Below are 115,739 nucleotides of genomic sequence, written 5' to 3' on the forward strand. Positions count from 1 at the left end.
TTTGTTTTCATAAACAATTGATGTGAGATGGTAGAAACCCGCTTGTTATTATTAGGCGGCAATCACAAATATCTTCATTTCGCCTCCTCGTTGGGTCTAAAAAGTGAGTCGGTCGGTCAGTCGTAAAAATTTTCAGGTTTTCTTCTTCTCGTCCGACCTCCATCATCCATTTCACTACTCCAAAAATTAAAGGAAACTGCCAGCCAGCCAGCAGCCTAAACAACCACGTGTTATGGGTGGTTTCAAATTATGACCTTTGAACACTGTGACCTCAGACCCAAAATGGCGGATATGTAATGATAAATAAAGTCAAATGCTGCAATCGTAAATCGGCAATAATAAAATTTTTGAACGAAGGAAACGTCATCGACAGAAAAAGTCAGACAAATTTACCGACTCACCGACTTAATTCTACTTAAGTTTTGAGAGTCGGTCGTGCGACGCGAAACAAATATATTTGTGAATGCTGCCTTACCGCCTAATAAACAGTAATGGCATTATAGCTACTTTAATATACTTATGTTATATGAATTATAATATATTATAGAAGTTTTTGGATTTTATTCTGCAAGGAAAGGTTCTTGAAAAAATGAGTTTGCATAGATCATTTGTTTTGAAATTTTGTTGCTTTGATTGGTCAGCCATTTGATGGCTATACAAGTTTCCCTCTACTACTGATGCAGGCTGAAAATCTCAAGGTCAAGATCATCTTTCAAACTACACACTATATATTTTCTTTTAAATTTTGAAGGGAAATATATACTGTAATATATTTTTTGAATGTTGATAAAATTGTCTTTGTAAAAGTTTTATAGAGAGCTAAGTAATTGTTTCAAAAAGTCACAAAAAGATGGGATAAAAAATAGAGTTTTTCGACAAGTTTGATTGATCGGGTCTGAATTGAATTGAATTGAATTAAGAGCATGAGTCTGCTAATGTCACCCATTTTTGGTTTTGTCAACTTTCCAACTTTAAGACTCCAGTGAAAAATCTAGGTGCATGCAATAATGATACCAGCTGATGTTTTTTATCAGTCTTGATACTGACAAGCTTAAACAGTCATTTTTTTCACTTTACAAAGTACACAATTTTTTCAGGACAGCTTTTTACATCAAAATGTGAACGGAAAATGAGGTTTTTAGCAAATTGTCTAAGTTCATTATTTAATAATCTAGGCCAATCATGTCTGATCATACTTAATTTTTCTTTTTATTACAGCCAAGGGATATGAAAAACAAAATCTACAAAAAGATTTTTCAAAATGAAGTTTTTCCCAGAATAAATGCAAAAAGTTGCGGACATAACTTTTTCCGTTCACAAAGTTATGTCCGCACACAATTGATTTGCTAGAGAAGTGAAAGTGTTAATATCTATAGTTATTTGATTTTTAACCCTTCCCATCCATTAGAGAACCAAACCAAGTAACACTAAAATACCAGTTGTCCTTCATTGAAAAATATTCCATTTTGAAGTGAACAGGGTATGATTTCCGTTCACAATTTTGAGTTATGTCCGCACATTATTTTATCCTTTAAATTTTCAAAGGAGTTATTCTTACTCAGCTGAATCATTTTTCTATATCAAGGGTCATATTTGGGGTCATTTTATACAAATTTGAAGTCCCAAAGGCTATTTGTTGGGAGACGGTGAAACAAAATAGTTTCTCCAAAAATTAGTTATGTCCGCAACAGAAAGTTATGTTCGCAACAAATCATGAAGTTTTCTCAGCCCCCAAACACCATTTTTAGGTTTCTTTGACAAATTATTGCATTTGAGGTCATTATAAGTTGGTTAAAACCAGAAAAAAGTCTGATAATTTTCCATTGGCAAGATTTTAGTTTTTTCACCTCATATCATATGTATTTCATGTTGCGGACATAACTATTTCATCTAAAATGTTGCTGATAAAGTGTATTTGCAAGCTGGCATGATGTTTTATTATATGGAAGTAGTGCTTAGGCTATTAGAAATAGAAAACAAATACTCTGATGCCAAGTTGAGGTCCAAAATTAAAATTTTAACAGAAAAATAACCTTTTTGTTTCTTTGAAAATGATGGTTCTGAGCCTGCGAGCTTAAATAAAGGATAAATCATGCATTAATTTGCATATTAAATTCATTGTGTAGTGTTCACACAACATAATCTACTACACATTCACTTACAGACTGGTTAGAATTGCTCCAATAGTTCAAAACAGAGTCATATTCTGTAGCAAATTGTATGTTGCGGACATAACTATTTAAAGTATTTTATCAGATTTTTGACCCCCTTAAGCAGTTATGCTAACACTTTGACAATACTAAACAGTTACATTTGTAAAAACCATGCATTTCCTTGTTTTTTTTTAATTTTTTGTGGTCGTTCTTCTATTAGAAACATGAGAAAGTTCTAATATCATTGATAAGTCTTCTTTTGTTCTTTTCAAATAAAAACATGTAATAACTGAAATCAAACCAAACCAAATCTTTTGGTTTTATATTGATTTAGTCTCTATAATATTCCTTGAATTTTGACAATAGAAAAAGACACTCCAAAATCTTTAATTAATGATTCTATGTTCTATGGTTCTATTATTTATTATTTATAGAATTATATTTCACAGGTCTATCGACCTCTACGAAATAATTTTAGATTTATAAATTGTCTAATTCTTCATCTGTCGTCCAGTCGTCAGAAGATATGGACAGAAGAGAAGACGTTGTTTTGGTCTTTGTCCTAGATTTTCGAACTAGGCGAAGGTTTGTTCTAGGGCTTCCTCTTACATGCCAAACGAAATCGTCATTTTTTGAATTCATTTTTTTCGCCTTTTGGCACATATCTTTAATGATTTTTCTTTCGTTGATGGTGAAGTCGTCTGTGATGCTAAAGCCACCAATTTCATTGAATCGTTTCAGCTTATGCAGATTTTGCATTATCCGTTCTTTTTCCTCTATACTTTTTAAGATCAACTTGATTGGACGCCAATGTAGCCCTTTTTGGTTTTGTCCAATGCGATGATGGTGGGACGGTTTGATATCTTGAACGCCAATGTTACCTAGTATACCTTCAATATCTATTTTGTCCTGTTCCTGTTGTTCCTCTTTGTTGTCTACCTCTAATTCCACCATTCCATGTATAATAATATTTCGTTTTCTTGATTCGATGTCCCTTTCTTCATTCTTGTTTTCTTGTTGGTGTTCTCTCACTGCTGATTTGAAATTATCCTTGTGTTTCTTAGTTATTTCAGCGTATGTTTTTTCTGATGTTTTCTCTATGTAATTCGTCGTTTGCTTTATTTCTTCTTTTATAATCTGCTTGGTTTTTATTTCAAAGTCAGCCATCTTATTGGTTAAGATGTTTTCGATATCGTTCTTAAGGCTGCGGTTCTTGGATAGCTGGTTTTTGAGCTTTTTAATGACGTCGTCCTTCTTCTCAATCTCCCTCTGCATCATATGATACGAGTTCTCACCTATTTTACTCATTAGAGATCGTGTTATCCGCACGCAATTCTGACATAGATATTGTTCGTTATAAGTGTTGGCAAAAATTTGCAGCTGATAAAGCGGTAATTGTGTGCACTCGTAGTGTACCATGCGGTGGCATTTTCAGCATTTTAGACGGTTTTGGTCATCGTCATCTGAGCAGGAGGTGGGAGTGCATGTTTGGTTTTGTTTAGCTTCTTCAAATGGTTGCTTTTCTTGATTTTTGTCGGTTTTTTCGTTCATGTTTTTGATTTTGCTAAATTTCAACCATTTTTGAAGAACTTCTTCTACCCTAAGAAGAAAAAGTTATGTCCGTAACACAGCATTATTATACATTTAAAGGGGAATTAACGTTTCAAAATTGTCAACAAATAAATTACAGATTCAAATAGAGCTCATTGAGACAATTTCAAATATATATGGTTTATAAGGCTTTACTCTTCTACATCCGGAATAAGAGTTGTTTGAAAATTCCCTTGCGTTGCTATGGATACGAAAAATGTGACGTAGCATACGCCCTGTGTTTCTCTTTTTTATAAGGGAAGAGTGGTGAATGATGATTTAAAATGCAGTTTTTGAGTTTCTTTTTACCGTTAGAAAGTTCACTGCACCTTTGGAATACTAACTAGACTCTCCTAGTATTATTTCTTCAACCTTTTGCTATAACTACTCTAAAAAAGATTAATTTCTTATGTTTTTTATCTCTTTTACAACCAAATAGAGTGTAACAGTAAGAATAGTTGGAGCACATGTGACGTCACAAAATCAACAGAGGGGGAGTTTTTCTCCATTGTAGAATCAAAATTGTGAGAAATTAAAGATTGAATAACTCAATGAATAAAAGACATGATGAAGTGGTTCTTTTTTTGTTCGATCACATTTTTCTTCCTCTTTAATGTTTCGAAAAAAAATCTCAGGGTTAATTCCAAACGTTAATTCCCCTTTAACCCTTTCTATTGAAAAAGTTTAGTGACTCTCAAGGAAAATTCATATTTAATGATTATTAAAAATGTAAAACAGTTGATGTCAAGCTCAAATCTTAACTTTTAAGATTAGATTTTAACAAAAAATTATATATGATTGGATTCTCTTTTACAAATAAATCTTCAATTTTCAGGAAATCATAGTTATAGTAGGGGCCACTATGTCGGGAAAAAGCTTCCCGTGTGCAGCAGCTTGTGCAAAGGGATTTTATGATTGAATATTGTTCCTTGAATGTAGAAGATCAAAATTTGAGAGGTGGGGCCGGGTGTGACCACCCGTTGCCATGGAAACTGACGTCATTGGTTACTATTGCAACCAAAATAAAAAGTCGTCAAAATTGAAAAATTTTTGTTTCAGTCGAAAGAGCATAAAAAACTGATAAAGAAAAAGGTCATAACCTATATCTGAAAGTGAATATATCAGGAGATATTAAGGAAATAAGGCAAAATGACGTCATAAAGCGATGACGTCATCGAAAAATAAAAATTTGCCAAAATTCAAAAACTTTTGGTTTTTTGGAAAGAATACCTTCCAGTGAACGAAAAATATTATTACGAAAAAGTCTGAAAATCCTTTTTAAGAAGTCTATGAGCCAAAATTGATATTTTTAAATTTTGCCTGTAATGTGTTTGGGCAAGCTCCAACCTAGCCTGGGAATCCAAGCGTCTCTTTTATAAAATCGAGAAACCCCGTTATTGCTACTAAGTTAATGCCGTAGACTTTTGTTAATCGAAGGAAAATATGAGGAATGATAAAAGGGTCGCTTGGTGGGGGTTGCGCAATCTCAGTCGAAATTCGGATGAAACATTCTGATTGGCTTATTTTGTCTCTCCGATTCTAATTCTGATTGGCTGACGAAATTCAGATATTTTCTTTTCGCGGTGAAATCAAAATCAAAACATCGAATAATTAAGGAAAAAAATGGCGGCTGCAGCAGTAACCAAACTTGAATCTCTTCGAAATTTTTGTAATGGTTTAACTGGGTTTGAGCTAAAATACAAACAACTTGAAGCTGTTGATAGTATTTTGATGGGGAAGGATACACTTTGTATTTTGCCAACTGGTTTTGGAAAAAGTTTGATTTATCAAATCTTGCCAGCTTGTGTCAAGAAGTTCAGACCTGATATCAAGAACCCACTTGTTGTTGTTATCTCCCCACTTGTTGCACTCATCAAAGACCAAGTCCAATCCTGTAATACGAATCAAACACTTGGCTTAAAGGCTTCTTCACTTGAATTTTCCAAAATATCTCAAATTTCCAAAGGTGAATTTAATATCTTGTTTGGGACACCTGAGTCATTCGTCCAGCAGAAACATTGGAGGGACATGCTTGGTTCCACCTATTTTATTAAGAATTTGGTTTGTCTGGTAGTTGACGAGGCACACAAAGTAGTTTGGGGTGAAGCAGATTTTGGCAAGGAGCCCTTTAGAAAATCTTTCAAGCAAATTAATGAACTACGTTCCATTTGTCGCATCAATTTACCAGTTTTGGCCTTAAGTGCCACCGTCAATGTTGATATCACTGACTTAATAAAAAGTAGTTGTAATCTTTCCCGCACTGTCAATATAATTTCTGAGTCTGTTGATCGAAAAAATATTAAATTAAACATTATCAATTTGGAAACTAAATCTGCAGATTGTTTATTTTGGGTTCTTGAAGGATTAAAGGAATATGGTCGAGATGCCCCAAAAATTATAATTTATTGTCGAACAGTTGATATGATTGGTTGGTTGTATGATGAATTGTTGGTCAGTAATATATTGAGTGCCGAAGATGTTCGCAAACGTTTTAAAATTTTTCATTCTTCTTCTTTTGAAGATGAGAAAAATATTATTCTTGATGCACTGGTTAAAGAAACTGATATCAGAGTTATTATTTCCACAAGTGCACTGGGTTGCGGTATAAATGCAAAAGGCGTTGTTTTTGTGATCCATTTTGGTCCAGCTTTTGATACCGTGGATTATGCACAACAAATTGGTAGAGCTGGTCGCAATGTTGCAAACATGTGTAATGTCATAATGTACACATATCCTGGCTGTAAAAGTGGTAATGTTAGTGACAAAATGAAAAGCTACATTGATCAGGTTAAGCTTGGTTGCTTACGTACTGCACTTTTTTCCCCTCTTAATCCATCTGGTTACAATGTTCTTCCTTTGTCTCCGCTTCATGATTGCTGCAGCTACTGTGCATCAAAGTGTTATTGTGTTGGTGATGGTCAAACACCTTGTCATCTTTTATCTGCTCCTCAATTTCTACCACCGAAACCGATTCAAACAGGGCCTTCTCATGTAATTTTCCGGGAAGTTTCTCTTGACGATGAAGATCTTGTTCGAGAGCTCATGTTGGAAAATTCTGAACGCCTCCAAGATGCATCACCTGGTACTTCAATCTTTCCAGCAGAGCTTATTTCTGGCCTTACACTTGATGTAATTGATAATGTTATTTTAAATTTAAAATACATTTCCACTAAAGAATTTATTTTGGAAAGTACCATGGTAAATAATGAACGTTTGGCTCATGAGATTATGGTAATTTTGTTTGAAGTTTTTAATGACATTCCAGATCCTGGTCTTTATGATAAAAATCTTGAAAATTTTGGAAACCATTTCTCAAAACAATTTGTGTTTTCAAATGATTCATCACATTCTAGTAGTAGTGATGATGATTTTTTTTCATTGGATGATTAAAATGAAATTTCCTATTATGTACTATAAAAGCTTATAAATGATCTATTTACAAAAAAATTATATGCATAAGTTAGCATTACATATTTTTTCCTAAAAGAAACTACCGGTCTTTGCCTCTTTTTTGGGTGTTTCCATTAGGAAAGATGTAATCCTAACTTATGCATATGAATTAGCTATTAATTTTGTTTATTCTGTTTACTCTTAACTTATATTGTTGACAAAATCTTGACAAAGTAGATTGTTCTTAAAAGTTTTCTCACACAAAAAAATAGAAACCTAGCTCAGCTGTTAAAGTTCATCAGTAAAAAAAAAAAAGATGTGATGATGAAACCTTATATTTACGAATTAATCAGTTTTGCATATTTCTTCTTATAAGCTTTAACCCAGTCATTCATACCATCGTAGTCAAGACCGTATATAACATTTTCGTTGAAATTTTGGAAGCTTGCATGATTTCGATCTGGAATCTCTTTCATTGAATCTGCTTTAACAAGTTCTTCAGCGAGCTTTTTAACGTCTTCATAAAATGAAGGAACTGTGTGGGATTTTCTTGGGGCTTGGGCTTTCAGGCTTTTTTCAGTATTCTGGATCAAATCTTTCACATTGTTGAGGGTTTTAGCTACTCGATCAGCGTTTGACTGGTTTAAATTGCTTCTCAGTGCCCTGAAGCCCTCCTTGAGATAACCATTTAAATGTTCCAAATGTAGATCCATTGAAATGTTATGACCAGCATATCCTTTAAAAGAAATAAAGTATTTTGTAGGGCTTTTAATTGACAATCTAGTTTCTATTTTTCTGTCGGTCTTACGACTTAATCAGTTGGACATTGACCGATAACCGACGCTTATTTTCAGCCCTGATAGGGTGTCTATTTTATTATATGACATTAATTTACATATAGTTTTATATCATTTAGTGTTATCCATACCTTTTGTATTTACAAATCGACCCCATATCAAACCAAGCGCACGATCTGGGTGATATTCAATCTCCGTGAACAGCTTCAGAAGGCCAAAACTGTACTTTGTGTGGTTGTAGTGCTTGAGGTACAATAAAGCAAATTTATAGCTTTCAAGGAGTCGTTCTCCATCACCTGAAAAAAACATAACCTTTACATTTTACTCATTTCTTATTTAAAATCTAGAACAATGATAACAGGTACTGATCTTAAACTACACTTTTTTTCTCATTTCACTTACCCTCTCTAATACAATCATGGATGTTTTTCAGTAACATATTCATTGTAAATAATGCCTTTTGGTAAGCCAACTTGTGGTCTGTTTTATTTAGAACGTCACAATCCATTCGTTTTGTTGAAAGTTTGTCCTTCCTTTTTCTGTAAAATAAAAAGTGTGAAACTATTTTGATTTTGAAGTTAATTATTTTTTAGTTAAATAGTTTTTAATTTGGTTTGTTTTTCTTGACACTAAGCAATTTTAAAACAAACTTTATATACCTTGTGTACCCATGAACCTGCTTCTCATGCTTGTTTCTTGCCTTTTTATGCGTGTACAAGAACTTGCAATCTTTTTTGTGACATCGAAAAATCCTTCGGTTTGTCGATTTTGGATTCAATGCACTTTGATCAGCCTGGTAAGTGACAACGTATCTAAAAATAAATAGTCTTGTTGTTAATTGGATAGATAATAAAATAAGAATTTAAAAACTAATTATGCCCTGTTACTTGCTTTTAAAATTTTATTACAAGTTAATTTGAAGCTTACTTTTTAATGATGTTTTCAACATGTCCATATAGCCAGTTGAATTTCTTCTCCTCGTCCTGCGTTTCTTTGATATCATTGGGAACAGGGTCATCTAGGAAAAGAAGTGATTTTTATTATATATTTAGCTTTTTGATAGAACAGAAGTAATTTTTTTGTATTTTTGGAAACATTTTTATTATCAGATAAGTTTTTCATTTATTTACCTCCATAGTTTTTCATGTTAAAATATGTCATTGTCATTGCAACTGCTTGAGCACTAAGTTCTTTATCCGAGTACTCTTTATACGAATTGTAATTTTTGTGAGGTCCTTTCTTTGCATTGACAGTTTGCAGAACATTAATTGACCAAGTCGACGTCCCAAATTCTGATGATGAATCTTTTCTGAAGATTTTATCTTTGATCTGAAGAGAAAAAAAACTTTAAGATTAAGTAGATGTACAAGAGTAATTGTTTTTATATAATTTTTACACTTATTTCGCATAAACTTTATAATTAAATTCATTATTATGGAAATCAAATTTAACTTGCCTCAAAAAGGGTTTTTAATAAGTGCCAATCAGCAAAGGCAGGTTGAATTCCTTCCAGCCTGGTAAATGATGTATCTCCTGCTTGAAAGGCCTTTTTGATGTTGGAGAAACGTTCTTCGGTCAATTGATCTCCGACTACTAGAATTGGTTTCAAAATTTCGATTTTTCCATCTTCATTTTTCTTCACGGGAGTATACCTATAAATCACAGTAATGTTTTTAACAATATTTTTAGCGTTTTGACAATCTCAGTCTGATTAGGGACAAATATATTTTAAAATTCTAGCTATTGTTATATATTAATGTTTTTACCTTTCTTGAATTTGCTTTGAGATTTCTGCAATTCCGGAGGACGATTGTTCACCTTCGAAAATAACACCAAGAGAAACCTGCAAACAAATTACTTGTTTTTATTAGCGTATGTAAAGTGCATTTTTATGAATTAAAAAATTACTGATTCTTTAAATTATTTTTAAGATATGTGACTGTCAGGCAGATAGACCCCCCTAAAGCGTTTAAGCAAAAATATATTTTCTTACAACATCAGATTTTTCGTTCATCTTTTTCGAAAATGGATGGCTGATGTGTCTTGTAACATTTTTCGAGAAACATTTGAATGCTGGTAGGAAATCGACCAACATTCTTGCAAATAATATTTTGAAGCTTTCCATTAACACGCGACTTGTGTTTTTCGTTGGTAGCAGCCTCATTTTGGTGTATTCGTCTGGTGTTCTGAAATCTAAAGAATAGATTTAGTTGTTTTTATAAATTTTGTTTTTAACCTGTTTTTAATCTGTTACATTTTACCGAAAACGATAGTTGATAGAACTGTAAGAAGAACTAATAATATAACTAAAGCTATTACCATCTTTTTTTAAAACTCGTGATTTGACAGCCATTGTATGAAACCAGTGATGACTTCTGTTAGGATTGCCAAGTCCTTGATGCCTCACAATGACTTCCATATCGACATTATCACCGCAGAACTAAATCAAATAAAAAATTTCTGTTTCAATTTTATTTTATTCTCTCAAGCTTGATGTTGATTATTAAAATGTTCTGGCTCTGTACATTTATTTCAAATTTGCTGCATGCAAGGGCTTGAATGTAAAATTACAAGAAATTATTCATACTTTGAAACGTGCAAGTTTACTTATTGTTTCATTTTTATAACACATAAATAATCAAGACCTGTGACTTTGTCCCAAAAACTATTATCAGGTACCTCAAAATTTTCATCTAGCTCTTCATCTTGTTTTAACGACTCAACTTTTTCCTTCCAATCAAGAACTTTTTTATCGAAGTCCACCGTCATGCCTTTGTTCTTTCGATTAGCGATGGTGTACGAATTTGTAAGAGCCATTTTGTTAAACCAACTGAATGCCACTTTCTTAACCCCAGCTGCCATTAGTAGTTGATCGTTTCGATGGGCGACAACATTTCCTCGACAATGACCATACCTAGCTTTAAACATTAGCGAGTAGCATTGGAGCCGAGCCGCGTTTTTCATGTCACCTTCCCTAGCACCCGTTGCAGATCGCAAAACTGCGTTCAATATTGGACAGAGCGCGTCAATTTGCGAACATAACTCGTCGTCCGTGAAAGTAATGAGATTCTTTATCGATACGTCGGTGATCGTTGACTTTCTCTCGATACTCGCCAGCTCTTTGATACATTCTTTCCTTAGAGTATCAATAAGAACGTCTTTGTTGACCTAGTTTAGAAAAAAAAGCTAATTGAGCGAAGGAAATTGTCCCGTACAGAATTAAAATTCGGTATCTCTGAATTTAAGGTTTTATGAGAAAACAATTCAGGCGTCTTTAAGTAGATTGAACTTACCCTCTCCACGCAGGTTTTTTTAGTAGCTGGAGCATCATCGTTTACCCTTTCCGTGTTGATATTCCCATTCGTTCTCCAAGTATTTGCAAGGGAATTCGCTTGCTCTTGAACCTTGATTCCGTTATAACATTTAGCACAAATACAATCTTTATCCTTCGTGTTTGCCCGAACATTTATACCGATATTTTTCAACCTATCTGCTGGAACCTCGTCTTTACTTCTCGATTTAAATAGAGAGAAACTTTTTACCGACTTAAGTTTTCTTCCAGCATCATCAACAGCAAAAGCCAAACCGCACAGATGGCACGAGGTCATGATTCATTTTTCCATTTCATAATTTTTCACATCCATCTTCTCTTAAGCGCTCTTATTAACATTTCGCATGTCTCAATTGACGACGATATCTAGCGCACTCGTACGACTCGTTTTTTAAGACTCATTTGCTCATTTGCTGTATAGCCTGTATATGTGAGAGGAACATCAAATGACATTGATTTCATTTCGATGTAGTTTTAAATTTTTAAGCACTAGTATACTCGCTATTTTCAATTTTTATTACAAAATGAAATACTCATTTTAGACCTGTATGTTTGCATGGATAGAAAATACCGGGATGGTAAAATAATTTTTTTTATGATACAGCTTTCCCGCGTAAAATAATAGCGAGTTTGGGGGAAATTGTTTGGTTACTCGTTTGTTGAGAAAACAGAACAGAAGGTACAAAGTTCACTCTCTTCTCACTCAAGTCTCTACGAAGGAAATCCCCTCCCCGCGCAGGAGAAACACTAGCTTGTCTTACTAGCTTGTTTCGATCGTGACTTCACTCACTTAACCAAAAGCTTTCTTGCTAAGTAAGAAATATCCTAACTACATATAACCATGTCTGCATAAACAAGATAGAAAGTAATGGTAGACCGAGCTGCAGAGAAACCGAAAGCAGAAGTAAAAAATAGAATTGGATGTGTTGGAAGCAGTTGGGTTATTCAAATTAAGGTTTTTTCTTCGATAAAATGATAAAGGAAACTAGATTTTATGTCATTTTACGTATTCGTATTTGGTATCGGAGCTGGCTATAATTGGAGGGCTTTAATTTATACTTTTTCGATGGAAAGTTCAGGATAATTGATCTGTTTTTATAGCTTTTTTTGTTGTTTTTTTTCACAAAGTTATGGAAGTTTGAACTTAGAAACTCTTTTTTTTTTGGCCATCTTTTCCCCCATTTTTATATACTTTTATTTTTGAAGCTGCCATGTTTGTTATTGACATAAATTAGATAAATATTAAAATTTATTCTTTCTTCTGATTGGATAAAATTAAATCTGCCAAAGTTCAAATGTTGAAGGGGATTGTGGGATTGCACAGCCCCCACCAAGCTGTTATTTTATATTTTGTAACTGAAACATCGAATCTCACATGTGAGGAAAATTTTGGTAAGGGATTTTTTTGTTTTTTCATGAATAAAATATCAGCTTGGATTCCCAGGCTAGCTCCAACCTTCGACAGGCAAAAATGAAATTGTCAATTTTGGCCAATAGACTTTTTTTAACGAATTTTCAAACGTTATCGTAATAATATTTTATGTTCCCTGGAGCGTCTTTTTTCCAAAAAACCAGAAATTTTCGAATTTTGGCAAATTTTTATTTTTCGATGACGTCATCGTTTTATGACGTCATTTTGTCGTATTTCTTTAATATTTCCTGATATATTCATTTTCAGATATAGGTTGTGACCTTTTTCTTTATCAATTTTTCATGCTCTTTCGACTGAAACAAAAAATTTTCAATTTTGATGACTTTTTATTTTGGTTGCCATAGTAACCATTGACGTCAGTTTCCATGGCAACGGGTAGTCACACCCGGCCCCACCTCTCAAATTTTGATCTTCTACATTCAAGGAACAATATTCAATCATAAAATCCCTTTGCACAAGCTGCTGCACACGGGAAGACATAGTGGCCTCTACTATTACAAAGACCTTTCAAGACAACAAATTTCAATGATTAAGTTTTGGTTCAAGTATAGCAAAGTATTAAAAGCCAAATAATAACTCAATTTAATGTTTATTGCTGATTTTGAATCAAATTTAACAAAAAGTTATGTCCGCAACCAACAAGGTTTCATTTTCTAATTTTTATTGGCTAACTGAAATATACCAGCAAACTTTTGGTTTTTTGGAACCCTTGTGATGAGTCCTTCAAATCTAGAATGAAATTACCTGACCATAGCCAGTTTTCTTTTCATGAAGTCAAACTTTATGGGAATATTTTTTAGTATTCTAGATTTTATTTTGAAAAAAGTGTCAGAATTTGAAAAATATGCCATACTGGAGGGTAAAAATTGCTTTTCAATGCAGCTTAATATATTAGCCATGAACTGAAATCTAAGACAAGTATTAGATAATGCATATTTTATCTCAAATAAAGTGTAAACTACAAAGAGTTTTTTGCCAAATTTGTCTGATTATAACTACTCTAGGTTAAATTTATGGACCAAGCCAGTTTGATTAAGCCCTGATACTTATGTTTTCTGAAAATTGAAGTCATTAATAAAAAAATTATCCAGGAATAAAAGTGAAATTCAAAACTTTATTTTTTCCAAATTTTTTCACCTATTTGGGTGACATTACCAGACTCATGCTCTTAAATATATTTTCGCTGCAACACAGCAGGATAACCCCTTACAAAAAAAAAAAGATTTCTCTAATACCTACAATGGGGAACCTAGAAGAAACTGAAAAATTATTACAGAACTAAAGAAAAAATGAATAAACGATTATCATAATATTAATAGTGACACAAAATAATGAATATAAGAAATATTTTTACTTTCAGTGTAGACCTAAAGCTCCAAAACAGCATCTAATAACATGAAAACCAGAATATGATTCTTCAATGGGAATCAAAACTATAAAGTGCACTTACAAACATCAATTTGTTAGATCTAACAAAATTAATAACCGCACTGTCATCATTGACAATAAAACAAACAATTTTCTGTCAAGAGCCTTGTAAACATTCCAACAACTTCCATCGAAATGATCTATCACAGCTCAGTCTACCATTTTTAGCGCGGTCCGAGGATTGAGCCGAAAGCGCTCCGCGAACTCCTGCGCGGATGAAAAACTTCAATCTGTCAATCATTTTCTCAAGCGAAGAGTACGCGAAGCGATTCTAGCTTCACAGTAGTGCCGCGGGTCATCAATGGATAGCATTCAATTATCATTATCCCTTTATTTTCATTCCTAGAACTTTTGCAAAAAAAAGGAAAAATAGAAAAGTTGTATTTTTTACTGCTCTATTCACATACTGAATTTGAAAGATCTTCTATGTGGCGTTTTTTTGCAAACTTCAAAAAACTGATTTTTGTCCTGCCTTTGCGGGACTTTGGCTTAAGTGTTTGAGTGCAGCATAGGGTACAAAGTCCAAACATGCGTTTCCCGTAATTTTTGTGTGAAGAGTTAGGTCTATACTGACTTTTATTTTATGAAAATTATTTCTTTGAGTAGTTTTATTTATAAAGTTCTTCCTGTTACACAACCCACCCCCTCCCACCCTGGGAAAACACACTAAGTTCATGCACACACAATACACGCACACACACACACACACACAAAGATTATTCGTCTTCAGCTTTGTATTTGTCTAAATAGAATTTTGTAGCTAAAGATTTTAGTTCATCAGTATCAAGGTTGTGAAAATCAGTGTCAGGATGATTTATTTAGTAACTCATTCCATTGTTTTGACGAAAGACGAGAGAAAGAGTTAAGTCCAAAATTTGTGGTTTTGACCGTTGAAAGTTTTAGTAGTTTAATAGCTCTGGTGTCTTTATATAGAAACATTTGATAAATGACTTTTTTTAAGTCAAAACATGACCTGATTATAAAGAAAAGTAACGATACCTGATTACGGAATAGAAGGTACTCCGAAACTGTCTTCGAGTTCAACCTCATTTTCTCAAAATACAAGAAGAGAAGACATGCAGAACGTACGTTCTCGTTCGATCATAAAACGTCGCCATCTTGGATTCGTCTTAACAGTAATTTGAGCGGGAAACACTTTGGCCTGGTTTGTCAAAGATGTTTGATGCATAATTTATGCATAGAGACGGGAGTTTGTTCTAAAAATTACAGATTTTATCTATTCGTAGGTGATTTGCTTGGACAACAGTGTAGTCTGTGCTTTCACCCTGAAAAATTCGTCCTATAAACTTGTTTGCCCATACCAAAGTATTTGATAAATTCGCTGGGATTCTTGTAAAGCTTGCCTGGGTAGCTAAGACAATTTTTTTTTTTTCAAAATCGAAGAGGGCATTTTCAGTCAGGAACAGTCGCCTTATTAGGAGACGCCTCCTGATTAGGAGACGTCTCCTGATTAGGAGACATGTAGGTCGCTTGGGGTCGCTTGATTAGGAGACCCGTCTCCTAATTAGGAGACATAAAACTTTGATCTCAATTTTAAGGGCTTTAGGCTTTTCCGCGCATTTTGAAACTAGTTTTAATGGAAAGAGCAGCCTCGAATTGGTAAAGTTTTAAAAAAATTATCAAAATTTCTCGGTGCAATTGATCACAATCCTAATATAAAGCACTACAAGGAAGCCCCTCTTGATTTTTTTCATGTCCGCCATTTTTCTTTTTGAGACGCTTTTGTTCAGAAGACAGATTCTTACTTCTGATTGGTTCTTATGGATTATTAGAACTGTGATTGATTCCACCGGTGGATTTTTCTGAAAATCACCATAAGGAATCAATTTTTTGTGCTCTTTCCATTGGGAGCAATCAAATCATGCGCAGTTTGCTCGTTCACGAGATAATTACACCCGTCTCCTGATTAGGAGACGTGAACCTCCTGATTAGGAGACGGGTCTCCTAATCAGGAGGCGTCTCCTAATAAGGCGACTGTTCCTGACTGATTTTGAGTATTTTGAGCAGTTTTGAGTGCTTTTGCTTTTATGTGTTGATTCCTGATGATGATTCCTGATGTCAATGTGTGTTGTGGTTGACAGCCCAGACAGGTTGATGTCCAGAGCAAAAATTGCAACCAACATGGAAAAAACAAAGTCAATATGAAAGAGTAGGAAACAAAGTTATTTAAGGGAAAATTTTCGGGGCTTTATTGTTCGAAAATTCAGTTTGTGTTCACTTAAAACCAGACTATATATAGCTAGGATAGGGTTTTTAGTAGCGTAGGTTTTCCGTAAGGTGTATAAACTTTTTCATTTACACTAGCTATTAATTTTGCTGGTTACAATGGAATAAAGAAAAGGGCCCCATATGGTGCCTTGGCGAACAATTTCTTCAACATTTATTTTGTCAGTCGGTCCGATCGAACGGTGTCTCTATATCGTTATATCTCGCAATTTTTTTATTCGTCTCTTAGATTAGTATTACTTCATTACTCTTCATTCCTGTCTTCCAAAGTTCGATCAAACAATCTTTGAGCCATAAAAAATCGAACACTTCTCCAGGTCTTCATACAAAATGTATGCCATGAAGTCAGGTAACTTGCATCAGTGGGAGGGAAACTTGCATAGCCATCAAATTAATGGCTGATCAAAGCAGCAAAATTTCAAAACAAATGATCTATACGCAGCTACGCTCATAGCTCTACTACCGTGAGATTGGGTAACTTGCATCAGTGGAGGCTAACATGCATAGCCCTCAAATGAATGACTTGTCTGGTCATTAAAATACAAAGTTAAATCAAAACAAAAATGGTAGAGTAGAGCTGCGAGCGGAGCTGCGTAGTTGTATTTTTAATGACCAGACAGGTCATTCATTTGAGGGCTATGCATGTTAGCCTCCACTGATGCAAGTTACCCAATTTCACGGTACTCTACCATTTTTGTTTTTAACTTTGTATTTTAATGACCAGCCAGGTCATCCATTTGAGGACTGATCCCCTGATGCAAGTTACCTGACTTCACGGTAGGTCTTACACCAGGGAAATCATTTAATTGCGGTATACTGCAATTGCAGTAGTTTTCATTTGTGGTTAGCTTTCAAAGGCTTAAAACGGGTATTATACATAATAGTGCTGGTCGACAAAGATGAACAAGCATCGACTGTAAAAAATCGTACGAGAAGAAAGCTTGTCTTTGTTAAAAGAATCTGATCTGCGAAAAAAATATTTTGTCTGTGCGTTAAAAAAATTATATCAATTATGTACAAAAATTGCCTGCTTTTACTTGAATTTTGAATTCTGTTTCTTTTATATACTGTGAATAGACCTTTTACAGCTATGCATAATTACTGTATCATGCATATTTTAAAAATTATGCATGGCTGTATCATTGTTTTTATGCTGGAGTACATAATTATTCAACATGGCTGCCTCTTTAAAAAAAGGTCAGTATGTATATGAAAAATGTAAAAGCGATGTTTATACCGCATTTGCAGTAAAAGTTACTACCGCAATTGAGGGATTTCTTTGACTGTCTTACCTACAGTTAGTCACGGTAATGCTGCAAAAGTGCTATGTCGTTTACTTGAATTGCAAGCAAAAAAATGCACCGCAAAACTTCTAAAGGACTCACGAAAAAATAACCTGGTGCTTTTTATTTAATGAAATTAACGTTTTGAAAAACTATGAGAAATTGCCTAAAATTTGAGCCATAGATGAAAAAATTTGAGCCAAGCCAACCTTGAAAACTAATTTGAAGATGAACTTCCCAAGAAAAAGATCTACGGGCAATTCCATCAATATGACCAAAACATTTTGTTCAGCCATCCTCACTCTAAAAGAGGCCATCACAGAATGAACTCCTTATATAGGATGAACCATATTCATGTGTACACTCCATCACAGAGCCTATTTGAGATATTTTACTAACTAGCCCAGAGAAAAATTTTAAACCTTTATTATTTGAATGCATGCCTTTTTAATACTCAAATATAAAAAATTAAAACATTTTAACTTGGTCATTAGTCAAAAAAGTCATTTTTCAAAATTGATTAGCCTCTGCGATGAAGTGCAAGGCTGAAAGCCACATGAATATGGTTCATCCTATAAAGGGAAGTTCATTCTATGGTGGCCTATCTTGAAGTGAAGGTGGTTGAACAAAATGTTTTTGGCATATTGATGGAACTGACGGGGTAGCCACAAGCCACCTAGATCCGCGCACCGCCGGATACAGGCTATTTCCGGGAAATTTTGCCGGACCTCAAACACTGACCCATTTACATGTGCAAAATTATTTTTACTTTATCGTATAAACAAGGCCTTAAAAATCGAAACGCTGTCTCGGGAATTGAATGACAAAATTTAGTTGGTTGATATTCTGGCTACTGCAAATTTGCAATCAGTCATTTTGTCTCATTTTAACATTTTCAAGTTTAAATTAATTGTCTTGGGAACTTGAACTTGATTCAGCAACTCTCAGGTAACTCTTACCCTTCTTGTTGCAATTATACATCATGCAGATGACTGATGTTGTTTTTTCTGAAAGCTTGATTTCCTAGTGTGACTAACTGTTTGGGTTCAGGTTAGTAGCTCGAGAGTCACAATATAAAAAACAAATGCCTTCTTAGGGGCATTTTTACCCTGAGACTTAACTTAGGATCCCGTAAGGATCCTTGTAATAAGTATTTAATGTAGGGGCACCAGTAGGGTTTGGAGCTTTCTTGATCAAGGTCTGTAAATTACATGCTATAAGTATTTGTGAATGACAGCTTTTTGTTGTGTCTCGTTGGCGCAAGCGGTTAGGCATTGAGTTTGTAAACCAAGGTTGCTTGCATTTGGTGGCAGTCGGTAGTTCAAGTCGGGGTGGGAGACCTATTTCACCGGTACAGGCAAATTTCTGAAAAATGCTTAGAAAACAGCTAGAAACACTTGAGAAAGTATGAAAATCAGGATAGAAGATATGAAAGTAGAAAATAGGGGGAGAATTAGAGAGGATGCATCCTGGTGGATGATATCGTTTGCTAAACATTTAAAAACTGACAAAAAATTCATACTATCTGTTCCTTTTTACCGGCTGGGAAACTTTTTTAATTGTTAAGAGCAGATGCAGCTAAGAATCAGAAGAGCTCAATATAAAGTGGGATCATGGGGGTCTTCAAATCTTCCTGAAATTTTGACACAAGGTCACATATCTTGGGTGGATCACACACAAAAAAATTTCAGCTCTCTAGCAACAGCGGTTGGTAAGTTATGCCCAATTTACGAAAATGTAATTTACAGACCAGTAATTTACTGACCAGTAATTTACTGACCAGAATTTAAAACTTTAATAACTAGGCCAATTCTGATCCGATTAAGCTGAAATTTTGCACACTGGTAGATTTTGGTACTATCTTTCAGTTTTTAATGAAAAAAATTTTTTCGGGTCAACAGGAATTCCGCCATTTTGATTTTTCAATTTTCCAAAGAATCTTTACCGGATGACTCTAGGCTTGATTTCCCAAAAAAGGGGTCTTCAAATTTTCAACTTTTGTACCTTTTCGGAAAGCTCTAAGGCTGTACTTTCAGGATATAAAAAGATTTCCATGGAGATATTTTGTCAAATTAAGAAAATGACCGCCCGAGTTCAGCTTTTCATTGATTTTCATTTTTCCCTCGTTTCCAGGCCCCCATATTTCAGAGTGAGAGGTCAAATAAAGATTGAAAATCCAATATTTGGATTCAGATTTTTTAGTTGTTTCAGGATATGTATGGTTATAAGTACTTTAAAGCAATATTTGAAGAGCTATCAGGCTTAGAAAGTACAGGTAAAAACATGTGATTTAGGCAGATTTTAGGTTTTTCGCAGTTTCCCACCCCCTAAAGCCCCTTCTGGGTGAGAAAGAAGTGTCTGTAAGTTGCACCTTTTGGTCCATAGCTGATGTACTACATACATAATAACACAATATACTGAAAGAAACTTTCTCAGATAGCTATACTTAAAGCAAAACCAAGCTAAAGTTTGAGAAATAACAGCAGATTACCACCTTTTACCAGATTACCAGATTTTTAAATGGTCTAAGTAGGGTTTTGGTGTCCCTCTATATTGATTTCGATAAGAACTGGTAATATTTTTTCCTAGTTTTCTCAGAGATACTTGGGCTGTTGGATAGAAACCTCTGAAAGAAAGTTCTCAAAGTCTATGAAAGAGGCAAAAATTTATTGGGAATTATTGGATTAAGTCAAAATTATAATAAACAATGCCCATAGAGCTTTCAAACCACTTCTCCATTGTTAACTTTAAGTTGACAACTTATTTAACTCATTACAACTCTTCTGATGAATCTGAGAATGATACCATCAGCTCTTTTCAAAATCAATATAGAGGAAGACCAAAACCCTATTTTACACCATCAAAATCTCAAATGTGGTAATCTACCGTTATTTTTCAAACTTTAACTTGATTTTGCTTTAAGTATAGCCATGGATTTATCATAGAACTCTGGATAAACATCAAATAAAACGGTGGAGAGTCAACTATTGTCTTTCCATTGTTTTAGAAAACAATCGATGTTCTAGCTTTGTCCGCAAAGGACAACTGTCATGGCGGCTCGAAGGTCCCTGATTTTGAAAAATGATTAATAATCCCATTTCTAAAAAGTCCTGTAACTTCTTGTTTTTGTATATTTACCGGATGAAAGATAAAAAGCCTAGAATGACGCTGAAAATAAGGTTGGCAATATCTTTCCAATTTTTTCCTGGGAAGAGCTAGGATTGAGATATGTTAGACTGGAGTATCTTGGCTTCATAGTGATATGAAAATCTTTTGGAGGCACGCGGTGGCACAGTGGTTTTGGCGAGGTGGAAGTTTGAAATTTTCTGGTGTCAACATTCAATTTCTTATACATAGCATGTTTGTCGCATCTTTCTCACAGCTTGAAACGTCATAACGACATATCATTAGCAATCAATTTGATGCATTTGACTCTCTTGAGAGATCTTTAAGTCTCATTTGGGAATTGTATAGCTGTTTTGATGAAAAATGCAATAAAAAAATTTACGAAAAATTATTAGTGAATGGAGGAGGGTGAACAATAATGGCATTACTGCGGACAAGGCTAGAACATGAGAAATCGATGAAAAACCAGCTCGTTGTGTATCCAGAGTTCTATGATAAATCCATGGTATAGCTATCTGAGTCCCCTTTTTTGGGAAATCAAGCCTAGAGTCATCCGGTAAAGATTTTTTGGAAAATTGAAAAATCAAAATGGTGGAATTCCTGTTGACCCAAAAAAAAAATTTTCATTAAAAACTGAAAGATAGTACCAAAATCTACCAGTGTGCAAAATTTCAGCTTAATCGGATCAAAATTGGCCAAGTTATTAAAGTTTTAAATTCTGGTCAGTAAATTACTGGTCTGTAAATTACATTTTCGTAAATTGGGCATAACTTACCAACCATTGTTGCTAGAGAGCTGAAATTTTTTGTGTGTGATCCACCCAAGATATGTGACCTTGTGTCAAAATTTCAGGAAGATTTGAAGACCCCCATGATCCCACTTTTTCTGATTCTTAGGTGCATCTGCTCTTAAAACTGATCCCACGATTTCTTGGGCACTAGATTTACGTAAGTTGCTCTACAGTAATGTTGACATCCCTCTTCTAATTCCAACACACCCTTCTTTAGTGATATGAATAATAGGAAGGTTGCAGGATCACTTAAGGCTAGGATATCACAAATAACTTGTGTTTGCGATGTCTGCTGACTGATAATTATTTTACTTTTCTGAAGCTTTTGAGTCAATAGAAGAATTAGTAGCGGTAGCCTATATCATTTTGTCTGTGTTACTTTCCTTTTCGCAAGCAATGTTTTTGCTCTTTTAAAAGATGACTTTGAGTTGTTCAATAAGTTTGTTTTGATTGATAGATTATAATTTCTGTCTTGACTTGCCTGCCTTTTTGTTTTCTCTTTTCTTTTGTTTGATGTTTTCGAATGTAATTGACGACCTTATTTGATAAATAAAATGACATTCGAATTCTTTTCAAAACAAAACAAAATCTTTTAACAAAATGTTATACTTATAGAAAAGAACAAATATCTAAAATAAAACATAACAATCACAAGACAGTTTGTCAGAAGAACAGCAACATTAAAAAGACAGTAAAAAAAACAAGAGTTCTTTATTCTTAAAAATATAGTCGATAATTAATTTGCTGTAAATCTAAGTCATTTATTGTTGAATTCAAAAAGCTATGACAAAGCAAAGGTTCTATAAAAAGCAACATAAAATTGCACTATTACACTATAGTCTACGTGGCTTTCTTTCCTGAAGAATTTCGTGTCATGTCTATAATTTCACTCTCCTTAAGGTCTGGGGCCACTTGAAACAAACTCAATCAAAATGATTAACATAAACAAGTCGTATTTCAATTGTTAAACTTTGTTTCAAGTGGCCCACCCGCCTCCGAGAAACCTAAACAAAACGATTTCTGTTACAGTCATTGTGTAACTTCAACAAAAAGTTTCTATCTTTCTAGAGAAACTGCTGATGAATTTTTTAAATCATTTTTTGTTTCAGAACCCGATTTATATAGGTTTTCTTTCTGTCATTGACGTGGGGTCAATAGCAACTTTTTCATCAAAGTGAAACTTTTTGCGTATTTCAGTTTTCAAATGTTTCTATTTGATGAAAAATGTTTCAAGTGGCCCCAGATCTTTATCTTGACATCAAATTTTTCAAAATTATCGAGAACTACAGCAAATTCAAAATAAGCAAAGCATGAATCCTTTCAGATCCTTTGATCATTTTTAACGACACAATTTATATTTACATTTTTTTTCATGGTTAATGATTTCCATGGTCTTTTCATATGGTTAAAAGATACATGTTATAGCCGTGTAATTGCATGTTTAAATCTCGAGCAATTAAGAGAATTTTCCAGAGAGATTCTGATTTTATATCCTTAGCTTTACCCGTCATCTTTATTCCAATTTTGATTGCACAAGAATTCAAGAATTCCTATGAGTTTGCGGGAATGTGTTATCTCCCTAGTCATGAAAAAAGAGATAAAACATTTGAAAAAAAGAGGAGCCCTATCGTGAAACCCAAGGACGTGTGGTGATGGACAATCTACTTAAATACGGCAAAATAGCGGGCCATTTGTCTTCAATTGTCAATAATTTTTTCCGATGTTTTTTTCACTGACTTACCTAAAAACGACGTGAACATTTGACACAAGTCTGGGATATGTCGACATTACTGTAGACCAAGTTACAGTACGGTATCCAACAGTGGAGTATTTTAGATCACAATGACAATTACTGCCTAAACGCTGAAGAATGTTTTGTTATTTTGACCCAAACAAGACCAACAGAAAATATTTGATGTTAGGGGTATGTCCAGGTCATACCCTCCTGGCTAGGAAGTTTTCCCTCTAAGAACAAATCAACATTTCCTAAGAACAAATCAATATTTTTCAGTCTGCCAATAGATTTCCAAATTGCCTCAACCTTAAAGGGGAACTCGACAAATTTGTCATTTTCATTTTTTTCCTGATTTTTGGTAATAATCAGTATAAAACTGTATAAGAACGAGAAAGAAAGTGTATACTGTCCGATTTTTCAAATAAAAATCATGAAAAATCTCTTAACTTCAGTTAAAAAGATGTTGAAAAAATCACCCCCTTTCTTTTTAAAAAATCACCCCTTTCTTTTTAAAAAGGATCAATTTCTCTTTGAATTATGACGTCACTGTATTCGAAAAATCATCTTTTTTCCCTACTCCTTCCCTGTCCACCCATCAACAATCAATGATGAAATTTAAGGCGTTATTGCATTTACGCCAAACGCTATTAATTTTCTGATTGATTTCGTCATCAGGTAGGTCCATTCAGCATCTAGCTTGTTAAGCCTATTTGCACTAATCATAGTGTGAAAAACGAATCCAAAGAAAGGATAGAGCCTCATTTTTAAAATGGAAGGGTAGAAGAAAATACCTTATAATGGGGGGATTTTTTGAGGTAAGGTGGATTTTTGAGCTAAGGTGAAAAAAAAGTACTATTTTGAAACAAGGTAGTCAATTTTTAAAAAATTATTACCTTGCAACTATTGACTGCATATACCCTAGGAAAAATTAGTATATCGCTGAGATGTTAAAGGTGCATCACACCTCACCTTAGAACGTACAAGAAATTAACCAAATAGGATAAGCATTCATGTTTCAAGGTGTGAAATGTCATTTTTCCTATGATATTGGTTTTGGGTGGGGTAGGGTAACATTAGGCTAGATCATATCTTCCTCCGTTTCGAGCGTGAAACTACTGCTCTTCAGGATATGAGCACCTGCTCTTGTTTTGAATATTGAAATTCTCCAGATAAATCGCATGCGCACTGAAGTTTTTATAATGAAACAATAGAGAGTTTAGAAACCTAAGCCAAACAGCTGTGTTTTAAACATTCTTTTATTTGAAATCTCTCTTTAAATAAACATCTTTTGTGAAAGTTGTCTATTATGTTTAAACCTATTAATAAGCAATTCTTGGTGACCGCCTCTAGCAGTGCCTATAGACCAAGAGTAAGGCATAAAAGCCTGGAGCTGTCTATTGTGTAGACTACTTTTCTTCTTTCTCAAAAAAGGTAAAAACTAAACATTCGAATGTTAAAAGATTCGAAGTCTATTTTCTTTGATCTAGCTTTCGCATGAAGCTCTTTAATTTATATTGACTGGTGGATATTGGCTTGTATAACAATAAGCATCCACATTGCTTAATGGTTTGTAAGAGGGAAAACCCGTTGAACTTTATTATTAGCAATTGTTCGAAAAAAGCTCTGAGAAAACCCAGAATAAAGATCATGCTATAAAATTTACATTTTCGAGTAGACTAGGGTGACGTTCATTGGAGAAATGCTTCTCTGTATAATTTGCAAAAATTATTTTAATAAACTTAAAGCTCCAGCATGAGATTAGATATTTTCTTTATATCTTGTTATCTTGTGGGCTGGACATTTTTCTTTCAAACTATTAAATAATTCATTTATAATAAATAATTGTTTTTATTTAATTTAAAAAGCTTTACATAATATTCTTCTGGTTGACCAAATTTTTACAAATTTTTGCTTATTGGAAGTTTTGCCAATAATCACACTATTTTTCCGGCATGTAAAAAGTTTTCAGTTTTCAGTTTTTCAAATTCTAATTGATTACGGACGATATTTATTCAGACTATCTGAGACTATTTTTGTTGAATTTTAATTTCCTGATTATAACACAGAATTCCCTGATATTTTTTATGATTTACACAATAATTTCTTTTCGAGAAAGGAACTAGAAATTCTTTCCATTGCAGTATATAACATAATGTTCAATGGACAAAAAAAATTAAAAAACCCTTTCATATTGTACTTTTATTATTTCAAATTCACAATTTGTTTTTCCTTTCTTTTCTTATGTTCAGGATGTTTTATTGATTCAAATTCAAGTTCTATCTAATGTTTCTGTAAAAGAGATTTGCTAATTATCCCATATTTAAAAAGACATGGAATTTTGAGAAATATCATTTTCACTTGAATGATAATCTACCAAGAAATCATAGCTTTAAATAAAACAAGATTTTCTAGAGTAAGGTTTTGTGGTTTGGAATTAAAACAGACTTCAAAAGAACTGTTTTAAAGATTAATTTTTAATCCAATCAACAAAACAAGTTTTCTTTTAGATGGTTTATACAAGTTGGTCGGAAGTTCGGCTTATTTTATTTGTTATGTTGTCAGAGCCCATCTCTTCTAAAAAATTGTACATGGGGGGTGGAGGATATATTGGATATTTTGTTCGGAGGGGGGGGGGTAGCGAAAAATCTGCAAATTTGCCTTGTTTTAGGGGTACACTTGCTCTGACTAGGGATGGTTTTGAATGTCTGGGGGGTCAACTGATGCTTGTCCGGGGGGTGAGATGCGTTGTCCGAGGGGACAAAGTTCACAATGTCCAGGGGTAAATTTCCGAAAAATGTTATATCCCCCATATTCAATTTTTTTCTGGAAGAGCCCAACCAAATTGTAATACTGGTGATGATGATGTCAGATTCGCAGGTTGACTCCAGCTTGTCACGAAATTATTTTCACGAAAGGAAAGATTGGTACTGATTTAAGTAGAACCCATTAAAGCTGAGAAGATCTTTCAGTTCGATATAAGATGAATTTTGCAAACAGCAATCATTTTAGTTTGCACGGATGCAGAAGTTCTTGCTTTCTATATATTTTGATTTATTGATGAACGATCCCCCAAGATATTACTTAATAAAGACAAAACCTATGTCAGGAGAGTTTCTAATCAAGTTATTGGTATTAGTCGTCATAGTAAATAACTTGACACAAGTCTGATAAGTATTGAATAGAAAGCTTTAAGAGTACTTAACAATCAAAATTTCATATATTATCCATTTCTTATATGTTGCTTTGGTTTGGGATTGATGTGTGTTTTTATTGTTGTATTTTTGTAACAGTAACGAGCTGGTGTTGTTTCTGTGTAATTCTTTCATGCTCATGCTTGGGATTTTTATCATTATATTGTACGAGGAGATTATTCATATCTTATACGTTGCTTTGGTTTGGGATTGATGTGTTTTTGTAGCAGTAATGAGCTCTTGTTGTTTCTTATACAATTCTTTATAACCATTTACTCCTGCTCCTGCTGGGGAGTTTTATTATACATTATACGGGGTCTTCCTGATGCATCCACGCTTTAGTGTTGCGATTTCTCAATCGATTTGTCCAATACTTTTTTATATCCCAATCTAATCTTTATTATAATCTTATAAAGCATGTATAAAATATAAAAAAGTTAGATTTCTGTATATCATTTATTTAAGGCCGCTGTATTTATATTAATAATTTGAAATTCTACATTTTAAGAATGTTTTTTCTGTGCTGTTTAATGAAAAAGTTAGACCATGTTCAGACGTTACCTTTTCGTATCGCTCTGGTATGGTTTCCGTTACGGATCTAGTGTGTTCATATTGGTTTCGGAACATTTCGGAGTAAGAAAACGGTGTAGTTCCGTTCCGATGAAAAAAGTGGAGCGAAACTGTTTCGATCTGTTTTGCTTTGTAACGTTTTCGAATTTCGACGTTCGCACTAGTTTTGGAACCGTAACGTCTGAGCATGGTCTTATTTACCAGATGATGTATTTATTATTTTTTTATACTAAACTAGTATTCCTATAATAAAAATAATTTGTCTCATTACATGTTATCAATAAAAGAGCTGATAAGAAAATGACCCAGCATGGTTTAAAAATTAATTTCAACCTGTACATGTAATGGTTTTATGATAAGAACTTTTTGAAAAGATTGACTTTGGTCATTCAAAGAGAATTTACAAAACTTTTGATTCGTTAAGAAAAGTTTCTTGATCTTAAGTTAATTCACAGAGAGGTAGCTTTATATTGAACCTCCTTTTTCAAGAAGCCTTTTCTAGGCTTTCTGTTTATATTACACTGTAGTGTTTGAAGATTTCATCTAAAATGATATATTTGGCATGTTCTTACAACCCTTGATAAAACTTTTTGATTTCCTTGATAAAAATTTTGTTCGTTTCCTCATCTCAACGAACACAAGCATGTCGTGTTATTATAAAGCCTAACGTTTGTTATTAAGAATACTGGTGAACATCATAACCAACTTGAATTAATTTGTGTAGTGTAGTGCAAATATGGTTGAAATGTATTAAGAATAGACGATATCGGCTTCACATTAAAACTCAGATTTGACCCACGAGAATTGCCCACAATGCTTTGTGCGGAAAGAATTTCAAATCCGAGTTTTCACGTTATACCGATATCGTCTATTCCGGTTATTTAAACGTTTTTCAAGATTTAAAGTTCCGGCGAGAAAGTCGATTTTGGGCTATCTTTTTAATTTAATCGAATATTTCAATTTGGGAGGGGTTGGCAGACTTCCAGGCTATATTCTGAGCCTTATTGGACTATTTTTGAACTTTTGGATCCTCAGATATATCATAAGTCTAGCATTAAATCTCTACTCCTTCAAACCTATTTTAGAGCACTTACAAATCGATTGTGGTTTCAAAACTTCCTGGGGAATTTCCCTTTTTTCTCAAATATTATGACTTTGAATTGTACTTATAAGCCATTAGTTGTCATACCAGTTACTTTTAATAGCTCCTTTTTAATGTCTACTATCGACTTTTGACAGTGCCTGATCTTCGTCTAAAAGTTCATTCAATATCTCTTGCTTTTCCTTTAACATTTTTAAAGGTTTTGTTTTTAAATAAAAGTGATCTCGTTCGTTTGCTTACTCATCAATTTTAATTCACAAGCTTTTTTCACATTGGATTAACATGGATGTGGAGCAAGATTGGTCAGAAAGAGGAAAAGAAAAACATTTTTTTGCTTATATCAGCATAATATAACAATAGGCGGACACTGTCCTGATATGAAATATGTGTCTGATATGAAACAGGAACACTTATGTAAAAATAAAACCTTGCAAGAGTGAGTTTTTGAAATACAGGTTTTTTTTATAAGAACATCCAACATTTTTGACCTTGAAAGAGTGAGTTTTTGAAATACAGGTTTTTTTATAAGAACATCCAACATTTTTGAAGCCTTGGGATGTTCTTAACTTTTTGGGTTTCAAGCCTAGAAGTGTTCTTTAAAAAATGTCTTTATTTTCACCATTTTGTGACCATTTTTACCCATTTTCTTAAGAAATCGGGTGTTTTTGAGTCCACAAAGCCTTAAAATGTTCTTAACTTGTTCTTGATATTTTGGCCATCGAAGCCTTACGTTCTTGTATAGTTTGTTCTTATAAAAAACAACGTATAACACTTCTAAGATTCTGTTATTTTCTTTAAGTTAGACAAGGAAGTTGAATATTTTGATCATTGTTTTTCCGTTTGAAGATATAGTGTTCCTTGGCATCAAGCAGAGAGGCATCAAGTACCATTTTGGGAATCTTTGGTATGACCCGGCTGGGGATTGAACCCACAACCTTGCGCACCGTAGCTGTATGCTCTACTTTCATGTTCTTATAAAAAAAAACGTATAACACTTCTAGGATTCTGTTATTTTCTTTAAGTTGGACAAGGAAGTTGATTATTTTGATCATTGTTTTCCGTTTGAAGATGTACAACAGTGTTCGTTGTGTTAACCTGGCTGTCCTACTTTATCGTGTGTTAATGATAAAAGAACATCGTTGTCTTGTGGTTCACAAGTTCAATGACATTACCATCAATAAAAATAAAGTAATTCATATTAATTCCCCCATTTCTTTACTAAATCTTCTAGTTTTCAAATCTTAATATTTTCATTTTCAGACAAAAAAATAATTTTTATACGAATTAACAAATAATTTTGATTGTCGAAACTGAGACTAACAACATTTGAGAGAAGACTTGAAGACAATGGATGATGGTGGATGGGATTTATCAGACTTTGTCAACAAATACACAACCAAATCAACAACGACATATTCGTCAAGCCCCATGACCAAAACCATTTACCATGCTAATACAGGAGGTAGAGTGTCTCTTATACTAAAGTCTACTTTTGGCTGAACTGAACTTTTTAATAATTTTTTATTCTGACGCTGAGTCCAGTGAAGTAGACTAGGAGCGTTTGGCCGCCATTGGAGTTGAAAGATGTAATCAGATGAGGAGTGTTTCTTGAAAAATTTTATTCATTTGAACTCACATTATATCTCCCAATCTTGACCAAAATATATGACATCAGAGCTAGTATAATATTTATTTCATGAACGATTCTTACGATGGATATGATTAAGGTTTTCATATTTGTCCATTCTTTACGGGATTCCAGCGTCGTTGGAAGATGACGTGAAGACCCTTCGGGCTTTGGAGGTTTGCCGACATCCTCCCAAACCATAACGTTGTTTGGTTGCAAGACGGTCTGATGACACCCAAAATTCTTGGTTGTGATCAGCATTTTTAAATATTTCCTTTCCAGAAGGAAATATTTGTTAAAACGGTAATTTTTCTTCTCCTTCTTCTTCTTCTTCTTCTCCTCCAAGTCTAACGCTCGGTTTTGGTCAATTTCGTGAGTTTGTACACGAGTCTCTTTTTAAATCAAGCCCCGGCGGTAAAAACAGTAGGATGTTCTTTTTTCGAGGCGGAAGACGTCATTTTTCAAAGACACGTCGTAGGAAATATGCGTACGGTGGTCTATTCTCCTTGCCGATCGGAAAACGTCGCCCGGTTCGAAAGCGTATTATTGATCGGACCACACTGCTTTTTAACAGTCATAACAAAGATGGAGGCAAAAAATAGACAACAAATGTTGCTCTTTCGCTATTTTTCTTTGGTTTTTATGCTTTCATGAGTTGAATTGGATCATGTTTTTTGTACGATTGTCTGGATTTGATGTTTCGTTTACATACTCTTGGTGTGAGAGATACAATCTCTTATCTTGATGGTCTTGGAAAAACAGGACATTTTGTCAACTTTCACAACAAGCTATAGCTAACTTCAATTTTGCCTGTATATTTACCTAAAGTGATTGTGGATAAATCTGACCATGTAATACCTGAAAAAAAAGTTTGAACTCACTTTTATGGTATGCACCACCCAATGCGCAATGGTCAGATCGCAGATGGCGATGGTTGGTGATGAACTATGATTTAGCTAGCTTTGAGCTAAAAATTTAAACATGGAGCAAAATTGACTGGTTAATGATTGAATTTCCCTTGGTGTTTTTATCTAAAACAATGAATTAACTGGTTAGTGACAGTTAGTGAAAACTCTCTTTGTGGGGAAAATTCTGTTGCGGTTCACAGAACTGTAATTTCAAACTTTTTAAGCTGATATAACCGGAACACCTTGGCCAATATGAAGAATGTTAACTCTTAAAATTTTGATTGTATTGAATATGGAATTAAACAATTGGAACGTGCGTATTATAAACGTGGAAAATTTTGTTGTGAATAGACCTTTTCGCCTTTGCGTCCGCCATATTGAATTGTATGCAAAAATTATGGTTGCCGAATTGCCGTGGTGAAATTCCCTTAGAAAGTATGCAAAACATATGCAAAAAGAAAGTATTAAATAAAAACTTACATGCATAATTGGCATTATACTAAAGTGTAATCTTGTAGAAGAAAGATTAAATTTGCTTCTCTTGAAAACTAAAAACAATTATATTCACTCATCTCTTAGAACAAGCACTTCAAAAGACCATAACATTAGACAGAATCTCAAACTGAAAAATCACCCGCGAAGGTAAAAAACAATCCTTATTCGGCTGACGGCAAATTATTCTCCTGGGAATAGAGCATTGAGTTTCAAGCCCAAAGGGCTAGAGGTCAATCTCTTTGGTAGGATTTGAAGCCAACAAATCCTACCAAAGTTGCGCGGCCTTGAGCGACCCGCCTGGTTTTTACACGAATGACAGATTGAAACTAAAATTTACCGCTTAATTTCGAAAAATATATCACTCGAAAACAAAGGAATTGCTAGATTCAATCCGTCATCAAAAATACGGCGCATATTTTAAGGCTTCAATTTTTCTTGCCTGAGAAAGGTTAGAGATTGACCTCTAGCCCTTCGGGCTTGAAACTCAATGGAATAGAGCCGCCAAATGATCAAATCAAAACATTGATAAAGTGTGACGTCAATTACTGCTTTCAGTTTGCGTGTTTTGAAAGTTTGATGTGTGTACTCCGTCTTCGTGGAATTTCTTAATGGCATGAAAACAGAATATGCAATGTCTTTAAAGAACAAATTCCTAAAAGGCTTTTTTCTTGTTCTGTAAATATTTCCTTTTGGATTAAGAAATTCCATCTTTTATTGTTCTAATGATTATAATATTTATTTATAAGATGCTTTGTTGTCTTTTTAATCTTTGTGTAAACTTGCATATGTTTTGCATACATTCCAACTAAATCCAACCACGGCATTTTCGTTCCTGTATTTTTGCATACAATTCAATATGGCGGACGCAAAGGCGAAAAGGTCTATTTGGAGATTTTCTTCCCCGTGCATTTAAAACGTGGAAAACTTTGGTTGTGAATTTGTAGATTGTTTTCCACGTGCGTTTTAAAGGCAAAAGGTTGAAACTTTTGTTATAAATTTGGAGATTTCTTACATGTGCAATTAAACGATGGAAAACTTTTGTTATGAATTTATTTTCTTCAATGCGCGTTTGAAGACGTGGAAAACTTTATAAATTTGGAGATTTCTTACACGTGCATTTAAAAGATGGAAAACATTTGTTATGAGGCGAATGATAAAAAATGTTTTGTTTCCGGAATGCGGGTGAAGGAAAAAAGTTATCATGCGGCGCCGGCCGGAAAATAATTTTTTTTTGCTATTTTTGATAATTTATGGCTCATTGAAATAGAGTTTAAGAATAACTTTTATGTATAAACACAGCATAAATTATGCCCTAAATTACAACAAGTACGAAGCCTACGAAAGCATAATGCACCTCCAAGGCATGACTGAAGTTTATAACATAGCCCTGAGTGCATGGTTCTTCAGTACTCATTTTTAACATAAGTTGAGAATATATAAAAAAGATATCTCAACCTTTGAATGAAAGTTTTATTCTACTTTGATTTACACTAAAGTGATCGAAGACCTTGAAAGTTAAAATATACAACCTCAAATTTAACCGTACAGTATAGTATTCTTTTCACAAAACGTTAACCTTTTCCATGACGATGCCACCACACATGTCATAGAAACCCAAAAGCTCTATTCAATCTTTAAAGATTATTTAACCCTCTTCAAAAGTTTGCGGCCGGGTCAGAAAAAAAAATTTTCTCACCCGGCAGGTTTCCGGAAACAAGAAATTTTTTTTGTTTCGCCTGAATATATATTTTCTTCAATGTACCCTAAAACTTGACATTTTCTTCCACATATGCATTTAAAAAATGAAGAAAAATTTAGTGTCAATTGACAATTTTTTCAAGTGATTTCCTGGCCTGGCGACAACTTTTTTCCTTTTTGTCATTCTTTCATTTCAGATATTTCCCCTTTTTGGCTAATATTTCTGACAATAAGCGCTTAAAATAAAATTATATAATTATGCACTATCCCAAGGCCTTTTGATGTGTTCAATAACCACACTCTACTCAGCGGGTGCGACGCCGGGTGACGGCTAGTATAATACTAAAATCCAACTAAAGTCCACCTACTCTCGGGTACCTAATAGCCGGGGGGATTGGAATAAGCGGGGGGTTGGAAAAAATCTCAAAACTTAATAAGCGGGGGGGGGGGGGTTGGAATAAAAATGTCCTGGGTGGCAAATAGACCTTTTTTCAAAGAGGACGTCCTGTTGAATAATTATGTAGTCCAGCCATAACAACAATGATAGAGCCATGCATAATTACTATCATATTACTGTATCATGCATATTGTAATAATTATACATGGTTTTATCACTTTTTTTCTGCTGGACTACATAATATTCAACAGGGTGGCCTCTTTGAAAAAAGGTCTATTTTTTAAAAGGAGGCTAATACAGCAGAATTGGGACAAAAAAGGGGAACTTCAAAAACATTTTCTCAAAAATTAATAAGCGGGGGGGTTGGAATAAGAATGTCCTGGGTGGAAAACCTGGGGGGGTACCAGGGTTGGTGAATGAGGGGTATGTGCGAACAGGACCTCCAAAAACCGACTTAGAGAGACCAAATTTAGTGAAAAGTGACCCTTAGAGAGACTTTTTCGAAAAATTTCTGTGATTTTCAAAAATTCCCTACCCTTAGTGAGACTTTATTGTAATTTTTTCTCTCAAAACAATCAAAATTTTTTTCTAAAATCGTGAGTTTTCCCACCCTTAGAGAGACTACTCTGAAATTTCCTGATTTTTGCAACCCTTAGAGAGACTTTGAAAGGTAAAAAACCCGACCCTTACCGTCTGCACATCTCCAGCACTATTTTTTGCCTAAGCACCCCCCCCCACCCCCCGGGTGTGGAAAAGTACCCCCCCCCCCCGGGCTATTAGGTACCCGAGAGTAACGAAAATTAAAGGTTGTCTAGCCAATTTGGTTTCTGCATTGTTATTCTCAGTCGAGTTCAGTTTGGATATACTCCGTAATCCGTAGGTTTGAACCTTCGTCATCTTAGGAATAATCCTGCATATACTTGCAATTACATGATTGATGTTATCTGAGATAAAGCACTTTAAAATCTTTTGAGGACATCAATAATTATTTTATCATTTTTAAAGGAAATATTTATCCGCATCTTTGCGGCTCTTGTTTTTACTAGAAAGAGAGCAGCCCGACATTATCAGAAAATTTTGAAAATTTGAAAATGATTTTACTTTTCAAAAGTGTTTCAAAAAACCTTGTCAATAAACATTGTTGTTCGTCAACTACCTGTACAATTTTTGTTGGGTCATTCGGTATCTTTAATAAATTCATTGAACTGATTTTTAATGATACAGTTACCACTCTCTGATTCGATCTACAAGAGGGGCTGAAACTTTCTTGCTCGAATTATAGAGAGAATTTGAAACCACTCTTCAGCTGAGGGGGCCAATGTTTACAGAACAATTTGAGTTCGAATTACAGAACAATTTGAGTTCGAATTACAGAACAATTTGAGTTATAGGAGTTCGAATTAACTATAATTCTTTTCAAACCATGCAGGCATCGACACATCTATGGACAATTCATTGCAATCGGTATGTGCTCCTTCCCCTTCCAAGATGGAGAAAGTTGAGCATGATGACGTAATGGAGAAAGTTCAACATGATGACGTAATGGAGAAAGTTGAACATGATGACGTAATGGAAGATGTTTTCTGCACTGCCGAAAACCTGCAAGAAAGATTAAGTTTCCTGAACCAGGTAGAAAAAGTGAAAACTTTATATTATTTCACCCTTGAACTCCCAATAGATAGGGCAGACTTCTGTGAGGGTTTTTTTTGAAGATATCTTTTCTACTTCTGACAGCTTGCAAGAAAAATTGAGTTTTTCAATCAGGCAAAAGAAAGTGAAAGCTTTACACTTGAAATTTAACGAGGAAGCAGTTATAAATCTATCAGCCTTCCTGGCTAGTGATTTTAACTTATGAGTTGTAGTTCGTTTCTTATATCATCTGTAGATACCACCTTCTAATAGTCTTTTCATTTAAAAGTTGATGTATTTTTAGTTACCACTCATTTCAGTCACTTCATACTACTAAGAGTCCGTAAAAATTATGTCGTGAGAGACTCGGACATCGTTACATAGGGACCCAGGTCTAGGTCCCAGGCAAAAAAATAGATCCCCAAAAGATTTAGGTCCCCCAAATACTAAAAGCTTTTTAAGCAGCCCCCATTATACCTAGTATAAAATACTTGTTGATTTAATGTCCATTTTAGGAAAATCACATTTTTATTCTATTGACAATAATGGTTAATTCAAGATGGTAGACACAAGTGAAAACAAACAGAATCAATAGACTGTAAAATGGAAGGTTTTTGGATAGAAATATGGTGATATAACGAAAAATAATATAAGAAAATAGTCCGCCCCCAGCCTTACCATTGAAATTCTAGCCTCCTAAACATATCAGGTCCCCCAAATATTTGGCTGTATTTTAGTTCCCAGTTTTCGTTTGCAATTTTTGGGGTGTAACCCCCCCCTAAATGTCAAGGGGGGTTGACGCTATGTGCTTAGTTTTCTGTGTAAACTCTTATATCTTTAGGAGCTTGGTATGCACGGCTTTCATTCACTTTTCTCACGGAAACCGAACTCTCGTCAACAATCAAATCGTGTTGAAGATTTAGATCTCGCTAGACTGGTTTCTTGTACATACGAACTGTTGAGGCGTCAACATTTACAGGCTAAAGTGAAAGACGACCTCGAAGAAAGGTATCTAGAAATGTTTTTCTGTCTTTATGGCTCTCTGGTGAAAGACTCTCTAAATTATATTATTTTATTTTTCATTTGAATATCATACAGTATTTACTTCGAAAAGACAGGAGGTTGCTTTGGAGTATCATTACCATGCATGTGATCTGACCTCAAGAAAGCAAGTGTGAAAGCAAATTCAAGATTTTCCATAGTAATATATTTTGTTCCCAAGCCGGTCGATGATTTTTAATTGCAGATGACGTCATCGATGACGTCTTTTTTTGAGCAGTTTTCCTTTATAGCTTCTCAAATATTGATTTTCAGGTATATGTTGTGATCATTAATTCTTGGATAAATATCTTTCATTTGAGCCATATTTGAGCTTCTAATTTTCACATTCATTTTCAAGCCCTAGCAAAAGTGATTTCGTCACATGGGGACCAGCAAAACGGTCAAAGTTTTTCTCACCACTCGTTTTTTTGATCTTACAGACCTAATTGATCATTTGAAAAAGTTAGTTTGCTTTTAACAAGTCTGTGCACACGAAGAGCATTGTAGCTCTCACTATTACCTGGACCATCAAAAATGTAACCATTCGTTTGAATTCTTATTCAACACTTTCAACATCGAAGACTTCTAAATTGACGATCTACATTACTCTTAGGTTCCAAGTAAACGGGGAGGGTTCGAATAAAGGTGGGGGGGTTGAAAAATTTTCAAAATTTTAATAAACGGGGGGGGGGCCTAATTACCGGGGAGGGTTGGAAATTGTACTTCTGAAAACCCAACAATAAGGTAAATATAGGCTAAAATCAGGCTTTTTGGAGCAAAATAAGGGGACTTATTTTTGCCAACTGAAAATATTCTTAAAAATTGATAAACGGGGGGTGGTTTAATAAGGTCCGGGGGTTGGAAAATTTTCGAAGAATTAACAAGCAGGGGGCCCCTTTTATTTGGAACCTAACAGTAGATAGATAGAGTCGACATTTAACGTGGATAGTCCAGTAATCTAGGACTTTTAGACAGTCTTTCGATTGTTCTCACGGGGTCCACGACCAGCCGGCTCGGCTATTTATGAACTGAACAGAACATTGGAAGGAGCGGGGATTCGCTGGTTTGAAACGCTGACGCCTTTGACCACTTGGCCATCGCTCCATAAATTATTACATATATTACATAGATTATGTAATTCAATACATATATTACATAGATTATGTAATTTAAAAGCCATTCTATTGTCAAATAGAACATTAAACTGATATGATGCGACAAAACGTGCGCCATTTTGTTTTCATGATTCGTTTTTGTTAACAACTGCATTGTTTTTGCAAGCTCATTATTTTTTCATAGCGATTCGTTAACCTGACTTTTAAGACCTAATGCCTTAATGAGGCATTCGAGATAAATCGAAGAAGACGGTATAAAGCAAAGTTGACATGTCGCCAAATTTGCCGTACGCTTTGCACGACTACGGTAAAAACACCAAAATACCATGGTCTGTTTAGGTACGCAAAGAAGATATAGAGCCGTACAAAAAATATCGACTGTTTTGTGATTCTCTGATACATAAACTCGCTAATGTCTTGTGTGATATTACGGAAGCCGCAATTCTTTTCTTTTTCAGACATTTACGCTCCGAAAACGACAATGAATATTTGCTGCAGAATCAAGTTCGACTAAAGGTAACCTTCTATTTTTATGTTAATGTTTCATCTCCGGCATGTTCCGTGTTCATTTAGTTGCTAAAGGGATCATTTGTGCATTTAGTTGCTAAAGGGATCATTCGTTCATTTAGTTGCCAAAGGGATCATTTGTGCATTTAGTTGCCAAAGGGATCATTCGTTCATTTAGTTGCCAAAGGGATCATTCGTTCATTTAGTTGCCAAAGGGATCATTTGTGCCATTTTGTGCAGTTGCCCAAGGGATCATTCGTTCATTTAGTTGCCAAAGGGATCATTTGTGCATTTAGTTGCCAAAGGGATCATTCGTTCATTTAGTTGCCAAAGGGATCATTTGTGCATTTAGTTGCCAAAGGGATCATTCGTTCATTTAGTTGCCAAAGGGATCATTTTTCATTTAGTTGCCTGCAAGGTTTTAGTTCATTTATTTAGTTGCCAAAGGGATCATTTGTGCATTTAGCTGCAAAGGGATCATTCGTTAATTTATTTCATTTAGTTGCCAAAGGGATCATTCGTTCATTTAGTTGCCAAAGGGATCATTCGTTCATTTAGTTGCCAAAGGGATCATTCGTTCATTTAGTTGCCAAAGGGATCATTTGTGCATTTAGTTGCCAAAGGGATCATTCGTGCATTTAGTTGCCAAAGGGATCATTCGTTCATTTAGTTGCCAAAGGGATCATTTGTGCATTTAGTTGCCAAAGGGATCATCGTTCATTATTGCCAAAGGGAATCATTTGTGCCAAAGGGATCATTTGTGCATTTAGTTGCCAAAGGGATCATTTTGTGCCTTTAGTTTACCAAAGGGATCATGCGTTTCATTTTTCATTTAGTGTTCCCAAAGGGAATTTATTGTATTTAGTTGCCAAAGGGATCATTCGTTCATTTAGTTGCCAAAGGGATCATTTGTGCATTTAGTTGCCAAAGGGATCATTCGTTCATTTAGTTGCCAAAGGGATCATTTGTTCATTTAGTTGCCAAAGGGTCATTGTTCATTAGGCCAGGATCATTTGTGCATTTAGTTGCCAAAGGGATCATTGTTCAATTTAGTTGCAAAGGGATCATTCGTTCCCAAGGGATCATTCGTTCATTAGTTGTCAGTTAAGGGGATCATTTGTGCATTTAGTTGCCAAAGGATCATTCGTTCATTCAGTTGCCAAAGGGTTCATTTAGTTGCCAAAGGGATCATTTGTTCATTTAGTTGCCAAAGGGATCATTCGTGCAATCTTTCTTGTAGAAATATATTTTGAAAAATGTGAGTTAACGAGGGTTGCCATGATTTATTTACATTTTATCGTCGTCCCCATCTCATGCTTGAGTTTTAGACGACCGACTTTCTGCCTTGCCTATTCTAATTATTAGAGAGTAGGCAGAAAGAGTGCACAAAGTTGGTTGTTAAAATCTTTGCTTGGAAAAGGTTGAAAGAAGACATTGCATTGACGCCAAAAGAGGACTATGCATCACTTTAGACAGCACACTTTATGCCCTCTTTAATACACAATTAGAATATGCAGGGCAAAAAGTGGGCCGTCTAAACTAGAGCTGAGAACTGTAACATTTACCTTAAGGGAACTTATTTTGGCGGGAACTAATTTTGGCGAATTCAGACGAAATTCGTCAAATTTAGTTCCCGCCAAAATTAAATATTTTGCTCACTCGCCAAAATTAGTTCCCGCCAAAATTAAAAAAATTCACTATTCGCCAAAATTAGTTCCCGCCAAAATTAAAATTTTTTAAGATTTTCGCTGCTCGCCAAAATTAGTTCCCTTAAGGTAGATAGAAATTGAACTCTTGATAAACTTCTCTCGCTTTCAGCAAGACCTTGAGAATCTGAAACGTGAATCAGTACTTCTTCTTTGTCGTGAGAAAGAACAAGTTGAGAAAAGTCGCATGCTCACACAAGAAGTCAAAGCGGAACGAGATGAGAAGCGGAAGTTGAAAAGTGATATCGAACATCTCAAAAAACAGTTTTACCACGAATCGAAACGAACGGAGAAAGAAATATCGAGGCTCAAAGAGAAAGTGCATTCGGTAAGACTTTCTTTTAAGAACGATCTATATAGAATAAAGTAAGAACTCTAAATCACCCAACAAAAAAAACTCACAAAATGGCAAAATTAAGAACATTTTAAGAATACTTTCAGGCTGTTGAGAACATCCAGGGCCTTGACGTGTATATCAATTTTGGCTAGTAACACTAAGACTCTTTCTCAGACATAAATAGGAATAAGGACAAAGAAATAAGACACAAGAATTTATATAAGTTTTAAACACGTCTGAACATGTCACTAGTCCAAGAAAGAAGAGGGTGAGCTAAAAACGTGCTCACATGATAGCTACAAAAAGGGTCTAGTTTTTCGTTTTTTTCGTTTACAAAGACTTTCTTGCTTTATATCCAGATTTCTCTAGAATATTTTTTCAATATCTTATGAACTGCTTGTGTAATATGTAATTTAGCTCTAGTTTAGACGGGTGACTTTCTGCCCTGCCTATTCTAATTGTTAGAGTAGGCAGAAAGTTGGCAGAAAGTTGGCAGTTAAAACCTTTGCTTGGAAAAGGTTGAAATAAGTCATTGAATTGACGTCAAAAGGTGGCAACTTTAGACAGCCCACTTTATGACCAATTAGTGAAGTATCTTGTAAAAACTCCAAGGCATCTCCCACTTTATGCCTAAAGTCATAAGTAGAGCTAACTTGTTTATTGTATGCAATTTCTTAGCTTCTGAACGACAAATCACAAGAACGGAAATTTGGTATCCAAGTTTTGAACGCTCTTCAGCGCGCGGACGGTAAACGTAGCACGTGGAAGACAGCTGGCAAAAAGTAAGCTCTTGGTGTGGGTTCCTAAAAGCCTTTTTGTTCACTTTAATAGATAAACCGCCGTACATTTGCGCTTTAAATAAATTAATCAGTATTTTTACAAAAAGTACTCCTTCGGGTACTTTTTAGGTGGAGGTTCCAAGGATATAAAAAACCGGTCATTTATTTCGGTATTCCGGTCATTTTTCAGGGCAGCCTACCTTTTGCGCCGGAGTTGAACAGTCAGAAACTATTGCAACTTAGACTTTATTGGCCGTGTGTTTTAACGCCTAACTGCGTGCCCAATCTGTGGTAAAATATAAGATAGGAATATTCTATAATTAGGCTTAATCAGGCCAACTTCTTGGTCTTCATAACATAACCATTAAAATGTTTTTTAGTTCAAGAAAAAGTCAGTTGACGCACTTTGTTGTTGTCTTTCCTTAGAAACGAAGATGAGATGTATAAAATGATCATTTCCAATTTCGAAGATAAAGAGAAGGTATGCCCAACTTACTTTTGTTTTTCTATTATTACACCCCTGTCTCACAGCCCCGGTGAACACTTTTCCCACAGTGGGGATAACAATTCTAGTCGAAAAATCCAGTGGTGATGATTTTAGAGTACAATTTATTACATTGAAATTTGAATGGGAATGAAATTAAAGTCAATTCCCGAGTGAGGATGAAATTGTAGGGTATTCTTCCCACCGGTGACGAAATTCTTGCCGAATTTTCCAGTGGGGCTGGAGTCCCAGCGTGTCTCTGACACAGGGGTGTATTATTAAAAGTATTTGAAAGATTATACCAGTCTTGTATCTCGACTCATGTACGTTCACTTTTGAGATGTGATTTTGGTATGGGTGGGTGGTGAACACAAGACTTCTACTCGAGTTTAGAAGACACTTTTGTGACATGGTGCAACTTTACAAGCACATCAACTATTATGATAAAGATACTCATCCCTAACAAGATAGCCCGTCGAGCGCGACCAAACAGAAGGCACATCTTTAAGATGGTTCTAAACCTTGGACTCCGTGATGTACAAACAAATTCCTTCTTTTATCGAACTATACCAACCTGTAATAAATTGCCAAAAGATATCGCTGAGGCAAAGAAAGTCTTCAAAGAAAAACTCAACGCTGCATGGAGTAAACATCCGAAAAGATTCAACACAAGACAATTGTAAAATACGTATAATCACGATCAGTTCCAGGAGGCCTTCACGCGCCTCCAACTTTGTCACGTTATAGTAAAAGACTGAGTGGTCGTCAGCTGACTTTCCCCTTCTATCGCAATGTATCACTAATAAGAAGAATTGACACAGAGTCTTGAGCGAAAGTAAACGACTTTTTTTGAATTTTTCTTTTCCAGCAATTATTGAGTGAAAATCAAGCCATGCGCGAAACACTTACTGATGTTCGAAACCAATTATCATCGGTCGATACTTCCATCGGTTCAGAGGTACGTTTATCTATTCACGACCACAGATATTAAAATTCTTTTAGGCTTACTGCTCACAGATTTCCAGTGAAAGTGTGTCAATTTTAGTAGTCGACCTTGGATTTTCGAACGTTCGAATTTCAAAACATTCGAATCGCGCTGTTGACGACCAGAATCGAAAGCAATATGGCGGATTAGTCAGCTCAAAGACTGGACACGCCTCCATTTGTATGGAACGCCCGATCCAGTCATGTAGTTAGAAATCAAAACAGCCTTTATTTATCAAGGAGTCGACAACTTTTGAATCAATTTATAAAATTTAGGAAAATGAAATAACTATCTACAGGAAACATGAATACACCTGCTATCAACCCTCGACAGTTCGGTCGGCTTTTTAGAGGGCAGGCAATGAACTTATAAGGACAATAGCTCTCGACGCACAGCAGCATTTCAAGGACCTCTAAAAATAAACCAAGCAAATTCCCGCCAAAACTTTCCATCTGAGAGACATTTAAATAGTATCGAAAAAACGCTTCACAAGGCAGGGCCTTGACTTTTCCTTTTTACTTTCGTACAAAAGAAGAAGACCGCGCAACTAAAGGCTGATGTGTAATAAGCTTTTCACAGGGAATTTGAATTACCTAAAATTTCTTGTGGGAATTTTATTCACTGAATGGAAAAACGAAGTGGTGAGAAAAAGCCGGTCTTGTTTTATTTCTTTTGATATCATTTTATCCTCTATCTGCATTTACAGCTAGGTGAAGAAGAGTCGAGACAATTACAAATGCCTTTCTTTATGGTTAAAACAGGTATGGTTTTTCGACTATCCGATTTATTTTAATTCCCGATCAGAAACTTTATTTATCAATACAACACAATTTAGTAAACACGCCACCTTCCCCTTCTGCCTCCTCATCTCGAATTTTCTTCAAGAAAAAAAGTAAGCACTCGTCGGTATTTCAGGTCATCACTGGAGTTGCTAAAGATTTTCCGGATTTCAGCCAAAAAGTTGCTTATGGATTTTAAGTCAAAAATGCTTAGCAATTTCAAAATTTTGGGATTTTATCTAGATTTATGTCCAAAATACCTCAAATTTGTACTAGTAATCTCATGGTTTTGAGGGAAATTCGGGATAAATTTCCCGAGGTCAATTTTGAAATTTTTGAAATTTCCCGAGTGCAACGAGGGAAATTTCAAAAATTTCAAAATTAGACCAAGGGGAATTTATCCCGAATTTCACGAAAGTAAACATGTGATTCCTGGTTAATCTTATGGTTCAGATTGAAATTATTTTAAACTCTTAAATAACCCTACTACAACTTGCAATGTAACAAAATATAGTGAAAAAAACTAAACTATAAGCATTAAACAAAGGGGGAACAGTCCATAGTTTTAAGTGTGATCAATTCAGTCCTGAGATTGTGAAGAGTCACTTTCGATTACAACACGTTTACATTTACGTTTGACGACATTCTGATGAACCGTGTTGAAATTAACTGTACATCCATGGAAATCATTTTGTGGTGTTTGCACATTTTGTACAAATGAAGACTGGAATGCAGATTGGTAAACTGGATTATTGTTTCGAATGTCTTGTCCAGTGGATGGAGCATTTAAAGCATTCGACATCGAACGAAATTCATTCTCATCTCCAGGATCATAGCTGCTTAATCCTTTCGTTGTAGTATGGCCTGTAACTTTGATTATAGACGACTCTGGTATGTTTGCTGCCTTCAATTTTTTCACCGTCGTTTTTCGGATACTGTGGTTAGTAAACTTTTTCTTCGAGTTTTCAAGTTCTGTTCCTGAGGTCAGTGCTTTTAGTGAGAGCTACTATGTTCTGAAAGCTACCTTCGTGTGCACAGACTTGTTAAAAGCAAACTAACTTTTTTAAATGATCAATTAGGTCTCTAAGATCACAAAAACGAGTGGTGAGAAAAATTTTGACCATTTTGCTGGTCCCTATGTGACGTCATCACTTTTGCTGGGGCTTGAAAATGAAAGTGAAAATTAGAAGCTCATACATAGTTCAGATGAAAGATATTTATCCAAGGATTCCAAAAAATATCACAACATATACCTGAAAATCAATATTTGAGAAGCTATAACGGAAAATAGCTCGAAAAATGACGTCATTAATGACGTCATCGACAATGAAAAAATCGTCAAAATCGAAAAATTTTTGTCTCGTTTGCAAGAGGACCATCTAGTGAACAAAAAATATTACTACAAAAAAATCTGAATCTCTCCCTATGAGCCCCTGTCAGCAAAATTGTAATTCATTAAATTTGCCTGTGAAAGGTTAGCTTCGGGCACGCCCAGGACTCTTTAAAAAGCTTGAGAGTCAAGTCAAACGCATTTCACAGAATAATTTCCTATCAAGTGAAATTCAAGGTTTTCCGTAGTAATATTTTTTGTTCCCAAGCAGGTCCTCTTTCAAATGAAACAAAAAATTTTCGATTTCGACAATTTTTTAAGTACCGATGACGTCATCGATGACGTCATTTTTACAACTATTTTCCTTTATAGCTTCTCAAATATTGATTTTCAGGTATATGTTGTGATATTTTTTGGAATCCTTGGATAAATATCTTTCATGTGAACTATATATGAGCTTCTAATTTTCACTTTCATTTTCAAGCCCCAGCAAAAGTGATGACGTCACATAGGGACCAGCAAAATGGTCAAAATTTTTCTCACCACTCGTTTTTGTGATCTTAGAGACCTAATTGATCATTTAAAAAAGTTAGTTTGCTTTTAACAAGTCTGTGCACACGAAGAACATTGTAGCTCTCACTATTTCATGATTCCTGAGATTGTGTTTTTTCCCATTGGTACTTGCATAAACCAAACATCATCATTAGGATTAAAAGATTTCTTTGGTGTTAAATAAAACCTACCACTTTCTTGAATCGATTCAGGGCGTTTTGATAAATATAATCTTAATAAACGGACAGGGCATCTTTCTCCACCAATAGCGTACATTTTTGGATTTGTTTTTCGCTGAATTGGTTTTAATCCACTTTGTCTTGTTTTTGTTGGATCCTCTATAAATTCAACAAAATCACAACCATTTTTGTCTTTCTTAAAAATAAAATCTTCAACCCGCATAGTACAATGTTCCTGACAGCCTCGTAGACCAAAATGTTCAGAACAAACGAACCACATCGTTCTCACCAGCGAAATTGCAGAATTATCACCAAGTTTTCCCACTGACCATAAGAGTTCTTCTTCATCAGGATCCAACGCACTGCTGGCATTCCTCTTCTTGCCTTTTCCCGCTCCTCTCAGAATTCTTGCTTTACCCTCAAGTATCTTTCGACTTTTAGAGAAGGATTGGTCCTTTAAAATGTTCATTGTAGACCCCTTTTCCACAAGGTAACGATGAAGCGAGCTTTGCATTACGCGTAAACTATCAGGCTCATATTTATCACCATTTTGCTTTGTTAATTCAGCATAAAATTGGGCTAATGTTCCATCAAGACTTTTAGCATCGACAAAGTCTTCGAGATTTTGACATGTTTTGCGTACATTTGCCCATTGCTTATAAACACGTATCCAATTGTTTGTACTTTTATTTGTGTTTTTATTTTCAGCTGCTGTGGGCAAACTTTCCAGATCTTCGTTTGATAGCAAATTAAATCTTGCAGCCATACTGTAGCAGTTTATTTTATGAAAGGACTTTTCTGTTGTCAACAACACAACAAAACTTTCGAATTGTTTTTGAAGCGTTCGAAATTTAAACGTTCGATTTTAAAACGTTCGAATTTAAGCGCGGGGAAATTACAAAAGCTAGAAGGGAAATTACAAAAGCTAGGAGGGAAATTACAAAAGCTAGGAGGGAAATTTCAAATTAACGTAAGCAAAAACGTCAATCAAATTTCAATCAACCATAAGATTAGGTATCTAAATACCATTGGTACGCATTTTAGGCCTCCTTTTTTAGATATTTTTGGTTGCTCTCCCGGTTCATACTCAGTTTCAGGTTGCTAAGGCCAAGTTGCTTGATTTTCTTACCATTCTCAGGCTAAACCCTTAGCAACTCGGTTGCATATAAAAGAATGTGTACAAAAATTCGTCGGTAAACATTTAGTCACAACATACATTTAGTAGATTTTTTGTCACTTTTTGTCACCAAATTTTCTACTGATATGGTATCTCTTTTTACATTTCCTGTCATTTTCTTTATAGAAGTGGAGGATAAATTTCAACAAATCATAGCCAACTTGAGAGATCGTCTCGAAAACACTACTCCGAAAGGTATTACATAACATTACGTCCGGTACACATGCTCTCTTATAACTTGATTGAGATTGTTTACACCTTCTATTCATGATAATGCACCACTGAAAAGTCTTCTGAGAACCTTTTAAAATCTTCCACCCAATACGTCACTTATACAATATAAAAAGTGACGTATTGGGTGGGACAAAAACATTAAAGTTGCATAATTTCGTGAAGTCATTGCAGTGGTGCATATCATGAATTGCTTTTCAAGCATCATTATATTCTGAAACGAAAATTGACGGAGCATGCCCGATAACCACCTGAATGCTTACGCATGCACTTTTTGCTGACATCATCAGGCTGGAGTATCATTTTGATTACCGGTAATTTGCATAGAGAGATGAGAGAGAATACAGCCCGACTTTTATCGGACTGTATTGTTTCGGACAACTGACTAGGCGGTTTATTTATCATTTTTTTGCTTTACTTTCTACTACAGACTGTAATAATAAATAAGCCATACTTTAATGCATATGCATTTAAAGGGCAGAAACTTTCGCGATTTTTGCCCTTTTTGCATAAGTCTTTATGTTAAAGCATTTACCGTATCTACACATATAGTAGATTTACGGATTCTACATATCTACACATATGGTAGAAATAACTGCGAGATTGGCCTGATTTGTACAGTATGTAATTATATGACTGATTTTATTTAGGTTGCGCGCTCTTATCCTACGGCGGGGTATTATTTTGTAATACCCCGCTTGATTTGTAATACCCCGCTCCTGCCAAAAATTTCTGATAATACGCCCTCTTTTCCGCCGTCCCGCCACAAACAAAACGCAGTTTACAAATACGTAAACAACAAAACTGTTGAACCATTCAGGAGAAATTAAGATGCTTCACTTTATTTTTAGAAGTAATATTTTTGATCAAAACCATTTTCTCCTAACATTATTTTTACGCGCCGAGTAGTGTTCGAATTTCCAAAACATTCGATTATTTTTGACAACATTCGATTTTTTTAAAAACAAACACAAATATTTTGAAAAGATAGCTGTTCGATCAAAATCAAAGGAGGAAAAGTACAAGAAAAATGTACAAAGAATAAAGATGACAACATATTCAGGCTGTTGGATGATGATGTTACTCTTTTATTATGGCAAAATTCTGAAAACAAAAACACGAACATTTGGATAAACGCACTTCAGAAATGGGCAAAGTCTCGTGGACTTGAGGAGAACGGGAGAACATATCCGAATACGAACCATATAATTTGAACATTTCATTTGTGACCATTTTATGTGAAAGAAAGAGTACAGTATGGCACTGATTACGAACCTGACTCGCTGATAATAATGCAGGTGTCTTTGCAAAGGAGCCGAAAATACAATTTTTATGAAGAATCTTCTTACCGATAATATTGTTTGAAAGTTTGGATAATGGATTATTAGTTTTGTTGTTTGACATTATATTTTGATATATTTATCTGCAACAATTTGAAAGTGATATGGGATGGAATGATTTGTGTTTTGAAGCAATACATCATATTTCTACAATACATCATGAATTTAAGCCTGAAGAAACGTTGCGAAACTTGATTGATACACTTCCTGATAATCCGCGAACACATTCAGCTTCTCTAAAACCACCTACTCGGACGTAAGAAAAGCAATCCTCTCACTCCGTAATGATTGCTCCACCGGGCAAGATAAGATACCTTCGAAATTCTTAAAACTTTGTATTAACGAAATCACCAGTCCAATTTGTCACATAGTAAACACTGCAATCGAGGAGAACGCTTTTCCAAACCAATGGAAAATCTCGAAGATCACCCCTATTGCGAAAGTCAACCAAGTGAACCGTCAGATTACCGACCGATATCCATTCTCCCAATCCTTTCAAAAGTATACGAAAGAATTCTAATGCATCAAATGGTCGATCACATCGAATCCCGTAAACTTCTATCCAACCATCAATCTGGATTTCGAAAAGGACACTGTACGATCACAACATGTATGAAAATCAAGAGTGATATCATCAAGGCGATGGATTGTGGTGAGGTCACTCTTTCTGTTATGGCTGATTTCTCGAAAGCATTTGACACAGTCGATTTCGAAATAATGATTGAAAAACTTCATAAACTTAACTTTTCAAAGTCTGCATTACTACTAATGGCAAGTTACCTATCAAACCGTCTACAATTCGTACAGATCAATGACAAGGAATCGAACAGACTTACCGTACTGAATGGTGTTCCCCAAGGAAGTATCCTCGGCCCTGTTCTATTTAATATCTACGTCCATGACATGTCAATAAATACTGATGCGGAGTGCATGCAATATGCAGACGACACCAGCCTGTATCGTCACACAAGACCCCAACACTTCGTAGAGTGCACTGAAAAAATCGACAATGACATCAAAGATCTCCAGAGATGGTCGAAAACCCAGAATCTTCTATTCAATTCGAAAAAGACGAAAACCGTGCTATTCTCGACACAACAGATGGCCCAGGATGGCCAGACGACACCAGTTTGAATACGAGATAAAATCGCTTGACGAAAAACCATCGAACGTGTCAAAACATTCAAACTCCTCGGTATAACGTTTAGTGAGGATATGAAATGGAACGCTCATATAAAAAAAGCTACGTCTAAAGCATATGGTACACTCAAGTCACTTTGTCGTATCAAGCGCTACCTACCTTACCATCTACGGAAGCAGCTTGCAGAATCGCTTGTATTGAGCCAGCTTGACTACGGCAATGCTCTTTTCATTAACGCACCATCCTACCTCATCCAGCAGATGCAGCGGATACAAAATGCAACCACCAGTTTCGTGAGAGGCCGCTACTCAAACGTATCAGACGTGATCTCGCTGAAATGGCTAAACTTGCATGGAAATCCATTAACTCTAATAACTGGCCAACTTTCCTTCCGACGGAAAAAATGACACCTCGAGAAGGTTTGAGAAACCCTGTTCACGCTGGCACAATGTTGGCTTGTCCAAATATTATTTATTATGGGTAGTTTTGAATACGACTCTTCGCGTATATTCAATGGACTTCCCCAAAAATGTCGGGATGAATTAAATTATAATATATTTTGTAGAGAAACTAAAAAGCATTTTTTGGATCAAGGTCTCGCTAGGAGCCTTGTATGAATTTAAAGTATTTTCATGTCTTGATTCTCAAAGTCAAGCTATTTCCTTGGGATTTTTACTCTGCTCATGACTCGATTCCAAGCAGCAATAACTAACCTTTTGATAACTTAATATCAGACTTGCGAAAGTTATTAACCTTGTATAACCAACTCTGCTATTCTTTACGATCGTCAACTATACAACAACATACTTTCTCACTTTCTCATATTTCATTATTTAGTACTTTTTATATTGCTTATCGTTTTTAGCTGGGACGTTGCCACATCTAACTCAATCCTTTAATGCCTTGTATCTCTTAGTCATTTCCCATCGTATTGATTAACTTATCCCTATTCCGTAGCCAGTAGCAGTAGTTATAGGTCATTATTCTTTAGAGTAACTATCCTCTATTTGTTTAATTATTTGATTTTAATTAGTTTTGAGTTATTCTAGTGATATTTTATATATTTACTACTCCTGGACATTCTGCAATTCCAAGTGATACTCTTGTGTCACTCTTACATCCCTCATCAATCGTATTTACTCTACTAATTACCTAGATCCAACAGCCTACCTAGCGTCTTAGTCTGGTCGTGCTTTACTTGCCTTTACCAACTATTAGCCTTCTAGTCTCTAGTTACAACCGGTCTCAGTATTTTTAATGAATTTTTTTATACGCTACATATATATTTATCATACTCAATTTCCAGGTGAAGAGCCAATTGTAAAACTTTGGAGATACTGTGAAATATATCGTTATTATTATTATTCGGTGTATATTTTCGTAATGATAATCGATAATGCACTATGTATAAAAGTTTACCTTCTATTTATAATAGATAAGGTACGCTTTTTTTAAAAAATATATATATAATATAATAGTTTTTCTTAATGATGTCAGAGCAAGCAAAAAAAAGAAGAAAAAAACTATGCGAAATAAAAGCTTCAAATCACCCCTACTTGCCGAAGAATTTTTCTTTCCCCGTAGGGTAGAGAAATTTGTCGCTTTTCAGGATGTTCTGGAAACGAAGAAATTTCGGATTGTATGACCTAGGACATAATTGTTTTGGTTTGATTTAGATTGAGATAGACCTAAAGATTGTGCAACAGAGATTTGTCAGGCTTGTCAAGGTTGCGTAAGATCTTAGCAAACAACTAAAACTAATTCATAATATAATATAATGGAAAAAATAAAAGTTCAAATTAAAGGTGTCGTATTTTGAAAATTGTTTAGTCTTGATCGAGGTTGTGGAGTTTCTAATGGGTCAGCTTCAATTGCCAATAAATTTCCTTTCAGAAAATCTATTGCTTCCCGAAGTGTCCCATGTGAAAATTTAAACTCAAGTAAATTTAGATAGAAGATATAGAAACTAAAAAATAAATTCCAAAAATTATTGGCTTGTGAAGGACTATAGACTTAAATTTCCCAAAGACTTAAAGTTCCTAAGTTAAATTCTATTTGAGATATTTTAAAATATAACAATAAACGTTCTAATATATTAGTAGATATCATATTGTTAAATAGGCTTGTTAAAATTTGTCAAAAGATTTATGGGTCACCTTTACTTGCCAATAAATTTATGAATGTATCAAAAATTTACTGCTTTTCTAGGCATCCCTTAATGGAATTTACGTTAATATCAGGGCTGGAGAATTCAGGAATTTATTATTATTATTATTATTATTATTCGGTGTATATTTTCGTAATGATAATCGATAATGCACTATGTATAAAAGTTTTCCTTCTATTTATAATAGATAAGGTACGCTTTTTTTAAAAAATATATATATAATATAATAGTTTTTCTTAATGATGTCAGAGCAAGCAAAAAAAAAGAAGAAAAACTATGCGAAATAAAAGCTTCAAATCACCCCTACTTGCCGAAGAATTTTTCTTTCCCCGTAGGGTAGAGAAATTTGTCGCTTTTCAGGATGTTCTGGAAACGAAGAAATTTCGGATTGTATGACCTAGGACATAATTGTTTTGGTTTGATTTAGATTGAGATAGACCTAAAGATTGTGCAACAGAGATTTGTCAGGCTTTGTCAAGGTTGCGTAAGATCTTAGCAAACAACTAAAAACTAATTCATAATATAATATAATGGAAAAAAATAAAAGTTCAAATTAAAGGTGTCGTATTTTGAAAATTGTTTAGTCTTGATCGAGGTTGTGGAGTTTCTAATGGGTCAGCTTCAATTGCCAATAAATTTCCTTTCAGAAAATCTATTGCTTCCCGAAGTGTCCCATGTGAAAATTTAAACTCAAGTAAATTTAGATAGAAGATATAGAAACTAAAAAATAAATTCCAAAAATTATTGGCTTGTGAAGGACTATAGACTTAAATTTCCCAAAGACTTAAAGTTCCTAAGTTAAATTCTATTTGAGATATTTTAAATATAACAATAAACGTTCTAATATATTAGTAGATATCATATTGTTAAATAGGCTTGTTAAAATTTGTCAAAAGATTTATGGGTCACCTTTACTTGCCAATAAATTTATGAATGTATCAAAAATTTACTGCTTTTCTAGGCATCCCTTAATGGAATTTACGTTAATATCAGGGCTGGAGAATTCAGGAATTTAAATTTAAAAATTATAGAATTTCATAGTGGTGGCAAAAGTTTATAAAATATTTCATCGTTAGATTAAGAATTTGACTATGAACGATTTCAAAAATCGGCCGAGAAAAAATGTCTAGAAATATTGGATGTTCCCAAGAGAACAATTTTTTGCATTTCATTAACATTGATTTTTAAGTCCATTTTTTGTTCAATAAGTTTTTGAAAGTTTTCATGGATCGACCCTAAAGCTCCAATGACGATTGGTATGGTGTTGACTTTCCGACCATTCCAAAGTTGTTTTACCTCTATGGACAAGTCTACATATTTCGTAACCTTTTCGTTTCGTTTTCGTGCGATGTTGGAATCAAGTGGTACCGCTATATCTATTAGTTGGATGTCTCGAGATTGTTTATTTAGGTATATGATATCGGGTTTGTTTGTGGGTGACGCGTCTATCCGTTTGTACTGGGAAATTCCAGAGGATTTTAACGTTATCGTTTTCGAGGATAGGTTCGGGATCATATTGGTACCATTTAGTGGCTGTTGGTTCGATGAATTGGTATTTTTCGGCTAGTAGGAGGTGGATGTAGCGGCAGACGTTGTCATGTCGTTGGGTGTATTTGGTAGGTGCGAGGATAGGGCATCCAGAGATGACGTGGTGGATGGTTTCAGGTTTGGTTTTACAGGCTCTGCAGGTATCGTCATTTGATGTTTTGTGGATGTGTTTTTTTGGTGTATTTGGTTGTGATGGCGTTTTCTTGAATTGCGCAGATGGTGGATTCTGTTGCTCGTTTGAGTGTGGAAGATCGTAGCCATGAAAGGGATGCGGTTTTGTCGATGTGGGGTTGTTCTAGTGTGTTGAAGAATTGGCCATGCATAGGTTTGGATTTGACGGTTTGGATTTTTTGATTGGTACGGATGGTTTTAACGCGGGTTTTCAGTTGTTGGTTGTTGAGTTGTTGTGATTGTTCTTCGTCGATGTTGAGTTCTCTGAGGTACGTTTCGGCTTTTTGATGGATGGACTTTGCACCTTTGGATGTTTGTGACGTTGATACTAGCACAATAAGACGTTCTGTGGAGTTTTTTAGATATCTGCTGTACTGGATGATCTGGTTCTTGTAAAGGTCTGTGATGTTGAGTAGACCTCTGCCTCCTTGTTTTCGACTGATGTATACTCGGTCAACGTCGCTGTTGAGGTGGAGCATATGATATTGACGTAAGGTGTTTCTTGTTTCTCGGTCAACCTCTTCCAGTTCGGTAACTGACCAGTCAAGGACTTGGAATCCGTAAGACAATGCCGGTACTGCGTACGTATTTATGGCTTGAATAGTGTTTTTACTATTGAGGGATGATTTTAAGATCTTCTTCACCCGTTGAAAGTATTCTGTTCGAAATTTATTTCTCATATTCTTTTTGTCAATTGTGTTCGATTGAAGCATACCAAGATACTTGTACTGTTCGCGGAGATCAAGAGCTTTGATGGTTTCCTCGGTGTGGAGGGTGATGTCATTCCCTTTTGTCAGCTTTCCTCCTCTTATCGACAATGTATTACATTTATCCAAACCGAAACTCATACAAATATCATTGCTGAACATGGATACAATTTGGAGAAGGTCTTGAAGTCGTTCATCGCAGTTCGCATAGAGCTTTAGGTCGTCCATGAATAGAAGATGACTGACTACGGTACGGTTGTTTCTGGGGCCTATAGCGTAGCCGATCGACGATCTTTTGATGAGCCACGATAAAGGTAACAGGCTTATGACAAAGTTTAACCCAGAAGGACAATCACCTTGGAAGATACCGTTGTGGATGTTGATCGGATCGGAAGATACGGTAGTGTCTTGCGTTGAGATGTTGAGGGTGGTCTTCCATTTGGTCATTGTGGTGGTGAAGAAGTTGATGAGTTTCTCAGGAAATTTGTGTATCTGGAGAGATCTTTTTAGCCAGTCATGCGGGACAGAATCAAAAGCTTTTCGATAATCAATCCAGGCTGTCGATAGGTTGCGTTTTGATTTTCTTGCATTCTCCAGGATCATGTTGTCGATTAAGAGTTGGTCTACTGTCCCTTGGTTACCTGAGATCCCACCCTTTTGTTCTTCGGGAATTAGGTCGAATGTAGTTAGGTGGGTTTTCATACGTTTCGTGATGATGCTGGTCATGATTTTGTATGTGATGGGAAGACATGTGATGGGGCGGTAGTTGGACGGAATTTCAGTTTGAGGTTTCTTTGGTATGAGTGTTGTCCTGCCGGAAGTGAACCAGGGAGGGATGGATTGGGGATCATCCATCAAACGGTTGTATATCTGGACCTTGTGATCGTGGATTGACTCGAATTTGTTCCACCAATAGTTCTGTAGACAGTCAATGCCGGGGCTTTTCCAGTTCGCAAAGTTCTTCATTGCCTCTGCCATTTCTTCTTTTGTTATTGGTTGGAATTCATACGGTTGTATGTCGATTGTCGCTTCGTAATCGGCAATCCACGGGGCGTTGTTGTTGAAATTCGACTCCGTACCAAGAATTGGTCTCCAGAAGTCTTCGATCTCTTGTTTAGAAGGTGCTTTGGTGATCGGTATTGCGCATCCTCTAAGTTTTTTGTAGAATTTGTCGGGGCTGTTGACAAATTCTCTGTTTTGATTAAACTGGTTTGATCGCTCTTTGTATCGTTTCAGACGGTTGTTTTTTGCAAGGAGTTTTTGTTTGAGACGTTCACAAGTTAATTTACGTTCTCGATCGTTCGTAATGGTGAATTTTCGTTTAATTCGTTCATTGTTTCGTCGCATTTTAGGTGACGGATTGGCAATGTTCATTTGATCGATTTGGCTGATTTCCTTGCGAAGTTCAAGAATCGTTGCGTTGATTCGTTTGATCCAATTGTGTGTTTTCTTTATCGTGATTTTGTCGGAAACGATACACTTTTTTCGCAGATTTGAGTGTTCGATAGCTGTGATGGCAAATGCATACGTCATATCGTTGATTTGCGTGATGTCGTTGCATTGGTATTGATTGACGTCAATTGTTTCGTTAACAATATCACAGCTTCGTGAAAGTTTTTTGATATCTATTTTTGAAGGTTTCCGAAATTTTTCCCTTTTTTCGAAAGGAGTTAGTTTAGATATAAAATAATGTTCCTCAAACCTCGCTCGAAGATTCTCCTCTTCATCCCTCTGAATCATAACTCCTTCCTGTACTTGTTGGGCCTCGTTTCCTGCCGGTAGAATGTTGTTTTCAGCTGATGGTGGCTCTAGAGGTGTGTTGGCTGGTTCTTCGGGTTCTCGGATAATCTCGGGCGGATTTTCGTTTTGAACATGTTCTCCTTCGTCAACTTGCCGCTCTTGGTTGTGCTCTTGGTCAACCTCTTGTCTGATGGTGTCTATCTCGCGGTTCGTCGGCCAGTTGCCTCGAAGTCGTTGGTTTTGTTGATTTTCTGCCTTGACGAAAATCTGTCGCTTTTGGTCGCAAATGCGTTGCTCGCTGAAGTTCTCTCCATACCTCTGAATAAAAAGGTTATGGAGGGTTCTTCTGTATGTTGTTGGAGTTGTTTTGATGGCGATGAAATAGCTCCGGACAATGTGTACATTCATTTCTTTCGTCCATTTCATCCGGCGCCGGTTGTTATTGTTGTTGTTGTTTTGGTTTCTGCCAGGTGTTCCTTCAATAGTTTGGGAAGATCTTGGCAGTTCATCGTCCAAAACTTCTCCTGGTTGGTTTTCCATTGTTTAATGTGCGTTCTTAGTTTGATCCAGCTGGATTTGATCGTTTCCAGGTGGAATCTTTTTTATCTTCTCGAGAGCAGACAAAGACACGTCTGCACTCTTTCGACGTCAAATAAAATTATTATTATTATTTGAGATATATTTTGATAATGTTTCGATAATGCACTATTTATAAAAGTTTTCCTTCTATCGAAGATAGATTAGGTACACTTTTTCTATTATAATATTAGAACAAGAACTAAAAAAATAAGAAAAATTGAATATTAAGTCTCGATGGAATATCTTAGTAAACAATTTTGTAAATATCTTAATAAGAGAGATACACCTTTACTTACCGAGAAATTTTTCAAAGTCTTATTATTATTATTATTTGAGATATATTTTGATAATGTTTCGATAATGCACTATTTATAAAAGTTTTCCTTCTATCGAAGATAGATTAGGTACACTTTTTCTATTATAATATTAGAACAAGAACTAAAAAATAAGAAAAATTTAATATTAAGTCTCGATGGAATATCTTAGTAAACAATTTTGTAAATATCTTAATAAGAGAGATACACCTTTACTTACCGAGAAATTTTTCAAAATCTTGCAAAACTTTCATTTTGCATTTCTGAAAAATTTGTCGCTTTCCAAGGCGTCTCATGGAAAACCAAAGTAATTTAGGTGAGACTTAGCAAATAGAATCCGGTTTGATTCGATAAAACTTAGGTATAGCAAGAGAAATTTTTAATGTATTATCATCGTTCAGGCTAGATTTAGGATGTGAGAATCTGAGTGGATCTGAAATTATCAATCCATGAAAATCAAAATAAAATCGTCGAAAATCGAAATTAAATAAAATGTTAAAAATATTTTATAAACATGGTATTGAGACCGCTTAAGCTCTAGAGGTAGTGATATAGGTTTATTTTACTTAAGTGTTAAGAGATATTCCTTTACTCACCGATAAATTTTTCAAATTTGTGCAAAGAAAATGTTTGTTCATCTGCGTGTTTGAAAAATTTTATTATTATTATTATTATTATTATTATTATTATTATTATTATTATTATTATTAATTTCCTGTCCCCTTTCTGTCTTAATTCTGGAATCCCGATTTCGGATAGCTCTTTAAGAAATGATAAAATCAGTCATATAATTAACCAGGAATGATATGACATTGAGGGAAATTAGGGATTAATACCCCGAGTTTCATTTTGAAATACTTTGAAATAGCACGAACGGTGGATTTTTAACATACGAGTTGCGAGTTGGTCCTACGAGTTGCGAGTTGCTATCAAATATGCGAGTTGCGAGTTACGAGTTGCTATTTTAACCAAATAAAAGTGCGAGTTGCGAGTTGAAAACTTCACGTTAAGACATCAAAATCGCGAGTTGCAGATTAAAATCGCGAGTTGCAAATTTAAATCGCGAGTTAAAAAACCAAAAGTGCGAGTTGCAAATTAAAATCGCGAGTTGAAAAATCAAAAGTGCGAGTTGCAAATTAAAATCGCGAGTTGAAAAATTAAAAGTGCGAGTTGCAAATTAAAATCGCGAGTTGAAAAATCAAAAGTGCGAGTTGCAAATTAAAATCGCGAGTTGAAAAATTAAAAATGCGAGTTGCAAATTAAAATCGCGAGTTGCAAATTAAAATCGCGAGTTGCAAATTAAAATCGCGAGTTGAAAAATCAAAAGTGTGAGTTGAAAATTAAAATCGAGAGTTGAAATGAAATTTTGTTTTCGTACGTTCTTAGTTACATGAATTTCGCATTTTTGCAGTTTGATTATCGTCTTTATTTTGCAGAAATACGGTATATTTTGATGGTAAAGAAATATTTTTTTAGACCATCAAGCGTCTGAATGGGTGTTTTTTTGTCATTTCGAAAAAGAAGTCATTGCATTGTTTTTTCGCGCGCGTTCTATTTTATACCGAAAGACTCGAAAATGTTGCAATCATAACATAACAAATAGTTTCATTTGGGATTTTTGCTTTGGAAAGAACACTTATTTGAATTATTGTGATTTTATTATTAAAAAAACTTTAAGAATGAAGTAAAATTATAAAATTTTATAAATTTAGATTTGATTGAAAGAAGTATCTATCTATGTAAGGGGAATGAAATGCTTTGTTTGCTTCAGTTTTCACACACAGGAGACTTTTTCTGCCTTCCGTTATAGATTTTTATAGCTTAATAAAATACCCTACATGTATTCATGCATTGAATTGGTGATCTATTTCTATTGATTTTTTGAGTTTCGAAATAACGAACCAAGCTAAAAATAACTCGAGAATGTTAAAGAAGGAAAAAAAATCGATTTAAAACACGAAATAACTCGAAAATTTAAAGGAACGCAAAATAACTCGATAATCTACAGGAAGGAAAATAACTCAAAAATTTAAAAGACCGAAAAAAATCGAGAAATAACTCGAACTTTTAAAGTCACGGAAAAATACCGAGTTACGAAATTTAGAATGATGTCATAAAAGGTACAAAATGACGTCATAACTTGGTTTTTTCGTAACTCGGTTTTTTAACTCGAGAAAAATAACTCGGGTTTTCTGAGCCTCTATTTTAAATGCTCCTAAAAGTAGATCTTCCCATTAAACAGTTAAAGGGTAGAAATTCTAGGTAGGTAGTAATTCTCTATTTTCTCTTGCTAGTAAATTTACTATGGATTGCTCCACATCTGGGTCTATTCGAAAAACCATAAGCGATTATTCAATCAAAAGTGTCCGGATAACATGGTGTTAAATTTATTATATAAGTGTAGTCGGTCGGTGTGTAAAACAGTGCTAAAGGTGAGGCGCCTTGAAAGGGCAGCCTCATTCGTTCGAAATGAACTTGCGTCGCAAGGGCCCAGTGGATCGGTGAGACGGGATTGAGGTCAGCAGATCTCAGTGTGCAGTTCCACTGTTGCGATAAAAGTGTCGGGATTCTCAAAGTAGCGCAAGGGCATGACAGAACGAATGAGAGCTATCGAGCCAATGCTCACAAAAGAACAAGTACAATTTGTTATTTCCAATCTAGGATTTTCTTGTTGTTTTCCCGAGCGAAATCAGCAATTCTATCGTAAATATTTATTATACCACCTAATAAGGAAATTTTAAGATTCGAATTACACGAGTTTCACAGTATAAATACTTTTTATATATCAGCTTTTAATCTTTCGATACAAAACTTTTCTCCAATTTTGAAACTAGACATGTCGCCCTAACGACAAAATGCTCCACACTGGTTGAACAAGCGTGCAAGTCGCACTTTAAAATTTGCAACTCGCGATTTTAATTTGCAACTCGCACTTTTGATTTTTCAACTCGCGATTTTAATTTGCAACTCGCGATTTTAAAAGTTCAATTACGCACCTTATGGAAATAATTTTTCGCGGGAATTGATTTTAGCGTTTTTCCGTTTCGTCAAAAGCGCGAAAATTGAGCCCAAAAAATTTTGAGAGTTAAAATCCGCGAAAATTAATCCCCGCGAAATACAATTTTTTCCAATTTTATCGTATAATTTGAAAAATTCCTCGGAAAATGAAAGAAATTTGTCCAAAAAAGGGCAAAACCGCGAGAATTGAAATCCGCGAAAATTCCAGAATGAAAAAAAACAGGAAAATTAAAACCCGCGAAATGCAATTTTCGGTAACCTCACCTTCGCTGTATTGGTAACCTCATTCTTTCTTTTGATTATAGAACAATCTCCGACGAAAGACGAGAAATCATCACTCACCATCAACCCTTCTTCAACAGATGAATTGCAACAAAGGTTGGAACAATGCAAGGCTGTCATCACTGGACAAGAGGCTATCATACAAGTAGGTTCCAAACCTCTCCGTTCAATTATCCATTTTGTGTATTATAAATTCAATTCGATTTTCGGAGGGAAACATATTTTCATTGAATAAGGGTTCGAATAGTAGAGTGTATTGAATTGTAGAGAGTCGTTTATGATAGTTTCTTGTTGACGGCGACATCATTATTGAATCGAATATTAGACTTCGGTCGATTTAGAAAGGGTCAAATGTATTTGAAATTTGGAAAGTCGCCGAATCCAATCCTCAGGTGCGAAGAGGGAAAATGGCTAAACATTTGTTGCTTTCTTTTTATTTTGTAGGAGCTGAAAGAAGGCTATTCGCAAGAAGCTTTTGAAAGAGCATTGTTGGTAAGTCTCTTAACAGATCTCATTCATTTTTCATGCCCCTTTGAAACCGTAGTAAAATCAATTGTAACTCCACTTAAAGTATCTCCTTCACTTTTGCCCCTTTGAAACTGTTGTAAAATCAATTGTAAGTCTCTTAACAGATCTCATTCACTTTTCATGCCCCCTTTGAAACCGTTGTAAAATCAATTGTAAGTCTCTTAACAGATCTCTTCACTTTTCATGCCCCTTGAAACCGTTAAAAATCAATTGTAAGTCTCTTAACAGATCTCATTCACTTTCATGCCCCTTTGAAAACCGTTGTAAAATCAATTGTAAGTCTCTTAACAGATCTCATTCACTTTTCATGCCCCTTTGAAACCGTAGTAAAATCAATTGTAAGTCTCTTAACAGATCTCATTCACTTTTCATGCCCCTTTGAAACCGTAGTAAAATCAATTGTAAGTCTCTTAACAGATCTCATTCACTTTTCATGCCCCTTTGAAACCGTAGTAAAATCAATTGTAAGTCTCTTAACAGATCTCATTCACTTTTCATGCCCCTTTGAAACCGTAGTAAAATCAATTGTAAGTCTCTCTTAACAGATCTCATTCACTTTCATCATGCCCCTTTTTGAAACCTTAATAAAATCAATTGTAAAGATCTCATTCAATTTCCGCTCAGTAAATCATTGTAAGTCTCTTAATCTCATTCACTTTCCATGCCCCTTTGAAACCGTAAAAATCAATTAAGTCTCTCTCATTCACATTGTATAAAAATCAATTCTTCAGATTTTCATGCCCCATTGAAACCGTTAGTAAAATCAATTGTAAGTCTCTTAACAGATCTCATTCACTTTTCATGCCCCTTTTTGAAACCGTAGTAAAATCAATTGTAAGTCTCTTAACAGATCTCATTCACTTTTCATGCCCCTTTGAAACCGTAGTAAAATCAATTGTAAGTCTCTTAACAGATCTCATTCACTTTTCATGCCCCATTGAAACCGTAGTAAAATCAATTGTAAGTCTCTTAACAGATCTCATTCACTTTTCATGCCCCTTTGAAACCGTAGTAAATAAAATCAATTGTAAGTCTCTTAACAGATCTCATTCACTTTTCATGCCCCATTGAAACCGTAGTAAAATCAATTGTAAGTCTCTTAACAGATCTCATTCACTTTTCATGCCCCATTGAAACCGTAGTAAAATCAATTGTAAGTCTCTTCACAGATTCAATCAGTCAACTTTTCATGCCCCTTGAAACCGTAGTAAAATCAATTGTAAGTCTCTTAACAGATCTCATTCACTTTTCATGCCCCTTTGAAACCGTAATAAAATCAATTGTAAGTCTCTTAACAGATCTCATTTTCACTTTTCATGCCCCTTCATTCACTTTTCTGAAACCGTAGTAAAATCAATTGTAAGTCTCTTAACAGATCTCATTCACTTTTCATGCCCCATTGAAACATTAGTAAAATCAATTGTAAGTCTCTTAACAGATCTCATTCACTTTCATGCCCCTTTGAAACAGTAGTAAAATCAATTGTAAGTCTCTTAACAGATCTCATTCACTTTTCATGCCCCTTTGAAACCGTAGTAAAATCAATTGTAAGTCTCTTAACAGATCTCATTCACTTTTCATGCCCCTTTTTGAAACCGTAATAAAATCAATTGTAAGTCTCTTAACAGATCTCATTCACTTTTCATGCCCCATTGAAACCGTAGTAAAATCAATTGTAAGTCTCTTAACAGATCTCATTCACTTTTCATGCCCCTTTGAAACCGTAATAAAATCAATTGTAAGTCTCTTAACAGATCTCATTCACTTTTTCATGCCCCTTTGAAACCGTAGTAAAATCAATTGTAAGTCTCTTAACAGATCTCATTCACTTTTCATGCCCCATTGAAACCGTAGTAAAATCAATTGTAAGTCTCTTAACAGATATCATTCACTTTTCCATGCCCCTTTGAAACCGTAGTAAAATCAATTGTAAGTCTCTTAACAGATCTCATTCACTTTTCATGCCCCTTTGAAACCGTAGTAAAATCATTGTAAGTCTCTTAACAGATCTCATTCACTTTCATGCCCCTTGAAACCGTAGTAAAATCAATTGTAAGTCTCTTAACAGATATCATTCACTTTTCCATGCCCCTTTGAAACCGTAGTAAAATCAATTGTAAGTCTCTTAACAGATCTCATTCACTTTTCATGCCCCATTGAAACCGTAGTAAAATCAATTGTAAGTCTCTTAACAGATCTCATTCACTTTCCATGCCCCTTTGAAACCGTAGTAAAATCAGTTGTAAGTCTCTTAACAGATCTCATTCACTTTTCATGCCCCTTTTTGAAACCGTAGTAAAATCAATTGTAAGTCTCTTAACAGATCTCATTACAAACTTACGATGTTTACTTCTACGGATTTGAGGAAAATTATACAAATCTTTTTATGAATCGTTGGAAAATGAGCACTTTCAAATGAATGTGACTTATAGGTTAAAAATATTCCCCTAATCCATTATGCTCTTCTCTACTCTCTAAGAATATTCAATAAAAAGTTCAATAATCGTTTTTGCTCGGGAAAGTTTGTCTGCCTTAAAAGCATTAAGTATTTTTAGTTATTAGGGTTTTTTTTGTTTTGAACTTGTTTTACTTCCGGTTTCGAATTCCTTGAGTTCGAAATCGAACTTTTGAATCTTTAATTTCGAACGTTCGAATTATAAAAAGCACATTCGAAAACTCTTTTTCCAAAATACAAGTTTTTGACAAACCCCTTAACGAAAGAACTAACATAAACACGTACCCCTGCTGGAAAACTTGGGAAAATTTCGTCTCTGGTGGAGAAATTACCCTCTAGCTTCTTCAAAAAGTTTCCCTTGCAGAGCGAGACCCTAGAGGCAACAAAATTAAACAAACTTCAGACATCACCCGGTTTATTGAGACAGGGATGTGAAATACAGAGAATTTCAAGACTAGAATTTAATGGAAATAAACCAGCTGCGCTGGAAGCTCCGGCTTAAGAGATTAAAAGATGTGAAAGATGAGCTTGCCCACAAACTGCTAATCAGAACAGATCAGAAAGCAAAGTAATAATTCTATTGCAGAGCGAGTATGAGAAATAATCTTAACGAATAAATAAACCAGCTGGAAGTTAAGCTCTTCTAAGTGATTCCACATGCACTTTCTTGCCTAAAGAACCAACACCACCCCCCGCCCACTCATCCTCGACTAAAAAGTTCAAAATTGGAGCTAAATGAGATAAACATTTAGAAGTCAATATTTCCAAGTTCTTGATTTGATTGTCCAGATAAAATTTCGGGGAGAAAAATAGCCTAAATTAGAGGCCACAGGCTTTTACCTAAGCATTATTTTTTCTGTTGGGATAATACTTGGGGGAGAGTAGGATAAACCAAGTAAAATGGTACAATAGTGTGTATGTAATAAATAGTGGTATATTTGGAAAAAACCTGTTTCGGGTTTAAAAAATCTTCAAAAGGAACGGTCGCCCCAGCCAATGAAATTACGACAAAGTCCAAAAAATATCATTTTCAGTTATAACACTGTGAAGATTTCTCCGATCTTGTTCAAATTTACACAGGAATTGTGTTTTAGTATCCTTTACTGAATTCTCATAGTGATATGTTTGTAAAAAATCTGTGTCGGGTTTGAAAAATCAAAGGAACGGTCGCCAGCCGCGATGAAATTAAGACCAAGTCCAAAAACGATCATTTTCAGCCATACTGTGAAAATTTCTCCGATCTTGTTCAAATTTACACAGGAATTGTTTTTTTGTATCCTTTACTGAATTCTCATAGTGATATGTTTGTAAAAAATCTGTGTCGGGTTTGAAAAATCAAAAGGAACGGTCGCCAGCAGTGATGAAATTACGACAAAGTCCAAAAACGATCATTTTAAGCCATAATACTGTGAAAACTTCTCCAATCTTGTTCAAATTTACACAGGAATTGTGTTTTAGTATCCGTTATTTAATTCTCATAGTGATATGTTTGTAAAAAATCTGTGTCGGGTTTGAAAAATCAAAAGAAGGAACGGTCGCCCAGTCAAAAAATGATGAATGCAAAACAGGATCATTTTCAGCCATACACATAACACCACTAAAACTGCTCAGATCGTTTTCAAATTTGCACTGTAATGTTGTAATTTTAGTATTCTCTTTCTAATTCCAATGGATGTGTGTTTGAAAGTTTCATTCCATTGTCAAGTTGTAGAGTTTTATGGTTTTGAAGATTTAAGCACTCTACTACTAGCAGCTGACAATTCATGGCCAAAACTTCTCCAAAGTCTTTCCACATTGTTATAGACCAGTATGCATCAAAATTCTCATAAATCATGTCAAAAACATCATGAATAATGATGAAAATGATCACTATCTTTCACTGAGATTTGCAGCTAAGCCCACACAGCCATCTTTATACTTTCGCAATATTATCGAAATCCAGATAATCCGTTTTTATTAAATCGGAATAGATCATCGGATTAGATAAACAAAAAAAAATGTCTTGACCTTGAACGTCGTTGTCGGAAGAGAGAATTAAAGGCTCCTAGGCCGGAGCAATAAGTTGACTTATGCAATTTCAAAATTCAATAATCATAATCAATTAGGAATATCGTTTAATTGCATCATAAATTCTGAAAATTTTAAACAACGTTCTAAAATTATATTAAAACTATTAGCGCTGTAAAATCCTGAGATGAAAATAAAGAAAAAACCAGATAAAAAGTAAAGATCTGAGTTTTTGAAAGTATTCTTCAACGGTTCTACTAAGCAAAAATCTCTAAATTTTACTGGGTGTGTATTTTTTTCAAAGTTGGGAAATCTTAAGGCTCTTAAAAAATCTTAAGTATGTTGGAGACAAATATGACAAGACTTTTACCCTTGAGTTGCTGACAAACAGGAGCAAACTCTTCACATAAAAAAGTAAAAAAAAATCTGTGACTTTTTTCTCGGCTGTAGGCTGTATTAATTGTAGCACAGAAATTTAAAACAGTTAAAGTGCATCATAAAAATAATGTCAAGTTTTGTCGATGTATTTTGACATTTTACAAGTCATTACCATTATCATTATCAACAATAAAATCCTTTAAAATACAATCACATGTCAATGTTCTATTTCTCTGACCACCAATGTGTATTCATAAACAACACTGTTCTTTTTTACGACGAAGTAAAAAATAATAAACGATGTAGAATGAAAACGTTTTCATTTTTCATCGCTTATTTTTTTTCGCCCTATCGCAAATAAAACAATAGGTTTTTAATTCCAGACATCTGTCTGGATTTATTTTTTGCGACAAACAAATTCGCGATGAACTTATTTTTTCCAGTGGACACCCGGCTTAAAAGTCCAAATTCATGTTGTGCTCTCTACTACCAAGAATCAAAATCCAATCATCCAAGGAATGGCAGGAATGGTTCTCCCACCATCATAATACAGTTCATTTTCAGCTTTGAGCCTCTTTTTGCAACGAAGCAACAACTCTGTTGAGGCTGCTGTCCTGTTGATGAAACAATAAAAATTCCATCTTCTTTCTTTCTCATTCCACAGTTTCAGCTGCTTTCTTCATTTCTTTTCATCAAGCACCGTCTCTTTTCAATTTCAAAACAACAATGATTTATTTTTCAAAGACAGAGTCAACATTCGAATTCAGAGTCAACATTCGAATTCAGAGTCAACATTCGAAAGTCTTTGCCCGAGTCAATGCAACGACTCCTTGAAAAACGAGCGTTTGAACGCTTCTTGAACGCTTCCATCCCCCGCTGATTTTTCGATCTCTTCTTTAAATTTCCTAATTTAAACATTAGGGAGGTAATCGAAACAGAAACTCAAGGCAAGATTATCTCCGTAATATTTTAGATCTGGTATACATCCTCTATACTAGAAACCAATTTTCCAAATCTACGGAAGCGACGGGAAGCAATGTATGAGAAAGTGCCGTCTGACGGATCGAAATGATGTTTTCGGTACCGTAGAAAACGCACATCAAGTTTTCCTTGGCGCTCCCCTGGTATATAGAATTCAAAGGTACATGCACACGATAGCAAAACTACTTCGCTCATGTATATTCGCTTCGCAAAAAGATAGCAAAGGAGTTTTCGAATAAATTCACTTAATAGAATGTCTTCATTTAAAAATAGAAGCACTCGATTTCATTCAAAAAGAAAAAGACATTCTTTTTTTTATGTAAGTCTTTTTTAAGTGTTGTTGAACATTATAGTAAATTATATTCACTTTTTTGAATATATTTTTTGGAATAAAGTCACTTTTGGTTTTTGTTATGAACCAGCACTCCTAAATACTCCTCCGTATGGATGTTTGTGCCAATGCTAGATCAGCATTTCATAAATATACCATGCGTCGTTCCCTTAATACTAATACTACCTTTTCTGCTGTACTTTACTGTATGGTCAGACTTTGTGCCTATGTTTTAATTTCTTTCTTCCTGTTAAGCTGACAGATGACTCTAGAGTGGCAGGAGATGCTTACTCAAGGTACCGCACCTGATCTCAGACTTCGGTCTTCAGCTTATCACTTCCTTTTGTTTTTTTTTTTGTTGTTTTTTTCTTCAAAAATGTATATTGGGTTTTTTGTTACAGATTGTCATGGTTAGTCGCTAGTTTTTAGCTTCTCCAGTGTATATAACTTCACTTTACTTCTTTTATTTCTTACCTACAGACATTTGGTTTATCTGAAGAAAATTACGAAGCATCTGAAAAACGTTTGAAGAAGCTGAGAGAGGAAGAAGAAAAATTGTGCGAAGAACGAAAAAATTTCACTGATTACGTTCTCAAAGTTTCTAAAGAGGTACGTGGGTGGGTGGGTGTGGGTGGTTGTGGGTGTAGGCTCATATTTCTAAGTTCTTTCAAGCTAGTAAATTTAGCGTGCATAAAATTTTCGTGAATGGATTTAAATGTCTGCGAAAAAGAGGTTAATTCGTGAAAATAATTGAAATTTTTGATGCAGCAAAAAATCTATTCCCGCGAGATAAACTTTTTCTGACGAGTTTTAAACTATATTCCATCAATAAAAAAGCGAAATTTCGGGAATCCACAGACCCACGAAATTAACAGGGCTCCCACAGCTCCTCTAATCTCCTCAATTCTCCTTAAATTTCAAATGTCTCCTAAAATCTCCTACTTTTTCTCGAATTTCTCCAATATTTTCTTCAAATCTCCTCAATTAAGTTTGACCAAAAATAAAAAACGTTCAACGTAATATCGCTGGCCCTCTAGATGTTTCGAAAATTGATTATCAAGAATAAAATGAAAAATTTTTTGCTCGCTTCGCTCTCACATTTCTTTACTCTAATATCATGTTTCCATTTCCTCATTGCTCTTCAATAACTCGAAATTAAGAAGTTCTGCTAAGGACAGGGGGCCACGACCCCACAACAGAGTTTTTTTAAAAGGGCGAAATCAATTACGAAGTAAAAGTTTAGAAACTCTGGGGGTGGGGGTGTTATTTAAAAAAGACTATTGACCGCTAGCCGCTTGGTTCATGCTGTTATAACATGTCTACATTTAAAAATGTTTTCAGGTTTTTGTAGTTTTACACTTAGAGCCACTGCTCCCCTCTAAGGATAATTACCTATCCCCCCCCCCCCAAGAAGGAGACTTTGGTAAACCTTTAATTCGTAAAAAGTTTTTTACAATAAAGGAGACAATCTCAAAAGATTTTTGTGCTTCTTTAAAGGTCATTTTCAGGAAGAGCCACGCCCCTATGGCATGTGTGGATCATGCCGATGTAAAACATTATCCAATTTTTTTATTGGACAGTGCAGTGTTGCTTTTTTAACAACAAAAAGTATCATTTTAACTTGGAAAGAAAATCTCCTCAATTTTTCTAAAAATATATGAAAAACTCCTCAAATTTTTACAGAAATCTCCTCAAAAAAGTGGAAAATCCTCCTTAATTCTCCTCAATTCGCCTTAAATTTGAAATTTTGAAAGCTGTGGGAACCCTGATTAATCAGGATTTGTAACAGTTAAATCCTATTAGCCCCAACAAAAATCGAAAAAGCTTAAAAGGGGTTAAAGTATTCTGATTTTATTTCTCAAAACCATGTTTGATTTTTTCTTTCCAGCGAGAGGAATTCGAAAAGGAGCGTGTTGAATTTTATATGCATTGTATATCCACGCCCGTCCTTAACAAAGATAAGAAATTAAACCCAAGAAGTGGTAAGTTTTATATGCATTGTATATCCACGCCCGTCCTTAACAAAGATAAGAAATTAAACCCAAGAAGTGGTAAGTTTTAAGTTGTATATCAGTCCTTAACAAAGAAAGTGGTAAGTTTTATATGCATTGTATATCCACGCCCGTCCTTAACAAAGATAAGAAATTAAACCCAAGAAGTGGTAAGTTTTATATGCATTGTATATCAACACCCGTCCTTAACAAAGATAAGAAATTAAACCCAAGAAGTGGTAAGTTTTATATGCATTGTATATCTACGCCCGTCCTTAGCAAAGATAAGAAACTAAACCCAAGAAGTGTTGAATTTTATATGCATTGTATAACCACGCCCGTCCTTAACAAAGATAAGAAATTAAACGCAAGAAGTGGTAAGTTTTAACCATCATTGGCTGTACATGACCGAAATCTTAAGGAGCGTACGGGGCTTGCTATTTCCGAAATACCGAATAATTTTGCTAAAATTTCCGAAATTCCGTAAAAAAATACTTGCAATTTCGATACCGACTTTTTTGGGTATATTTCCTTGTTTTGATTAATTTTTCATCAAATTTGTTTTTTCATGTATAAATTCCGAAAAAGGGGGATAAAAACTTTATAATACCGAAATTCCGAAGCAAAAATTCTTGGATTTCCGATACCGAAGCAATTTCAGCATTCCGAAATACCGAAGGAATTTTGCCCGATTTCCGAAATTCTGAAGAAAAAAGGCTCGATTTCCGCAATACCGAAATACCGTACGCCCCCACCTTGAGGTTTTGCTCAAATCTCGAACTTGTCGCAAAATTCGACGTCCCTTGATAGAGGATGACTTATAAATTTATTGTTACCAGTTCTCGTTCTTGTTTGTAACTTTATTTTAATTTAATTCATATTCATTTATTACAGTGGCCCCTGGCGGAGACAATGGCTGAGCTGCCTAAAAAACTACCACTCAAAACATTAGATATTGTTATTGTTGTTATAGGAATCTCAACCAAACATAGTCTTCGTATGGCAACGCCCGCTTTCAGCCCTGCACCTTCAACTTTTGCATCATCCAAGAAGGAGAGATTACCAACTTCAAAACAAATGCCCTCCACCGCAGAACTGTACCGTTTCATGTCATTGAATTACGATGGATCTGTGTCAAGGAATATTGATCGGTAATTACCTTATCGGCCAAAACTTAGTCGGTCCTAAGTGACGAAATTTTGGCTTGGTGACTAAAAATTAGGGCCGACTAAAAATTTTGGCCAAATTAAAAGTTTATGATGAAGTTTTCCTTAACCAACTTTTTTGAGTACTACATCATGGTAATTTATTAATTCGTCCGCTATTATTCATTATATATTAGTCTGCCCTTACTGACTAAATTTTGACGAGGTGACTAAAATTAGGGCCGAACGGAAAATGTTATGTTGATACATCACGCTGAAAAAAAAAGTGGTCACGTCTAGTATAGGCTAGCTTTTTGTTTTAGATATTGATGTCGAAGCCAGGGCCCACGCCATGAAATTGAAAGTGGAGGCCAATGATTAAAGAGTCTAAGTAGGCGCAACCAAAAGATTTTACTTCTCAAAAAAGTGGGCCCTGGAAGCTCAATTGTCTTTTCTCCTTTTTTCTAGAAATTTAAACGGTTCATTCGTCCAAGCAGATATCTCACCTGATGGTTCACCCTCTCCCAAAAAGTTACACGAGCACGCGGAAAATATTCGTCGCGCGGTCGAAGAGCATCACAATAAAAGTATTGAAGAGAGTGTCACTGAACTACAAAAAACTCCTAGATCACACACAAGCTCAAACACTGGATTTAGTGGTGGCGAAATTCCGTTCTATTTAATGGAGTAGGTACTGATGATCACGTATGGTTTATAGTCAAATAAATCTCAATGGGTTGTTGCTATGCAACGGGAGAGCACTTTCATTTGTCATATTTGATATGACTGAATGCAGAGTCAAACATTGGATTGAAAAGGGAATGGTTTCAATCAGTACATCGGGATTTCTGTCATTTGCTTCACTGGAAAGAAATCAATTCTCTCATACACTCATTTTGTTTTATAAGCATACGGTAAATTTCGGCTGAAGCTCACTATGCTTAAGTAAAGCTCAATTTTGAGCCTCGATTATGCTTAACCCTATGCTTGGTAAAAAAATTATGAAGGGGGGGGGGTAAGATTTTCGCGCATTTTCCCCTCTCTTTAATGGGCCCCCTTTAATCTTGAGAAAAATGAAAAAATTCTATTGTTTTCGAATGTTTACCATATATGATATGATATATGATTCTTTCTTCTGATATTTTCTGAAGTTTTGGAAATTATGATTCTAAAAATTTCTTTGGCTGAGCCTCAAGGTATGCTTAGCATATACTTAATTTTTCTGGAAATTTGAGCTTCAGTATGCTTATAAACGTTATGCTTATAAAACAAAATGAGTGTATTAACTTATTTATTCATTTGAGGAGGATACCAGAAAGTCTTCTTCCAGAAGCTTCGGTTATACAACCATGCGCCAAAGGATGCATGAAAGAGGAGTGGAACCGAGTTTATCGGGGGCGAATGACGTCAATTTTTAGAATTCAATATAATGAAGAACTTGCAGGCAGCATGAACATACAAACCAAAGGATGCATAAAAGAGGAGTGGGTCCTAGTTTATCAGGGTCGAATGACGTCAATTTTTAGAATTCATTATAAAGAAGAACTTGTAGGCAGTAAAGACATTTCATGCCATTCGACTCTGGTCAAGTAGATGCCAGTCCTCTGGTTGTGATAGGGTTGGTGTCATACGTATCGAATTGCCAAATTCATGATATGCACCACTGCAATGGCTTCACGAAATCATGCAACTTTCTGTTTTTTGTTCCACCCAATACGTCACTTTTCCTATTGTTTTAAATTATTGGGTGGAAAATTTTCAAAGTTCTCAGAAGACTCTCCAGTGGTGCATATCATGAATAGTACTACTGAGAGTAGATTATATTGAATATTGAGATTTTCGAAACATTTCCGTTCAGTTTGTGGCCTTGTATTTGTAGTAATATTTTTTTAAACTGTAGTTAGGATAAAAATAAAAATATTTTTTCTCGAAATTTATTCTTCCAAATTAATTTGAAATATACCATAAATCCTTGCATATCTTCAGACGTATGAACTGTTTGCTTTCAGTTTTCCCTTGGAAAAATGTTTTCCAAGGAGAAAAACTTCGTCCTTTTATTATTCCAATATATTTATTAGATAGATATTAGATATTCAAATTTTAACTTTTATAACGTCATCAATTATGATGTCATACAGCTCTTTTTCCCTAATTTCTCAAAAAAGACAAAAAATTGATTTTAGTAACAGACGGTTCTGAAATGACCATGCTTAAGGCATCAAAATTTCTGCGCCAAACTTATGTCCTTTTTGGACATGCAGTAAAGTTACACGATCTGTCAAAGAAAAGTATTGAGGCCTGGAAAACCCGACTTTAAAAACCCGAGTTATGACGTCATTTAACGGCTTTTCGAAGTTTGAAAATTAGATATTTGATGCAGCACGAAAAGTAGGTAAAGAAAAAGAGTAATTTGTTAAGTTTTTTAAGAGAAATGGCATTTTAAGGCAAAAAATCGACGTTTTGGGCGTTTTGAAGAGTTCTATCGATTCACTGGAAAGCTGCAGGAGATTCAAAGGGCAAATTCTTTTTGTCAATTCTACACCCTACTAGGAGCATAATATCAGAATTTTGCCCTGATCTAAGGGATGCCCTACGTAAGCCTGTTTTAAGGCCTTTTCTGAATCTCGGACGCTGGTCTACGAAGAAAATTCGCAAACGGGTTTTCTGTCAAAAACAGTGTACAACAGGTAGAGTTTGCCACGCATACTTTCGTAATCCTCTCATGCATTCAATTCCTGTCCCTTACCTAAAAAAGTGTTTAAAATAATCATTTTTAAAGAAATCAAAATGAAAAATCCAAATTTTGATCATCAAGGAAAATGTGAAAGTTGTCGTACAAGAGCAAACAAGAGGTAAAGGAAGTCTATACTTCTTTGTAATTTATTGTCAAGGTTGTCGAAGAAATGTTGAGCTTCTCGGCAGCTTGTTTTTCCACTTAGTGACGACTCAGTTTCTCTCAACAAGAGGTAAAAGAAGTCTATACTTCTTTAAATTTATTGTCAAGGTTGTCGAAGAATTGTTGAGCTTCTCGGCAGCTTGTTTTCCCACTTAGTGACGACTCAGTTTCTCTCGAAAAACTAATCTACTGCTTTTTCCAATTGTTTAACCTTTACCACGCCTTCTCTCTGGGAACTTCACCCCGTGCACGCCTTGTCTTTTTGGGAAAAATGACAGTTTTACGCTTTCCGTCATAACTTTTGATCTACTAAACCGATTCAAAAAAATAAGCCCATTCTGGAAAGCCCAACTATCCTGCTTTCTAAAAATGTTAAAATAAAGGATTTTCCTCTATCAATGGTGACACAGTAGTCTTCTGCCTTAGAGTTGAAAAAAATTCAAAACGCAATTTGTCATATTTTTCAAAATTTTAAGTTCCGGTTAAAAAAAAAGTGGGGAGAACATCTGCGATACCATAATTTTCTGGCTCATTGTTTCCACCATTATAACTACAACTGCTAGCAAAAACACAATCATACCTTTACTAGAAAAGGCAGATTCATTTTTAGAAAACCTTGGTTTTCGAGAAAATTTCCAGTAAATCAGAGGCACGTAAGGCAGAGGCCCCTTGAGGTAATTTTTATGGGAAATATCCACTAAAAACAGCTAAAAATGATTTCCTATCATCAACCAGCATGAAAGCAATAGAAATAACATAGATATACACTTTGAAACTCTTTGCAGCCTTATCAGAAGCCTTAACTTGGGTTTCGGTGACGGTCGATGACGGCCGACAAGCCTCCAGTCCTCACCCTTAATGTACCGTCTACTAAAGAATAAGGAGGCAGAAAATACCTCAAACACTGACTAAACTACAAACAAACAATACTAACATTTCCAACCATAAAACCAACCATTTTCCACTAAATAAACATAAAAAGTTAGTTACAGCAGTCAATGAGCTCATAATTTCCAAAGAATATTTTGCTTTTTCCATTTGTTTTGGACATGTTAAATCGAAAGTAGGTGGTTTTCAAACTATTGCACCGTTTTTTTACATTTTCTCTCCGTCATATAAGACATTTCCCGGGATTTAAAGGCGTCTTTAAGGCGGTAGGGCGGCTTTTCTTAACACCCCATGAAAAACGTATATTTACGGCCTCGGCTATATATTAGAACGTAAATTTACGGCCTCGGCGTGGTAAAGGTTAACAACAATGAAGTTCGGCAAACAAGCTCCACATATGGTTAACCTTTCGAGCAATTGAATTTTCCCAAAAAAAGGCATTTGTGGAAGTCAGCCTCAACACCAGATTGATGTGACTTTCTCAGGAGTGAAGTGATAAAAAGATGGAGTTTTTCTTTAATAATTGGTCATTTGAAGTAATAAAAATGACGCGTTCTTTAAAAAAAGTAACAAAATTGTTTTATTACTGGTTGCCGATGAACCAAGTCAAATAAGAGCTTGTAAAAACTCCATCTCGTCCTCTTTCTTTCTAACAGATGGAAGAAGTAAACAAATTGACTTACCTTAGTTTCTTTGTGTTGAGGTTTTTTGCTGTAGACTTTTCAGTTGAAAAATCGTTTTAGAAAAAATAACATCTTCCTGCATGTTGAAATCATTTCAATTCTTTGTTTATTATAAGTTAAGTTTATTTGGACTAATATTCGAAAATTTTGGCTGAAATTTTGGGGAAATGGTCTCTCTAAGGGTGACAAAAACATCAAAAATGAACAAAATTTTCGAAATTTCAGCCTCTCAAAGGGTCGACTTTCAAACTTTGGCATGGACATACGTGTCATTTTGCAAACCTACAATCAGTGACAAAATACTTAGCACAAAAGGGAAATTCCCCACGGAATTTCATAACCACAAACAATTTGGAAGCGCTCTAAATTAGGTTGGCAGGGTACAGTTTAAACTCTGAGTTTTAACGCTCGACTTAACACTTAAGACCTTAGTAGGATCTAAGGATCCAAAAGTTCAAAAATGGTCCAGTATAGGGCTTGAAATATAACCTAGAAACCAATAAATCCCTCCCAGATCGAAATAATCGATGAAGACAATTTGAAGGTCTGAAATTGACATTCTCGCTTGAACTTCAATTTTCGAAAATTGGTGAATTAGCCAAAATTACCAATATGTTATCGCACTGATTGTAGTACCCCCCCCCCCCCCAGGGTAAGCAAACCGAACGAGGCAATGTGGTTTTTCATTCATGACGTACTTTTGGTACGTAACGGAAGCAATCTGGGAGAGAAATGAAAAGCAAATTTTGGCTGAGAAAAACACAAGTAATATTGGTTAGATATTTTTTTGGTATCTTATGGATATTGCAAACAGTATTGTACAAAATTAATTCCACAAATAAATTATAAAACTTTACAGGTCATTAAATGGTATGTTCAATATACCCCCATTCCGGTTAATTTATTTTTGGGAAAATGTTTTTGAAATTTCTCTCTTGTACCCTTAATTCGGCTGCATTAGCCTCCTTTAAAAAAATTTTCCATCCAGGACCCAGGACAAATTCTCATTTTTGTTAATTTCCACATTAGACAGTTCCAGGCTTCTTGAACTTACTCTTGGTCTGTATGCACTGCTATAGGCAGCCACTACGGTAGTGACCCCACTGTGAATTCGCCCATTAATGGGACTAAAAAAATCTTAAAGTTCTTAACAAAAGAGGTTTCAAAGAAGAAAAGAATGATTAAAACATGAAAATTGGCTTAGGTTTCAAATAACTCGTTTTATGCATGCATCAATATTCAAAACAAGAGCAGTGCACGTTTCCTGAAGAGTAGGAATTTTACGCTCGAAACGAAACATAGGAAGATATGATGTAGCCTACAATATTTGGTGAATAAATCAACTTTCCAAATGTTCGATAACTGCAAAAAATAAAACTATGAAAGCAATTTGCCAAACTATGATCAAATCGATGTATACTTTTGAAGCTACTTTTACGATTACTCTTAGGTGCCAAATAAACGGGGGGGGGGGCTGGAAAATTTTCAAAATTTTAACAAACGGAGGGAGGCCTAATTGTAATTACGAAAACCCCGAAATAAGGTAAATATAGGCTAAAATCAGGATATTTAGAGCAGAATAAGGGATCTTCTCTTTAAAAGCCGAAAAAAATTTTCAAAGTTAAATTGATAAACGAGGGGTACTAATAAGGTCCGGGGGGAGGGGTTGGAAAATTTTCAAAAAATTAACAAGCGGAGAGCCCGTTTATTTGGCACCTAAGAGTATCAGTTTTATTTTGAAATTTATCACAATATTATAAAAAGGGGTAAGATCCGGGGGGCACTGAAATGGTCCGTCCTACGCCATGTACCGCCACCACCTCAAAGCTAAGTTTTTCGAGACCGTCTAAGGGTGTACTTTCGATAGAGTACACTGCAAGGGTCTGTTTTAGCTAGATTACAGTGTATGTTTGCGGACTGCTGAATTGCAAGTCTGACAGTAAATTCTGATGTATATTTATAGTTTTGACTTGTACCCATTTTGATTTGTTTCGCACATTTTGTCGAAATCTCAGGCTCATCTTCAGTTGGCTTCATAGGAAAATAAGATATGAAATCAAACTGCAGGGTCAGAAAGGTTCGGTAAAATGCACTGTAAGGGTACCTTTTCCCTGAACAAAGTCTACACTGTAAGGATCCGATTGTCCGACTTGAAAGCCAATTTTTTGAGAAATCGAGAGCCCTCCCCCCGGGTTAAGATTTAAGAACCATTTTTATGGAATCCAAATTGCCATCAAATTAAAAACACGAGATATCCAGGCAAAAGGACCAGCTGTATGAGCATTGCAACATTTTTGTTATGTCCAAGTTTTCAGAAGAATGGAAAAAAATATCTGACTTTCTCAAATAATCCCCAATTACCTTTAGTGGTTTAGTAAATGGTCCTATTACCATTTATGAAAAAGTAGCCTCATCCACAGAGCTTTCTTTTAATAATCCTTTTTTCAAAAACTATGATATAGCAAATAAGTTTATAGAGGTCTGTGACTTCCAGACTAATCAATCGATTTCCCAGAAATCAGCATGAAAAGAAATATGATTTCTCCTCCGAAGTATTATCGTTTAGAAATTCTTAACATTAAAAAAAAATTAAAAGGTTTGACGTTAATGTAGCGTTATGATACGGATCGACGTAATCCAGAGTGACGTTGTCGATCAAAACAAAATTGTAGCCAGACGATTCAAGACGTAGAGACGTCAAGCGATTAAATAACGTAAGTGTAAACGGCGTCAAGATGACGGATGCGTGTTTTTCTCATGCGTAATGTTGTTGAAATCTGGAATATAAAAAAACAATAGAAAAATTACAAAATGCATGTCAAACAAACTCAAACCCAGTCCTTTAGTTCACTTTTTTATGATTCTGGTTGTCCTCACAAAATGTTTGATTGTTTCACGGCCATCAGTAAAATATGAAAAAACGTGTCTCCTACCATTTGTTTACTCAGCATTTTTAAACAAAATAAAGTACGGCTATTGGTTCTGCGCACAGATCTGTAAAGCCCGAAGGGCTAGATTTGCGGCTTTTATCGAAAAGTGAAGCCTAGGTTTGGAAGGATTTCCTACCAAAGAAATCACGTGACAACAAGCAATTTCACTGGTTTGAGAGATGCGAAATAGCGATTGTCGCCTAATTTTTTTGATCTCGCGCTCTGAAAACAATTAAAATGCTACAATCATGGACAAAATACTTGGCACAAAAGGGAAATTCACCGGGGTGTTTTGAAACCACAATCGATTTGTAAGTGCTCTAAAGTAGGTTCGAATGGTAGAGTTTTAACTCTGAGTTTTAACGCTAGACTTAAGACTTAGGACCTTAGGATCTGAGGATCCAAAAGTTCAAAAATGGTCCAGTAGGGCTTGAAATATAGCCTAGAAACCAATAAATTCCTCCCAGATCGAAATACTCGATGAAATCAAGTTGAAGGCCTAAAAATTGACATTCTCGCTCGAACTTCAATTTTCGAAAAATTGTAAATTAGCCAAAAGTGCCAATATATTATGACCATGATTGTCTGAGAAACTGAAAAATGCCAAATTCTGCTCAGCGGGGGGTCTAATTTCAAGTTTCAAGCAATTTTTCGGGCTCAAAATCCGCCTTTTGTCCATTTTAGGGGCTAAAACTTGAAAAAAAGTCAAAATTTTCTGAAATTTTCACGTTTTTGACTTTTCGTAAATTGGACCTTTTCAAAAAGTTAAATATTTCACAAAAAATTGATTTTGACCTAATGAAAATGCCTCAAAATGGTCGGAAAAGGGTTATTTTTCACATTTTTGGGGTTTTCTCCTAATTTTAGACCCCCCGCTGAGCAGAATTTGGCATTTTTTAGTTTCTCAGACAATCATGGACAAAATACTTGGCACAAAAGGGAAATTCACCGGGGTGTTTTGAAACCACAATCGATTTGTAAGTGCTCTAAAGTAGGTTCGAATGGTAGAGTTTTAACTCTGAGTTTTAACGCTAGACTTAAGACTTAGGACCTTAGGATCTGAGGATCCAAAAGTTCAAAAATGGTCCAGTAGGGCTTGAAATATAGCCTAGAAACCAATAAATTCCTCCCAGATCGAAATACTCGATGAAATCAAGTTGAAGGCCTAAAAATTGACATTCTCGCTCGAACTTCAATTTTCGAAAAATTGTAAATTAGCCAAAAGTGCCAATATATTATGACCATGATTGTAGATTCTATCCATCGGCACGAAATTTAAAAAGTCAAATTTTTGTTTCACTTTTTTATGCTGGAGAAAGCTTAAAGTTGCCTATCTAGCCCTTCGGGCTTTACAGATATCTGTGGTTCTGCGCTAGAACAATTTTAATTCTTTTCGTTATACGTTTTTTTTGTTCAAGAACAAACTTTATTTAAGAACATAAGGCTTCATGGCCAAAATATTAAGACCAAGTTAAGAACATTTTAAAGCTTCAAATATTTTGAATGAATGGACTTACTTGGAAAAGTTTGATGGAAGGCGTCGACGAAACGAACAAAAAACCATCGAAAGAAAATCTAAAGAGCAAAAGAAAAAATTTGTTCAAAGTAAAGATATTTCGAAGCAACCCAAACTTTTTCAATGAAACATTTTTGAATCCGGAGTATTTCTTTTTAATTCAACAAAAAGAATAAAATAGAAACAAGATGAAAATAAGATTAAAATCATTTCGTTTTCATTTGAAAAAGTTTCAAACCATCGCACGGAAATTAAATCAATGTTTAAAAAAATAATCCCACCCTAAAAAAACGTGAAAAAGTTGATATTTTTCTTACCAAGACGAACGAAACGATCGAATGATTTCTTTGGTAACACCATCACAATAATCAAATTGTTCATCAGGGCGTTGACCAACATTGTTTTTCAACTCATGATCCGCTCCTTTGGCCAACAACAATTTGATGACGTCATGTTTGTTGTGCCATGCTGCAAGATGCAACGGTGTGTCGTTATAGTTGTCTCTTCCATCGATCAACTTTTTGATTGTTTGTTGATCAAACTTTTCCAAATGACGAAGTTCTCCATAATCACCAACACGATGAAGAACGTTCCGACCAACATTGTCCACGAGTGAAAAATCTTGAGGATAATTCATCAAGTGAACGAAAACGTCGAAATGATCTTCACGAACAGCATACATGAGAAGTGTCCGACCATCACGATCACGCAACGAGTTGACGATGTTCGGTTTTTGTTGGAAAATTTCTTCGAATTTCGCGAATTTTATTTCCCACAAAATTTCCCAAAAAACATCTGAAGAAAGAAAGAAGAAATTCAAACTTTTCACTGAGTAAAAAAAATTCAACAAAAAATCAATCTCGATATCTCAGGAACCAAAAATACTTTGAAGCTGAAATTTCGTAAACAGAACGAGAAAAGTATTTCCGAATTGATGGCGAAAAAATTTTGAATTTTGAACGAAAACTTTTTGCTCAGCGAGAAATCATTTTTATTTGTGACGGTAAAAAAATTGAAGTTAGAAAAAAATGAAGATCTAGATCTCAAGAAGTAAAAAAGATTTAAAGTTGAAAAATTGAAAAAGGATTTGGAAATTTGCTTCCAGATTGATCGACTAATTTTATTTTGGTTTAGATGAAAATTTTTGTTCAGAAAGAAATTAATTTTTTCAATGCGGAAAACGAAACTCGATCGCATTCTGAGAAAAAATAAATTCCACGAAAAATTTCTCAGAATGTGAAAAAGTCGAAAAAGTTTTCAAAATAAAATTATTAGTCAAAAGTGAAATTTTGCGTGAACTATTACACAAACAGCAAATGTAAGCTACGAACTATTTGATATGCAATCCGAGAAACCTATGCTAAAATGTAATGACCCCCCCCCAGCGGCAGCCCTAATCACTCCATCACGCAAATTGATTTCCTCCATCACGCCATCACGCAAACCGCTGGGGGCCTCTGTAATGTGTTTCTCAAATCGTCATATAAAGCTGAACCAGTTTTTTTTCTAAAAAATCTTAACTTGAATAAATTTAACAACACTAGAGGTTCAGAAACCGAAAGATTAAAGGATCTAGAAATTTCTAATTCATTCATTCACTTTTCCACAAAAACCAGTCGCCCCACCACCATCACATATCAAAAGCAAATGGAACCAACGCACGAAACTTTCATTTTATAGGGCATACAGGAAAACTGGGAGCCGGGAGGCGGGAGGCTGAACCGGGAGCCGGGAGTCGGGAGGCTGAAATCGAAAGTGGGAGGCGGGAGGCTGAAAACGAAAGTGGGAGGCGGGAGGCTGAAATTGAAAGTGGGAGGCGGGAAAACGAAAGTGGGAAGGGGGAGGCTGAAAACGAAAGCTGGAAGGCGGGAGGTGGGGTGGGAGTCGGGAGGCTGAAATCGAAGGTGATAGGCTGAAAACGAATAGACGAAAGGCCGAAAGCGAGAACTAAGGTGCAAAGATAAACAAAATCTTGTGAAGATAAACAAAGACAACGGTTTAAAAAGCACTCTCACGAGTTCCGTATCGTTTGTTAGTATACGCTTTTTCAATTATAATAAGGAACCTTACGGAGCCTGGGCTATGTAATTGATCTAAACAGTTAGCCTAGCCCATGAGGTCAGTTCACCCGTATATGCAGTACACGTTTTTTTTTTTTAAGAAACTAGTTTTACCAAGCAGCCTCAATGTTTCTTAAGAAATCGGCCTTTTGAGCCTTAAATGTTTCCTACATGTTTCTAAACTTTTTGACATAATCAGCCTCATGGAAGGCTGGATTGGAAAGGAATTAAAAAAACCGAATTAAAAAAAAGTTATTTTCTCATTCTCAGCCTCAGCATGTTTCTTAGATGTTTCTTAGTTTTTAGGCATTCTGAGCCTCATGTTTCTTAAAAGTGTGTTTCTTAAAAAAAAAACACGTGTAGTGTTTTTTATAAGGATTTTTAAATTGCTTAGTTTTGTATCGGCTCGACAGTACATTGCTAGCGTGCCGGACTAAGAATCAATGTCAAGAGACTTTGGTAGTTCGAGCCGGGGTCAAATTTTCAGTTTTGAAAAAATATTCTAAGTCGCAAGGCGTTCTAAGCATTTAGCCACATTTCACTCTTGGTGTTTTCAAGTTAGTCTTTAATTATTGGAAATATGAATTAAAAAGGAAGATACTTTGCCCCGGGGCACTTAGGCAAAAATAGGTACGGGGACGTGCCGCTGGTCAGGGTACCTTTTTCAGTGTTGCAGAATTACTGACAGGGTATCTAAAATTGCAAAATCCTGATCTGACAGGGGCGCAATTTCATGATGTGTGTCTGACAGGGTCTGGTTTTGCCGTTTTTGCATGTAGAGTTCTTTCGCAAATCGTTTTGACGCGGCGGTGAGCAGACCCCTGCGAGGGGCAAACAGATTTTTGCAAATACTTATCGCACGGCCAACACAGGCGCTTTGCTGCTGTTGTCTCGCACCACACGCCCGCCATTGCGCCCTCTTAAAGGGATCGAGGCTAATTTCAACGATATCTCTATTGAACTATTTAGAATAAATGTTCAGCTGAATAGTGGTACTAACAACATTGTTTCCGGAAATTTTTTTTGAAACTTGTATTCTTTTCGAGTTCGAAATCGAAACCTTCTGAGTCTTGCACATCTCCCACACAACATAGTTAATCAAACAAAGCAAGCATTTGCTCTCGTCCTCTTTGTAAAAGCGTCGTTTTAAAGCTTATACTTGCAAAATAGTCCTTTCAAACCTAGACTTCATCACTTCTGATTTTGAGACCCTTACCGTAGGATCAAGTAAGATTCCGATTCCTTCTATAACATTCCACTTGCCACTTGAAAACAGATGATAGTTAGTTCCGACTAGTTGAAAACAATGAAACAAATTGGCCGATTATAAATAATAATCAAAACATTACAGCACCTGACCCCGAGAATGTAGGTGAAATTTGAATCCCAAAATCCTTTCCCAGGGGTTAGTTTCATTACTTTTGATAGATAGGCTAATTTTTTTGGTCTTTGAAGTTGACTCCCATTTTCGTTATAACCCCCAGAATGTAGGTTTGGAATGGCTTCATAGTGCGGAAAGGGGTCTGACCCCCCCCTTCTTGACATCCCTCCAACCTTTAAAAATGCCTATCCCCAAGGGTTTTGGGCTAAATTTTTTATGGTAAAAAGGGAGGGGAAACAGTAAAGAAAAATTAAGTCTGACAAATAGAATACCACTTTTTAGTGAAAATAAAGAACTTCCTTTCATGCTGACCAAATTTCATAACAGTGCTGGAAAATAATCTACAGTCTTTTAGCGCTGTGAACCCTACGTTAAGTTAGGGCTTATTCCCTGTGCCAAGGGAAGGTTCACCTCCTCCTCCTCCTCCATAGTAAAATGTTGATATTTTTTCGATTGAATTAATTATAACAGGAAATTTTAGAAATATTTTTTTTATGCCAAAACAATATTCTAAAGAGCTTTTGGTATTCTGAAAATTGGATTTTTTCGCTTTTTAACCCCCAGAATGTAGGTGAAAAGATTCGGTTGCTGAGAGCGAAATTTCAGTATTCATCGGAAAGTTTTGTTCTCTAAGTGAAATTCATACTTTAGAAATATACTCTGACAAAGAATTAATAAAGATATTAATTTTAACGTGCTACAAATGATGAAAAGTAAAAGAAAGAACAAATAGAAGAGACAAGAAAGTTGTTTTTATTTTGTAGGTTGAAGATTCTCTGTTAAAATATGTGAATAATGTAACAACACCTCTGCCTCACAGCCCCGGTGGAACTTTTCCCACATCGGGTCAAAAAATTTCTACTAAATTCCCAATGGGGATAGAAATTTTATTGTTCAAAACTTAGGCAAATTTTCTGATTGGGCTGGGGTCCCAGCTGGTCTGTGACACGTCGTAAAAGCTTAAAATACCAACATTAATCATCTCTCAGGTAATACTTTCATGTTATGAAAGTACAACAAAAACGTTTTATATAATTTGACAGACTTATGTCGGGTTATGAAGGCTCCCAAATTGTAGGTCAACTAACCCCAAAAGGTAGGTCAAACATTTTCGTTAAAATATCTAACTTAGAACAATAAATATTCAAATGGACTATTTTCCACATTTCCTTAGTTCATTAGGAATAAGAAAATACCCTATTAATTCCAATAGATTTCGATTTAGAGAGGATTTATTTTTAAAATGTCTCAATTCGAATAGTATCCAATCAACTTCGATTCAGATTTCGCCTGAAAAGATCAATTCAAGCATAACTCTCGTCGTCGATTCTTTTGGTCGGTTTTCCAGGTATTGAGGTTTAATGTTTATGCAATGCTGTAGTTTTTTAGCCTGGAAATGTTGATATCACGTTATGCTTTACGAAAAACGCGAATATATGTGTATAAAGAGTAGGTTTTTAACATAGAATCTGACAGGGTAGGTTTTTCAGGGTAGAATCTGACAGGGTAAGGTTTTTCACAGTAGAATCTGACAGGGTAGGTTTTTCATCAAATTTTTCTTCTGACAGGGTCTATTTTTCATCAAATTTCATTTCTGACAGGATCGACTTTTGAAACTCCAGCGGCACGTCCCCGTCGGTCGTCTAGGTCAGTGCCCCCCCGGGATACCAGGGCTCATAAGAAACCCAATATATCGGCAGATATTTATGCTACGGCCTTGAAATTTTCAGGGTATGTTCAGGAAGGATAAAGGATCCTAAAAAGCCCTAAACCCTGAAATTGATAAATTGTTCACCAATTTTCAAAATCTCATATGACTACCCCCTTAACCGTCTTTAAAATCTTGGAAATTCAAACTCACAGCCCAAACCATGCTATACATTTCACCATCAGTATATAAGATAAGAAATCATAGCATTGATCTCCAGGCTACAAAAATAAATGTCACTGGACTTGTCCCCCAAAATTTGAGCAAAAAATAAACTGAACAAAATTAGAGGGGGTCCTATTTTCGGTATTCTCAGAGACTGATGACGTCACCCCCTCCCTCCAAGATGCTCAAGCAAGGTTGAACGTTTTAGAAACAATTTGAGAATATTTTAAGACTAGAAATTGAAAATTTACCATTATACTTTTAAGATATTTCAATGGCCTCACTTGAAAGGGTTTTTCTCTTATTACGAAATGGGAGGGACACAAAGACACAAAGCATACAGGAAAACTGGGAGCCGGGAGGCGGGAGGCTGAACCGGGAGCCGGGAGTCGGGAGGCTGAAATCGAAAGTGGGAGGCGGGAGGCTGAAAACGAAAGTGGGAGGCGGGAGGCTGAAAACGAAAGTGGGAGGCGGGAGGCTAAAATCGAAAGTGGGAGGCGGGAGGCTGAAAACGAAAGTGGGAGGCGGAAGGCTAAAATCGAAAGTGGGAGGTGAGAGGCTGAAAACGAAAGTGGGAGGCGGGAGGCTGAAAACAAAAGTGAGAGGCTCATTTATAAGGCCACGCACAAATGTTTTTGGTCAAGGGATAGGTAACAAAGAGCTAAGAAAAATCAGATCATTTATTTTTTATATAAACACACAATCCATCAAAAAAAATATTTCAAATAGTATTTTTTGAAACCAAGTGTTTTCTCCGTTCTCTCTTTTTTCCTTTAATCCTAGGAAGCGTTTCTCCTTATAAAAATAATTTTACATAAAAATATAGCAAGCTTTGTTTCAAAACTGCTGATGCAAGATTTAATTACAAAAAAATATAACATGATAGTTTTCGAGTGTTATATATATTTAGTGCAATCGGCTCTTGCATATTGGAAATAATCTAAAATCATTTCTTTAAGAAGTCAATATGTACCTTTACAGGGTAAAATTATACAAGTCATGGCAAAATAAAGTTGTAATATCATTTTTCACACCTCCTATTCATCACCTGCGTGGCCGAGTGGATACGTCAATGAAACGGCAGTGAAAGGGTTATGATTTTAGAGAGTTCGAATCCTATACGGTGCGACGAAAATTGTGTTATTTTGTCTGTTTTGTCAACATTGATCAAACTTTTTCTGGTTTTATGAGCTCTTGTTGATATTTTTGAAAATTTCCCTTAAGATTTTAAGAAACAAAAATTGAGGGGGGGGGCGCAGTCAGACAAATTGACCGACGCCGCGACGGGTATCGGCGGCGGTTAAGGGTATGTTTTCCAATTTATCAGAAATGCACTGTAAGGGTGGACTTTTGATAAATGCACTGTAAGGGTGGAAATTTCATCAGATCTGGGAAAAATTATTGCCCAAAAAATCTTGATTGCTCGAAAATCATGATTTTTTTTTGCTCTAAAAGAGTTTAAAATTTGAAAAAATGCATTGTAAGGGTGTGAATTTCACCGATTTTTTTCTGCACTGTAAGGGTGCGATTCTAAAAGCCAATTTGTTTGCCGCACATACCGTCAATTGGTAACCCCCCCCCGGAGTGTCACCTCAGTTCAATGCAGTTTGATTCAAGTACAGTATTTCAAAATGGATCAGGTTGGTTAGCGGGTGGAGAATCAAGAGTCAAGAGTTATGAATTTATCTTATAAACACTTTTTTCAGAACCACAAGTGAAAAAAAGAATAAAAATTGACTGTATATGCTGCCAAAAAAGTGATTGACAGGTCTAGAAAATGATTGACAGGTCTAGAAAATGATTGACAGGCCCGAGTTAGATATTTCCATGAGCAATCTCGTTATATTTATCAAAAAGTAATATACTTGTGGAAAGCCCGCAATTATTCTACTTTTTCGAATGCTGTGTCATGGAATTTTTTTAACAATTAAATAGAACGGGGTTTCCTCTGATGTAAACAAACCTCGAGTTCTATCCTTAAAATTGACATTGAGCGTAGAAAAAAAGACAAATCAAAGTATCCCGGGGGGGGGCACTGACCTAGACGACCGACGGGGACGTGCCGCTGGAGTTTCAAAAGTCGATCCTGTCAGAAATGAAATTTGATGAAAAATAGACCCTGTCAGAAGAAAAATTTGATGAAAAACCTACCCTGTCAGATTCTACTGTGAAAAACCTTACCCTGTCAGATTCTACCCTGAAAAACCTACCCTGTCAGATTCTATGTTAAAAACCTACTCTTTATACACATATATTCGCGTTTTTCGTAAAGCATAACGTGATATCAACATTTCCAGGCTAAAAAACTACAGCATTGCATAAACATTAAACCTCAATACCTGGAAAACCAACCAAAGAATCGACGACGAGAGTTATGCTTGAATTGATCTTTTCAGGCGAAATCTGAATCGAAGTTGATTGGATACTATTCGAATTGAGACATTTTAAAAATAAATCCTCTCTAAATCGAAATCTATTGGAATTAATAGGGTATTTTCTTATTCCTAATGAACTAAGGAAATGTGGAAAATAGTCCATTTGAATATTTATTGTTCTAAGTTAGATATTTTAACGAAAATGTTTGACCTACCTTTTGGGGTTAGTTGACCTACAATTTGGGAGCCTTCATAACCCGACATAAGTCTGTCAAATTATATAAAACGTTTTTGTTGTACTTTCATAACATGAAAGTATTACCTGAGAGATGATTAATGTTGGTATTTTAAGCTTTTACGACGTGTCACAGACCAGCTGGGACCCCAGCCCAATCAGAAAATTTGCCTAAGTTTTGAACAATAAAATTTCTATCCCCATTGGGAATTTAGTAGAAATTTTTTGACCCGATGTGGGAAAAGTTCCACCGGGGCTGTGAGGCAGAGGTGTTGTTACATTATTCACATATTTTAACAGAGAATCTTCAACCTACAAAATAAAAACAACTTTCTTGTCTCTTCTATTTGTTCTTTCTTTTACTTTTCATCATTTGTAGCACGTTAAAATTAATATCTTTATTAATTCTTTGTCAGAGTATATTTCTAAAGTATGAATTTCACTTAGAGAACAAAACTTTCCGATGAATACTGAAATTTCGCTCTCAGCAACCGAATCTTTTCACCTACATTCTGGGGGTTAAAAAGCGAAAAAATCCAATTTTCAGAATACCAAAAGCTCTTTAGAATATTGTTTTGGCATAAAAAAAATATTTCTAAAATTTCCTGTTATAATTAATTCAATCGAAAAAATATCAACATTTTACTATGGAGGAGGAGGAGGAGGTGAACCTTCCCTTGGCACAGGGAATAAGCCCTAACTTAACGTAGGGTTCACAGCGCTAAAAGACTGTAGATTATTTTCCAGCACTGTTATGAAATTTGGTCAGCATGAAAGGAAGTTCTTTATTTTCACTAAAAAGTGGTATTCTATTTGTCAGACTTAATTTTTCTTTACTGTTTCCCCTCCCTTTTTACCATAAAAAATTTAGCCCAAAACCCTTGGGGATAGGCATTTTTAAAGGTTGGAGGGATGTCAAGAAGGGGGGGGTCAGACCCCTTTCCGCACTATGAAGCCATTCCAAACCTACATTCTGGGGGTTATAACGAAAATGGGAGTCAACTTCAAAGACCAAAAAAATTAGCCTATCTATCAAAAGTAATGAAACTAACCCCTGGGAAAGGATTTTGGGATTCAAATTTCACCTACATTCTCGGGGTCAGGTGCTGTAATGTTTTGATTATTATTTATAATCGGCCAATTTGTTTCATTGTTTTCAACTAGTCGGAACTAACTATGATCTGTTTTCAAGTGGCAAGTGGAATGTTATAGAAGGAATCGGAATCTTACTTGATCCTACGGTAAGGGTCTCAAAATCAGAACTGATGAAGTCTAGGTTTGAAAGGACTATTTTGCAAGTATAAGCTTTAAAACGACGCTTTTACAAAGAGGACGAGAGCAAATGCTTGCTTTGTTTGATTAACTATGTTGTGTGGGAGATGTGCAAGACTCAGAAGGTTTCGATTTCGAACTCGAAAAGAATACAAGTTTCAAAAAAATTTCCGGAAACAATGTTGTTAGTACCACTATTCAGCTGAACATTTATTCTAATAGTTCAATAGAGATATCGTTGAAATTAGCCTCGATCCCTTTAAGAGGGCGCAATGGCGGGCGTGTGGTGCGAGACAACAGCAGCAAAGCGCCTGTGTTGGCCGTGCGATAAGTATTTGCAAAAATCTGTTTGCCCCTCGCAGGGGTCTGCTCACCGCCGCGTCAAAACGATTTGCGAAAGAACTCTACATGCAAAAACGGCAAAAACAGACCCTGTCAGACACACATCATGAAATTGCGCCCCTGTCAGATCAGGATTTTGCAATTTTAGATACCCTGTCAGTAATTCTGCAACACTGAAAAAGGTACCCTGACCAGCGGCACGTCCCCGTACCTATTTTTGCCTAAGTGGTGCCCCCCCGGGCCTGGTATACAATTTTCTCCTTAGCAACAGGAAATCGCATCCGTTGCTAGGGCCTCATTTCCGTATGGCTGCTCTAAACATAGCATCATGACATACCAAATGAAAGCTCTTTTTACGCCCTTTTTGGGCGTCTAAGTCAATACCGCCTTTTTTCCCCGGGATTTCTTAATATGACGTAATTAAAGATGGTAACCAAAGAAGTGGTATACTCAAAAACATTCACATTTTGGAGGCAGTCAGCTGTGTTTTTGACATGGAAACTGAGCTTATGTATTGTTTTGGATTGAATTATGATATTATTGAATGTTTCATTTCATTTCTCACATCTGGGAAAGCTTTGGAAGCCTATAATTTGAGTGAAAGCAACAATTTGATTCTGCGAACTGATGTTTTCGAACTTGTACACCGAAAAAGACTTTTCAAAGTGATGGACTATAGACTTTGAATAAAGTTTGAGGCAAGGAACCAAACACATTCAATGATGTATCCATTATGAGTCTTAAATCCAGTGGAAATCTAGTCTTTGATGAATCATGGCACTCATGGCGCCAGAGGCGATCCTGGAAAATTGAGTAAAACTATGCATGATTGACGTTCAACCTGAAGACACGTTTCCCTAAGATCAACACTGAAATTAAACTGTAAATGATATAAACAGATTTGAGAGAGCACAAGGATGATATATTTTGTTTGCAATATGTTTTTTGATGAGAAAATGCACTTTTATTGACTTAAAGCATGGTACGGCAGAGTTGACGCAAAATACTTGGAGATTCCATGGCACGTGGAAGGCCATTTTTTTTAAAAAACTTGGACTATTTTAGTATTTCCAGTACCTTTTCAACATTAAAAGTTATGTGTCAATCCATTTTGGTCAACCACAGCAAAAATTTTGTAAAACGGTCTATGTATCGCAGAAAAATTGAGAAAAACCTATATTTTCAACTTTCTGCGCTGTTTTCTCAAAACACGTTTTAGGGGGTTTTCGCGCACCTTGTCAGCCTTTTCTCAGGATTGAGAAAAGCTATTGACTTGAAATTTTCAGGGTAGTTTTCCATTATGGTAAGCCTCAGGATGAATGAAGCAGTTTTTCAAAAAAATCTTTTTTTGACTTTTAAACCGAAAAAGTACAAATTTTAGGTTCCAGACCCCCTGGCTTGAAATTTTGAAAAATTTTTCCACTCATTCTGGAGACTTTCATAATACTAACCTTCACCAGAGAAATTTTTTTGAATAGCTTTCTTAGCTTTTCTTAAAAGGTTGACACAATATTTTTATAGCTTTTACCCCCTGGGCGATATTACCCCCGTCTTTGCTATTTTTAGAACTTTTTTTTAATTTTTCATATCCTTTATAGTTGTGCTACAATTGTGGAAAGTTTCATTGAAAAATATTTACTACTTCACAAGATATATATAACAAAAAGTTTAAAAAATGACATTTCAAATTTCTCATATGACTACCCCCTTAAAAACATAGCCAATCAAATTCTGTTATTCTGTTACTTTCGCGAAAATAAGGGCGTCGTAAACAATTAGGTAACACCCCTACCACGAAACTTCATCATCTTTTCCTTCGTAGTAAATCATTGGTTTCCTCATTTTCTTCCGGCTAATGGCCTTCAAAATTATGGTAATTTTCAGGTTTTTGAGACATGCCATAACTTACCTGAGCTTTCACTGGTCACACTTTCTTAGAAAAAACGCAACTTCCGAAATTTGGTTTTTATTTTAGTAAGTGAGAATTGAGCGCTAAATCAAAAATAACAAGTTGAAAAATATTCCAGGTTGCTTATGCTATGCGTAGGAACTCTGAGCCTATGGGTTTCAAAATTATAAATGACGGTGTTAGTCCATTTTTGGGTCAGTATTCTGATGCTTGAATGAAGAAAAGACTGTCGCTACTGCTAAGTCTCTTTAACTCGATCTTGAGAGGGGCAGAAATTTTCTTAGAATTAGGGAAAGATTCGAATTACAGAGTGTATTGCATATTTTTCAGCTGAGGGGACAAATATTTTAGTTCGAATTATAGAAAGATTCGAATAGTAGGGGTTCGAATTAAAGAGAGTTTACTGTATTAGGGTGTTCCCAAAGTTTTTCAAAACTTGTTCCGCTACACACCCGCTATACTAAATCTCGTACGGCTAGCGGCTAGCCCTTTGTTGTCTGGTAGTGTCTAATCGTCTGTTTGTTTACTACTGTCAATGAAATGAAATTATGATTTGAACATTGAATCAAATGAATGATGAAGAAAAATCAAATTAAATCAAATCAAATCAAATCAAATCAAATCTTCAGATACATTTAAAGTGCATTTTCTCCCTTTAAACTGGATAGAAAATATCATGCAAAAGATGTACAAATCCTATGATTGGCCTAAATGATCATATGCTCCAAGGTTTTTGTCCAGAGAATGTAGAACACCAGAATAGAAAATTAGGATGTTTCGGTTTGGGTACTCGCGAGGTTTTGATTGTATAGTTGAAAAATTGTAAAATCAAAACGAAATTTCGAATCAAACTTACCATCAAAACGGAGCGTAGTTCCATCATTCAAGGTCACACTTTCCATGGTTTTGCCATCCCATTTGTTGCTAATGCTATATGCAGGAGAAATTGTTAATATATATCATCCATAGAAGCTTTACCTTTCAGAACAGCAAAAACAAAAATTATGGAGATTGGAATATTACATTGCTAATGAGGGTAATTTTTTACTACACTTGAAGTTTATATAGTATTGCAAAATCGAGGAAATAGAACATTCAGTCTTCATAGGGAATCTTTCACGAATGTCGAACCCTCCGAACTAAACTATGTTTTCAAATTTATCTCGTTTCCCGAATTATTCCTTTTGTTGTGACATTGTGTTGAGGATAGGATCGTCTAAAGTTCATACTATATTCCAAAAACCCTTTTATATGCTAGAAATCAAAACTCTCCCAGAGAGACGGTTTGGTGCAATTTAAGATGGACGGTCTAACAATTTACGATGCACGATTCGCGACCCATGCATAAAGTATGCTAATTATTCCTTAATATTTTACATAAAACTTAAATTATGTAACATATTTTGCATATTTCCAAAACAATGGCATAATCTTTTCTCGCTTTTGTTTACGACGGTAAATTTACGCAAAAAACTAATCAGTAAGTAATAAAACTACAAACTTAGACTACACAAATACTGACGAACAATATTCTCAGCACCATGGTTTGCGGATCGTAATGTACGAAGTGAAGAATAGATATGAACAAAGAGAGCGCAGAAAGTGTCTGCACGTGCTTTACTTTCTTTTTAAAGGTCGCTATCCACTCAGCATTTTATGGTCTGCGAACAAGACGCGCAGCTTAAATATTGCATAAATTACATAAATCAAGCCTTCAAAGGCTGTCGCTTTGAGCGCAACAAGAGTTGAAACTTTTCAACCCGAGCTGTGCGCCTTGTTCGCAGACCATAAAATGCTGAGTGGGTAGCGGCCTTAAGGATCACGGTACAGTCGGGAGAATACAATGAAAGCTTCGCTGAATATAATTTGTATAATCTTACATAAATTATGTTTTTAAAATAATTGAGTTTGTCGTTGGTTTCTGCGAATAAAACTTTATAAATTGCCTAAAACATTTTGTCATGATTAGCATGATTTCGCATGATCAACATAATTTATGCATGGAACATGAATCGCGAATCGTCCATTACGATGAATGATTAAATCGTGAATCTCAAATTAAACCAACCCCAGGGAGATGATAGCGATAAAATGTCCGATAAAAAAGTACCTTATCGGGGAAAACTTCGTCGGGGAAACTTTTTGTCGGGGAAAAATATTCGTCACTTGCTGGTAGTTGGTAAACGCATTAAGGCCAGGGAAAATTTTCGTCGGGGAAAAATATTCGTCATTTAGCCAAAATTTCGTCACTTTTCCCCGACGAAGTTTTCCCCGATAAGGTATCTTTTATGAGAAATTTAAAGGAAATTTGTCAAAAATGACTGTTAGTTGATTGACAATGGGAGCTTATCGAATAACATAATGCCGAATCAGAGGACATCAGCTGTATTGACTTACGTTCCCAAAGATGAAATGGAAGTTGAAAGAGTAAACGCCATCCTAAAGGAAAAAAATATGTACTTTTTTTAGTCTGGAGTATATTTGGCTAAAGGATTAGCGGGCACCTAATTTTGGAAAATATGACTTATCCTCTCATTGAGCTTTTTGTAATAATAAAGATCATTAAAAATTTCAACAGAAAAATTATACCTGAAATAGTTTTGCCATAGCTCTTCATTTTTGTTAAAATCATCTAGAGATTGTGAAACGTCGAAACTGAAATCGGTCAATTTCTGTGAAACAATTTTTGTTTGTTGTGAGCCGTCCTTTTTGTTGTATTGGAATCGTACTTTCAGAAGATCTTCTGCGTCTTTGCTTGATTCAACGTGTGTCTTAATAGCTAAAGTCCCATCGACATATTTTTGAAAAGCTCTTTCGATACTCGTGGAAGGATTTTGTGGAAAAGGTTTTGTTGAAATGACATCAAGATTTGTTATGGTTCGTGTGATTGCTTCGATGAGAAAATGTGCGTTGGCCTCGTTTTCTGGATCCACAAAGATGATTGTATGGGCCATTTCCAATCCACGAACAGACCGATAATCGGATATCAGAACTGTCTCCATCTCGTCCAAATTTTTGATGAATTTTTCCTTCATCTTGTGGATGTCTTGAGGATATTCTCCGGTAAGGTAAGGTGCGTATGTGATTGGACGCTTGTGTATCCTTTCCAGGGCATACTGAACCATTTGTACTTGACAGATATCTTCGCATAATACCACGACTTCGTCCTCTTTTCTCTCATTCAAACAGAACTGGAGGATGGCAGCTAGCATCGGAAGGAACGAAGCAAATAAAGGTGTGAAAGCTTTGGTGAAATGAAAGATTCGTGGTTTTAAGGAGCTCATGAAAGAATGCCCACATTTCCCTTTCATATAGGTATATGTAGTGGACAGTTCTTTCACGACTTCTTCATTTCCACTCGTCTGTGGCTGCGACTTAAAAACGTTTTCGGGGTCGCGTAGCTTCGTTGGGTCAAATGATTCGCTTGCTTCTTGATCTTCTTTTCGCTTTTTTGCTGGTGGTTCCTTCAAAAGCAATTCAAAAGCAATGCAACGACTTCAAAAGTGTTTTTCTTAACTTCCCTCCTTTTTCAGACACATTGAAGAGTCATTTTACTCTATTTGTAGGGGGAAATTTGTAAAATCGCTCGATTTTTTTAGTCAAAGCACTTGTTATAAATTTTTGGAAAGCTAAGGGGTAGGGGAATCAAAATAACTTGGGTGCCAATTTTTTTTCGGACACTTTGGTGTGATTTTCGGACAAATACGACGGTCTCAGGCAAAAACCATAGGGTGAAAAATTAATGAAAATTTTAGCTTGAGAAAACGGAAACCTGTTGTATATTTTAAGAAATTAAGATTAGTGATATATTGCGAGTATATGTGGTTTCAGTACCTAACTCGAGATATTTAGCTTCCGAAAGCGCAAAAACTGGACAAAACAGCTGTTTCTGGCTGAAAAACACTAAAAAACACTGTTTTTAAGGATTACTATCTCTCATTTGATTCTCCTACCCCTTAGCTTTCCAAAAATGTATAACAAGTGCTTTGACTAAAAGAATCGAGCGACCTAAAAAAAAAAACGAACAAATTTCCCCCTACTATATTTCTAATCATATTTCACTGAAATTTCATTTGTCTACGACCTTTTGTCCATGATTGTGAGACGATTAATTTATCTGATATGACAAATTTAGAAAATGAGCATTATGGAGGAGTGTTTTCCATTCATGTTTCAATAAATAGGATCTCCTCCGCATTTCACATTTTACAAACTACTCGTCTCAGACGATTTTTCCGTCTCAGTATAAATGGAACTAATCTAATAATAAAAACAATTTTAAAAATTCGTGCTTGTTTTTCTTTCTGCAGTTGAAATAAGTGCCTTCTCTTCCCATCAAAGAGTTTCGGAATTAGTCAATTCGGGATTTCGGAATCAATGGCAATCACCCCCTTCTCACAGACCCGGTAGGGCCCCTTCTTATTGGATAAATTGATGAAACATCGTCCTCAGTGGAAAATTATGATTTTGTCACCCATAAAATAATCAGATAAGCAAATCGTCATTGCAAAATATTATTGGGCTATTTTTTCCATCCCCACTGAATTTTCTCGAAAACATGCGCAGTAGTGTAGTGGTCATCGTTCTTGACTTCCGTCAGGGTTCGATTCCCACTCGGTGCTGCGATCCACTTGGCAAGTGAATGTACCTTGGCCCGGGTAAACCCATACCATGTAAGGGGAATAGGGTACCATTGCTCTGATACAAGAGTATGGGGAGATATGCTGGACATTGAATGTGGTGTGGTGATGGTACTCATATGTTCAGTACCTGCGAGAACGCAAGGTTATCCCGTGCCGTTCGAGTATCATCATCGATACAGAATGGCTCTGATGTGTCGCGAGCACAGAGTACAATGTCTGGTAAGCGCTGTGATTTCCCTATCTAGGGGTAGGAAACTATCCCGGAATAGGGCCCGGTCCGATGATATCGGAGGGTCAGCTTCTCTTCTCTTCTCTCTAAACATGGGATATCAACCAATCTTCCCAATTGAGTTTTAGTCCTTTATTTTAACCCCAACTGCCTGAAAGATCCTGCTATCGGGTCTATGAGGAGGGTGTGTTGCCAAGGAGAGCACGTTTTTTTTCACAACTTATAGAGAAGCAAATTATATCCGGTGAAGATAATTTGAATGGACTTTAAAAAATACGCTGTAATATCCAACACGAAAAGTGTCCTAATCTGAGAAAAGAAAATCAAAAAAAATCTGTCTGAAGAATTTCTTAAAAAAACGGTTCTGACAAAGAGATAATAGCTTCATTATTCAATTTCAATGGTAAGCTAATTGTAAACAGTGCAATCGTTAACAAAAATATCTCGGTAACCTGACATTCGACTTCTGTTGTCGATTGAGAGTCGTCTGGTCTATTTTCACCATCTCCATTTGATTGTGTTTCCTGGATTATGACCTTGCTAGATTCGTCTTTTGTCAGCAAAGTGTTTCCTGAAAGATTAAAATTAAAATGTCAAAGATGTTTCGGTAATAAATAAAAATGAGCATATTTTACTTGCACACTGTTGCAATTGAACCCGGGGGGGGGCACTCCAGGTAAGTGACCTACCAGACGTGTAGCCCTTAAGGGTAGGTTTTTTGGACTTTGGAAAGTGCACTGTAAGGGTTGATTTGTGAGCAAGTGGGAAAAAGTGCACTGAAAGGGTGTAAAATTTGAATTTTGAATTCCCACGGAAATTGAACATGATCAAAAAGAATATTTATAAAAGAATGTTACTTAAATGGTAAATTATACCTTTTGATCGAACTTCTAAGTTTAAGGAGCAAGGCGAACTTTCGATTTCACCTTCCAAAACTTCTTTCAATTTATTTAAGGAAATGCTCATTCGCATTGTCGTTGGTAGTTTGAAAAGTTCCATGCTTGAGCTTTTTAAATCTATCTCTTGTGAATTGGTGACCTTGCCTTCCTCGGTTATCTTTCGAGATTTCTGTACACTTTGGAGGGCAATCACGACCACTGATTCTCGAAATTCACTCTCCAAATGGCTACGTAGTGTTTCCGAGTAGGTCTTTGTGAACAGCTCTTGCGGAACTTCATCAAAGAGGAAATGTAATGTTCGATGTTTGTATTTGGTTTTTAAGAGAAGCATGACGTCAGCAATATTTTTGGATGGTAATGAGGAACAGTTATAAAAATCGGTGACATTCTTTCTTTCACCAACAGCTTCAGAAAGCGATAAAGAGATGAGATTTTCTCGTTTTCGTGTCAATTTTTCTTGTTCACAAAGCTCGTTAAATGAATGGTCGACTTTCTTATCTAGTGCACTGAATGGGTCGAAAGTAACGTTTATAATCAAGTCTTGGTTGCTCATTTTCAGCAGTTTCCTTGCAATTTCGTGTAAAGTGATTGATTTTCCAGCGCCATAGGAAGCTTGGATCAGCTTCCAATTTGACTGGCTTTCGATGCAGGAGATTTGAGGTTCAGTTAACAGGATCGTCTTAACGTTAATAGTGTCATTTCCTGAAACACGAGGAAGGTAGATTTTGGTTTGTGCCATACTTGCCATCATGTTACCTGTAATGTTTTCCATTATTTCTGGCGATGAGGGTGATGAAAGCTTTCGATTATCTCGGATTAATTTTAAGAAGTTGGTTAACCACTGTCCAAAACTTTTATCGTAAGAAATGACAAAATCCTGACTCTCTGTGTTTAGATTTAAGCAAGGATGTTGCTTAAACATTTTGTTCAAGTCGCTTGAAGCCGGTAAGACGAGAACTCCAACAATAGTAAACTGTTCATTTTGGAGAATCTGCCTGTGAACATAACACCATGTTTTCAAGACAGCATTGACTTTCGCCAAATCCTTGTCAAGATGTTTTTCGTTTTCACCAACCACGTAAACAAACATCAAGCTATGATTGGGATAAATACAAACGATTGTGTTGTCATAGTGATCAGGCTTTTCAGAAAATTGCAGAACACTCTCAATCTTTTGATAATCGAGTCCAAGTATTCTGAGATGGTTTATGGGGTTATATCCGACGAGAATTTTTCCTCCAAGAAGTGATGAATGTTTTTCAAGACTCGCGATAACTTCTTTAATGTTTTCATTTTGTACGTAATACGAGGGTGGGAAGGTTTTGACGTCGATATGGTCTTTGTAATACTGCATTGCTCTTTGATTGAATTCTTTGACAGTGTTGGCAACTGAAGGACCAGTGCTGATTGGGATACATGTATCGTCATCTGTGATTCCATTCTCGTCCGAAACTTCGAATGCGTGTATATTGGTAGGCCTTCCACAATTATGAGCGTAGACTAATGTTTCTCCTTTCCTACTTGTATGATGATGATTGACTGGAAAGAAATGAGAGTTTCTTAAAGTTACAATAAAGTCAGATCCCATAAATAGTTAAAGTCCTATCAATATTTCCTTTAAAATTTTTTCAATTGATAGTATTACGGAAATATCAAAAAGTATCTAGCCCCTAATCTTCAAAATGATTTTCCCTAAATAAATTTTCCAGACAAGTCTTACGCGGAAGTTGAACAGTGATTTTGGAGTCATCAGCTCTGTCAGTATTGAAAACGAATTCATATGTATATCCACTTTTGATATCCACTTCACACTGTATCCAAGCTTTTTGGTTTATGTTTGTTGATGTTACATTTTTGACAGATTGTTTCATTTTCGTTTCATTTTGAATCTTCCAACATTGAACAGAGTGGGGGATGATGGAAGTATCCTCAGTTGTGAACGCAACCTCTTTTGGTGTAATCTTCTCGACCCTTCAAAAGATCACAAATGAACTTATTATTGTTTCCATCGGCGCTTCATAGTCCCGTGATATCATGATTAAAAAAGGGCGGCTCTGCGAAACCATTCACAAGTTGTTAGATCACGGATGATCACCCGTCTCCCATTTCAGGAGTTCAGGAGCTATTAACTTATTACAGTCTATCTATTTACAAGAGTCTTTTCTTATATCTGCCTAAGCGCTGTACTATACTTTACTACGTGTAGAGGATTAAAATATGATACAATTTTTAACGCATATTTTAATTATATATTTACTATATTTTCAAGCTTTACATTGAATGAAAATGTCTTGAATTATGCTATTTCGAGAGCTTTTCAGGAAACGGACATTTGAAAATTAATAGATTTACAAAATCTCCAAGAGTCGACTTTACATTGAATACCAGTGGATACCCCTGAAAACCTACAATAAAAAAGGTACCCCTATATCCTGATAGAGAAAACAGTAAGGGTGGAAACTTTTTATTGGTGAGTCAAGGCTACCTATGAATTTCTTCCCTGGGTGTGGTTTTTTTGTAAAAGCTGCTAAGAAAATATTTATTGCTTCGGAAAAAAGCAATTTTAGCTATCTACCCCTTAAAATAAATAAAAAATAGTCCTTTTGGTCTCAAATTGATTCGCTGCAAAGTTACTAATGCTACAATTAGATCATTTGTACCTAAATTTCTTCAAAACTGTACGTTAAAATTAAATTACACCTTAAAACCTGCACTATTACCCCTTAAAACCTACAAACATAAACCCTTGCTCACAACTTACTGAAACTTTGAAATTGCAATTTAGGTGCTGAGCCGTGATTCAATTGATCAAATACTTGCTAGAAATGCATTCCCAAAACAATATTTGTAATTTTCAGGATTTCATGCCCATAATGCAAAGGCGCCTTTTTTAGTCAAAAAACGGCTTTCAAAGGTCAAAACTTTTATTCATCTCTCATTTTTGACGTTTTTTGTAAATTTTGAAAATTATCCTCCAATTTTTGTCCCCGCTGAAAATAATCAAACAAGACGACTGGAAAGTCGAAAATTTCGCCTTGAAAATATGTATCGATAAATATAAATACTGTATATCGATAAATATGAGGTACATGCGCTAATAAAAGTGCTTAAACAAAAGACTTTCAAACACACCTGTGTGATTATTTTGAAACAAATCCAATCCCTGTATGCATTTCACTCTTAAAAACAGCCCTAAGTTGGGACTGATCAATGAAGTAAGCCCGAAGGGCTAGCATTGGATCTCCTTAGTGCAGTGGGATTTGAAGCCTTCCCATCCCACCAAAGTTGTGCGGCCTTGAGCGACCCGCCTTTTTTTTCTACAAATAACAGATAGAAACTAAAATTTCCCACTAGCTTTCAAAAAATATACCATTCAAAACACAAAGAAATCACTAAATCCTATACGTCTCGTCAAAATACGGCGTAAAAATATAAGAATTCACTTTTTCTTGCCTGAGAAAGGTTAAAGATTCAGCTTATACTTCATTTTGGGACCGATTGATGTTTATCTTTAATTAATTTATTTTTATTTTTTCATGTGCAAATCTACAATCATCGTTTTGTGGTTATGGGATATTGTTCACAAGAGTTCCGAGTTTCGACGCAGTGTTTCAATCAATCTCTTTCATCATTCAGCTGATTGGAAAACTTTGTTAGCATCTTTTATGATATTATACACTATCAGTAATATATGAGTAAATGTAGGCATGCTAATGCAAATATAGATTAAACGATTATGAATTTGTGTATATCTTGTTATTTTGTTGTTTTTTTGCAGAGAGATAAACAGTTCTCTTCTTCGTGCCTCTCCCCCGAAGAGACAAAAATATAATAGGCCGAATTCGCAAAAATTTATAACAGTCTTCTCTCAAACTTGTGCAATTAGTGGACATCATTTGTCCGTTTTTCCAGCATGGCAGAAATTTGAACCGCTAAATCAAACTGTTTTATTAATTACAAAAAAAATAATTAGCCCGATAATTAGTCAATTATTTAACAGTCATGAAATTTTTACAATTTGAAATTAACACAAATAAACCGAGCGAGTTTGAGAAATAATCTTAACAAATATAAAAAAAACAGCTGAAAGTTTAGCTCTTCTAAGTGATTACACATGCACTTTCTTGCCTAAAGAACCAAACCCACCCCCCCCCCCACTCATCCTCGACTAAAAAGTTCAAAATTGGAGCTAAAGGAGATAAACATTTAGGAGTTAATATCTTCAAGTTCTTATAAATTTATTTTTTTCTAAACTTGACAATAGTGAAGCGATGATGCGCCGTTAATTTGATTGTCCGGATAAAATTTTGGGGAGAAAAATAGCCTAAAGTAGGATAAACAAAATAAAATGGTACAATAGTGTGTATGTAATAAATAGTGGTATATTTGGAAAAAAACTGTTTTGGGTTTGAAAAATCAAAAGGAACGGTCGCCCCAGCCAATAAAATTACGACAAAGTCCAAAAAATATCATTTTCAGTTATAACACTGTGAAAATTTCTCCGATCTTGTTCAAATTTACACAGGAATTGTGTTTTAGTATCCTTTACTGAATTCCCATAGTGATATGTTTGTAAAAAATCTGTGTCGGGTTTGAAAAATCAAAAGTAACGGTCGCCAGCCGCGATAAAATTACGACAAAGTCAAAAACGATCATTTTCAGCCATAACACTGTGAAGATTTCTCCAATCTTGTTCAAATTTACACAGGAATTGTGTTTTAGTATCCTTTATTGAATTCTCATAGTGATATGTTTGTAAAAAATCTGACAATGATGAATACAAAACAGGATCATTTTCAGCCATACACATAATGGAACTCCACACATAATAATCTATTTGTACTTCAGCGGTCAGAAGCTTGGGGAATAGCGATAGATTTGGACCCGTGTTACATTTCATCATAAATCCCAAGGTAATTAGCATTACTTATTTCCAGATTAAAGTATAGACAGGGTCTTGTCTCAGCATTTAGATCCGTTATACATCTCGTCATGATTCCCGACACAATTAGCATTACTTATTTCAAGTTAAAGTATAGACAGGGCCTTGTCTTAGCAAAGTATCCTGGGACGCCCTATATGTGACGCCCTCATTCCTCCCGTTACGCCCGAAAAAAAATCCTAACCGCCGCCGTCGCCGCAGAAACACGCTGAAAACAATACTTTCGCTAGGCGAAATTAATAAAGCAATCCTCACTGCAAAATAATATTTTTCCCATCCCCATTGGATTTTCGGATTTGAAAACAAAAGAATTTAAATCCCCGGCCATAAAAGATATGGCAATATCAAAAAATCCTACCGGGTCTGTGAGAAGGGCGTGTGTTTCAAAAATAGACTTTTTTACTTTGCTATTTGGTTCATTTTAATTTACCTCGTCGGCCTTTATCGGCCCTTTTTTAGTCGCTACTGCCCATTTTTTGGCTAACATCAGTTAGAGCCTTAAATAACGCCAAAGTGTGGCAAAAATGATTTTTTAGTCTTCAAAACAGCAAATGTTGATACAAGAATTCCCATTAAAATGTCTTTTTTGGGGCGTTGTGGTAACCGGGTCCGAGCAATTGTAGTTGATTACTACAATCATCCACACCGCCTATCGCCTACGATATCGTACAATTAGCCTCCGTCTCAGAACGCGGTCAGAAAATTTTGCGGATAATTTCACAGCGAAAATGCATCCAGTGAAATGTAAGTAATGTATCATGATTCAAGTCGACTGACATAATTATACACATAATACATGTTACAAGTTCTGCCTAAGGATTCTCAAGCTCAGCTATTATAAAACTATTACATGTTAGTAGCAGACCCGACTGACCAATGTTATGTAGCAGGTTGAAACATAAGTTTCTACTGGAAAGATACAGTTTGTTTTCAAGTTAAATCTTCAAAATAAAGCAAACTGTGTGGGTTTCTTTACTTCCAAACAACCTACCAATAGTTTTGGAACACTCCATAATAAAGGAAGATGGCTCTTCTTGTGGATTGGCTTTCTGATACCCCATATAAACACGATGTGACATGAAAGTGAAGAGACATGATTTGTTGGTTTTTGTTTGATTTGTTGACTCATATATCTCATGGCAAATGGGATAGCAAATGACTTTTCATGTATTGCTTGGCTCTACATATGATACCTCTAACTTTGAACACTTCCAGAATGTTGAAAAAAGCATTTTACGAGATAAGTTTCAATTATAATTTTCATGGAAATTTTTAATCGCCAGATTTGGCTTGGCGTCAGTTTTGTTTGGTTGATGTTTGGTATTGTGATCATTAAAAGCAATGAAATGCCGCACAGTCACTCTACGCATGATGCCTCCAGCCATGATTGGTATCAGAATGTTGGAAAAAAACATTTTACGAGAAATTGTTGATATAAATTATATTGACTTATTTTTACAATTTTGGCGGTGTGGGTTTAGTTGGTTGATAATGTTTACACTGTGGGATGGTTTTCAAAAAACTGTTATATTGATTATTGTTTGTTGGAATTGATTACCAAAAAAATTAAGAGAACCTTTTTTTGATAAATACTTTATTTTTTTCATGAATCGAAAAAACCGTGTGGATAGTATGTCTTGTAGTAACCAATGCAGTTGTCTGTTTTCAAATTTTGAAAGCTCTAAACCTACTGAATCTGTGAATTGAAGCTCTGACTAGCTCTATGTTTAAAACTTTGAGCCATGTTTTTTCTTTGTTGCTATTAAAGATAGATTTTTTAAATTGTCGTAATGTAAATTTATGGTAAAGTTTTAGTTTTTGAGTTTAGTTCATCAGTAGTACATACAGTAGTATTTTTTCAGTAATCCTTTCTTGTAAATATAGTAACATTTAACCAGACTCACTGCCCTCATTATGTTCAAATTTGTATTTTTTTAGGACTGATAAGTACATATTTTTAAACACCAAAACAAAGCAAACAACATGCCAGTTCTTTCTGGACAAATATATATGTATACTTTATTATGTGCTTTGAGTTCTATTTAATCAACCCTCTCAACTGCTGATCTTTCAACTATCATTTAGGAGTATAGAATGGGCTTCCATAGTACCATTTTCTCTAAGTATTTTGTGCAAATTTTCAACAAAGAAGTAGACTTCTTGATTGTCCTTGTCCCTTATGTTAAAGTTGTTCTGATGGAGGACATTGCTATTTTTGGTAGCCTTCACATATCGATAAGGAGCTTTAGTGTAAATGTTTTTTTTGATGAAATCATACTAATCTGAAACTATTAGGCCTTTATGAACTTCCTAGAACAATAATCTTGCTCCAATCTTGAGAAACACTGGAAAAATAGGTTAGCATTCCCTGCCATAATTTCACAGATTCCCTCTGCTTTCTGCTTGAAAACGCTGTCGTATAGCCGAAAACGAAAGTGAAACTGTGAAAACGTCCGCAAATTCGGGCCCAGTCCTCTTCCGAGACGGAGGCTAATAGACAATAGACATTGATGCTCACCTAACCCCTGGCTGGATGCCAAGAGTTACCAAAACGTATTTTGTTCGAGATAGCGCAGTACAACTAAAGTCTGTCTCAAAATAATTTGCAGCTGGAGACAAAAATGGCTGTAACTTTTGATAGAATTCGAATCAAGTTGCGATTTTGTGCTCGTTTAAAAGATATTCGTGAGTGGAATATTATCAAGTAAAAAAATTGAGAAAAAAAAAGGAAAATGAAAATGAAGAAGAAAAAAATCAACTTCTTGTAGAAATGTGGTATAGTTACCATTTTCACAGGAGTGACTCTTCAATCTTAGATTATCATCACTGTGAAAAAACTTTTCAAAAATATTCATTCAATCAAAAGATATCAAACAAATTTTATTGCTGGTTGACTCTATAAAGTAGTAAAAAACGACAAAAAAACAGCCTTTTGTCGATCAACCAGCAATAAACTTTGTTTGATATCTTTTGATTAAAGAACTTATTGATATACCAAATTATATTGCTGTATTGCCAGAGGGAATACCGAGTCAGTGTACTGGCCCATAGCTGGTGGGGTGGTGTACTTTTTAGGTTAAATTGAGTTAGTAAATTTCAGTTGTAAAAACACATAAACACCAGTGAATTCCCAGTATATTTGCTCTAGTCCTATTTGTCCAAGCTGGTCTGAGACCTTCAAGTTAAGGCTAGTTAAGCGACACAAATTTGTACACTGATTTTCTCCCAATGTTTTCTGTTTACTTGATTGGATTTGTTTCAGAGTAACAGTGTGCGCAAGTGGAGACCGGCCAATCTTGTTTACATTTTCTATAAGGTTCTATCTACATTATTTCAACAAATAAATTTTAATGTGTAAGCGTTCGAATCGAAGCTTTCAAGTTTTATGAAAACAAATGTCCGCTCTATTGTTTTCTGTTTTTTAATAACCTTGTTGGACGTACTTGGAAAATAATCTGTATATAAGTGAAAGCACCTTTTTATATATTTGGTATAATATTACATTTTGATAAATACAGCTTGCCAGATAACCAGAAATCAAGTCATAATCTTGTCGTCCCCCCCCCGCTAATTGTTAAGAGAAAAATAATCCATCCCCCGCTAATTAAATTCAAATAATTCAATATTTTATTACAGTGTAGATAGACCTTAAACTTGTTAAAATTCTCCTTTTTGTTAATTTCGCTTAGCGAAAGTATTACGATAGCCTTCCGTGTGTCTGGCTGGCGAGACATTTTTTGGGGCGCAAATTATGGCGTGGGCGTTTGGCTGCGGGCGTACTACGGCAAATATTCTAAAGGTGGACTCACTCACAAAGATAAAAAGTGATAAAAAACAGAGCTTTTCTTAATAAATAAAATACGCTAGTGCAAAAAGTGTAACCAAGCCTTTGTAAACAATCATTGTGAAACTTTTTAATGGCTGCTTGATTATGCCATAGTCATAATAAAGAGGATAATAAAGAAGGATTTTAGCCCCACTGGGAAATTGACTTTTTTAAATTGCACTCCAAAACCATCCCCACTGGTTTTTTTAACATTTGAACAATAGAATTTCTATATATACCCATTGAGATTTCAATAGCAATTGTTATCTCCACTGAGGAAAAAAGTTTCACCGGTGCTGTTAGGGTTTATTATGACTATGATTATGCACATCAGACATGCTTTTGAAACTTGCTGCTGCTGTATAAATTTTTATCATATTTTCTGGTCTTTTGTAGAGTATTTAAAGAGGTTTGATATTTGTTTACTACTAAGTATTTTGTGTAGTTAGTGAATGCACCAATAAATTGATCATGCTCAGTAAGCAGTACAAGAAGAGTTAATTTTCCACAACAAACAACAACATTATTAACCCTCTCTTCTCTTCTTCACCAAACCAAAACTACAAACAGCACAGGTATGATATTTTTTTCCTTTTTTCACCAGATAGTTATGTGTTAATAGTGAAACTAGTTGTGACAAACAGTCAGTTTTAGCAAGTACCGTGAAGTCGGGTGACTTGCATCTCAGTGGAGAGCCATCAAATGACTGACCAATCAAAGCAGCAAAATTTCAAACAAATGAACTACGCAGCTCCGCTTGCAGCTCTAGCCTACCATTTTTGTTTTGATTTAACTTTGTATTTTAATGACCAAATGGGTCATTCATTTGAGGGCTTATGCAAGTTACCCGATCTCACAGTATTTCTTAGAAATCATGTCAATTGAAATTCAGCAATCATTTTTGTATAATCGAAACGACCCTGCCTAGACACTGCCGTACATTGTCATTGTACGGTGATTTAAGGTAAGGTAAGGTAAGGTGGGGTGTACAGATAATACAGCAGATTTCAAATTAACCTATTTTCACCGCCGTACAAAGCACATTTAGATCCAGCCCCACCGTACACCACCGCACAATGTACAGCGGTCCCTCGTTAATGATGACAGTTTTTTATCCAATGAAGTTTGATTGGTGTTCGGTGAGTTTGGTTAGTAAAAGTTCCAGATTTTCCTCCCTGATGGGATGATAGATATTGGCTTGCTCTTTAAACTTTAGCGTGGGCGTCTGCTAAATAAGCCGTCGGAATGTAAAAAGAATGGAAACAAGGTAATAAATCAAACTAATCAAGCTTCAATCAAACTTCACCGATCTTGATACACATTTTGCTAATTAGGATTTTCATTTTGAATCATGCTACTGTTGTTTGTATAAGAATCCCATTTCTGCACTAAGAATCTTGTTACTTTTCTGGAATCTTTCCCCTTTATTTTTTCACGGGATAAACATCAAGAGATTGGGGAGGGTTTGTTTAATGGGATGCCGTTTAAAGCAGTTATAAAGGAGTCAAAGTTTAATCTCAATGAGTATTATTTCTTTAAAGCTTAAAGTTGGCTAGTTTTTACCCTGCCATTTTTTAGTCCAGAAGCTGGAGCTCAACTATTCAACTGATGTCTGGGGCGGGGTGGGTTAGACCTGCTGTCCGGGGGATCAAAAGTCACAATGTCCAGGGGGGGGGGGTTAAATTTCCAAAAAATGTTATATCCTCCCCCCCCCATATTCAACTTTTTTCTGGAAAAGTCAAATGATTTTGATGGTGGTGGGCCATCATTCATATCAGAAAGTAGTATACAACAGATTTTTCTGACTAGCCATTTTTCTCAGTAATAGATAAATTCTACTGTTTATAGAAAGAAGTTGATATAAACTTTGCGCAAGTGAATGAAGTCTTTATCACAAGTTCCTTCAAAGCACAAAATGAGGTTTCTGGCACCAAAGAATGAAAAGTTCATTTTTTCTTCTTCATTTTCAAAAAAATTTAAAATTATTTTTCTCAAGTGTATATTGCAGTTCTCTGAATTGAAAGATTTTGTTTACGCTTTATAGAATGGAATTCTTTAGTCGCATTTTTTAAGGAATCTTTTTTTAATGGATTAAGATTTTTCATAAAAAACAGAGTATCTATGACCTCGTGTAGCGCTTCATTCAAAATGCATAATGCTGCAGGAGTCACGTTTCATGCGTCTTCGTCGTTGATGTTCAAGTATTATGCGAAATTTTCGACTTAAAGTCGTCTTGTTAGTATTGGTTCTTATTTTACGTTTTCATTTGTTAAAGTTTTATTTTTGTTGTTGAAATTGATATCAGTTAAAACAATTCTGACTTTAAATTACCCCCCCCCTCTTATTCCATCCCCCCGCTTATTAGAATTTTGAAAATTTTCCTACCCCTTGCTTATTTGGACCCCCTGCTTATTCGGAACCCCCCCCCCCAGAGACAAGAGTAAGAAGGGAAATAACTCAAAGTTGGTTTTGAGTGTTTTGACGTGCTAATTTCAGCTAATTTCACTGTATTCGAATGATTTTGTATGTTTCATTGTTTCAGTGTTTGTACTACAAGGATTCAAATATTTTTATATTCAAATCTTTCCTTTTATATAATTTGGTGCTTTTCTTAGCAAAATGCTTCGAATCCCTTGTATATGGTGGGAATTAAACTATTCTGGCCGAGAAGAAATTAGAACAGTGCACTATAAGGGGTGGTTTCTAAACTTATCTGATCGAAAAACAGCTAGTACAGTGTACTGAAAGGGTGGTATTAAAAATCCGGTTGTGGAGAAACGTCAGTCCACTGTACTAAAAGGGTAGTGTTAAAGCCCGGTACAGTGTACTTAAAGGGTGGTATCAAAAATCCGATGTACTTAAAGGGTGGTGTCAAATCAAGACTGTACTAACTTTCCTTCACAAGTTAGTACAGTGTACTAAAAAGGGTGGTGGTCTAATTTTTTGGAAAAAAATCCAAAAATCAAGTTAGTACCCTATGGTCCAGTAGCTGACTTGGTACCCCCCCCCCCGCTGGTATTACAACAAATTAACTGCGAGTTCATCCCTCTTGACCTACTATCAGAGCTCGAATCGCTACTTCTTCAAATATGGACGACGAGATCTATACCATGGTGCAATAGGTGACCATCGGCATCGCACAGAGGTTTACAAGTAGGATCAAGTCTTTGTAAAATCATGGTGATAATAATCTTGAATAGACTTAAAGACTGACCGACCAGCAACAAGGATTTAGACGGGATAGAGGAACCGCAGACGGCATATATGTGATAAAAAGACTTCAACAAATCTCGGACAAAACACAAAAGCCATTCTATCTCCTATTCGTCGATTTGAGCTCCGCGTTCGACCACGTTGTAAGAAATTGGCTCTTCGAATCCATCTACCAGAGATTTCCTGAGCAAGTTGAGCCTACCCTAATAAATCTGCTCGAATCATTGTATCATAAAAAAACAACATCATTAGCACAAACTCCAAATGATGTTTTCGAGCTTCGACCGTTCGACAAGGGGGGAGCAGAAACCCCACCACTATACAACTTTTATATGGATTATGTCATGCGTGTGTTTATGCAAAACTGTGAAGAGAACAATGTTAAATTTCTTAAACTGAAGTACAGAATTCGTGCCACCGCTACAACCAGAGATGAAAGAGCTAAAGGCTATTACGGTGAACATACTGTTGACTGGGCTGGTTATGCTGACGACTTAGAACTTACATTCGAAAGTATTTCAGACTTAGAAAAAGGACTAAAAATCCTCAATGAAACACCTCCAAATAAACGCAAAGAAAACCAAAACGATGATAATAAATTTCAAATCTCAAAACCAAGATGAGTATCCTCAATCTATCGTTACACTTAAAAATGATCAAGTCATCGAAAATGTTAAATTGTTCAGATATCTTGGAACCGACATACACTTCAATCAACCTTCAACAGGAGATACAGAGATTGACTTAAGAATAGCTGTTGCTCAAAACAAGTACAACCAAATGAGTAAAAAACTGCACAATCGAAAGATATAGGGTATATCTCCTAAATACAATTGTGTGCAGTCGGTTGACATATTCCTGTCAAACGTGGAATATCACTCAACAACAACAACAACAACAGCAAATCCGACCCACCTCCATTAATATGCTTCGTAAGATGGTGAGAGGTGGCTTTGAAAGAAGAATCGATGAAAACAATGAGCAAACTTTCCACTTTCTCATGTCAAGTGAAGATGTTTTACGCATCTGTAAGACTGAGGATATCCTTCAATAAGTCAAACAACAGTAACAAAACTATCTTGGCCATATTGCAAGACAAAAGAACACCAGCATCGTCAAAAGACTGCTTTTCAGCAACGACAACGCTAACAAGAAGAGAGGCCGACCAATCAAAACACTCGAAGATCACGTGCTTAATGATTGGTCGCACACGAGCTCTACAAGGAGGTCTCGAAGAAAAAAAAAGAAGGTTATGGTTGGCCTTCGCCCTAACCACTCAATGTTGCCACCTGCGAACACGAGCTAAAGAATAAGTAAGAAGTAAGTTTTTAGGCAGTAAAATAAGAAATCTTTCACAAAAAATCACTCCCTCATGAATGAGAATTTAATTTAATCTTGATGGTCTTCACTTTCAAAATGTTCTTCAAACTACTTGCATGGTGAAATAGCGGTACAAGATTAAAGCTATTTACCACTTTGTTTACTTATACTACACTACTGTAAAAACAATACGCAGCTCCACTAAAAAAGCACACCGATTCATTCCCAATTCTATTATTCAACATTTTTGCTGTCAAAACATTGCAAACTTTCGGGTAGTTAAAGGGACATAACAATACTTGCCAAATTTGTAAAAAAGCTGTATGCTGCGGATGCAAAATCAAAACAAATGTCACATGTCAAAATTGAAAATCAAAGCAAATATGGCTGATTTTGATTGTTTCAATTGTTTTACACGTTTGTTTTGGACAGGTGATTTTAATTGTTCTCTTTAATGACACGTGGTTCGCGCAATGTTTACATTTTACTACTTTTATGTCCCTTTAAAATCTAAATCGGATTTTTTGATTGGTTTCTATTGTAATACTCCCGAAACAATCCCACAATGCATCGCTTTTTTAGAAAAATCAAAAACTCCGATAAGATCTATATATTTCAAAAACATTCATTCTGATATCAAATCGAACAAATTAGTACTAGTAATCGTATGGTTTGGAGTGCAATTAACGATTAATCACGAGTAACAAAGGAGAAAATAGTAATTTGCACGAGTCCGAAGGACGAGTGCAAATTACGGTATTTTCTCCTTTGTTACGAGTGATTAATCGTTAATTGCACGACAAAACATACGATTCCGAGGTAATCGTCAGTAAACATTCGAAAACCTCCTTTTTTTCTTTTGTTTAAAAAGAAAACATTGCAGTGTAATTTTTCTTTTTTTTCAATTAAAAGAAGCTATTGTAACGTAAAATGTGTTTGTTCTTTTTTATATTGAAGAAAAAAAATGTCTTTGTATTTTATTACATAGTAAAAAAAGTCTCTGACACAGGACTTGGGAGAGAAAAGAAAAAAGAGAACAAAAGTGTCCCCCCGCCGAAGAGTGCAAAAAGTGGTAATAGTGCAATTAACGATTAATTGCACTCCTCTAAACCAATCAGATTCGAGTAATTTTGCACGGCTGACGATTAAATGACCTAACGCGCGCTTTTGTTGTTTTGATGATTGGTGGAACAACTGCATTGTTTTTTTTCAAGCTCAGCGCTTTTTGAAGCAGTGATTAAAACCTCGATAAAAGTTAAAAATCCCGAGTTAAAAAACCGAGTTATGACGTCATTTTTTGGAAATTTTGACGTCATTTTAAAAGAACCAAAATAAACCGAGTTAAAAAAACAAAAAAAAAATCAAAAATTTAAAGGAGGGAAAAATACTCCAGTTAAAATACCAGAAATAACCCGAAATTTTACTATTTATTTTGGTTCTTTTAAATTTCGAGTTATTTTCCTTCCTGTAGATTCTCGAGTTATTGTGGCGTTCCTTTAAATTTTCAAGTTATTCTTTTCCTTCAAATGTCCCAGTTATCTCTTAATTTTATAAACTCGGTTTTTTTTTCATTCTTTTAAGTTTCCGAGTTTTTTTGCTTCCTGTAGTTTCCCGAGTTATTTCTTCGTCCCTTTAAAGTGTTTAAACTCGAGTGACTTTTTCGATTTTTCCTTTTTGACCTTTTCGATATTTTCGATTTTTGATTATTTCGATCTTATCAGTTAGGGTCAGGGTCAAAACATTACGTCATTATTTAGATGATCTGTTAAGTGTAGAAGAGCTTTTCTGGGTGAAATTGTATACTCTTCGGAATAGGACCTTTCTCCCTCTCACATTGTTCTTGGACTAAGGCAAACATTTGGCGATTGTTGTTTTTATTATAAGCATCATCTTTATAAGAAATAAGTCAATATCTTTTTATCAAAGTGATATTGGCTTTCGGCGTTCGGTTCTATCAAAGCAACTAGGGGACTGTGCTAGTGAGGAACATTTTGTTTTTCTTGTAAGCATCAACTTTATAAGAACACAATTCATAACTCTTAAACCAATGATTATTAGCTTTCGGCGTTTGGTTTTTTCAAAGCAAATATAGGATTGCGCTTAAGCTAGAAAAATTTATTTTCCTTATAAGCATTAACTTTATAAGAACACAATTCATAACTCCCAAACCAATAGATATTAGCCTTCGGTGATTGGTTCTTTCAAAGCAAACATAAGATAGTGATTAAGCTAGAAAATTTATTTTTCTTATAAGCATCAACTTTATAAGAACACAATTCATAACTCTTAAACCAATGATTATTAGCTTTCGGCGTTTGGTTTTTTCAAAGCAAATATAGGATTGCACTTAAGCTAGAAAAATTTGTTAAGCATTAACTTTATAAGAACACAATTCATAACTCCCAAACCAATAGATATTAGCCTTCGGTGATTGGTTCTTTCAAAGCAAACATAAGATAGTGCTTAAGCTAGAAAATTTATTTTTCTTATAAGCATCAACTTTATAAGAACACAATTCATAACTCTCAAACCAATAGATATTAGCTTTCGGTGATCGGTTCTTTCAAAGCAAACATAAGATAGTGCTTAAGCTAGAAAATTTATTTTTCTTATAAGCATCAACTTTATAAGAACACAATTCATAACTCTCAAACCAATAGATATTAGCTTTCGGTGATCGGTTCTTTCAAAGCAAACATAAGATAGTGCTTAAGCTAGAAAATTTTGTTTTTCTTATAAGTATCAACTTCATAAGAACACAATTCATAACTCCTAAACAATATTTGTTAGCTTTTGTTTGATAAATCAAATCTCTGAAAGCCTATTCCACTTAGAAAAAAACCTTGTTCTGATAAAATTCTAATAAACTAATGATAGATTTAGCAAAATTCTCTATTTCTTTCGATAGAGCCATTGCGTCATTGTGAATGCCAATTCCACTTAAAAAAATTAAATTTGTCTCCTTTTGGAGATGGCTTAAAGGGCGTACTGTATAACCCGGACCCGGACCGGACCCTGGAACCCGAGAAAACCAGGACCCCGGACTTTTACGAAAACCCGGACCCCTCGTAATTTTTCGAGAAAAACCGGACCTCTCATAATTTTTTGAGAAAATCCAGTGAAATGTAAGTAATATATCATGATTCAAGTCGACTGATATAATTATATACATAATATATGTTACAAGTTCCGTACGGATTCTCAAGGTCGGTTATAATAAGACTATTACATATTAGTAACAGACCCGACTGGCAATTGTTATGTAGCAGGTTGAAACATTAGTTTTTGCTGGAAAGATGCAGTTTGTTTTCAAGTTAAATCTTTAAAATAAAACAAACTGTGTGGGTTTCTTTACTTCAAAACAACCTACCAATAGTTTTGGAACACTCCATAATAAAGGAAGATGGCTGTTCTTGTGGATTGACTTTCTGGTTATCCCATATAAACACGATGTGACATGAAAGTGAAGAGACATGATTTGTTGGTTTTTGTTTGATTTGTTGACTCATATATCTCATGGCAAATGGGATGACTTTTCATGTATTGCTTGGCTCTACATATGATACCTCTAACTTTGAACACCTCCAGAATATTGAAAAAAGCACTTAACCCTTTAACTGCCCATGTCGGCATATGCCGACATGAGCATTTTCGATTTCTTTGCCCATGTCGGGATTTGCCGACATGAGCATTTTCGATTTCTTTGCCCATGTCGGGATTTGCCGACATCGGCGCTTTCCATTCCTTTGCCCAAAAATTTAACACTTCTACAAAGATTTTGTATTAGATGGTTTGAAATGAAAAAAGATAATAGTTAAAAGCTTTTCTATGTTGAAAAATAACTATTCAACAATGTTCAACTCAAAATTATAGTCCTTGGCTGATACTTCATATATTATTCAGAAAATGAAGTCAAAATCGCTACCTTTTGACCATGTCGGCAAATGCCGACATCGGGCAAATAGGTCGAACCTTCTTTTTTTCCCGTGGCAAATAGGTCGAACTTTTTTTTTTCCCGCGGCAAATAGGTCGAACCTTAAAAAAAACGACGGGCAGTTAAAGGGTTTAACGAGATAAGTTTCGATTATAATTGAGTTTGGAAACTATTCTAGTCGCGAGTTAGGGAGTTGCTAGTTTCGAGTTGGGGAGTTGCCAGTTTCGAGTTGGGGAGTTAAAAAATTACCGGCTACCGAAAAAGAATAACATACATCAAAAGTACGATTTTGAAAGTAAATGTAATATGAGAGTAATATATAACACATATAATACGTATAATACATATACCACCTGTAATATGCCTATTTGCCTTAAACACGTGCGCTGAGAGCATGGAAAGCTATTTTCTACTGTCTATTCATATCCATTTATATTTCCTGCATCACATTGAGTATGAATATAATTCTTGATTAAAGTGACTTTAGAACCATTGTATTTTATAATGTGATCAAAATTTTTATCAAAAAGTGTCAATTCCAATGATAAAATGACAAAAGAAAGCGGCAGGTACAAAATGCATAAAACATAATGCATATTGCATAATGCATAATAGTATTGTGTAATTTACAGAACGATTTTATATTTTCTAAAACTCTCCTTTGTAGAGGCTAAAACCGCGAAAACCTCTTTAGAAGAGTTTCTTAAGTAAACATTCCAATCAGAGGGATTTCCCAGACATGATATTTACTTTTCGAATCTGAAGGAAAAAGAAAACATTCGTATCATAACAACAAAGGGTTTTTTGTCAGCATAAATAATAAGAAGATGCAACCCCGGGGGGGGGGGGCACTCGATCTGAAAACGACCATACGTTCGGCCCAAAATTTGGCTTCTAAAATCGGACCCTTACGGTGCAGTGAATTTCCATGAAAAATGATACCCTTACAGTGCACTTTTTCAAAATTTCTCGCCCGTAAGGGCGAAAATTTTTGCAATTTTCCAAGAAAATGTGGAATTTTTCCTCCAAAATTGACCAATTTTGTGCCAATTTTACCAAAAAATTGGCCTTTTATCACAATTTCCTACCCTTACAGTGCAGTTCAGTGCAGTTTTGTAATTTCCTACCCTTACAGTGCACTAGCTGAACTATGAAAAACCTACCCTTAAGGGCCGAACGTCTGGTAGATCATTTACCTTGAGTGCCCCCCCCGGGGATGCAACAGATCAGAAAGGTTTCCCCCTTTTTCTTTCTCAAAAAAGAGGTAAATACATAAACATTCGAATGCAAAAAAATTTGAATTCTATTTTCTTAGATCTTGCTTACGCATGAAGCTCTTTAATTTATATTGGCTGGATATTGGCTTATCTAACAAAAAGAATTCAAATGGTTAATGCTTTGTAAGAGGGAAAACCCGTTGAAATTTATTAGCAATTGTTCGAAAAGATCTCTGAGAAAACCCAGAATAAAGATCTTGCTATAAAATTTACGTTTTTAAGTTAGAAAAGTAATATACGGAGGAGATATTTTCGTGTTTTTCCTACACTATACTACGTTCTGTAAAATACAACTATGAAAATCAAAATGGCGGCAAGAATTTTCAGTGGATCATGGATTTTCTTCATCATCCAAAATTCAAATCTACAGCTTTCTGCCCTTTATTTTCTGGCAGAAAGTGGTATATTTGTTTTGTTGAAAGTATTATCATTCAAATTCTCCTTATTATAGCCTCTAACATTGACATTTTTCAGATATTATGCATTATGCATTATGCAATATGCATTATGTTTTATGCATTTTGGACCTGCCGCAAAAGAAAGTGTCATTATTTTTCTAGCTCAATAAGCTATCTCTACGAATTTTTTGAGGCTAAGATGACTGTCAACTTATATCCTTTTATACAGTAAGCATCACTTGCAGTATGATCAATATTTTTTGGGGAATTTGTTTGACAATCATTGTATTTAAAGATTTTGTCAATATTTTTACAAGAACGTGTCATGTTGTCAGTATTATGACAATGACATAACAGTACTAAGTATTTTGGCTTTGCTAGACAGCACCTTACCATTTTCATGATCTTAAAGTCAATAATATGTTTGGTACTGGCTAATTTGAAATTTGGTACTTTTGGGCTACATTAGTTTAAATTAGAAAATTTTCGGTCGCCGTAAAGTTTTACGAACTCCCCAACTCGAAACTAGCAACTCCCCAACCCCCCAACTCACCAACTAGAACATTACCTAGACTCATTATAATTTTCATGGAAATTTTTAAATCAACAGATTTGACTTGGCGTCAGTTTTGTTTGGTTGATAAATCTTTAGCTACACTCTGACTGTGGGATGATATTCAATAAACCTTTGCTGTTATACAATGACTTTTTATTTCTGGCTTGGTTATAACAGAACAGTATTTGATCTTATGTACACGTGCAAGTGAAATAAATCTTAGGGTGAACACAAGTTTGTGTATGGCAGAAAAATTCCATTTTTGCAACTACCTTAAGTGGATAAATTTTGGCAGGGATTAAATTTGGCGAATTTTGCCAAAATTTGCCAAATTAAATCCTTGCCAAAATTTCCAAATTCGGCAATTCGCCAAATTAAAATCCCCACCAAATTTGACAAAAAAGAGAATTATGCACACAACTTTTTAGTATATTTTTGAGTAATTTTCACCCATTTCAGTGTGACCAGGTGTGACAAATTTTCAATTCGCCAAACTAAATCCCTGCCAAAAATCGTATTTTGGCCAATCGCCAAATTAGATCCAAGCCGAAATTTATCCACTTTAAAAAGGTAGAAGTTATTTATGGAGATGAGCATGAGCTGATGCAAAACATTTTAAGCAACAAGGTATCATGATCATTAAAATCAAAGAAATGCCACACAGTCACTCTACACATGGTACTATGGTACAGCCATGATTGGTATCAGAATGTTGGAAAAAAATTTTTTTACGAGAAATTGTTGATAGAAATTATATTGACTTATTTTACAATTTTGCCGATGTGGGTTTTGTTGGTTGATAATGTTTACACCGTGGGATGGTTTTCAAAAAACTGTTACATTGATTGTTGGAATTGATTACCAAAAATGAATCGAAAAAACTGTGTGGATGGTTGACATCTTTCCATAGCGTCAGCCTGGGTTTAGGTCCCAGGCAAAAATTAGGTCCCCCCTGAGTTTTAAGTCCCCCCAAAGATTTATGAATTTTTTGTTAGCCCCCACAGGCCCCCAGGACTTTTGACCCTAGACACTTTCAAAAAATTGATCCAGTAAAAAAGGGTCTTCCAATGTAAATTGCGTTCAGTTGTAAGTTAAAGATGAAATATATGGCACACTTTTTATAAGAATATTGTGTCGCAGGTAAAATTTTTTAAATATTTCCTATCTATATAGGAAATATTTGTTAAAACGGAAAATT

General features: G+C 35.3%; 5 protein-coding genes and 1 long non-coding RNA gene across 9 annotated transcripts; 3 read left to right on the forward strand and 3 right to left on the reverse strand.

Annotated features, from left to right (window-relative positions):
* The first annotated feature begins 5,366 nt into the window (after nucleotides 1-5,366).
* Nucleotides 5,367-7,133, forward strand: LOC136803838 (probable ATP-dependent DNA helicase RecS). The gene has a single exon (XM_067060558.1). The coding sequence runs from the start codon at nucleotides 5,367-5,369 to the stop codon at nucleotides 7,131-7,133; it is 1,767 nt and encodes a 588-aa protein (XP_066916659.1).
* A 338-nt stretch (nucleotides 7,134-7,471) lies between these two features.
* Nucleotides 7,472-9,310, reverse strand: LOC136803839 (uncharacterized). Its single transcript, XM_067060559.1, has 6 exons — nucleotides 9,061-9,310; nucleotides 8,858-8,948; nucleotides 8,590-8,742; nucleotides 8,333-8,469; nucleotides 8,062-8,226; nucleotides 7,472-7,869 (listed from the first exon to the last, which is right to left on the reverse strand). The coding sequence occupies exons 1-6, from the start codon at nucleotides 9,095-9,097 to the stop codon at nucleotides 7,472-7,474; spliced, it is 981 nt and encodes a 326-aa protein (XP_066916660.1). The 5' UTR covers nucleotides 9,098-9,310.
* A 174-nt stretch (nucleotides 9,311-9,484) lies between these two features.
* On the reverse strand, nucleotides 9,485-9,976 carry LOC136803842 (uncharacterized). Its single transcript, XR_010846210.1, has 3 exons — nucleotides 9,924-9,976; nucleotides 9,697-9,773; nucleotides 9,485-9,582 (listed from the first exon to the last, which is right to left on the reverse strand). It is a non-coding gene; the product is annotated as an uncharacterized lncRNA (long non-coding RNA).
* A 19,453-nt stretch (nucleotides 9,977-29,429) lies between these two features.
* LOC136803840 (afadin- and alpha-actinin-binding protein A-like) lies at nucleotides 29,430-67,870 on the forward strand. The gene is made up of 14 exons (XM_067060560.1): nucleotides 29,430-29,627; nucleotides 34,720-34,919; nucleotides 35,761-35,927; nucleotides 37,534-37,591; nucleotides 39,401-39,616; nucleotides 40,304-40,407; nucleotides 40,831-40,885; nucleotides 41,757-41,846; nucleotides 42,580-42,634; nucleotides 46,017-46,085; nucleotides 59,152-59,273; nucleotides 59,573-59,620; nucleotides 66,289-66,417; nucleotides 67,697-67,870. Exons 1-14 carry the CDS (start codon nucleotides 29,513-29,515, stop codon nucleotides 67,868-67,870), a joined length of 1,602 nt encoding a protein of 533 aa, XP_066916661.1. The 5' UTR covers nucleotides 29,430-29,512.
* A 30-nt stretch (nucleotides 67,871-67,900) lies between these two features.
* On the forward strand, nucleotides 67,901-99,005 carry LOC136803844 (uncharacterized). 4 transcript variants are annotated; one of them, XM_067060565.1, is made up of 3 exons: nucleotides 67,901-67,969; nucleotides 68,773-68,950; nucleotides 69,413-69,826. In XM_067060565.1, exons 1-3 carry the CDS (start codon nucleotides 67,912-67,914, stop codon nucleotides 69,633-69,635), a joined length of 459 nt encoding a protein of 152 aa, XP_066916666.1. In that variant the 5' UTR covers nucleotides 67,901-67,911; the 3' UTR covers nucleotides 69,636-69,826. The 4 variants fall into 4 exon arrangements, 3 of the variants coding, with proteins under 3 accessions (XP_066916666.1, XP_066916664.1, XP_066916665.1); XR_010846211.1 differs by lacking the exon at nucleotides 69,413-69,826 and adding an exon at nucleotides 98,996-99,005 and having other exon boundaries at nucleotides 67,967-68,038; XM_067060563.1 differs by lacking the exon at nucleotides 67,901-67,969 and adding an exon at nucleotides 67,973-68,038.
* LOC136803843 (uncharacterized) lies at nucleotides 75,950-97,042 on the reverse strand. Its single transcript, XM_067060562.1, has 9 exons — nucleotides 96,796-97,042; nucleotides 95,052-96,614; nucleotides 94,629-94,747; nucleotides 91,894-92,768; nucleotides 91,702-91,743; nucleotides 90,161-90,228; nucleotides 78,175-78,652; nucleotides 77,859-77,916; nucleotides 75,950-76,188 (listed from the first exon to the last, which is right to left on the reverse strand). Coding segments are annotated over exons 1-8 (3,297 nt in total). The 5' UTR covers nucleotides 96,947-97,042; the 3' UTR covers nucleotides 75,950-76,188; nucleotides 77,859-77,915.
* Nucleotides 99,006-115,739: the final 16,734 nt, after the last annotated feature.

The sequence above is a fragment of the Clytia hemisphaerica genome, unplaced genomic scaffold, assembly GCF_902728285.1.
Source record: "Clytia hemisphaerica strain Z4C2 unplaced genomic scaffold, Clytia hemisphaerica genome assembly, whole genome shotgun sequence".
Taxonomy (NCBI): domain Eukaryota; kingdom Metazoa; phylum Cnidaria; class Hydrozoa; order Leptothecata; family Clytiidae; genus Clytia; species Clytia hemisphaerica.

Excerpts from the sequence above, each read along its gene's own strand:
- LOC136803838 (XM_067060558.1), top strand. The coding sequence starts at position 5,367 with ATGGCGGCTGCAGCAGTAACCAAACTTGAATCTCTTCGAAATTTTTGT.
- LOC136803839 (XM_067060559.1), bottom strand. The coding sequence starts at position 9,097 with ATGACAATGACATATTTTAACATGAAAAACTATGGAG. Across the intron at positions 8,470-8,589 it reads CAGGTTCATGGGTACACAAG|AAAAAGGAAGGACAAACTTT; the intron begins GTATATAAAGTT and ends TTTATTTTACAG. Across the intron at positions 7,870-8,061 it reads TCGATTTGTAAATACAAAAG|GATATGCTGGTCATAACATT; the intron begins GTATGGATAACA and ends TTTCTTTTAAAG.
- LOC136803840 (XM_067060560.1), top strand. The coding sequence starts at position 29,513 with ATGGATGATGGTGGATGGGATTTATCAGACTTTGTCAACAAATACACA. Across the intron at positions 39,617-40,303 it reads TCAAAGAGAAAGTGCATTCG|CTTCTGAACGACAAATCACA; the intron begins GTAAGACTTTCT and ends GCAATTTCTTAG. Across the intron at positions 59,274-59,572 it reads GACAAGAGGCTATCATACAA|GAGCTGAAAGAAGGCTATTC; the intron begins GTAGGTTCCAAA and ends TTTATTTTGTAG.
- LOC136803844 (XM_067060565.1), top strand. The coding sequence starts at position 67,912 with ATGCATTGTATATCCACGCCCGTCCTTAACAAAGATAAGAAATTAAAC. Across the intron at positions 67,970-68,772 it reads GAAATTAAACCCAAGAAGTG|GAATCTCAACCAAACATAGT; the intron begins GTAAGTTTTATA and ends TTGTTGTTATAG. Across the intron at positions 68,951-69,412 it reads GTGTCAAGGAATATTGATCG|AAATTTAAACGGTTCATTCG; the intron begins GTAATTACCTTA and ends CCTTTTTTCTAG.
- LOC136803843 (XM_067060562.1), bottom strand. The coding sequence starts at position 96,946 with ATGAAACAATCTGTCAAAAATGTAACATCAACAAACATAAACCAAAAA. Across the intron at positions 92,769-94,628 it reads CAACAGAAGTCGAATGTCAG|GAACCACCAGCAAAAAAGCG; the intron begins GTTACCGAGATA and ends TTGCTTTTGAAG. Across the intron at positions 78,653-90,160 it reads AACTACGCTCCGTTTTGATG|ATGTTTTTTGGGAAATTTTG; the intron begins GTAAGTTTGATT and ends TTCTTTCTTCAG.